This window comes from Lycorma delicatula, chromosome 1, assembly GCF_047948215.1.
Source record: "Lycorma delicatula isolate Av1 chromosome 1, ASM4794821v1, whole genome shotgun sequence".
Taxonomy (NCBI): domain Eukaryota; kingdom Metazoa; phylum Arthropoda; class Insecta; order Hemiptera; family Fulgoridae; genus Lycorma; species Lycorma delicatula.
The window spans coordinates 97,032,654-97,176,832 of NC_134455.1; positions in this window are offsets into that span (position 1 = coordinate 97,032,654).

Below are 144,179 nucleotides of genomic sequence, written 5' to 3' on the forward strand. Positions count from 1 at the left end.
CCCATCCCCAGATATCGCCCGATATGCAGCAGTCACACCTTTATTGCTGATCTTCGCTGCAGCGAGGCTAGCCTGCCCACATTCAGTTTGCGGTCCAATGCAGCCACCCAGGCTGAAACCGCATACATGAGTGATGATAGCGTAGCTGTCATAATAAGCCTTCTTTTGCTGGCGTTCGGGCCTACCTGCTCTGCCATCAACCAATGTGTCGACCCAATGTGGCGATAACTGTTTCGCATTTAGTCGTCACCTCCCGGAGCTGGGTAGTGAAAAGCCCTGACCTATCTAACCAGACACCTAGGTACCGTGCACTTCGTTGCTTCACCACCCTAACCCCATCAAACTTGATTGCAATGGATCGAAGTCGACGCCGTCCCTTAACAGTTACCACTGCCGTCTTCCTTGGAACAAGCTGCATCTCTTTTCTCCGTAGCCAGTCACTGATTCTTGCTACTGCAATATTGGCGGTGTTTTCCACCTCCCCCACCGTGCGGCCGGCAACTAGTAGTGCCAAGTCGTCGGCATACGCAACCACCTCTGCCCAGTCTGGAAGCTCCATCTTCAGGAGGTCGTCGTATACCAGGTTCCACAAGAGAGGACCCAGCACCGACCCTTGTGGCACCCCACAAGTCAAAACGCATCACTTCCTCTTCCGTATAGGCGATGATACTCCGATCGTGGAGGTAGTTGTTAATTATCGCCACCAGGTAGTCCTGATCGCCCCTGTTCCTGATCGCCTTCACGATCACCCTCCAGGGGACGCTGTTAAACACATTTTTGACATTGAAAAGTACCACAAGGGAGATGTGTCTCCTTCGCCAGGTACCCGCCTCACGATTCTTGGCCCAGTCCATGACATAACGAATGGCGTCAACGATCGACTTCGCTTTGACGAATCCAAATTGGGTCGGGGAGAATCCTCCCCCTCTCCAATTTCCTCCCATATTCGGTGGACAATCAGTCTCTTATACAGCTTCGCTAGTTCGTTTTGGAGGCAGGCTGACTGGCCTGTATTTCTCTTCCTGCTGACTTTCAACAGCCGGTTTCGGCAAAAAACTAGTCTAGCCTGCTTCCAATTCTGAGGGAACGTCCGATTTGTCAACATCTCGTTCATGGCCTCCAACACTACCTGGGGATGGTGGCTAACAAGATTCTTAACAATAATGTCAGGAACTTCGTCTAGTCCCGGGCGCTTCTGTCCCGTGATACTCAGGACTGCGGCCCGAAGCTACTCTTCAGTGAAAGGCCTGGGAATCGCGCTCTTGACCTCCACCCAGTCCAGATCCATGAACCGAGGAAGAGAGTCGATACCTCTTTTACAGTCTGATCCTTGGAAAGAAGAGGGAGTTCGCTTACTAAACCGTTTCATGACGATTTGATAAGCCCTCCCCCACGGTTGACATCCTCTATCAAACGATCCTATGCCTTCCGCGTGGGCTGGGCCAAACCAACCTCTTGCCTCCCCTCTTTGTCTCAGAAAGGTCCTCCGCGTCCGGCAGCTTCTCGTTTCTTATCCACTATGTTGTTGTTCCACCAATATGTGGATTTCTTTCTTCCGGCGGACATGCCCGCCCCTCGCTGGCACACGGAAGCCAGCAGGCCTTTCCAGCTCTTCAGGATCGGTGATTCCCTGCAGCACTATTTCTGTGGCGGTGTTGTCCACTCTCCAAACCACCTATTTGTCTTTCATTTGGCTTCCATCTCCTGGGCGGATGGATATCTAGCGCACTTTCGGATTCCATTTCGAAGGCAATGGGCCTGATGGTCGCTTCCGTACTCTTCCTCAAGGACCATCCAGTTCACCATTCTCGAAGTAGCGCCGTCCGTTATTGCTACGATATCTATAATGGACCCGCTCCCGCTCCCGCTCCCTCTCCCTATGTATGTTGACACCCGTGGTTATTTCATCGTCACCAAGCTTTTCGACGCTAACATGTTCGCCAGTACATATCCCCTTTGTGTTGATCTGAACCCCCCCGAATTCAACACATTAAGATTTCAGATCGCCAGCCAGGATAATTGGCTTGCGTATGGTGGAAATACGCCCATCAAGGTTTTCCAGGTGTTCCAGAAAACGAGCGTGTTCAGTGATTTCCACCAAGATGTACCCATCGCCTGGTTCAGTGTGTAACACGAGGTGTGGTCCAGAGACATCCCTAATCGCCGCGGTATCCTCTTCATCCGTATACCAGCCGCCTGCATCCAGTACCCGGTGGTTTGGCTCAGTTACGAGAACGTAGTCAACATCATTATCCTTGTCAGCCGCCCACAATAGACCATGGGCCGTACAAACCTAGGCCCCAGTCCGATGGCCAACCTTTTTACATTCTACACACCGCGGTTGAGCCGAGCAAGCCGCTCTTCGGTGTCCGACATCGCCGCAATTGTAGCAGCAATTGCGACTGTCCTGGCCACTGCATGCCGAGGCATTGTGGCCACTGCCCCAGCACCTGTAGCAGGTGGTGCCTGGTTGCCGGATCGATCGCAATCCGACAGGACTGCTACCCGACCAACAGCCTTCCCGTCGAGGTTAGTTTCAGTGCCTCCCTCAACGGTAAGACCACCGTCCCATTTTGCATGGCCCCATAGGCCAGACACACGGAGGTCACCCGAGCTTGGGTGTATTTCCCCACTATCCCAACGATAGCCCCCGTGAGACTTCATCCTTCGTGACCTTGCTGTCAAGGTCACGTATGTGGACGATCGTCATCTTGTTCGTTCCGTCTCTTTCTGTAACCACTACCGTCTGGGCCCCTGCTACTACTTTCTGCTTGATACCCTGAATAGCTGCCGATCCCTGACGTTCTTTTACATCCACGTTGTCACTTCGGCTTGTCTTACTGACAGGATGGTCGCTGCCAGTACGAGGCCGACCGAGGTTTTCACCGTTTTTAGTAGATTAGCGTAGGATACACCTTGCTGGCTCAGTACCACGGTCTTGCTCTTTTCCTGTAGTTGTCTCACCTGAGGATCTTTTCCATAGAAATGTATCGGGACGGTTTGGCTATTCTGCCGAGCCCAGAACTTCGCCGGCTTTTTCGTCAGCTCCCCAAGCCGTCCTTTGAGGTTAATCAGTATGAAAGGGTCATCCGCATGCTTGAGGACCCTATCAAGCCCTGACAGCAAATAATCCACCGTCTCAGTATCTTCACCCTCCACTAGCAGAACGTAATTATCTCCTATCTGGTGAACATCCTCCTTGTCACCAAGCAGCGTGACCGCCCCCATTTCTCGGGCAGCGTGACCGCCCCCATTTCTCGGGCAACGTGTCCAGGAGCCCCTAGTGTCCCCCGCAGTCGTGCAAAGGCTGCAGGTGCCGCCGTCTTACCCTTATCCTCGTACGTTTTGTTAGTCCCATTCCTGCTGTATACGAAGACCTTTCCTTTGTCCTGAGTTCCGTGAGGAAAGAAGTCTTTTCGTAAATCTGATTTGTCCATCGTCGGTTTATCATTGATTGATCCGCCGTCATGCCGGATTGCAACATGTCTTTAATCGCCGCTGGCTGTCCTGTAGATGCTGTTTGAGCGCCCCGTTCCATCGAAACGGCTCTCCGCAGATTTTCTCAGAACCAGCGCCAGTTTCTCAATCCAGTCTCTTACTCTAGACATTTTTGTCTTTAGATCTTCACGGTCTCCCTTGAAGGAACTCAGCAAGTCGTTAAGTTCCTCGAGATCTTTTAATATCGTGGCGATATCCATCTTCTCATTGTCCATTGAACTGCTACTGGAAGGGTGTCTCCTTTTTCTTGCTTTTTCCTTTGCTATTCATCAACTTCTTTGCTTTGTATTTGCTCTTCTTGTACTGGTACCGGAGGAGGGTCCGCATCCGCATCGGAAGTATCTTCCACCTTCTGTTTTCTGGTCTTCACCATATTGATTACGAAATACAGATCCTTTGAAGGCGCACTGAATGTACTATAAATAAGAGCAGGTAAGTACGCGGTTTGTCTTAACGTCGTATAGGGCTACACGAGAGTCGAATTTAAAAAAAGTAGGGCAGTTTCGGAAACAGGAGAGAAAAAGGAAGAAAATGGCAGGGAGGGGTAAAGGTTTTGAAAAAATTCGGGAGAGAGATGGAAAGACGCCGGGAACTAAACGTAGGGAGGGGCCGGCCTCGGTACCGAAAGGTTTTGGGGCCAGGAGCCCAGGTTCCGAGATGTAGGGAAAATTAAGTTTCCCTATGTAAACTCTACGAAATTTCAACAAGTTCCTACAGTTCACCAGTTCAATAGGAACGATTCACTGAATTTAATAGTCAACGAGAAAATGTATATTCTTTGTATTCATTCACTTCACCAAAGTTGGCAGATCTGCAACAATGGCGGGTTCCACTACAAGAGCACGTGGCGAAAGTTTGGTTAACAATGTGCTCGTAACATCATAATAAAACTATATACATCACCAATAAAAACTAACGAATACCAACAAATACGTCTAACTACGGTCTAAATATATAATATAGCAAAACACAACATTACATATTAGCAAAAAAGCTAGTACTCACGGATTATACCGCCAGCACGTGGTTGTATGCTAATATTATATATCAAAAACTAATCACACACAAATATATTCATCCTTCGAATTTACACGATTATTAAGCACATCTAAAAGAATAATTACTTACGCACACACACACACACGCGCACGCACATACACACACACACGCGCGCGCACGCACACACACACACGCGCGCGCGCACGCACACACACACAAAACACTTTTTAAGACAGTACCGACGAGCCACTATGTACACTAACCTCCGTATGGAATACTTTCCATATCGTTGTAGGCCTTACTATCCTGATAAAACCTAACATCTTCTTTACTGAGAGTCTTAGATGTCAATTAACATTTAACGTGGTGCCTCTCATTACAATTTCGGATCTCTACACTTCGGATTACTTTGCCTGCCAACAAAAGCGGCAAATATCCTTACTTAAAGGGTAACTAGTCAGTAGTGATGATTATAGGAGAAATAAGTTTATTTATTATAACATTATATATACATACATACTAGCATGTATATATACTAGCATCCCCGTCGCGGCTTCGCTCGATAAATATGTTTGCTTACCTTTCCCGTCACAGTCAATTGTTGTTTTTATTTTATGTTTTTTAGTTAAGTAACCCAGAGGTTGGTGCAGCCAGTCGTCTCCCATATACAGTCATAATGGCAGGGGATGTGTTAGTAAAGTCATTGTCGCACTTCTTAAAAGATTAAAACCCAGTATAAAACCCGAACACTGTTTTTAGATATTTTGTCGCATACCTTCATCACGCTGTTCTCGAGAATCTTGTCTACAAATTTCTGCTGATCTGATTCGTTGAGCTGCGTTTCTTGCTGCAATTTGTTCTTCCGATTCATGAGCTCTCTTAACACGTATGCGTCGTGCATCTTTGCTACACGCATTGCTAAGACTAGATTTTTTCCGCGGCATTATACTGAAATTGATAAAAAATTGATAATATTTATTATTTAAATCAATAAATTAGATCAAAATTAATGAATGAATTAATTAACAATTAACAGATTAAAATCAAAATAAAATACAAAAAAATACTAGTACTTACACGTTTTTGAGATGGTATGAAGATTAATAGGCAAAAATGTTATCTATAAAAGTTTTATGTTAAAAATTGTTATATCCAAACGATACACTTAACAATTATAAGACAGTGCACAGTATAATTATAAAAATCATTCACGAAAAATTATAATGTTGTTAACATAAATAAATATAACGTGTAATAGAATGTATTATTTAGAAATTGAAACGCCATCTACCGGATGTCTACGCAACCTAGTAGACATTCATCGAGTTGTATCGATGAATTAACTTACAGCGCCATCTATTAGGAATTCATAGAACTAACCAATAAGTACACACTATTGTCGTAAAATAAACTATTTAATTTGCAATACAAATATTGAGGTCAAAAATTGAGATAAAAACTATCCTATCTTTTAAGGTGGACAAAATTACAGATAGTTATGAAATTTGATCAAAATCTGTTCTGTAGCTTTGGAGTTTATTCCGAACATACATCGTGACTCGAGATTTTAGTATAAAAATACATTATTTAATAATAATAATAATATGTAATGCTATAAACAAATTAGTTTATCGATTCACAAACGATTCATACTAGCTTGCTGTCAAAGCTGGCGGACGCACTTAGGTTAACCTATACAATGTTTGTCAACTTGGTAAGTTCCCGCCTAAACTAATGGACTTTACAAGACTAGATTAACCTACAATTTTCTAACCACTGTATTTCACTATAAATGACTAATAATTAGTAAATAATAATGTCTAATATTAACTAATATTAAATTGGTTAATATAATGTTATTTGATCTAATAATTAATGATTACCATCATTAATAACGTCTTCCAGTAAAGGAGTTTATAATTTACTTCTGCCTGATTTTAATGTTAACACGTGGTCTTCATCACAAACTTTAGAGTTGTTAAAAAACAAGATATTATTAACAATTTCTTGTAAAACACAAATTTGTTACAGATACATACGGAAAAACCACTTATTACTTAACAGTCAGTTGGTGTGACTTCTAGCCATAATTTTATTTATTTATTTATTTTGTTTTTTGTGCAACAGAACAGCTTTACAAAGCCTTCATATGTTGCACAGTATTACATGAAAATATATACAATAGTTACAATATCTATAAACAGTTATAAGTAACAATTCATATATAAGTTGAAAATACAATAATTAAATACATAAATATCAGTATACATTAATAAAACAAATTATAAATTTACAACATTGGAAATAATAATTAATGTTTAAGTCACTATTTACAAAAAGTTTACAAAAGTACATTAATTTCGTTCAAGAAACCAACTTGCGGCAAGAAGTAATAATAATAATAATAGTTTATTTATTTATTTTGTTTTGTGCAACAGAACAGCTTTACAATGTCTTCATGTTGCGCAGTATTACACACAAATATATACAATAGTTACAATATCTTTAAAAAAGTTATAAATAACAATTCACATATAAATTGAAAATACAATATTTAAGTACATAAATATTGGAATACAATAATAATAATAAAATATAAATTTACAACAATGGAAATAATAATTAAAGTTTAAGTCACAATTTACAAAAGTTTACAAAATACATTAATTTCGTTCAAGAAACGAACTTGCGGCAAGAAAATCAGACCATCGCCTTTACAATCTTATAAAGCAATAGCAAATTTACATATATATGTTGATAAATGCAAGTTATGAGTCTGTGCATAATTATAAAAAAATATTAATAGAATGGCCCAAAACAATTTTAATAACAATAACCGATATCTATGACATTATCCAGTAATAATAACTACAATTACAAAGAATAACCATATAGTATTTATACAATTCAGAATTTATAATATACATAATCAGAACATAATTTAATAATAATATATTTGAATCAGTAAGAATTACAAAGTAATACAAAAGAATAAAACCAGAGCAGTAAATAATTTCTATAAGCAGAAACTAATTCTGAATAAGACTATTTTATCAGTATAAAGTTAAAATATTATTTCGGAAGGTGAATTAAAAGGAAAAGGTTAATAGTTAGACACTGAAATAAGAATGAAAATGGATACAAATACACACACATACATATACACACACACAAACATATATATATATATATGCATATACACCATCTAGCATAACCTAGTCAGTGTTACCAACTATTGCTCGATGTATGTCATCAATAGATGGACGAGAAAAAAGATCTAATAGATCAGCGAAACTATTTGCCAGACCAAAGCATCTTAATGCTGGAGAACACTCAGAAACTCTTCTAATGAAGTAGGGCCTAAAGCTCCTGATGTTCCGAAATGGCACCCGCAGTTGTAATTCACGACATTCCGGCATGGTACCATGGAGGAGATCTGCAGCAAACTTCAAATCGAAAGCAGTTCGCCGATCTTCCAGTTTCTCTAGCTTCAAATCTCCGCATTGAGTAACGTAGGAAGTGGTATCAAATTGACCAGGAAACCTGCATCTCAACGCCCAAAGCAGTTTCTTCTGGACGCTTTCAATCATATCGTTAGTGAAACCACGATCCCTGTTCCAAATAACCGTAAATACTCAGCAAGAGGACGAACAAGTGTTTTATACAGCAATAGCCATGTGCTTATTAATATAAAACGACGACAAAGCCATCTCACAACACCCAAATTTCTTCTTGTCAATGAGGTGATGGCCTCAATATGACGGATAAATGAAAGCTTCTTGTCAAAAAGAATCCCTAGGTCCTTTATCTCCTCAACTCGCTCGATTCGAGAGTTGTCTAAGAAATAGACATGACGAGACCAATTCGTCTTTCTTGTGAAAGTCATCACCTTCGTCTTTTCAAGATTCAAAGGAAGACTGTTCTCAACAGACCACAACCAAGCCTCGTTCAACGCTTGCAGTAGCAGATGATCTGCATCCGAAGAAATCCTCCTATAGATCTTTATGTCATCAGCAAACATTAGAACAGGACAACTAATACGCTCCATAATGTCATTGATGAAAATCAAAAAAAGGAGTGGACCAAGGTTCGAACCTTGAGGAACACCAGAACCAATTTGAAATTCACCAGACGTAGAGCCACCAAAACGCACTCTGAAGCAACGGTCCGTAAGGTAAGAAGCGGTCCACTTAACCAACGAAGCGGAAAAACCCATTTTTTCCATTTTATTCAATAGAAGATTATGTGGAACCGTATCGAAAGCTTTCTGGAAATCCAGGTATACTACTCTATCTGTCCCTGGCCTTCCACTGCTGGACCTACGGTATTCAGAAGGGTACAAAGGTTCGAGGTAGTTGACCTTACCCAATAAAAATCCATGCTGCTCCACAGCAACATTAGGTTCTATGTATGATCGGAAGACCTCACAGAGCAAAATCTCAAATACCTTCGGCAACACTCCTAACACAGAAATGGGACGAAAGTTCTTTATATTGGAGTCATTCTCCTTTTTTGGTATTGGGGTAACCCTAGCTTTTTTCCATGTTCTGGGAAAATACCCAATCCTCAAACTTAAATTGAATAAATCGGCCAGTATGGGAGACAAAATAACAGATAATCCTTTTATAATAAAAGGTGGTATGTTATCGATCCCAGCTACTGATTTTCCATTAAGACGATTAATGGCTCTGGAGACGTCATCAGCCGAAAAAACAGGAATGGGTGGCTCCATCATATCAACATCTGAGACGACATATTGCCCAGCAACAGCAGGTTGACAAACAGACTGGAAGTATTCACCAATCTTTCGACTGATAATTTGAGGATCAGTACATAAACGATCATCCACCATCACAGCCGCAACAGAATTTTCCGGTTTCCTATTGTTACGAACGTACTTCCAGAATCTTTTAGGTTGATACCTTAAATAACTTTCAATCAAAATGCCGTGTCTTTGCCTGTCTTGTTTTAACAACCGTTTCGATTTGGCTCTCAACCTTTTAAATTCGTCGTAATAGATGGAAAGACCATTTTTTTTTGAGATGCATGGGCCTTTCGTTTCTCACGAAGTGTTGAGATTAAATCTCTAGAGAACCAAGTTGGGTAACCCCTCAATTTTGGTCGCCTTTGTGGAATATTGTCTTGAATACACTCCATTAAAGTCTCATTCAGTCCATCAACAGCATCGTCAATATTATCGAAATTATCTATGTTAAAATTTTCCGAACGGAACTGGTGGTAGAGACCCAAGTAGTCCTCTGCAGGAAAATAGAAAAAGGACTTAACCTCTTGTCGACAATATGGTATATTATAAATAGACAACGAGAATGGAGGGTGAAATCTTCTTTATTTAGTATCTCTAGACAGTGTTCATCGAGGATATGACGCTGCTGGAGATTCGTGATGACTAAGTCTAAAGTGTTACAATCACATTGTCGAATTTGCTCCAAATACATCAAATCTAAAAATTCAAATAGAGCAGCAGCCTTTAGCTTCCATAGAATGTGGCGTTGGAGGTGCACCTATCCAGCCAACTAACACCCGCCAAGTTGAAATCGCCAATCATTAAAAAGTTGTTAGATAATGCTTCAACCATACTCTGAAGTTCCTCCAAGTAGGACCTAAACAAGATAGCAGGAAATTGGGGAGGAAAGTAGTAAAGTAGTGAGTTCCTATTAACAGAGAAGGGCTACCTTTTTGACGTATTTCGACCCAAACACATTCGTTGGTTAATTCAAGGTCATATCTACGTACCACCTGGAAGGTACGTTTTACTGCCAGTAACACTCCGCCGCCGCGCTCAACAACGCCAGGAAAATATTTCCTGTCTGCCCTGAAGACAAAGTATTCCTGTGGAAACAGGTCCCTGTCCAGATGTGTATCTCCAAGCCAAGTCTCAGAAAAAGCAACGACGTCATAGTAGTTATCTGCTACCGCCTCAAAACAATCCTCCATCTTGGTTCTAAGGCCACGAACATTCTGGTAGTATACCTTAAGCCCCATTTTTAATAGAAGATGCACCATCCCCGGATGCTTTGTTGGTATCCAATAAGAGGTCTTTCGGAGAACCATAGAACGGAGAAATAAGCACTCCATCGGGCCAAGAGTCTGCGGAGTTTACAGTGCCAAAGTCAATTTTATTGACCAGCAAATAGAAGGAGTTGTAAGAAGGATGCTTCGTCTTTAGCTGCCTAACTTCAACCGATCTAAGACCAAGTCCTTCAACAATACCACGCACTACATCCGGCGTCACCGAGGTATGGAAGCGGGAAACGAACAATGCCTTCTTCTTTGCCGCAACAAGATCAGGTTTAGCTCCATTTTTGCCAAAGATAACCTTTTTGGATGACTTCCTAGGCGCTGAAGTTTTCTGTTTTATTCCATCAGGCTTGTCTTTATGAACCCTTGATCTTTTCCTGACAACCTTGCTCCAAGTCTCCTCATCGTCAACTTTGGAAGAGGCAACCACCTGTGAGAGAGGAACACTCTCAGCCTCAACCAACTGTGTGACCTCAGGAACATTAACAATCTTCTGCGTAGGATTCTTTGTAATCACTGCCGGAAACCTGGGCACAACCGGCTCAGGTCCCTTTCCTCTACCGCCGTGTCGTCGGCTACCTTGACGGCAATCACCATGACCGACGTCACTAGTAGAAAGTGACAAAGACATAGCTTTAGTCAGGCGCTGTACCTCATTTTTAAGGGCAACATTCTCCTTACGAACAGCGATCATCTCCTGTCTCAGGGCAGAAACCTCACCAATCAGCGAATCTGCAAAACTGGACAACCTTAATTGAAGGAGTTCATCAATGCTACGCAAACTTAAATCGCCCCTATTAATCCTATCAGCAACCTTGTCTTCTCCATCAAATACTTCATCATCAGAATTATCTGAGTTAATTACCTGTGAACCTCTTAACCTCTTATTTTTGAGGAGCAATCCCGACATTTGTAGGCCTTACTATTATGATGAAATTTAACATCTTCATTAGTCAGGGTCTTAGACGTCAAAAACACTTAATATGGTGCCTGCCTCTCATTGCAATTTCTGCACTTCAAATTACTTTGTCTGCCAAAGAATGGTTGATGACAAAGTTGGCAAATATCCTTACTGGATGGCATACTGAAGGGGTAACTAGTCGTGGTTTTTGAATTAATTAATTATTATTAATAATAAAATGAGAATTATAATGATAAAACAACAATAATAATAAAAAAAATAGTAAATATATATATATATTAAATATGTCAATTAAAATAATATTAATTAATAATAACAGTACAGTTTATCCTCAGATGATATGAAGGAAGAAAATAATTAATATTATTAATAATAATAATATGTAACAGTGCTGCTGTTACAGTGCCGCTAACAGTGTTACTGTTAGTGCCGCTAACAGTTGCGAACATGCTGCTGTTCGCAACATGGAGAAGAAGCGAAAAAAAGGATGGCCGAAAGGAAAACCCAGACAATAATTTAATTAAAAATTAGTGAGTCGATAGTACAGTGGAACATCAATGGATGTTTTTCAAATATCCATGAGCTCCAACGCTTGGTACATGATGTAGACCCGATCTGTATATGTCTGCAAGAAACACATTTCCGCCGAAATGAAAATTTTAAATTAAAAGGATTCAATATATTTCGGCGAGATCAACCGCCAAATGTAAGAGTTAGAGGTGGAGTAGCTATATTAACATCGACTAGAGCTACCACCGAAGCGGTTGTTCTAAACACCAACCTACAAGCGGTCGCCGTTAGAATGAAGCGACCGCTTAAGATCACTGTATGCAGCATATACTTACCGAATTACGATTGGAATAAGGATGACATAGAAAGACTAATTTCCGAGCTTCCCCCACCTGTTTTACTGGTGGGTGACTTTAACGCTCATAATTCTCTCTGGGGATCGGATCGAGTAGATCCCCGTGGAAGAGAACTGGAAGGGTTCCTGATGAATTTGGAACTTATTATTTTAAACGACGGATCAGGAACCTTTTTCAATGACAGAGATGGATCGACGTCCTGTATAGATCTTGCACTTATAAGGGGATCGATAGCACCGAGGTACAGCTTCCATGTTATAGTCGATCTGCATGGAAGCGATCATTTCCCTGTGCAAATTGTAACTGATGTTACAAGAACAATATATCCCATTCCTAAAAGATGGTTATTTGAAAAGGCAGACTGGACGAGCTTCACAGCTAGAACGATACTCTCGGAAACAACTGGAGTTATCGGAGACGATGTCGACGCCATAACAAATGCAATAATTGAGTCGGCATCGAGATATATTCCCAAAACATCTGGGAAACTTACAAAGAAACCCGTTCCATGGCGGAACGATGAAATAAGTGAAGCTATAAAAAGAAAGAAAAGGGCGTATAACGCCTTTAAGAAGCGTCCTAGTATAGAAAATCTTGTTGCCTTCAAGAAATACAGGGCGTATGCAAAACGTCTTATGATAGATTCGAAAAAACAATCCTGGCACCAATACGTGTCATCCATCGACAAAACTACTACTGCATCAGATGTTTGGAGGAAAGTGAAGGCGATTTGTGGGCGTAATGATTTTGCTCCCATAACTAGCCTTCAAGAGGAAGATGAAATAAAAGATACTCCATATGAAATTGCAGAGCTGTTATCCAATCACTTCGAAAAGGCCAGCAAAACGGCCAACTACGAGGACGGTTTTCGAACCAAAAAAGAAGAACTCGAAGGTCTACTAAATTTTAGGACTGAGTATAATTACTCATACAATGTACCATTTAAAATGGAAGAATTCGCGAAAGCGTTGGAAAAAGCAGGTAACACAGCTGCTGGTCAGGATGAAATCCACTATATGATCAGGCAGCTGAATACCACTGCAAAGTGTAGATTATTAGAACTTTATAATAAAATATGGCGGGATGGAACGTACCCGCAGCAGTGGAAAAAAGCTCATGTTGTTCCAGTACCAAAGAAAAATAAAAATTTAACAGACCCCAATAGCTACCGTCCTATTTCTTTGACGTGTGCTATGGGGAAAATATTGGAAAAAATGATTAATAATCGACTCGTCTGGGTTTTGGAAAAAGAAAACCTGATATCACCGTATCAAGCAGGTTTTCGACAATACCACTCTACCACTGATCAAATGATCAGCTTAGAGGACATTATATATAAACGCTTTATTACAAGAAAACATTGTGTCGGAGTCTTCTTTGATCTTCAGAAGGCTTTTGATATGATCTGGCGTCATGGTATAATGCTCCAGATACATGAATGGGATTCGTGGCAATCCGCCTATACTGCTCAGCAACTAGATGAATGACCGTACCTTCCAAGTACGCGTTAACAATGATAATTCATGTGAAAGAATCTTGGAAAATGGCATACCGCAAGGTTCGCCGTTGAGCGGTACCTTGTTTACCATTGCCATTAATAAATTGATATTAGCCATTCCCGTAGAAATCAGCAAAAGCGTCTATGTTGATGATCTGGCAATCGTATATGCCAGCAACAAGACTGCTATGGTGAGGTACAAATTGCAACGAGCGATCAATGCTCTAAATGAAGTTGCAAAGAATAATGGATTCCAATTCTCACCAGAAAAAACGTGCTGTGTACACTTTTGTAGGAAGAGAATTCCTCACCAAAGTCCTGCGTTGACAATTGATGATAATCCAATACAATATAAAGACAGCGTAAGGTATTTAGGACTAGTATTGGATAAATCCCTTACATGGGGATTACATATACAGGACTTGAGTGATAGATGCAAAAGAGCCCTAAACATTATAAAATGTTTATCGAACTTAAATTGGGGCTCAGAAAAAGAGACATTATTGAGATTGTATAAAGCATTGGTTCAATCTAAACTAGACTACGGATGATCCGCTAGAAAGTGGCACTTAAGAAAGTTAGACGTAGTTCATAATAGCGGAATAAGATACGCAACAGGTGCTTTCCGCACAAGTCCGGCGGCTAGTCTGATGTCTGAAGCCGGAATAATGCCACTACATTATAGAAGAGAGATCCTCTTGTTAAGATATGCAGCAAATATATGGGCGTTCCCTGCTCATATATTTATATGAGCAGGGATCATATAATGAATAGCAACGAATCATCCAATGGCTGCATTATACGAACGTCGTGCTACCTATTCCAGACCAGCCGGAATTAGTTACCACGAATTAAGAAGAAAATATGAAGTTGCTATACCAGAGACTCTAGCAATTTCTACTAGAGAAATACCGCCATGGCTCTTGCCAGCGGTAAATATAAGTTTGGATCTCTCTCAAGGAGAAATAAAAAAGAAACCAGCAGTGATCATCCAGCAGGAATTTTTGGCAACCGTCAGTAATTACGAAGAACATATTAGAATTTATACTGACGGTTCTAAAACCGAACATGGTGTTGGATGCTCGATATATGTAAATGAAGAAGCCCACTTTTGGAGACTGCCAGATGTGGCCAGTGTCTACACGGCAGAACACACTGCAATTCAGCAAGCTCTTCGCTACACTGAACACTATTGCGAAGAGAGAGTGCTAATATGTTCCGATTCATTAAGTGCACTCGTCGCAATTCGGAACAAGAACATTAAGGATGTCCTAATTGCAAACATCCTGTCCATTTTATACGTACTAAAACAACGAGGACAGCGATGCGTATTTGTATGGACTCCGGGGCATGCTGGTATTACAGGTAATGAAATCGCAGACGAAGCTGCCAGAAAGGCAACAGTCTGCGATGATTTGGATGCATTTCCTGTAAGAGTGGCAGATGTTAAAAACCGTCTAACAAACATAGTAAAAAACAAGTGGAATGCTGAATGGAGGAGATTAAATACAAAATTAAACACAGTAAAATCTTCTCCTTATAAATGGAAAAGCGACTATAAGTTGACTCGCCGTGAACAAGTAGCGGTGACCAGACTTAGAATCGGTCATACGCGATTAACAAATTTATATTTGTTAACCGGCGAAGTGATACCAATGTGCGGTGTTTGTAATAAAACACTGACAATCAAGCATCTTATAGAAGAGTGTACCATATATGAGGACCTCAGAAAGAGGTTCCGTTTTAGAAATAATATTACTGCTGATCTGGATAATGGAAATGAAGAAAATATAGTTGCATTTTTACACGCCAGTGGACTTCTTAAAAGTGTATAAAAATGAAAGTTTAAGCTGTGAGAAACTCTAAGCGGTAGTTTATATATATATAAAGAAAAAATCGTATCGATAAGTTTAATTTTAATTTTAAATGTATGCATATATACATAATGGAGTCTTGAAACGTGGCACGTATAGTGACGGGAGGTAGCCCTCTTGCCTAGGCCATTTTGGCTCACCTGCATTCAAGAGCAGTGAGTCGGGGTGTGTCCGATGATGGCATGGGGGACCCTCAAGGGTGGATTAAGGGCGCGAGGCTGTGGGTGTGCGCTGTGCATGCCTATAGCCTGTTTATAAGAAAGATTCAACTGCTACGGCACCCTGGCGCGACTGATATACTGCTCAACGGCGGTTCTGGTCGCCCCGAGGGTGCTTAAACAAACTATAAATGAGACTCATAGAAGAAAGAAAGAAAGATATGGTAGGATAAGTTTTAATTCTAATTTTAATTTAATGGTCTTTTGGGAACCTATCTCAAATTTTAATATTGGGGCCCTTTACACCCCATAAGTGTTTGTGATTGTCCTTGTCTTTATGTTTTAAATAGTTTGTGTAGTTTGTGCTTTTAAATAAAATGTAAGGGCCCATTACACCCTTACATATGACGATCCAGATGATGGTGATAGTAGTTTCTTTTAAAGATTGTGACGAGGGCTAATGACCTTTATGAAACAGTATAAACAAGTCAGTTGATCGATTCACAAACGAGTCACACTATCTTGCTGTCAAATCTGGCGGACGCACTTAGGTTAACCTTTTTTTTTTTTATCCTTTTTTTAACACCCCTGAAGTGACCGGTCCTCGCCGTTAAGCTTTAACACAATCACTTCAGGGTGTCGTGGCGGTCGTCTACCCCCCTGCCTTGCCCTCCTAGGGCTTCCCATCGGGGTCCCACAAGCCTCATCAAGATGCAGTAGCCATCCCTTCTGGACGGCCACTACACCCTTCAGCTAGTGGGCTGCCCATCCCATTTCCTACTCTAGGTTGCTGAACCCGCGTTCCACGGGTCCAGCAAACCTGCGCGTCCCCCCAAACACACCTGAGGGTCCCGAATGCATCATCGGAGCACCCCGACTAACCCTCATTCTTGCATATGAAGGAGCCAGAGTGACCTCTGCATCCGGGCTGCCTTTCCGGCCCTACACGGCGACCACGATTCGCCCCTTTTTTTTTTTTTTTTTTCCAGTTTTGTCTGCAACACACTCCCCAATACTCCCGGCATCGGTAACTGACAGTGCCGCTACCGGGAGCACTACAGAAAAATTTTACAAGGTTAACTAACAAAATACACATCACAAGACATAAATACAACGGTTACAAAGAAGAACAAAACTATTTCGTAGCACCATCAGACCTGTCCAGCGCTAAGCATGGTCGGTCCCCTGCCTCTCAGCGCCTCCTCTATCCTGCGCTGCTCCTCCTCCTTATCCCTCAATATCCTGTTGACAAGCGTTTCCACGGCGCACCATTCTCGCCGTCCCCGGAGCATGTGTGCCACTACATTTTCGGCAGTCAACCACGTGATCCCACCTTACGCACTCAAAAATCGTGTTGAGCCGTATCCTCTTCTGTGCAGTAGATGCACTCCGGGGAGTCCCTTTTAAAAATCTGAAGAGGTACGCCATGAAATCACCATGACCCGACAGGAATTGAGTGAGATAATATCCCACTTCTCCAAATCCCCGCCGGACCCATGGCCCAATATTGGGGATAAGCCTCCTCGTCCATCTTCCTTTTTCGGAGGCCGCCCATCTCTCCTGCCAACTCACCAGCATTTCCTCCCAGGCGTCCTTCTTGCTCATGCCCCCCCGTCTTCTCTCCAGCTGCCTCGCACGCAGTTTTATCGGCGGGACCCCTGCAATAACCTCCGCCGCGTCCCCTGATAACGTTCGGTACGCAGAGGTTATCCCAAGTAGCGATCTTCTCTGCAGGGAGGTCAGTTTCGACTCATTGCCCTTACTTTCCAACGCTTCGTTCCACACCGGCACAGCATACAGCAGTGTCGATGTGGCCACTGAGAGAATGAGTCTCCGCCTTCCCGCTCGAGGCCCCCGCAGGTTGGACATGAGCCTGACGAGCCTAGACGTCACCTCCTCCGTTCTTTCGACAGCTTCTTTTACATGCCTCGTGAATTGGCCTGACCTGTCCAGCCACACGCCTAGATACTTCGCAGCCCTTGACGTGTGGACCTGGACGCCTCCGACCTCCACGGTGATGTCTCTCAGGCGCCTCCGGCCCGTCATGGCGACCATCACCGTCTTCTGAGGGGCCAGAGCCAGCCCTCTCCCCCTTAGCCAATCCCCGACCATGTTGACAGCGCTGGTAGCTCGTTCCTGCAGCTCTTCTTCCGACGCGCCAGACACAAGGAGCGCCAGATCATCGGCGTAAGCCACTGCCTGGGTGCCCGCCGGGAGCTCCATCCTCAGCAGCCCGTCGTACACCAAGTTCCACAACTGTGGACCGAGCACCGAACCCTGTGGCACCCCGCCACCCATTTGGAATTCCTCTTTGCCATCTTCTGTTTCCACCAGGATCCTCCTCTCGTGGAGGTAGTCGTTTAATAGAGCGATGATGTACTCGCTGAGGCCTCTGTCCCTCAGCGAGTCCATGACTACTCCCCACGGTATGCTGTTGAAGGCGTTTTTGACGTCTAGGAGAACCACTAGTGGAATCTTCCTCGTACGCCAGGTTCCCCGTGCCGTCTCACGTGCCCAGTCCACGACGTACTTCACAGCGTCGATCGTCGACTTTCCCCTTGTGAAGCCAAACTGCCGTGGAGAGAATCCACCTCTTGTATCAACCTCCTGTCGTATTCTCTCCATCAGCAGCCTCTCCATTAGTTTGCCGGCCACATTCAGCAGGCACAGGGGCCGATACTGCTCCTCCCCGTTCTCCTGTGTCTTCTTCTTCGGTAGCAGTACAAGCCTGGCCTCCTTCCACACGATTGGAAATGTGCAATCCCGCAGCGCCCCGTTGAAGGCCTCCAGAACAGTCCCCGGGTACCTTTCAGCAAGTCTCTTCACCAAGGCCCCAGGCACTTGGTCTGGTCCCGGACTCTTGATGATATTTATCCGGGAGGCCGCCCATTGTAGCTCTTCCATCGTAAAGCGCTGCTGGTGTGCACATTCTATCGGCCGCCACACCGGCTCCTGTAAGGGGAACACAGTCGACGAACAGCTCTCAGTGTCTGGCTCCTCGACAGCAGGGGGAGCGGCCTACCAAACCTCTTCATGACTATCTGGTAGGCCCTCCCCCATGGGTCGACGTCCAAGTTGGCGATCAGCTGCACCCAGGCCTCCCTCTTGGCCCGCTTAATCGCCGTACTGAGTCTCCTCCTTGCCTGATGGTACTCCTCCGCCAGCTCTTCCGCTCGTCGCGGGTTTCTCCTCCTCTCCCTCTGAAGGCGACGTCTCGCTGCCATGGCGGACGACCTCAACCCAGCTATCTCCTCGCTCCACCAGTAGACAGCCTTCCTCCTCGTACACCTGGGGGGGTTTTCCCTCTGACATACCTGTATCATGGCCGTTGATAGCTGCTCCGGCCCACACTCCTCATTGCCTTCATCGAAGACCATCTCGATCACAGCGTCCGCAGCTCTATCCAGTTGATGTTCTCTGGGACGCCAACGCCTGGGTTCCTCTGGACGAGCCTGTCGCTCACACAGGACGACAAACACTATCGCCCTGTGGTCACTACCAAGCTCGTCCTCCAGTACATTCCAGTCTGTTACTTTTGGCGCCGCCCATCCTGTGACCGCTGTGATGTCGACCACCGATCCTTCTCCTCGTCCAGTGTATGTCAGAGTCCCGGGTGTGTTAAGCCCCACCATGCCCACAGCCTCCAGTAGCGTGGCCAGCTCATAGCCGCGCGCTGTGGACCTGATGCCCCCCAGCTCCCTACATTCAGCGTTGAGGTCGCCCGCCAGGAAGGTCGGCTTCCTTGCGGTCCGTAGGACCCGCTCCAGATCCCCCAGGAACTGCGTGTATCGTTCCGCCGAACAGTTCGGTGAGATGTATCCGCACACGATCACATAGTCAGTCAATTCAACTGTAACGAGGCCATCTCCTCTACTGATCCTATGGACCGCGTGTCTACCCGATACACTCACGATGGCTGCGTCTCCCCGTCTGTCCACTATCCATGGCTCCGCAGCCACCACCCTCTCGTTCGGCTCTGAGATCAGGAGCAGGTCCACGTCACTGACCAATGCGGCCGCCCACACCAGATCGTGGGCAGTCGGACTCCTGTTGGCGTTCATCTGTAAGCACTTCATAAGCGGAAGCGCTTACAGGCCCGACTACCCATCCGATGGCCCACTGCTCCACACGACACACATCTTGACTCCTCTGCGCAGTCCCTCTGCTTGTGGCCGATCCTTCCACAGTTGTAGCAGTTACCACTCCGATCCGTCCCGGTGCACGCAGCCGCATAATGGCCATACTCCCAGCAGCGATAACATCTCACCTCAGGTCTACGGGCGTCCACCCGGCAAGACTGCCATCCGACCCGAAGTCTTCCCGTCGCTACGATCCCGCTCACTTCTCTCACCGGCAGCACCACCGTTGCGTTTTGTGTGCTGCCATATGCAGGTCGCAGCGACGTGACCCTGGCTGTCGTTTTTCCTCCCAGGGCCTTCTCTATGGCTTGGCACACGTCCTCCCGTGTAGCTTCCGCATCCAGGTCCCTTATATGGATGACAGTCTGGCGAGTTGCCGGTCCCTTGTCCACGATATTCAGGTCCGGGGTCGCCGCCTTCACCTTGTTCTTAAGGGACTCTCGTGCGCCCTCACGAAGCCGTACCTCCAGCTCCTCACCTCTGCCCTTTCTGACAGACAGGATATCTCCAGCCATCTCCTCTCCCACAGTCACCTTGACCTGACGGAGGAGAGCCGCATAGGAGACATCCTCCTTCTTGACAACAAAAAAACCATCTTCGGTCCCTGTCTTACCACTGAAGTGCTTGCTTCCCCAGACAGGTACAGCTTCACACTTAAGTCCCTTTTTCTCGCCCAGCGTTCCAGCGCCTTTTTCACACGGTCCCCCACCGGTCCCCTGTTCGACGCCACCACCAGCGAGTCGTCGGTGTCAGCAGCCACTCTGTCCATGCCGGTTAGGAGGTGGTCGATCACTTCACTACTCCGTCCATCCACAAAGAGCACATACGCTTCGCCAATGTCTTCCTGGTCTAGCTGATTACCAATTTCCCTGACCGTCTGGAACTCTCTGAGGACCGTGCCAGGCGTTGGGGGACTCGTATTTAGGCGCTTCCTTACTCCCGGCGCCACCTGGCATACATGTCCGATGTACGGGCTACGCCTTGCCCCGGAAACATCCACCACGTAGACCTTGGTGTCGCCGCCATCTTCTGGAAGTCCGACCTTTTCCTCCACCTTCTCAAACACATGAGGCGGCCAGCTCTGCTCTGCAGCCAGCTTGAACTTGGCCAGGTCTTCCCCCGCCAGGGCCTCGAGTATAGATGTCACCCCCGCTTTATGCGTCTGTGTACCTCTCTCCTCGCGTTCTACACTGCAGGTCATTCCTGCTACTACTGCTGCCACTTCTGCAGCGTGCCTCTTAATCCTCCTTGCAGCGTCCGCTAGCGCCCCTGCAGATGCATTGACTCTGCAGAGGGCCATCAGGGAGTCCACCTCTCCCAGTAGTGCCCTCAGCTCTTCGCAGTCTATCGCCACTTCTTCACTGCCCTGTCGTCTTCTTTTGTGCAGCCTGTCCGCTCTCTCGCCCGAGGTCACATCCTCCAGGCTGTCAGAGGGGGAGGGTCGAGGGAATCTCTTAATTTTTCCTGAAACGCGGAAAGCTCGCTCGTCCTCCATGTCAACCGGTGTTGTTGTGTGGAGCGCCTTCCGAGACCTACAAAAGCCTCCCTCCTCCTCCATCACCACTGCATCGGATCCAACCGAGTCCTGCATCCGCAGTTCTTCTCCCATGTCGTCCACGTGATCCGAAGACATCACGTAGGGCGGTGTAGCGACGTTCCGTAAGGTCCACCTAACCCCTAAGGCGCGATTAATAACTTGAACTAAGTGCTACCCAGCTAACTCCACCTCACGCCGCTGGTAGCGCTTCTGTCACTGTCTCCCGTACTCTGAAGTGAGTCGAACTAATCGACTGTCCCGGAGAAGAAGAAACTATAAACAAAATAAAAAAGTAAATAAATAAAACGTAAACAAACAAACTACCGTCACCTAGGCAACCTAGGCAACTCAAAACTTACAGTAATAATGAAAAAAAAAAAAAAAACACACGGGCCAATACCCTCCAAAAGTAGTTTTTAGACTTCAAACAACAGAAAAACAAACAAAAAATACCATAAGGCCGCCAACCACTGTTTTTAAAAAAGAAACAAAAAACTCAACTGTTCGCCGCCACACGGCCACCGTATTTAGCACAAAAATACTTACAACTTGGTCGATTTTCAACGGATTTAAAAAATTTTTCCACCACTATGCTTCTTTTACTCTACATTTCCATAATGCACGCCTCTCAACTCACAAAGATTAATATAACTCACAAAAACACAACACGTAGCCGCAGCCCACAAATGGCGTCCGTTTAGCCACAAGTCAACAACCTAACCTGCACTTAGGTTAACCTATAAAAATGTTTGTCAACGTGGTAAGTTCCCGCCTAAACTAGCGGAAGTTGTAAGCCTAGATTAACCTACAATTCCGTAACCACTGCATTTCACAATAAATGACTAGAAATTAACAAAACAATGTCCATAACATAAAACAGGTCAACTATGTAATCTGATATATAATTCATGACCACCATCATTAACAACGTCCTCCAGTAAAACAGTTTATAATTTACCTGGACCGGATTTTAATGTTGCCACGTGGTCTTCATCACAAACTTTAGTTTGTTAAAAAACTGTGTTTTAAAAAGAATTTGCTAAAATAAATACTCACAGATATAAGTAAACATTTCTTGTAACACATTTACACAAATTTATCACCAACGTATGTAGAAAAACCACTTATACACAACTTAACAGTTGGAGTTCAAAAATGGCGTGACCTCTTGCCGCCATAATAATAATAATAATAATAATAATAATAATAATAATAATTATAATAATAATATTGATAATAATAATAACAACGATAACGATAATGAAAGTAGGTAAAAAACTATTAAATTTTTAATGCAAATCAATCTTTTTTAATATCTATCTTTAGATAATTTTTTTATTGTTGTCTATTTTTTTAATATAAATTTTTAATAAAAATCTACTGAAAAAATATCTTATACCATCCTTTTAAATTCTTCTAACTCTTGCATTGTTTTCATAAAAGAATCTGTATCACGCATTAGACTATGGTCAACTGCAAGGCGATAGTAGTTGTTTCTAATGTCTTCAAATGTTTTATACCTTGGTTCATCTGTTATTCGCATAAAAAACAACACATTATTTTAATTAAAAAAAGTAAATAAGTCTTATCGATTTTAGTTTATCAAACCAGAACTTGATTATAATATCTGTGGACAATCACTCGTACATTTTAATAACTAATTAGAATTATATGAAAGATTCCATTAAAATTATAAGGTATCAGTAAAGTAAAAGTATATTTTTTATACCGAATGAAAATGGGCATTTTTGATAATTTTTTTTAATACAGTTTCTCTCAATTCGTTAAATTAAATTAAATAACATTTTATTTACGATCGGGTTTCCGCAGTTGGAACCATAAGCAAATCATATAGCAAACAGTGGCAGGAAAGAGGATCATCTAAGACATTCTTCAAGGTTAAAAAAGTAAAAATGACATACATAACTGATAAATTAAGTTTGAGATACCAATATTAAAAGAATCATTTTAAATAAAAACAAACAGGAAAAAAACTAAAACTCAAAAGTAGAAATAATTCACAATTTTACTTTTCTAACCAGTTATAATGACAATATAATTGTGTTTGACTTCAGTAACAAAAAAAGAGTTGTAATCAAAGGGAGAGATTGTTGTTAAACAACAATCTTCTATTAAAATATAAAATATTAATATTTTAAAGATATAACCCCGCGGTACAAATTATTGTATGGCGTAGAATATTGGTCATTTTTAAATCTCATAAAAATGTTACATCTTTAACGAATACGTTGAAAAATATCGAAAAAACTCCGTTGAATGAACCTTAAAAAACAGGAAATAGAATGATTTTAAATAAAATATAAAATTAAATTACAAAATCAATTATGTAAGAGTGTTGCTGGGATAACTGATTTTATAATCTCATTTTATATTTTATTCAAAATCATTCTATTCCTCTTTTTTTAAGGTTCATTCAACGGTTTTTTTGCAATATTTTTCGCTTTATTTTAAGATAATCCTAAATTCTACTAACGTATTCTTTAAAAATTTAACATTTTTATGAGATTTAAAAATCAATATTTTATCTGTATAATAATTTGTACCGCGGTTATATTTTGAAAATATGATTTTTTTTATATCTTACTTTTTTCTGTTAAGCCTTCGGAACTTACGTCAGAAGATGAATGAGGATGATATATGTATGAATGTAAAGGAAGTGAGTCTTGTACAGTCTCGGGACGACTATGAGATTAATCGAGATATGTGATTAATTGAAACCCAACCATCAAATAACACCGGTATTTGCACGACCTAGTATTCAAATCCGTATAAAAGTAACTGTCTTTACTAAGATTTGAACCTTGTAACTCTCGACTTCGAAATCAGCTGATTTGCGATGACAAGTTCACCACTAGATCAACCCGTTGGGTTTACCGGATATTTTGAGTTTTAAATAATTTTCTTTCAGAACAGTAATATTATTGTATATTAGGCCAATATTTATCCCTTTATACCTTCCTCTTCCATTAAGAATGGCAAGAAAATTTCTGAATGAATTAATATTTCAAATATTTAATTGAATGTTTTGGAAACTAAACTATTATTTAGTTACTCTCAGCTGCTATAAAATTGTGTACGAAGGTGTATTTTTTTTTCAAGGTCCGATCGGTCACGAAATTAAAACCACAGTGAAAGTAAAAAACTTTATTTGTAAGAAGTACTTACATTAGTTACGCTATTTCTCTAAATAGTCGCCACTACAATTTTGACATTTGTCGTAGCGTGGTACCAACTTTCCAATACCCTCGTCATAGAACGGAGCCGCCTGTGTTTTCAGCCATGTTTCTACGCTGGTCTGCAGCTCGATGTCTGTGCCAAAATGTTGTCCTCCTTTGTGAAAAAGGCCAGAAAAAATTCAGAATAAGCGGAGAGGAATGTTGTCATCAGGTATTGTCGATTTTCACTTCTTTGCTCACATGAAAAAAAGTGAGAAAAACTCTTGTGTTTTTCAAAACAATCTTTTGTCTTTTGCCTCAAAAGTTTACCTCAAAAAGTACTAAAATACAGTTCTGTGAAGTAATATTTTTTAATCTTTCTGTGAGATGTCATATAAAACTACTAAATCTACTCCTTAATTTGGGTCCGAAGAGTTAGCCTGACTTAATCAGGGCGAAATCTTTAGCCAGCCGACACTCGCTAACGAAAAAGCTTTTCTGAACCGACGTTCAAATGAATTTTATCTCTAACAACAGTAGCAGTGCCGGATTTACCTTGGACGAGGCCCCAAGCAAATCGATATTTTTGAGGCCCCCCTCCCCCTGGATAAACTTTTTGTCTTCTCTCTCCTTTTTTTAATAAAAGGAAGATCAAATAAATATTTATTTTATTTACAGTTTTATGTACAGTACATTTACAGTTTCTTCCTACTTTTTTCTGCTGCAAAATCTTGAATGACATCATCAAAGTTCATTTTGTGAAGCTTTTCTTTCTCGATAAAAAGTGAACTCAGGTCACTAATTTTTTCTTGACCCATAGATGATCGAAAGTAGTTTTTCACTCGTTTTAAAGCACTAAATGACCTTTCTCCGGAACAATTAGTTATTGGCAAAGTTAAAAAAAGTTTCACGAGACACTCTACATTAGGAAAAGCGGAAAACAACTCATCTTTGAAAATTATTATATCATACAGATCTAAAAATGTTTTAGTGGGTTCGTTTCCGTATACCTGTTTTACGTAGGTGTGAAAATTTTCAATTTCACTTACAAATGTTCAATATTAACATCATTTGGATGGTCGGCGATCAATTTTTCAACGCTTTTTGTAATATCATCGTTCGACGCGTTAAGATTGACAAGAAATGAAAATTTATCCGCGATGTTTGTATACGCCAACACGCGTTGTTTCAAGTTAGTTGACAGAGTCGATCATGCCGATAAATGATTTTGTTTGAAATGAATCAGTCGGAGATAAATTTTCAAAGAGCATCAGAGGCGGACCCATCGTTACATTGCGTTCTGCGACGTGTTCCTCTTTGCGTGGCCGACTTATATTCGGCACCTGGAACAATTTTTTTTGCTTCAGCTTCAATTTCGGAAAAATTTGTCTCAGAAGTTCTGTACATATGAAATTAGTACATTGTACAAATTGGCTCACGTTTCAAGTGAAATGTATGGGTTTTGTAAAGTAACCGATACTTTCTCAAATTCCTGAAGGACAGATTGCCAAAAAAGCATCATGAAAACAAATTCTTGTTTCCATACTTTTCAATAAATTCGACGCTTCGTTGCGCGTTTGGCCATCGAAAGAACAATCGTTAACAATCGCTTGAAAAGTATTAGCTATTTTATCATAGTTTTGAGCTATCGTAGATACCGATTTTGAGTGTGCATTCCACAGAGTGTGCGATAATTTTTTTAAGCTCAAAGCATTTGGGCCTAAAATGTTTTCGAGAAAAGACATTTTTTTGTCGAAGCTACATAAAACACATAAATTGCTTGCGCGATTCCGAAAAAGTTTATCGCGTCTAAACACGAGGCAACGGACGCTTGTCCAACTAAATTTGAGGAGTGTCCAGAACAAGGTACGAAAATTGCCAAAGGGTTTTCTTCTAAAAGCGCTGCTTGCATTCCATTATAAATTCCACTCATGTTTGACGCGTTATCGTAAGACTGCCCTCTACACAAATCAAAATTGAGTCCACCGTTTACTAAATAATTTAATGTAGTTTCCGCTAAGTACCTACCCGTGTGGCTTTCTATTTCAAGAAAAGTCAAAAACTCTCTACAGGTTGACCAATTTCAGAACACACGTAACGCACGATAATAGTCAACTGATCAATGTGGGATATTGGCTGGCGTGGAATCAACTAAAATACTAAAGTACCCCGCTTTAACTATATCATTGAAAATCGATTTCCGAACTTTATTCACCATTAAATGAATTAATTCATCGCAAGTTGTCTTGGATAAATGAGATGTATTACCACTGCCACAATTGCCGTACTTATCGATGTGATTTTTTAAAAACTGATCAAATTGTGCTACAAGTTCGAGTAAGCTAATGAAATTGCCACACCGTGATTCTCCGAACCTTTCATTCGTTCCTCTGAAAGCTATACCTTGCTGCGCTATAGTTCGAATTACTGAAAGAACCCGCTTCAAAACTTCTACCCAGTATTCTCGTTCCTTATCTAATTGTTGGGTTAGATTACATGAAACGTTTTGCTGTCTTTGCCTAATTAAAAACGTCAGTTGTGCATCTCTATGTTTTTGATTTCCTTCGTGTCTTTGCACGTCATGACAATGTCGCCAGTCAGAAAACCCACCAGTGCTGAAACGAGTAATGCCTGGACTAAACACTAAACAATAAACAGACAAAACAATAAACATTGCCTGTTTGCGGAGAGTAAACTAACCATTCTCTCCGGTAACGTTCTCCGTTCATTTTAGACCCCCAAAAAACAGTGTCGCGTCGTCTCATTAAACACTCGTGTAGATTTGTCAAATGGCCCATCAGAATGATGACATTCGCTGGGACCTTTACGAATCCAATAATCGATATCAATTTCTGACAATTTTTGCCACAGGCCAATGTCGTTACCGCGGTTAGGAATTTGCAGATCGTTTGCGAGTGTCTCGGTGTCTGCTGAAGAATCCGGAACGTCATCTGGCCTCGTATCGTTAGGGCTTGTACTCGTACTCGAAAGATTCTCTTCAATCGGCTGATTTTCTTCTAGAGGCGAGTCGTTGTGTTCATTTTTAAAAAACTGTGTTATTTTGGGAATCTTTTTGAAGGATTCTTCTACAGCTGCTTTTTTTTTCGTTTCTGGAAACCACTCTCGAATCTTTTCATGATTTTGGGGCAATAATCTATAAAAACAAATATTAGTTAACATTAAAAAAAAATTAATATAATAATTGTTTTAAACTAATAAAAACAAGTTTTGCAAAAATTAAATTTAAATTGTGTTGCATCAGTTTTAGAAACCTTATTCAGATTTAAACGTGCTATGAAAAACTCACCAGAAAACCCGTAATCAATTAGATAAACGATATTTAATAAATGTAGTCGAAGATGTTTCCATGGGCCCCGGAAGTTCCAATTGCCTATTATCCTACAAAATTTCATTTGAAAAACATTTAGGTTATGATAACAGAAATAATCAGATACAACCTGATACTTTTTTAATGAATTTTATTGACCTTAATTTTTCGTTTGAATTTTTAAATAGTATGATTCGAATACATACCTTGTATCTTGACTCAAGCAAGGAAACAAGATGCTTCAAGAATCTCTGCCGGTTTAGACAAAGACAAACAAAACGTTTGACCAAGGCGCCATCTTTTTGTTACACATGGAAATGACGCGCGGGATCTAATGCTATTAATGCTAATAATCTATGCTATAAATATAAATGAAGCTTTTACATAATTGAAAATAGCAATTACAATTATACATAAGTTATAAAAAGTAATACATGAAGTATTATAAATATATTCTTTATTTTTTGTTAATTTTACTTTTATTTTTCAAAATATTTTACTTCGAGGCCCCTGTCAAAGTGAAGCCTCAAGCAGCTGCTTGTTTTGCTTTATGGTAAATCCGTCACTGAACAGTAGAACATGAAGAATTTATTTTTTAATGAATTAAGTTATCTAATTTTACAAAAAGAAACTTGTACGTATTTATTATTTTTTATAATGACCATTGAAACTTAGAATTATTTTAATTAAAATTTGTAGATTTGCCTATTCTTTAATTCTAATTCTATAGTGGGGTCCATCATAATGAGCTAACGAAATAAAAATTGATTTTGTTTATAAAAATTTTTCAGTATTAAAAGGTTATAACCATAATTCTGCTATATAAGCACAAGCTATATAACCGTAAAAACGAAGCTTTTCTGGTATTTATATGTATTTTTTTCTTTTCATTTTTAGAACATTCCTGAAATTCTACCACGTACATTAAGTATACGAGAGATTATGCATACGTACATTATGTATACTTGTCCGTGTGTGTATGAATACACACACGGACAAGTTGAAGAAAGAGTAACTGAGAAACTAAATAAAATAAAATAGCTTACCTTCAATTATCAAGGTACGAGAATTTTCAAACGTTGAGACGTTGCCTATTTCATCTATATCTGGATAAATTTCATCCATTTCAGTCGAAGAAGTGCCGTGCAACCATTGTTGCACTCTGATCGAACTTAAATTCAACTAGAAAAATACGTAATGTATATACTGTACTTATTTTTATAAAAATATAAAAATAAACTTAAAAATAAGCTTATTTACCAAAAAAAAGAAAAAGATATACTTATCAGTTGTCAAAATAATCATCACTTAACTTTCTGTGGCAAGTGAGTTGTTGCAAGTGATTAACAAGTTTCAACATGTTTAAGATGCTAGTTATGAAAGAGTAACAAAATTTGAAATAGCGTTATGTACTTTTTCCCTGTCTGAGTCCGATATTAAGTTTAATTCAGTCCTGGGAGGTGTCAGTGCCTGTAATTACTCGGGGACCATGCTAGGCCCGGCTATGCCGTTACCAGCCACACTACCCGAACAACAGGGACTAGGACACTTTTATGCCTTGCCTCTAACTGAGAGACACCAAGAGGGTCCACCCGCCGAGACTATGGTCTTTTGATTTCCCAGGAGTCTCCGTTCACACATCGAAAGTGGAACGCCGAAGTATTCCACTTCTTCTGAACGGGGCTTTCCTCCCGGCCCTAAATCTAAACCCTCTGCATTCAGTCATCTTCAAATTCCTCTCTTGACTTTAACTTCATGATCCTCTCGACCATCCTCTTGATAATATCCAAATTTCTGACTCCATGTAGCAAAACCACTATTACACTATCAGATGTGATTGTTCCGATCCTCGCAAGTAACTCCTCTCTGCACACGTCCCATCTTCGACATCTAAAAATTGTATGCTCCACGGTGTCCAAGGCTGAGCAATAATACAAGCATGAGTCCGCCTCCATCTCTAACTTTTACACAAGTAATCATTAAAAATCCCATACCAGGATAAAAACTGTGACAGTTCAAACGATAGTTCTCCATGTCTTCTTTACCCTTGGTCTAATATCTTGTCTTGGTCTTATAAACGTCTTGTCCACTGACCTAGCTCGGCTGTGGACCAACGCAACTGCCACCTCTCCAATATCTCACGCCTCACTTCTTTAGACCGCCCCTTGGCCCTTTCATCTCTTTCCTCAGCAGAAGGTGGCAATGAAGATATCACCAGTATAGACTCCGTAGATAGAGTTCTATATGCTGAAACAATACCTATGGCCGATCTTCTTGGTAACGCCTCTTCTAGTAATTTGATTTCCTCAGCTGCCAGTTTTAAATTTCTGATCCACAACCGCTCGTCAAAAAGCTGAAATGCCGGATTTCCTTTCGTTCCTTCACTTCGCCCCTTCAGCGAAACCTACCACCACTCTATCCTGAGAGTAATCTTCTACTATTCTTATTAAATGTGGACTTATATCCCTTCTCGCGAATTCTTCGTTAAGACATCCGAACGGTAGTGTGTTGAAAGCATTTCTGACGTCCAACAACACCACCAAGGGAGGGAGGGGGATCTCCCTTGTCTTATACGTTCCCGTCGCAGTATCGTCCACTATCTCCATTACTCTGCTGATACCATTTACTGTTTTATGTACTTCCCTTAAGTCAAACTGGAAATCACTAAGACACCTTTGAGTTCTAGCTCCTCCGTAAGTCTTTCGACCAAAAGCCTCTCAAACAATCTACTAAGACGGCAAAGAAAACATAGCAGGCAAAAACCAGTGGAATCACATACATCTTTTTCTGCTTTTCTCCATTTAATTTAACTTCTCCACCTCACTTTTTACATAATATTCAACGATAAAAATCTTAGTTTAAATTTCATACCTATTTTAAAAAGCTATGTTTCTCTGAAAACAGTTTCCAACTATGCGGATGGTATGATTGATAGCAAAATGATCTCTTGATATCAGATTAGATCTTTGATTGATCGGTCCATTTGCTGTGGAACAGCGGTTTTGAATTTATCAACAACTATTCAAAGTAATGAAAAAACTATAGGAATTTAAAGTCTAACCACTAAAACCTGTAATTGACAAAAAATGTTAGAGTTAATAAACAAAGGGTTTGCTACTAAATCCTGAAAGAACAGTTTATACGTAGTAGCAAGAAAGAGAAGTTAAAAGGGATTTTAGTGCAGAAGGGAATTTCAGAGCAAGAAAAGGAGAGTTGGACTTCGGATAGGCTGTCTTCAATGGTTTAAAACTAATTGGCAATTGGGCGCCACAATCTTGAGCGTTTATAAACATGTTTCCAAAAAACTTATTTTCTAAGGGAATTATTATATTGACTAAATATAGATTACCAAAGTTGTAGTTTATGGGTTCAGCTAAAAAATCCATAAAAATAAAAGTAAATTCACTCCAAAATTGGTATAACATAACATATGTAAGGTATATACCGTATTTGTAATGTAACATATACCACCATATTATATATACAAGAAATGGTACCATATATGTAAGAAATATGTAAAATAGATAGAACATCGACAATTGACAAAATATTCATTTTAAACGTCATTACTAAGTATGAAAAAGGGGCATCCATAGAAAAATCCATTAGACAATATGAAAAATCACAAATTCATATAAAAATTCTTACATTAAATTATTAAAAATTCTTATAAAAGTTATAAGAAATTCATATATTTTTCTATATCTGGAGAAAATCGTCTTTTTAATAATATATCTGTGCATCACAAAAAAATGAAGATAAAAACTGAAAATGAACGTAGTAAATTAGCAAAATATTTTATACCAACAGATAAATCCCATAATTGTTTTTACCCTAAAAGTAAACATTTTTAGGAAATTCTCAAAATGGATTTTGTGCGAAATGCATTCAATAATTATAAAATAAAGACTGATAAAAAAAAAAAAAAAAATTTGATTTTTAATTTTTTTTTCTTGCAGTAGATCTGTACTTGTGAAATAGTTATCACAATATATCTTATGATCTCTATCTTTGATATCTCGCACTAAACTCTTTACAACTCTTTCTCCAAGCTGTTTTCTACAGCATTGCCTTGGCTTTCCTGTATAGATTTAAAATTTCCAAAAGTAAAATTTCCTAAAGTTTTGTTAGCTAAAATCCAAACCTTATAAACTTTATAAACCTTATAACCTCTTTATAGGTTTCAACTGGCATGTATTGCTTTAATGAGCTACTACCTTTGAACTATATCATCAACTCTCATCAACAGCTATTGTTTCGCTGAGTAGCAGTGCGTTTTTGAAGTTCTCAGATATCTGAGTCAGAAAAGGTCTAACTTTATGTAATCTGTCACCTCTGTTATGTAATTTCATCACCTCGCTTTGACGCCATAATGTTGTCATTCATGTGAATATTTGATGGTAGCCATCCAAACCGCTTGACTGTCATAAAATTAATGATACAGCTATCTTTCATCTCAGGGGCAGTAGTCTTAGTAATCCCTATAACTTGGTAGCAGTTTTTGATTCAGCTTAAGTGGCCAATTAGATTCACAATTTGATTGTTGAAACTATTTATTGAATTAACACACACTGTATACTAAAATTACAAGTAAATTAAACTATAATAACTTTGAAAACAGAGGCCGTAAAAAGGCGTATTGTCTTGTTGAGTTCATAGTGAACTGTCAGCGCCAGCTGGAGACTAGCGTTCAATGTCAATCACTTTCCCCATTACACAACAAATGTAACAACAACTCTCAACATACTCTCCCCCTGTTGATCTGCTGATCAAAATAAAAATAAAAAAAATAATAACTCTTATGACAATATAAACTTAAGTATCTACGGGTAATACAACTTTTGAAATTGCTCTTTTAATTATGTTTTGTCCAATCTTAATTGAAACAACTCTAGTCTGCCCTTCACTACCAGGAAATGTCTCCTCAATTTTTCCTAAATGCCAATGAAGGGGTGGTAGATCTTTGACCAATACAATCATGCCAGGATGCAGGTTTGGCTGGGATGTCTTCCATTTCATTCATTGTTGAAGGCTGTTGAGATAGTCATTCGACCACTTGGACCACACCTGCTGATGCATCTGCTACAAATGTTGCCATCTAGTGAGACGGTTGACAGAAAGCTCTGATATATTGGGACATATAGGACTACCGATGGTTCATCTGGCTTATGTAATAAACTGCACATAGGTCTAGAATTTAAAATAACTTCTATCCGAGTTAACAATGTATTAAATTCTTCGAATGTAAGGCTGGCTTTTCCAACTACTCTTTTCAAATGATATTTCATTGATTTAACACCGGCTTCCCAAAGCCCTCCAAAGTGAGGTGAATAAAATACCAAGAAAAAGTTGAAGTGGCAGCAAAATCACTAATATCTACAACAAAATTCTGTGATAAAAATTTTCTTAATTCTTTAAGATCTCTTTGAGCACCAACAAAGTTCGTGTCATTATCGCTGTACAAATTTACATTTCCTCTTCTTGAAGTAAACCGTCGAAGAGCAGCAATAAATGCTTGCGAAGTTAAGTCACTCACGACTTCTAAATGTATTGCTCGTGTCGCTAGACAAATAAACAATGCTACATAACATTTTGTAGACGATTTACTTCTTACTGACCCACTTTTGATAGTAAATGGACCCGCATAGTCAACTCCGGTATTTAAAAAAGGTCGCGAAATACTAATAATATTGTAAAATGATGATTTGGAGGTAGAATAATTTGGTGTATTTTATCAAAGTCAATATCTGCATTTCGTAATCGTCTTCAACTCATTTTATATAATATTGAACTTTTCTAAGAGATTGCAAAGTTTTCTTGAAGTGTTTTGATTTCTGAATCAAAGGCTGTATGTTGAACCATAAAAATACAATGGTTGAGTGCTTTCTCGATTTCTAACGCACTCAGAACTCCGCTTTTCTTATCGGCGTGTTGGCTGTTATGAATGAATCTGTTGCAATATGCAAAAACTCTAATATTTTCGACAAGGTTGAAAATTTTGTAAATGTTTCATCACAAGTTATTGTATTAACAACTAAACTAGCAACAGGACTTTCTTCTGGTATGTTTTTTAACTCCTCATGGTTATGTGGCCATGAACTTGAATCCTTCCTCAGCCAATCAGGTCCATGCCACTACATGCTTTGAATAAGATTGCTGACTACCATTCCATGAGATATAAAATCTGCAGGATTCTCCTTGGTAGGAACGTGACACCATCTTACATTTTTAGTCATTTCCTGTATTTGTGCTACTTGATTTGCAACAAAGGTCTTCCAGCTTGTAGGAGAAGACGATATCCATGCCAGGCAAATTGTGGAATCAGTCCATAAGACAATTTCGTCAAGCTTGATGCCAAGAATCTTTTGTAATTTTGTAAAACCGTCTTTTGTAATAATTTTGCAAGTAACAGCATGCGCCACATAACTCAAGTCTAAGTAAACTCACTCTTTTAACTGGTGCAGCTCTAGATTTTGATGTAACTGAAATTTTAAGTAACTGAATTAAAATATTGCCGGATTTATCAACTGAACGAATATAAATATGCACCGTAAGCTTGTTGCGAGGCGTCACAAAACCCGTGTATCTGAATGTTTTTGTGATCATTTATGATTGCTTGTCTTGGTATTACTATTTCTTTCACAGCTGGAAGTTGTACTAAATTATTTCATTTAATTAAAAGCGGTGGTGGAAGGGTATCATCCCAATTTATTCCAGAAAGCCATAATTGTTGTAAAAATGTTTTGTAAGATATAATCACAGAACTAATAAGTCCTAACGGATCAAAAAGTGACGCTACTATGGAGGCTACTTCTCTCTTTTTAACTGGTTTCAATGGGTTGACTTCATTATGCGCAATTTTGAATGTGTCTGATGTGGATGACCAAACAAACCCTAGTGTTTTAAGTCATCAACAGAGAAATCACGATTAAGAACTTCCACTGCTAAAGGATACTTCGATTTTTCATCTTCAGCTAATTTCTTCAAGCATCTTGTAGCTAAGAATGGAGCGGATGCTGTGCCTTAGGTTACAGTGGTAAGCTTGTAGTTCTGAATTGAGTCTGTAGGTTTCTCCCTCCATAATATTTGTTGATATTTGCAATCTTCTGGATGGATCCGTACTTGGCGATACATCTTGGCTAAGTTTGCAGTAAAAACAATCCGATGTGTTCTAAATCTAAGCATAATGGAATATAAATCTTGTTGAACTGTAGCTCCAACCATTAACGTATCATTAAGTGACATTCCAGAGGTTCTTTTAGCCGATCCATCAAAAACCATTCTAAATTTGGTTGTACTACTACTTTCTTTCATTACAGCGTGGTGTGGAAGAAACTACTGATGTTTACCATTAGGATTTAAGTCTGCTGGCTTCATGTGACCAACTGCCTTGTACTCTTCAATAAACTCTTAATACTGTTGATGGTACTTGGGATTTCTTTGAAATCTTTTCTCCAGTTGTTTAAATCTGGTTGTAGCTGATCAAATGAATCTCCTAATTGTGGAAGTTGCGATTTAAAAGGAAGCCTGACAATGAAGCGGCCAGTTTCATCTCTGACTGTTGTTTTCAAAAAATATTTTCCACAGGTATCTTCTTCTCTTGTAGTCTGAACTGCGGGAATTTCTTCTAGCTCCCAGAATTTGGTTAATTTTTGCTGAAGGTCATCTTCAGTTCGAGTAAAATAAGTTTCTGTAGGGGTCACAAGTTCTTCTGTTGGAGTTCTTCTAGATAATATCCAGCCTAAGTCGGTTTCAAAGAGAACAGGATGATTTCCAGGTCTACTCATTTTATTACCTCTTAAAATGCTAAGATATATTTCAGCTCCTACTAAAATATCTATATATGCCGGTTTAAAGAAGTGTGGATCTGCCAATTGAAGATCTTGAGGTAGATTCCACTGGTCTGGCTGCAGTAGTGTAGCTGGCATGTTGTTAGTAATCTTTGGTAAAATTGAACAAAAAATGTTTGCCTTAAAACTACTGTAATTCGAAAGCAATTCAATCTTAACACTATATTTTGTATCAGTAGAAGAATTATTGATTCCAACAACAGGGATGTGATTACTAATTTTTCTTAACGTAAATCTTTGAACACAGCTATCAGTTGCAAAATTTGATTGACTAGCTGAATCAAGGAGAACACGACAGTTCTGAAAATTGCCAAATCCATCTTTAACCTTTACTAAAGCTGTTGACAAAAGTACATGTGGTCGTATCTTAGATTTCATGGCACAATAAGCAATAGAGCTTTTTTTCGTTTCACTATCACTCTTTACAATATCAGATTTTTTATCTTTACTATAACTAGTAACAGAATTATTAGAAATTTAATTCTGTTTGCTGGCATTAGTAGCCATAGGAAATTCAGTAGAATTTGTTTTATGTATTAAGGTATGATGTTTCAGTTTACATATTCTACAACCACTAGAAGAACAGTTCTTCAATATGTAACCTGTTCTCAAACAATTAAAGCACAGAGAATTGTCTTTAATGAATTTAGTTTTCTTTTCAATACTTAAATTGCTAAATATAGGACATTTGTAAATAAGAGTGCTGCTCACTGCATAATTCACAATTTTTGGATCTTGTTACTACAAATGAACTGGACTGATGTGCTGCTCGTTTTGATTTTGAGCCATCATTTGATTTAATCTTAGTACTAATATTACTAGAGTTGCTAATTAATTATTCTAATGCTTGGCATTTTTTCTCTATTATGGAAATGACTGTAGTATTTTTCATTTCCCATTCATGCCTCGTCTTATGTCAGTAAAAAGTTGTCCTAAAATTATTTCATAGTACGGTTTATCTAATTCTAAAGCCTTCAGGGCATTTAAGTTACTAGTTGCTGTTTTAATGAACTGACGCAATTCGGTTGCGTCTTCTTTTGATACTGCTTTAATATTTAAGACACCTTTAACATACGCTGAGGAAATAAGTTTTTTCATATCTATCAACTAATAATTGCCATGCAACGAAATAGTTTACTTTTGTTATTGCTAAATTCTTTATTGATTGTGCTGCTTTTAATTTTAAGGTAGGCACTAAGTAATAAAATTTCTGAATAACACTAATATGATCATTATTATGCACCATTACCTTGAATGTATCTGAAAAATGTATCTAAGGGCAACCAATTCTCATATTTCCCATCAAAAGTAGGTAATTTGATAGCTGGTAACTTTAATACAGGTTTATTTGATGTTCCAGACCTTACAGAACGCTCTGAAAGTATTTCGTCTGGATTGTCACAAGATGATAAGTATTCATGCATTTTGGCCTTAATACTAAAATATTTATCTTCAAAGTCAAGCCTATCGTCAATTTCTTTTTCTATATCATCTTGAATTTCAATTTGATTTTGAATTTCATCATACTTCTTTAAAAGATCTGTTAATGCTTGAAACCTAACTGTCAGCGTCAGCTAGAGACTAGCGATCAATATCCATCACTTCCGCCACTAAACAACAAATGTAACAGTTTTATCTTCTTAAAATATTTATACCTATAAATGTACTAATTTCTTTTCTTTTTTTTTTTTTTATAATTTTTGTTCTGCATGTAGATTAGTTTGATACACTGTCATTTCTGTAATTTTCATACAAATGAAAAGCTTGAACAAGTTAAATGAAATAAATCAAGCTAAATCTTGAAGTTATTTCTTCAAGATCCTTTACAAATGCCGCAGGTTCTTTATGAAAAGGCAGGAACATTATGAGGTTTATTCACTTTTCCCTATGCAGACGCCCGGATACTTAGTAGTAGTAGTAGTAGTAGTAGTAGCAGCATTGGTGATAGATTTAGAGGTAGAAGTATCACTGTTATGTGAAACTGATTGGGTATGATGGCCATTTACACTTCTAGACGGCCCTGCTATTTGTGTCAGTAACACTTTTGTTTACGTCTGTATTTAGATCTCTAGAACCTAACCCTGATGAACTATTTGCATTTTTGACATTTGATTCTGCACTTATATTTTTATTTACTGTTCTTCGCTTCAATAGAATGTTGTCTTCTGAATGAGTAACTGCTGTTGGATATCACAATCTCATTTTCAACGAAATCTGGATCAGCGTCGCAATAATCGAAGATATATTCGTCTTCAGATTCTAAATAGCACGATTCAATTCCAATCTTACATTACATAAACTACATTAAAGTCACTATGCCCTCAAAGTAAATATGATAATGAAGTGTACATTAAAGGTTCTTAAAATTTAAATTCTTTGTTTAAATTTGTGTGTTTTGAACGAATTTTTAAAACGTGAAATTGTCGATTGACATATATGATATGTCAATCGACAATTTCATGAACATACCGCATTTCATATTCAGATTCACTTATTGCATGATGGTACAATTTTTGGACTTAGAAATTGTACACAATCAACAGTAATATTATTACTATGTTAACAGTATAAGTTACGCTTAACGTTGTAATTGTAAATATTAACCATATAAAACGAATCCTACGTGGTAAAATCCAAAGAAATGTTTAGCACTCTCACAACAGCAGCATTAAACAGAATGGCTGTTGTATACATGAAAGAAATCATCTACTACAAGCTCCTGCCATCTGTTGGTAGTAAGTAAAACTACGTGAAAGACTCCACAAAGTGGTTCAGAGATTAACCACCATGCTGCAATGATATTTCCATATAAACCGGTGGTACAAATACGTACCATCAACCTTGAAAGACTTAATATGCAACGTAGATAAAATAAAAATATTCAATGGGGAAATATTAAATATATGTAACTAGTTAGGAAGCAATATAACAAAAACAAATAAATTAAGAGAGTGAAAATATGTCTTTTTACTACAAATAAAAGTCGAATGAAAAGTAAAATATAATTAAGAACATATTTGGAACTTTTTGTTTAAAAATTGGAAATATGGATTATAGGAACACAGCAGTTAAGAAGATATGCTTATTTGAATAATGCTGCTGTAAAAGAATGCTGAGGATTTGTTAGACAAGATAATGAATGAGAAAAGTATCAAAATACACAAGGGTTGACGTGTAAAAAATTGTAAAATTAACAGGTTATATTCTAAGAAATATGATTTTATTTAAATTGTTTATGAAGGGAAAAGCATCAAGGAAATATATTTTGTTTTTTAGCAAAAAACAAAGAGTCGAGTGAAGATATCTTGTAGGTCGATCCGTATATTGAATCCTATTATATACGCCCAAAAAGAGTTTATATGTCGAAAATGGCATATAAACTGAAAAATACAATCAACAGCATGTGTCTAATAGTATGTTAATACATTTTTATAATCCATTTTACGTTGTAAAAAACCTTTTCAAATTAGAGTGAGGTTAGTAAAACAATTTCTGTAGAAGCCGAGAGAACAGATTTTATTCTATCTGCGAATACAATCACGCGTCATTAGTAGTAAAAAATGTTAATGATAAAAGTAAAGTGATAATGATAATACACTTATAAATGAAATATTGAATGCTAAACGTTATGTTAACGTTGTATGTGTAATTCAATTGCTTTGACATGCACCGTGCTATGGATTTTCAGTACGCTGAAGAACAGTCCGCCGATTAACAAGTAGAATGTTTTTATCATTTCTAAAAAGAAGTGGAATGAACTTTACTTTTTTTCGACTTTTAATCTGTCTAGGATATTGATGTCATCGGGATGTAAACTTTTCAAATCGACAAAAATACATAATGCCAGTAGTACGATTACAAAAAAGAAAATTTCAAATTGTTCTTTTCTATCACCAAACTTTACTTTTTTATCCTATATGTATACAATGAAATGAATAGAAGTTGGATCATTTTATTTATTGGCATAGCGTTAAAATTTAAGAATAAACACTAATAATAATAACAAACTTTTATACAAAAATAAGAAATAATATTTATAAAATTAGTATTACCTGCAACTCTTTGAAATAATTCATCTGGAATAAATAAAAAATACAACAAAACCCAGCCACTGATATTTGCACAAACATTTTGTTTTTTATTTTTATTTAGCAAAGATAGTACAAAAACTGAAGTACAAAATTAAAGCAAAGCCACGGCCACTATATTTTAATATATATTTTTTTTTATTTCTAAAAAAGAAATAAATTTTAATTGTTGGCTATTTTTATTAAAGAATGAGAGTGTGTTTAAGCGCGCGCTTTTGCAGCTGTTTAAAATTTCATGCTTATATTAAACTGCGCATATCAGTTCACCTACCACAAAGCCTGATTGCTTAATTGTGCCTTGAATGCAGCTTAATCTAAACTTAGTATTCAAGGTCATCCATATGAGATCGCCCAGTAATCTTTATTTCTATTTTAATAATCTTTATCAAAACAATCATGTTATCCTAATTCATGTTATCCTAATTTTTAATTTATATGTAAAATCATTTTAATAATTTTGGTAATCATATTATTAATTAAAATTTTAAGTAGGAATCTTCTTATAACTACATTAAAATGACTATTAATACATTTTTGGATTACTTCAATATTGTTATTTATTATATTGCCGATTTGCACGTGGAATGGTAGCAGTTCTATCTTTAATTAAGGGGTTTGGGGTTCGAGTCCTGCTCAGGCAGAATATGTTTTGCACGCTAAAAAATTCTTTATCAGCACTATTACTGGGATAGAGGTGACCAACTTTTAGCATCTTAATTTGGCCGTCTAAAAGTACAATCGAATCATTCGGCTTTTACCGCAGTTTTTTCGAATCCTAATTTACAAAAATATGAAGAGCGTCCACGTTTCACTGCACCTACAGGTCTACGTATCTGGCGGTTACTTCAACTTTTAAACATAGACATCCTATATTAAACATATACATCCTATATTTCCAACAGTGATATGAACGGTGATAAATTTTAATTTATCACTGTTCATATCCTCCTTGGAGAATCAACCTTATAAATTTTATTTTTGATCTTACTACATACAAGAAACAATCAACACCATTTATCGTCTTTCAACAAATGTTACATCATATTCTCTCCAAAATAGACCTAGACGCAATAGTATACACAGATGGTTCGAAACAGAATGATACCGTTGGAAGCGCATTTATTCTTAATAGCAGAATCTAAATGTTTGGTCTGCCTAATATTACGGGTATATTTACTGCTGAACTGTACGGTAGTAATAAGGCATTGAATATCGTTTATACAAAACACCGTCATATCCTTATTTGTAGCGACTCGTGCAGTGCACTCCAAGCTTTACAAGATTTTTACTCGAGACATCCGTTGGTCACTGAAATCTATAATGCAATCGCTGAATTGAATCATCGCCACGTGGGAATTCCCGGTAATGAAAGTGCAGATTCCGCTGCTAAAGAAGCTTGTAATCAACCACCCTGGAACACTCGTGTTGCTACTTCGGACTTTAAATTATTTAAAACTCGCTTCGAGCAAAATGGCAAGGTGATTGGACGGCCACCGTTGATAATACACTCCGGGACATTAAAGATTCTGTGTTGCCTTGGGACTCCTCATGCAGAAAAATTCGTCGTGAGGAAGTAGTCCTCTGTCGATTGCAATAAGGACATACCACAGTCGCATACGAGTACCTGATGTCAGCAGGACACGCACCACTATGCGCACGATGCAATTGCCTCATGACTGTTCCACCACATTCTTGTGTATTACATACGTTATGCGGCTTTCCGTCGTAAATTTAAATTGCCCAGAAATATCCGTCAATTTTTGGGCAATGGTAACGAAGTTTTAGACCGGATGTTTCTGATTTTGCATCATGCTGGTCTTATATCTAAAATTTGATATTGTGGTGTATAGTTTTTGGTTTTGGTAAAGTTTTTAGTATGTCAGTTTTATTTTTAAAATTTTATGTTTCTGTGTTTGTTATTTATTCTATAATCCGAGAAGGGGCCCTTCACACTCCTTTCGGGTATTATAAAATTCTATTTTATGTAAGTTTTATACTGGTTTTTGTTTTTATTTTTCATTTACATAGTTTTTTTTTGTATTCTAAAATTCCGACTGTGATATGAGTTATAAGTCCTTGGTTATATTAGATATAAGTTTTTAGTGATATTAATTTTAAGTTTTATTTCATTTTTAATATATTTATGTTTATATTAGGTATATTTTTTTATGTTGTTTATAGTTTTTTATTCTCTTTTGAGTTTTTATTTTAGTTCTTAGTCTTTCTGTTACACGAGAAGGGGCTTTTTACACCCTCTTTCGAGGTTGTAAAGTTTTATTTTTGTGTTCATTTTTATATATTTTCAGTTTGTTTTATTATATTAGCCTATTTTTAATTCTTTATGAAAGTTTTATTCCGGGCGATGATAACCCGAAAGTGTTTTTTGCCCTCAAACAAAAAAAAAACTATTACTGGGCATCAGCCTGTAGGTTGCCGAGTAAATAAATATCTTTTTCTTCTTCTAAAAATTAGGAGATATTCTAAAATGTTATTAGAATAAATTGAAAAACAAGAAAACGCAGAAAAACTTGTATATTTATAAAATTTTAAAATAAATTATGATATTGAGTATTAGTATGCATTGTTGTAAAAATATGTACCTCGTAGCCACATGCAGTTAACTTAATACTTCATGGTGTAACTAAACCAAACGCGGAATGTCTAACTTAATTGGATACGTGTTGTAATACATTCTTCCAATTATAAATTAAAATTTCTTTCCAGAAATGTTCGAGACTTTGCCATATTTCTCTGTTCTATATTTATAAGCTAAATGGTTCACGCAAAGATAATTTTTGTTCCATCTGTTCTGATTTTTCCTCTTTCTCCTCCAGGATTCTTTCATTCTTTCTCTGTGCTGTGTTTTCCGTTCTTCTGTCAGGTTCATGCGCTCACTTTGCATTCATAAGAACTTTAAGTCTGTGAATTTTTCCTCTAAATCTTTTCTTATCTTCACCTGTTTTATTTTCTTTTTTTATTTAGATATACCTTTACTTGTTTTAGGTATGGATGCGGAATTTTATACTTCCAAAATTTATCAAAAGGTTTTTTGTTCAATCTATCAAATTTTTGTCCTTTTATATCTAATCTAAATTTTATCAAAATTTGTACCCTCAGATTTCCTTACAAAAATTTTTCTTCACGAAATCGTGCATACTTTACACCTAACTCTTCACATTTTATTTTAACTTACTTAAGAATTGTTTGTTCTCTGGACACAGATGCTTTTTTATGTAAATGCGAATGCTCGGAACACAGGATTCACATTTTTGCAGTTAGGAGAGCCACGTATCCCTCAACAGCAGAGTCTGGAATTGGACGACGAACAATCCTAACTCGTCGTCCAAACTTGACCTATCTAATCATGATGTTTAACAATCGAATTGAACATTTAGTTTAAAATTTTTGTAAACAGTTTCTGAGGGGTTTCTTATTCTACAATTCTTTTTTTCATTTAATAATAATACTTTAATATACTTTAGAAGAGACAATTCTAATCGGCTACAACCGAGTTAAAGTCTGAATCTTTATGAAAAGAGAATCATCTTAATTTGAACCATCTGAATTTCTGAATTGTTTTGTAATTAAGTTTTGTTCTTCTTACCTCCATATATTTATCTTAACATTAATTCTGTGTTACATCTTTATGCAGTTAATGTGGATTGTGGATCTTCATCAGATATATTTTTTATTTTATAATTAATTGTGGACATTTATGTTGCTCTGATCATGGTTTTATTTTATATCGTAGTTTCCCTTTATTCATCCAGGCAAATCCTTTGGCAATTTCGTTTTTACCTGTCGAGTAGTTCATTTACTAATTTCTGACATGATCTATATAATATTTTATTATTATGTTACGATCAGAATAAGAGATTTATTTTACAAATTTATGAAAATAGTATTGCTTTTTTCTTTCAAATAACTTCAGGACTATGCCCAATTACAGGTAACCTAACTCCTTTTTTTAATCAAAAGAAATGCATTTTATGTCATCTTCAAAAACGTCAAGTCTTACTGGGTTGGAATCCACAAATGAGAGACAATGTTCCTATCACTCTACCACAGACGTTGATGGAGTAAGTTATGTATTCACAAACGTTTTCTGGACTAACCAGGACTGAACCCATAAATGATACATAGAGTAACTCCACTACAGAGATTGACTCGTCATAAATTAAAAAAAAAAAAATATCAGAGCACTTAAATATGATTTGGATAAATCTGCCTCATCTAGCAAATCAAAATAAGATTTTCTTTGAAAATATTGTAGCTTAATAATCTTATATTAATGTTAATAATACTAATATATTTAATTTTCAAACCGTTAAAAATTGAAAACTCCGTCTTTAAATTAATGAAAGTTATTTTTTAAAAACCCGTTTAGAACAAATTCTTAGTTTCTTTCTCCTTGGAGTTTTTAGCAGCACAGTACTTAATGATACCCATTTAAAAAAATATCTGTAACTACTTAATTATGTGGTAAAATAATATGGTCAATCAATGTTGTGTTTATTGGTTTAAAATTTTTTTTCTTGTACATAATTATGTGTTTAGAATAATTTTCAATAGCGCCTTTGCAGTTTTGAATTATTTTGTGGTAATTTTTTTATATTTCATTTGTTTACCTTAACATTATTTCATGTGTTTATACTTAAGTAATTAATACGTATTTTAATTACATCTATTTTTTGTAAATTATTTTATATTTATAATTTATCTTACAATATTATCCAATAATAAATACATTTATTATTAAGTACCGATCAGAGTAAAAAATTTATTTATTTATTTACATCGGCTACTTGCCTATAGGTTTAACTCCATTTTATCTATGTGATAAAGTACTATTAATGATAAATTTTAGATATGAAAACATCAAGAGAAAATTTTTATCTATCTATACCTATAAAACTACTTAACCCGACCGACTGATACATCAACGCCCATCAAAATTTATTGAAGCTAAATTGGTGAACAATTTTATGATGGTTTTTCTTACGGTGTAAGTTCATACTAAAAAAGGATTTTTGAAATTTCGAGTTTAACCGGTAAAAATGAAGTAATAATGAGTTTTTATAGTTTTACTTCCTTGTACGAAGTAAAGCTTCCTTTACTTCGTGATTGCGAAAAATTTCGGCGTGACGCCGATACGTACATATGTATCTCGCATAACTTAAAAACGATTAGCCGTACGTAGTATGTTGAAATTTTTGATTTAGGATTGTTGTAACTTCTAGTTGTGCACCTCCCCTTTTTATTGCAATCGATTGAACCAAAAGTGTCCAAAAAAGCCCAAAATTCAAAACTGGTTTTGGGACTTTTTCTGCACTAGTAAGTCCTCATTGAGAGCTTTTTCATAGTGTATCATAAGTGGTACTTATTTTCATTGGTTCCACAGTTATAGGCAAATAAAATTTTAATTAATGAAATATTTGGATCTTATTAGGGAAGGCACATCGATTCGAATCAGACTTCATCTCTTTTTTAACTTTTTTTTAAATTTATTTTTTTAACTTATTGATATATTAATAATTATTAACCCGTGATTGTAAAAAACGTTTTACAATAAATAATAATTATTCAATAATAATATTAATAATAATAATAATAATAATATTAAAAAAATTTGAAAAACATCAGAAGTTATTAGTGAAATAAAATTTTATGTACTTTTGAAAATGTGTATATGTAATTTAATAGTCATTATTACACATGTGTATATGTAATAGATTTGATGAAACATCAGATTATTTAATATTAATTGAAAATTATAATTTAGAAACGTATTATTTTTGGATTTTCCAGTTTAATTACTGTTTCATAGACCCTCACAAGAACCCACATATACACTGAGGCATACATGCCCGATCTTTAAATTTCAAAAAAATTCTTATCTTTTAGTTCATTACTCCTCTGATATTGTCGGACAATATTCTCCCTAAGTCAAAGTTGATCATTTTATTTGTATTTTGTTGCCAATCATTTAATCGCTTTTTGGTTTGATATGATTCTTTTGATCTTAATTTGTGAACACGTTCTCTAGTTTTCAAAGTTTCTCTCTCTATATTCATCTCTTTTTATTCTTTCCTTCGTCTTAACGTTTTCTTCCTCTTTATATTTTCATCTTCTCTTAATGTTTTTATTCTTTTTTTGTTTGCAACATTTTCTTTCTGTTAATCTAGTTTCAGCAACTGGGTCTCTTTTCACGAGCAGAGAATGCGTTGTATAAAGTCTTTTACAGTGCTATTTTTGAGCTGGTGGTCGAGTGTGTCCACTTTATTATTGAATTGGAGGATCGTACTTCACTTTCAAATGGAATAAGTTTAAATGAATTGCAGTAAAAAATGTGTACATGTAATTTAATAGGCGTACAAGGAAGTCATGTGGTGTCCACATCAGTTTTTTTTATTTTTCGGTAGCAAATAAAGATATCAACTGATTTTTAATTTGTATAATTTTCATGTGAATATTTAAAAACCAACTTCTAGTACAGGGATCTCTTGATTTACGCGGTTAATTCATCGCTGAAAATTGTCGCGTAACTTTAAACCGCGGAAATCAAAACTGTTTTCTTAAAAAAGGTATACAGTACAGTATAGAATCTGTACGTGTATATATTTAGTAAGCTAAATTCGTAGTTCTTTTCGCATCTAACGACACAGAATTTTTACACAATTCTAAACATGCTTTAATTAATAGAATATAAATCGAATAGTCAGTAAGTATGTTTACGCACAGTACAGTATTGAAGAAACAAAGTAAAAAATATAAAAATAATAAAGTACAAAAGAAAAATCATAATACATTACAGTATTATTAAAAAAAATAGTTATTTAAAAATAAACGTATATAAATACCTAAATACAATAGGGGATATTAAAAGAAAACATGTGATTTAGTTCACTTTTAATTTCTTAAAATAACTGTCCAGTTTAATCTGCTTTACTGGTAACTGCAACTGATCTACCACCATCTACTATTATTTCGTATCACTTAACAGTCCATTTACAACTTTTGTACTTCGTTCTCATTTCAGTTACGTAATCACAAAATTTTTCGATTTATTCTAATGCCTCCTGTAATCCTTTAACTGTTAATTGTGGCTGAGAAAGGAGAATGAGGTTGAAGGTTTACCGCTGTCGATTTTTGATGACCCTGATTTAAATGTATCTCTGTCATTCGAATTGTCATCTAGCTGCTCGTTTGGCGATTCGGCTAATGCTAACAAGTTTTCGTTTTCTAAAAAGTTGTTTATCTCCTTCCACAAGTTCATTTATATCTTCAGCATGGACTTCGAGCTCTACATTGCTGGCGACTTGCATAACTTAATTATTAATAGTACCTGTAATTCCTTGTCCGATTGATTTGCTTGGCATTTCTCCTTCCACCACCCCATTCGGTCGCTCTAAAGCATAAGACCGAATGTCTGTGCCACAAACGGCTACTGAGCCTCGAAAAAGTTTAGCGACCAGTGTCCTAAGTAGCTCCTAGAGCTTACCTAACAGCGTGAGCGGACTAAGAGCGGTGCTATACACCACCGGCTTACGTGTCCCAAACGCTCACTTCATATATTTACTGAAATGGGTAGGCGCACCCCGTCAACTACTAAAAATATATATGACATCCGCCTTGATTATGAGAGACTAAAAAACATTGTAACTTTTTATGCACAAAAAATTACACTTCCCGAACTTGTATGATACAAAAGCAACATTCCATCAACCATTTTTACGAAAATTTAACACAATTACTTGAAAAAACCGACTTAAAACGCGTTCCACCGAGGAGCGAAAAAATCACAAGTAGTTCTGACTTATGATTTAGCGCCAACCGAGGTGCTGACCTACCTACCTACAAAGGTACGATTCTGATCGTTCATGCCTAATAGGTTATCATTTTAAAATCACATTTGTGAATCTAATATTTTTTTAAAAATACTTGTCGAAATGATCAAGCTCATTGTTACTCTTCTAACTTGAGACAAACCTTGGTGATTCTCTAAAATTAATTTTAATAAAATATAAATATTGCGAAAAAAAGATTTTTTAATTTATAAAGTAAGCTAAATTGATACCTTTCTCTCAAAAGGACGTGCACTGTTAACGTGTACCGTTAATGATTATTTAAAATTAGTTCACGTGTCTGAACTCAACTTACATGATTGGTTAATTAAAGAACCAAACTTATTTTATTTACCACATCATCTGGTATTTAAGAAATCAAACTTAATATCTAAGTTACGGGTTGTTTTTGGATCTGCTAAATCTTCAAACAACTTGTCTCTCAATGATACGTCACACGTTGGCCCGTTATTTCTTCCCAATGGATTACTTATCATCCCAAAGCAGAGATTTATACATCCAGTTAAAATCAACAGTAATATTACAATTAATAGATCAATTAAGAAAAATAATTTTATAAAAACTTCGCAAATTAATGGATTTGCAGATGCATCACTGAAAAGTTATGCAAGTTTTATATGTCAGAATCATTTATTCCAATGGAAAGATTTCATCCAGCCTACTCTGTTCCAAGTCTAGAGTATCAACACTCAAACAGATTTAACTTCCAAGACTTGAATTATATGTTTATTTTCTGCTTACTATTGTGGTTAATCAAGTACTTTAATTAAATATTTGTTTAACGCCCTGGGTTAACAGCGTTGTGGAAGATTTTAGAGCGATGGTGGACTGCAGGTGTTCATAAGTGATGAATGAAGACAACACCTTGTTGATTATTTAATTGTACGCCGTCTTGGGGGTTTAAAATTATTTTGTAACATAACACTTGTAACTTATAACTTAACGTTAAAAATAGCAAACATAAACTAAATAAAACTTAGGCTCAGAGCGATATTGATGCACTACTGACGTCGCCATTTTGAGCTCCTACAAAATATAACTTAAATGGTGGTTTCGTGGTGGTTTTTAGTGTTTTTTTGTGACAGTGTGATTCTTCACGACGGTGTGAACGTTTAGAGGTATCGGGTATTGTTTTTGGCGCGTTTAGTCAAAAGATATTAATAATCAAACTTTTGAAGTGACGAACACGTAGGCCAGACAAAGGCGTTGACCTAGATTTCAATTATCTTAGTTATTAGTGTATTTTGAGGACCTGGATTGAATTCTATAGTGTTGTAGTATCCAGGACCATTGTATGTATTGATTGTTAGTATTTTTTGGGGAAAATATACTATATTTAGTTAATTATAAGTGTTTTTTGTTTGCTAGCATAGTGTGTATAGACAGTGTTACCACGGACGCCATTAATGCTAAAATCTGGTGTATTCCGTATTGCACTAGATTTTACACTAGTCCGTGGCTTTTGGAATATTTCTGTATAGATAGACTTTCTTAGGTAGTATTTTGTCGAGTGCTGAACTCGTATCTGGACGGCGGCCATTGTGGAGCTCTGACAGTTTTTGTATCTTGAGTGGTTTTATTTGTGTATTTTTGTGTTTTGTGTGTATGGTATTCAACTATACGGTTCGACCGGTGCCTGTGTGTATAATTTTTGAATTTGGTGAAGAAGTGGTGCAGATATCCATCAATTAGTGTTGTGTACGGTGGCCGCGTGACGGCAGCCGGTGAGGTTGTCTAGGATTAATTTTAATATATAATTAATTTTATATATTGTTATTTGAAGTCTGAAGGTTGGTTTTGGTTGGGCTCGGCCCGTACGTTTTAATATATTTGTTGTTTTTATTTTGTGTGTTTTGCGTTTGCCTAGGTTGCCTAGGTGACGTTTGGTTATTTGTTTACATTTTTGTTTATTTTTTTTACGTTTGTTTTCTTCTTCTCGGACCTATCGATTTGATCGACTCGATTGAACTCCGTTCAGAGTCCGGGAGAAAGTGGCGGTAGCGCTTCCAGCGGAGTGAGTTGGACTTAGTTGGTTCGTTTAGTTCAGCTCTTCCCAGAGTTCGGGGGATAGCGGCGGTGGCGCGTTCGCGGCGTGAGGTCGCATTAGCTTGGTTGCCATCGTTGATTTGGTCGTTGCGAGGCTTCTTTGCGAGGTTACAACCGCTTGACGGCTTAATTAGGTTTCGTTGTGAGGTTACAGCCGCTTGCAGTTAGAAAAAGCCGGGTATGGCCGGCAACATCTCGGCGCACGGTGCGCCGGAGGCCATGGATGACAACTCCAGTGGGCTGATAATTGCAGCGCTCTACCAGCAGCTTGAGAGCGGGGTAGTTCCGCCCGGTGAGGGCATGGTTGTGGCCGGGGACGTTGAGGGCTCAGTCCCTACGGATTGCCAGCAGGACGTGGGTGATGGCAGGGAACAAGGAGTCAAACGCCGGTATTCGACGTCCAGTAGTGACTCGGATGACGGGTACAATGCCGCCCTCGAAGATCTGTTGGCGGCTATAGGTGCGATGGCGGACGTTTGTGCGCGACAGCGTCCGAAAAAGCAACTTAAGGAGGTGACTGATAAGGTAGAACGGATCGCCAAGGAGGTACGGAGGTTATCTGGTCAATCGTGTCAGGCCCCGGAGACTGTGGATTGTGGAACGCAGACGGAGTCGCCCCGTCGTATTGATATCATGGAAGTCCTGCAAAGCGGTACGGTCGAGGCTTTGAAGGAGATAACGGACCGGAAATGGCCCAGGGCTGCGTGGGCGACCACGACTGTTAAGGCCGGACTACCAGGCTTGGCTGATTCACGGGGGAAGGTCTTCATGGTCGACACGAGGGGAGACAAGAATGGTGCCATGGTGGATCACCTGAGGAGGGTTGCGCCTGGGGCGTCCAGATGGATTGAAGGAGGGCTGTTAACACCTGGGTCGGCGATCAGGGACGTCTCAGGGGTGGCGGTACTGGGAGGTGACGAGGTCAACGTACCGGGTGATACCTTTGCAATTGTGGCTACCAGTGAGGATCAACACACGGTGGACTACATACTGGATGGGTTGGCGAAGGTGGTTGCGGCCTATGATGGAGACTTTGTTGTGGTGACCCCGTACCAGGGGCTAGGAGAGACGACCAGGAAGGTGGTCGAGTATTGGGCCAGGAGAAATGGGAAAACGGTGGAGCTCTTCGTGCCTGATCTTAAGTTGTTGGGGGGCACCAACATGCCGACTAATGCCACTACGGTCGTTGTAAAGCAGCCGGGGGTGGCATATGCGGACCTGCTGAGGTCGGTGAAGCGGACGGTAGGAGAGGACTTGGCGGAACACATCATGTCCGTGCGAAAAGGGAGGAATGAGTCCCTGGAGGTCAAGCTAACAGAAGGAGAGAAAGTGGCCCCTAACCTTAGGGACAGGCTCAAGACGGCAGTACCGGACATCGTTGTCCACGACAGGGGCTCACGGACGAGGTCTTCGCTGGTTCACGTGAAGGACCTGGATCAGACGGTGACTAAGGAAGAGGTCATGACGGCGGTGACAAAGCTGCTGGAGGCTGGGGAAACGGCCGCTGTGATATCATTAAGGGCGGCGTATGGCAGCACGCAGAATGCGGCCGTTGCACTCTCGGCGAGGGCTGCGCACAGACTGGCGGTGTCAGGTCGTATACTGGTTGGATGGCAGTCCTGCAGGGTGGAGTTGCGGGGCCCCGAACAGACGTGCTACAGGTGTTGGGGTGCGGGGCATACTTCGACAGTCTGCAAAGGCCCGGACAGGTCCAAAAGGTGTTATAATTGCGGTGAGGAGGGGCACAAGAAGATGGAGTGCTCCTCCCCCGCCATGTGCTTAGACTGCGGTAAGGGAGGGCATCGGACGGGTGCCAGGACCTGCACCCACAAATGGTAAGGTTCCTGCAACTCAACGTGAACCGGAGTGCAGCGGCCCAGGACCTTGCCTGGGCTGCAGCGGTCGCAAGAAGTGTCGACTTCGTGCTGGTCGCGGAGCCGAGCCGACGGACAGCCTCCAGCCTGACTTGGGTGAAGGATGAAGATGGAGACTCGGCGGTCGGTCTGGTGACGTCCACTTATGCTACATCTGGGATCAAGAGCGGGAGGGGTTTTGTGGTGGTGGAACTATCGTCCTTCGCCTTCATCTGTGGATACGTGTCTCCGAACTGCGGCATGGAGAGATTTCACGCGTTCCTCCAAGACATCGAGGACTGCATCAGGGGGATCCGAAAACCCATTGTATTAGCCGGGGACCTGAATGCAGAGTGCCAGGAGCTGGGGGGCATAAGATCTACGGCCCGGGGGTATGAGCTGGCCGCCATGCTGGCGTCTTTGGACATGGTGGTGATTAATACCCCGATGGCTGCCACATTCATCGGCAGAGGCGAGGGCTCGGTGCTGGACGTTACCGCTGTCTCAGAAGAGTTGCTGGGTCGGGTGGTTCACTGGCAGGTGCTGGCTGCGGAATTCGGCAGTGACCACTTGGCCATCGAGTTTGAGCTGGCGGCGATACATGGACCCAGAGAGAGGAACCCCCTCCGCTGGACGCCTACCGACCGTCAAAAGGATGCCATCTCGGATATGGTCTTCGAGAGCATGGGTGACTCGCAGCCTCCCACGCCGGAAGCGCTCATGGCGGCCCTAGTGGATGGATGCCGTCGGGAATTCAGGGGTAATTCCCCCGGCAGAAGGCGTGTGTATTGGTGGACGGAACGGGTAGCCTCCCTGAGGAAGGCGGCCCAACGGAAGAGGAGGGCGATGATGAGGGCAAGGAGGACGGACAGAGAGGACGCCGCTGCACTGGCGGAAATGTACAGACTGGCGAAGAAAAGCCTCAGGGAGGAGATTCGCGGTGCGAAGTTGCAAGCTTGGAAGAGGCTGGTGGAGGACCTGGAGTTCAACCCCTGGGGGAAGGCGTATCAGATCGTGATGGAGAAGTTCGGGAGACGCCTCCCCAGGTTGTCGCGGCGGCAGACTGAAGTGGCTGTCCGCTCCCTCTTCATCTTGGAGGAAGAGGCCAGGGCTGAGATCCCAGGGGGACCGGCAGTCAGGTTTTCCGTGGGCGAGCTGAAGTGGGCGGCTACGAGGATAAATGAGAAGAAAAGTCCGGGTCCGGACAACGTGCCCGGGTCGGTGATCAAGCGCCTGGTGGCCCGGCATCCTTGGCTCGTGTTGGACGTGCTCAACGCCGCTGTGTCAAACTGCAGCTTCCCCGGCTGCTGGAAGGCTGGCAGGCTGGTCCTGCTCCCGAAAGGCGCGCCGGTGCCAGGGTCGGAAATGGCATACCGCCCAATCTGTCTATTGAACGTCCTTGGGAAGGTGTATGAGACGATGATCGCTGAGCGCATCAAGGGAGAATTAGCGGAGACTGGTGGGCTTGCGGATACCCAATTTGGTTTCAGGAAGGGCAGGTCCGCCGTCGACGCGGTGAATTATGTGGTGCGTTGGGCCCGGGATGCGGCGGCCGGGACGTGGAGGACACGGTTGATCCCGATGGTGATCCTTCTGGACGTCCGTAACGCGTTCAGCAGCGTTCCCTGGAGGGTGGTTCTGGAGGCGCTGGGATCGAGAGGGGTGAGCGCCTACCTCTTGGCCCTCATCAGTAGCTACCTGTGTGACAGGGCCGTGGTTGCTGACACGGAGGATGGCCCTGTAAGCTTCGACATGCACGGGGGGGTACCACAGGGCTCCGTGCTAGGTCCACTTTTGTGGAATTTGGCGTACGACGACCTGCTCCGGGAGGAGTTACCTGGAGGAGCGAGGCTGGTCGCGTACGCAGACGACCTAGCCCTGCTGGTATCGGGACGGACAGAGGATCACGTGGAGAGGACTGCCAACGAGGCTACTTCCCATGTAAGTGAGTGGCTTGGACGCAGAGGACTGCAGTTAGCCCCGGAGAAAACATCTGTGGTGGCCATGGTGGGGAGAAGGAGGCTTCGACGAATGACAGTGTCGGTCGACGGCCACGAGGTGGCAGAATCGAGATCGGTCAAATACCTCGGGGTGTGGTTGGACAGATCGGGTAAGTTCACCACTCACTTGCTACGGACTTCAGAGAAGGCGGAAAAGATCATCACCGACCTGGGAAGGATGCTGTCCGGCAAAGATGGGCCGACGGCTGGCAAGAGGCGGCTTCTGCTCTCGGTGGCCACATCTGCGCTGATGTACGCGGTTCCAGTGTGGCGCGGGGCTCTTGAGGTGAGGAGGAACGTCGCACGGTTGACGTCGCTGCAACGGCGGGCCAACATCAAGATCTCGTTGGCCTATCGGACGGTCTCGGCGGCTGCGGCGGCGGTAATTGCAGGAGTCCCGCCTATACATCTGCGGGCGCTGGAACTGACCAGGATGAGCGACGGGGTCCCGAAATCTGAGGCCCGGAGGTTGCTCCTGCAGGAGTGGCAGGAAGAGTGGGTGGCGTCGGATCAGGGAGCCTGGACGAGGCGACTGATACCGCACATCGTCCCGTGGGTCCGGCGGGGTTTTGGAGAAGTCAATCACCTCTTGACGCAGTTTCTCTCAGGACATGGGGAGTTTGGAGCATATCTCGCCAGGTTCCGGAGGAGGGATGACCCGACGTGCCTTTACTGCTTGGAGGAGGACACCCCGGAGCATGTTTTCTTCCACTGCCAGAGGTGGGAGGCCATGAGGAGGCTAGCTGGTCTAGCGTGGCTGACCCCGGATAACACGATTGGGTACATGCTGCGGGGTAGACGGCAGTGGGATCAGGTTTCGGGGCTGGTGGCGCAAATTGTGCAGACGAAGGCTAGAGAGGCCGCGGACTGGTTCGGTTGAAGGGTAGTCGGACCAGCCACTTGGGAGTGTATGTGTGTATGTGTTGTAAAGTGTACTGTTGTATACGTGTGATGTTTGTAGTAACAAGAAAACGAAGACGAGAGCGATAAAAAACCGGGGATAAAAAAAAAAAAAAAAAAAAAAAAAAAAAAAAAAAAAAAAAAGGGGTTGGCGGAGGCCATCGAATCGTGGTGACGATTAGAGCCAGGCAGGCAGCCTTTTTGCCTAGGACAGTCGGGCTTGCCAGTGCGCAAGAGCTGGTGGGTCGGGCTGCTTCTCATGATGGCACGAAGGACCCTGACGGTATGAGAGGGCGCGCTGCAAGGGGAAGGGCATGTGAAACGCGTGCCCGGACCCTGGTAGGTTAGGGACGGGGTGGGTAGCCTCCCTGCGGAGAGCCACTGGGACCGTCCACAAGCGGATGGTTTGGGTGACTCGAGGATGCACGGAGGACCCCGATGGGGGCCTGAACAGGCCGAGCTAGGGGTGGAGTCTGCTTCCACGTCACTACGGGTGTAACGTGAGGTAATGCCGCAAGGTGATGCCAGTTACCCCCGGGGTGGTTAAGAATGATAAAGAAAAAAAAAAAAAGGTAGTATTTTGTACTCTTTGTACTCTGTGAGTGCTGGCGGGTTTTTTTGAAATAGTTTTTAAGGTGATAGAAAAAATTTTCAACTCTTACTGACTGAAAATTTTTCTAAGTATTTTGATAGTCTTATATAGGGGGCCTTCCGTTCCCTATATTTTCTGTGAGGGGCCATCTAGTCCCGAACCCTCTTAGCCCTAGGCCAACCACCCCCCCTACCCCCCTAACCACTTCCCCCCACCAAGTTTCGCGAGGAGCACCTTCCACCCCCTCCCAGAAACTTTTTTGGTTTACCCCTCTCCATACAAAAGTTTCTGCGCCCCCTGAAACACTTTCCTGCCATTCTTTCCCCCCCCCTTTTTTTGCCGAAGATAAATGCGGAAAACCAAGGCAGACATGGCTGAGCATGTGACGGCCTCAACTGGGGCACAAGTGAGCGGAGGAGACCCTGTGGACACGAAAGGAAGGCGAGCTGGAAGGAAGGGATCCGCGAGAGAGGCGAGAAAACGTGATGCCCAGGAAGGTACGGCGGAAGAGTCGGAGGTTCTCAGAATGCTAAATGACATGCGGCAGGGCTCCTGGGAGGTGCAAGTGGACAAGCTCAAGGCTAAGGATTCCGAAGAGAACGGGGCTCTCGTGGTAGAACGGGGAGAACAAGCGATGGAGTGCAGGGAGTCCTCGAACAAGCGACCCACTGTGTCGTCTCCGGAGCCGGAGCTGGACCGGTCGCGAGGTGATGAGGTCCCTGAAGGTGAGGGAGAACCCCAACCCGGGAAACGGCCCCCGGTGAAGAAACGTAGAGGGCCGGTGGAACAGGCTGGGGAGGGCCCCGAATCATCTGCAGGCTACGGTGGCTTCCTGCGTGAGGCGGTCGAGGACCTTGTTTCGCTCTGCGACGCTGGTGGTCTGTCGGCTAATGTGGTCAAGGGGCTGGCCGTCGTTATACGCGACAGGGCGATGCAGTTGGTGTCGTCAGGAAGTACGAAGTCGGAGGGTACGACGAGCGTGGACCAGAGCACGCAGACCCTTGGAGCTGCTTCTGAGGCGGTGGAGCGGGTGCTCTCTACAGGAAACTCAGGGGAACTGCAAGGGGTGATTGGGTCGAGATGGGACAAGGGGCTGTACCGGAGGGTTGTTTTTCGGACCGGAGTCCCGCAGGCTGCTGTGGACGGCGCCATGGTATTTATTGGCTCCAGGAGGCATTGGATGCACGGTCCGCTATATGAGGCGGTATGTCGGGCGGCTCCCAGGGTCGGCGGTAGGCTGAAGGCGGATGCTACTATCCCCAGTGGGACGGTCTTGAAGGACTCCAGTAACACGGAGGTATTCTACCCGGATGAGGCGGATGCGGAGCGATCGACAACTTTTGCGGTGGTTGTTGAGAATGATGGCGAGATGTGCCGCAACCTGTTACGGGCATTGAGGAGGATTGTGGGATCGGCGGGATCCGCTGTCTCGCTGGTAACCTCTCAGGATGATGTTGGTGATGCGGTGGGAAAAGTCCTGGAATTCTGGGCCAGGAATGAGGATCGGGATGGCGGCTCATGGCCTCTGCACCTGGTGGCAATGGGCCACGGCAAGTTGGAGACCCCTAGAGGACCGACTGCCAAGACGGTGACTGTGAGGAAGGAGGGCCTCAGTTATGCGGAGCTCCTCAGGACTGTCAAGGGAGGACTCGGGGCGGATCTGGCAGAGGACATCGTTTCCGTTTGGAAAGGGAATGCGGATGCCATGGAGATCCGCATCAAGGACTCATCCCCTAGGAAGGAGGATATGATGAAGCGCATCACTGCGACTGTAACGGACGCAGTGGTGAGTGAGAGAGGCTGGGAGAGCCGTACGGTTATGCTTGACGTCAAGGGTCTTGACCTGGACGTGACGCCGCAGGAGGTTAGCGAGGCAGTCAGGAAGGTAGTGGGGCAGGATGTACCAGTTACGGTTGTGTCTGTCAGGCCGGCCTACGGCCATACCATGAATGCCACGGTTCGCTTACCAAAACGTGATTCGAGTAGGATAATAGCGAAGGAGCGCATAGCGGTTGGCTGGCACCTGTGTCGGGTTGAGCCCAGGCAGGAGTACACACGGTGCTATCGGTGCTGCAGTTACAGCCATAGGGCGGCGACCTGCAAGGGCGTTAACAGGGTTGCCCTGTGCTACAACTGTGGTGGCAAGGGTCATAAGGCGGCTGCGTGTGCAGAACCGACGAAATGCCTGGACTGTGGGCAAGGTGGACACCGGACCGGAGGACGGTACTGTAGAAAATCCACGTAATGCGTTGCATCCAGCTAAACGCGAACCGAAGCGTGGCGGCCCACGACTTGTTGTGGGCTGCGGCGACTGATGAGTGCGCTGACTTCGTGCTGGTAACAGAGCCGAACAACAGGCTAGTGTCTGCCGCAGGGTGGATGGTGGATAGCAATGGGGTTGCTGCGTAAAGGCGGTGACCAATCGGTATGCCATTCTGGACGTGGTTCATGAGGACGGCTTGGTGGCGGTTGGCCTAACGCAGTGCGTCCTGGTCAGCTGTTACTCCTCGCCAAATTGCGACCTTCGGGAGTTTGAAGGGCTGCTGCGACGCATAGAAGATCTCGTTCGGCGGGAGGATCGTCCGGTTATTATCACTGGAGATCTGAATGCTGAGAGCGTGGAGTTGGCCGGGATGAGGTCGACAGTGCGGGGCTATGCTCTTGCTGATCTTCTCGGATCCCTGGGCTGCTTCTCTGTTGTGAACACGCGGACATCGCCGACCTTTATTGGTCGGGGCGTGGGCTCTGTGGTGGATGTCACGCTGGTTCCGGATAGGATGGTGCGGCAGGTGGGCCTATGGGAGGTGATGGAGGCTGAGATGGCCTCGGACCATAGAGCCATCAAGTTCGATATTGAGCTTGGCTGGCGACCTCAGATTACGGCGGGGAGAGGATGGCGCCCGAGGGAATGGCACGCCGTTAAGTTCTCGGCTGCGGCGGCCGCCAGGATGGAGGCCAGACGGGACTGGAGCCCGCTGGATTTCTCCAAGGTCCTTGAAGAGGAGTGTGACCGGTTGAGGCCGCGGGATCCGCTGACGATACGGAAGGTCTACTGGTGGTTGGACGACATCGCCGCCCTCAGAGCCGACACGCAACGGGCGAGACGCGTTCTCCAACGGCACCGCAGACGACATCCTGCTGGAGTGCAAGCGGAGGAACTGGCGTACAGAACAGCCAGGAACCATCTTGTGGCGGCCATCAAGGCGGCGAAGAGGGCTGCTTGGCGGAGGCTGGTGGCGGACCTGGATGACGACCCTTGGGGAGGGCCTACCGGATTATTATGAAGAGGTTCGGTAGGTCCCTGCCCACTCCGTCTGCGGCGCAGGCGCAGCAGGCGATTGTGGCCCTGTTCCCGTGTTTAGCGGAGGAACGCACTGAGCTGCTCTGCGAGGAGAGGAGGCGGTTCACTCATAATGAGCTGCTCTGGGCGGCTGGCCGCATTAGCGTCGACAAGAGCCCGGGTCTGGATGGAGTGACGGGGCTTCTGCTTAGGACGCTGGTCCGGGAGCACCCGTGGCTGGTCCTTGAGGCACTAAACAAGGCCTTAGGCACCGCGGCCTTCCCCCGTGAATGGAAGAAGGGGAGACTGGTGCTCATCCCGAAGCCTGCGGTGGATGTCTATCGGTGGGCGATAGGCTAGGGCCTATCGTCCGATCTGTCTACTCCCTTCGCTTGGCAAGCTGTATGAAGGTTTGCTGGCAAACAGGATAATAAGTGATTTGGATGCCTCGGGTGGGCTCTCGCCCAATCAGTTTGGGCTCGTCCGTGGTAAGTCCACACTTGATGCCTTGCGGAAGGTGACGACGTGGATTCGGGCCTGCTCGGCGGGCACTTGGCGAACCAGGGGAATCCCTCTTCTGGTCCTTCTAGATGTCCGCAACGCGTTTAACAGTGTTCCGTGGCGAGTCGTCACTGCGGAGATAGACCGGAGGAATATCAGCTCCTATTTTCAAGCGACGATCGCGAACTATCTGCGTGATCGGCAGCTGCTGGTATCTACGGAGGATGGTGACGTGCAATTCCAAGTGCACGGTGGTGTACCGCAGGGATGCTGGGGCCCTTACTATGGAATCTAGCCTTTGACGGGGTTCTGCGGCTGGGGTTCCGGGGTGGTACGTCGGTGGTAGCCTACGCCAATGACTTGGCGTTGCTGGTGAATGGGCGCTCAGAGGCGGAGGTGGAGGCGCTTGCCTCTGCAGCAGTGGCCCAGATAGACGAATGGCTGAGGACTCGAGGGCTGGAACTGGCGGCCGACAAGACCCAACTTGTGGTGGTGGTTGGCCGGCGTCGGTTGAGAAGGATTGAGTTGGCCGTCGGGGGCAACACTCTGGTCCCTGGTGCGTCGCAGAGTGTTCTGTGGTTAACTTATTATCAGTGTCTTTTGGCTGTTGGTCGAGTGTGCACCTTCCAACAGTATCGAGGTTTTCTGATCTTAAGGCTGTATCACTGTAAGGCGCAATTTAATTTAGACTCAGCATCTGTAGCTCTGCTACGGTGTGACTGGCGTATGTTCATACGACGCGTACTCGCCTCAACGCGGCGAAGGGGTGGCAACGACTGCTGGTCGTCAGTCCCTGTAACAGGAAAGAGGCTTTGCCTCTTAGTCCTTCTGCGCTCTTGTCAGAGCGGGGGCCGTAATCTGCGGTTCATTGTCGTACGTTTAGTACCGCAATCAATCGTTCCAGTAGCGGCGAAGAGGTACGTAGCGTGACAGGAGAACGTAAGGGTCTCCAGCTGCCCGTACTCGCTGCGGGCAGTCGTCACATCGTGGGCTTGCCCAACTTAGTTAATAGGAGACAGCGAGATATCTCGGTTAGTTCAGCTAGGTAAACTTCGGCCATGTCCGATTTCCAAGTAAAGAAGTCCAGGCGGAAGAGGAAACCTGCACCGGTGCCATCGACAAGCTCCTCCGAGGACGAGGTCAGCGAGGCGATGGACACAGAAGCACCCACCCAGGTGCGGTCCTCCCCTGCAGTCGAGGAGTTTGTTAATTCTAAGGGCAGACCTGGCAGTTTTGCCCCGTTGTTGAAGGTAGTCAAGGAGGACCTTGACTACTTGGTAGATTTTCTCTCGCTTCCGGGCGGGTTCAGTTCGGGAGTGAGGAAGCAGATTCTCCCTCGGCTTGGTAAGCTGAGGAAAGCTTTTGTGGCGGTTAGCGAGAGTTTCGAGGCCTTGGACTCCAAGCCCAAAGAGGTCAAGGCTCCCAAGGTGGTCGTTCAGGCCCCGGTGCAGCCCAGGCGCTACGCCTAGGTCCTGAAGACCAAACGTGAGGCCAGCAAGGCAGTCAAAAAGCCCGAGGTGATTTTTGTTAACAAGGCGGAGGGATCAAAAACCACAAGTCAGGAACTGAAGCGCGATTTCCGCGAAGCCCTTCGTGGTGACCGGAATCGACTTAGGATTCGGGATATCAGGGAGACCAGCAAAGGCTTAGTCGTCGTTGCTGACAATAAGGAGACAGTCCAGGTCATCAAGAACTCTCCTGCGGTGCAGAAGCTTGAGGTTAAGGTGGACCCCAAGCGAATGAGGAAGCCCCGTGTCATAATCTATGACATTGAGCGGAGTCTCTCCGATGAGGAGGTTCTGTCTCTCATCCGAGAGCAGAACACTGATTTGGATGCGGCTGCGTTCAAAGAGCAGTGTAGGTTGGTCTTCAAGACCGGAAAGCGTGATGCCTCTCGGTATCACGGTGTGTTCGAATTAGGTGCTGGTCTCCACCAGAAGTTTTTGTCCGAGGGTAGGGTCTTTGTTGATTTCGCCTCTTGCCGCGTCAAGGAATACCTTGATGTGCAGAGGTGCTTCAAGTGCTGTAGGTTTGGCCACAGGGCCAAGTTCTGTAAATATGCGTCGGTCTGCGCGCATTGTGGTGGAGAGGGCCACAAGCGTGAGGACTGTCCGCAAAAGAAGGAGGCTCCGGTCTGCGTTAACTGCAAGCGGTTACGCAGAAATCATAGGCACTCCATCAACAGTAAGGAGTGTGGTAGTTATTTCAGAGCGGTTGAGGTCTACTTCAACTCGCTCGATGGTTAGGTTCGGTCAACTCAATGCCCAGGGTGCCTATGCGGTCCAAGTCGAGTTAGGTAACGTCGTTAAAAACCGGAGCCTCGATGTCTTGCTTCTTCAGCACCCGTATGTTGTCAAGGGTGATCTGCCAGGTTTTTCAAGCTGGAATAAGTTCCACGTTGGTGAAAGTAAATCCGCTGTTCTGTGCAGGAAGTCTATTGATAGTGTTTTTAAACGGCAGGCCTCTGACACGCATCATGTCGTTGTTAAGCTTGCTGTGGATGGTTTTGACCTTGTTGTGGTTAGTTCGTACTTTCAGTACAGAGATCCCACTGAATTACATTTGGAAAGATGGGATAGAATTATCAGGCTGGTAGCGGGTCGTCCTATTCTTATAGGTGTTGATGCGAATGCCAAATCGCTTCTTTGGCACAGTGGGATCACAGACGACGGCGGAGAATTGCTGGAAGGCTTCATCGCGCAGCATCGATTAGAAGTGTTTAACATCGCCGGCGCTGTGGGATTGCGGAAGACCTTCCTTGGTACCAAAATTGATGTTACCATAGGCAAGGATATCCCAGGTAGGATTCAGAACTGGTCTGTAGTCGATGATTGCGAAAGCGATCATCGGCTCATTGTCTTTGAGTGGATAGGTGGGCTGCGCGATGTCTATAGGGCGGACGTCCCTGTTCAGCAGGGGCGCTTCCTGCACAGGCGGGCGGATTGGCCCCAGTTTTCGAACAGTCTTGCGGCCAGGATGCGGGTGTTCACTCGTACCCTGGACGAGGTCCCATTAGATAACCTGGCAGAGGATTTCTCTTCTGCGGTGGTCGAAGCTGCAGAACTCTCAATCCCCGGAGTACGGGTCGAGAGAGAATAGCTGGTTGGTGGTCTCGGGACTTGACTGCGGTAAAACAGACCGTGGGCCGACTCAGGAGAGCCGCACAGCGTGCGCGTGATCCTGACCGGCGCGAGGCCTTGTTTGCGGAGTACCGTCAGAAAAGGAACGAGTATTTTCATAGAATTAGGACTTCTAAACGAGATTCCTGGCGCTCTTTTGTCCAAGAGCAAGGGAATAGAGACCCTTGGGGTGTTGTCTATCGTGTTCTTGGTCATAAACGTAGAAAGGACAATCTTCTGTCAGCTCTCTCGACCCAGGACGGCGTTGTTGTTGAGAAAGATCGGGTTCTATCTCTTCTGATGGACGATCTGCTCCCCGATGATACCGAGGTTGGTGAGACCTCGTATCACCGGAGAGTTCGAGCGGCGGTTGTTGATTTCACTACGGACTCTGTGTCTTTGGAGATTACCGAGGCGGAAGTCCGCCAGGTAATCTGTAGCCTTGCTAGGAACAAAGCCCCCGGATATGATGGTATCACGGTGGAGCTCCTTGTTCGCACCCTGCCCGTAATTCTTGGCCCGTTGACTAGGGTATTCAATAGGTGTTTGTTCGCCGGGTATTTCCCTGTTTGTTGGAAGCGAGGAATTCTAAAGCTATTGTTCAAGGGTGGCGACAAGGATCCCACCGTTAGTTCTTCTTACCGTCCTCTGACGCTCTTACCAGTTGTTGGAAAAATTTTCGAGAAGGTTCTTTACCTCCGCATTAATAGTAGGCTCACTTTGAATCACATGCTGATGGACGACCAGTATGGCTTTAGACTCGGTAAGAGCACAGAGGATGCGATTATTAGGGTCCTGAATCTGGCTTCGGGCAGCGAGTACAAGTATGTACTCGGTGTCTTTTTGGACATATCCGGGGCATTTAATAACTTGTGGTGGCCCTCTGCCTTGTTCCAATTGCAGAAGCGTGGTTGCACGCAGGAAGAAATTAGAACTCTCTCGAGTTATTTCAGCGACAGAACTGTCGTCCTTCGTGACGGCAGTTCGGAAGTAGGAAAGACCCTGTCTAAAGGATGTCCGCAGGGCAGTGTATTAGGTCCACTCGTCTGGACCATCGAGTTTGATTCTCTCATGCGGTTGCGCTTGCCTGGCGGCTGTCGTGTCGTGGCTTATGCCGACGATGGGCTGCTGCTGGTTGAGGGTAATTCGCGTGCTGAGATCGAGCTTAGAGCGGCACAGGCATGTAGGGTTTTGCGGTTGTGGAGTCTTCAGCATAAGATGGTTTTCAGTGCGGAGAAAACCACTATGATGTTTTTGATGGGCCGTTTAGCTGCAACTCGCCATCCGCGGGTTGTGATGGACGGTCGTTCAATTAGGTATGTCACCCTTCAGAAGTATCTGGGTGTTATCCTTGATGAGAGGCTTCTCTTCAAGGAGCACCTCCAGTATGTGGCGAAGAAGGCAATTTATGCTTTCTTCGGAGTCCGAAGAGTGGTCCATCCCGATTGGGGGTTGAATTTCCGTACCATGCGGATTCTTTATAAAGGCGTCTGTGAGGCCATTATGTTGTACGCTGCGCCCGTCTGGGCTCATCGTTAGCGGTACCAATGCTATAGGGACATTCTATTACGAGCCCAGCGTCTTCTTTTGTTAGCGGTTGTCGGTGGTTGCAGGACTGCCTCGCGAGAGGCAGTAACTGTGATTGCAGGCATCAAACCTGCGGATATTCCGGCTACGGAACGTAGCTAGCGGTATGTTGCTAAGAAGGCTGGCCTTCTTACTACTGGGCGTATGCGTGAGATCGAAGACCAAGGTTTTGACTCTTGGCAAGATAGGTGGAACACTTCTTTAACAGGTCGTTATACGCATGGTATATTCCCCGATGTTAGGGAGTTGCGAGCGATTAGCTGGGTATCCCCCAATCGGCATACCACTCAGTTCCTTTCAGGACATGGTGCATTTAGGGACAAATTGGCTAAGTTTAGGTTGGTTGATTCCGGCTTCTGACCGGACTGTAGGGTCGATGAAACTGTGGACCATGTCCTCTACATATGTCCCCGGTACGAAGCTGAACGTACCAGAGTTAGTAGGGAACTCGAGAGAGTAAACTCTGTTTTGGATCTACGAGTCAACTGGAGGACTCTTAGTGAGTGGAAAATAGTTGCTGGCTTCCTTCGCTTCCTCGCCCTGAGCAGGACCGCCGAAGGAATTTAATAGGTGTTAGGAACCTGGGTGACTAGGGACCGCCTGGGCAGTTGACTGGCCGAAGGTAGGCGCTTAGGCAGCGTACCTCAGTTAGATGTATTTGTGGTATGCATTGAATCAGGCTGTCGGCGGAGTTGCGGCCGTTGTTGGTGGGCCGGACTATTCTTGCCCGGCGGGTGCGGTTGCGCTCCGACGAGAGCATTTTGAGTAAAATCACTGTCGGCGGGGCTTCTCTGGGTGCTGCTCAGGTGGTACGTAGGGGAGTCTCGGCGGCAATTGCGAAAGATGGTGAATGTCACGCGGGACTCCGCGATGGCGCTGTACGGGAGTAGGCGTTTATTCTCCTCTCCCGGGCGGACCGGAACGGAGTCAGATTTAAACTCATTAGAGTATTAAGCGGGGTTCTTAAGGGAACTAGGTCTAAATTTCGATGTATAAACTTTAGTGGAAGTTTATTAAGAGGTTGTTAGTGCGGATCTGAGACATTCAGAAAGTGGCTCTTTATAGTAGGATCTAGGCGCGGGGTCTTCTTTCCGCGGTTAGGTTTCCTAGCTTAGTTCTTGAGGGCGACGTGGTAGCTGCAGGTGTCCGTTGTCTTCATTCTGAAGGCATAAACACGTAAATCTATCTCGGGGTGAACTTTACCGATGTAGATGTCCCTCGGGGCATCTGCATCGGTGGCATCTCTGCGGGGCCTGGACTGAAAGCTGTGTGGCACAATCAGTTTGAGGGCGAGAAGATGTCCTCCGTTAAAGCCACTACTGGCTAGGAACGGAGGGGGTGGTGTAGCGACCGGACACGCTACGAGGTGGGATCTTCTCCCCTCGGGGGGGAATCGAGATGGCCGTCCGGGGCACCCGTGTGGCTGAGTCCCCGGCGGTGAAGTATCTGGGTGTGTGGCTGGAAAGGTCCGGCAAATTCAATCGGCACCTGGCTGAAAGTATGGCTAAGGCGGAAAGGGTGGTCACCTCCCTGGGTATGCTGATGGGTGCCAGGGACGGGTCACGGATGGCGAAACGCAGGGTCCTGATGACGGCTGCGACATCTGTGCTGCTGTATACTGCGCCGATCTGGTGTGAGGCGCTGGAGGTCAAGCGGAATGAACGCAAGCTGGCCTCGCTGCAGCGGCGGGCTGCCATCAGGATACTGGCTGCATACAGGACCGTGTCGGTTGGGGCGACGCACGTCTTGGCAGGCGTCCCGCCAATTCGCTTACGGGCACTGCACCCGCGGAGGGTCTACGAGGGGATGGTCAAGAAAGACTCGTAGGCCCTCATGGTTCAGGACTGGCAGTACAGCTGGGAGAGAGCGCACACAGGGGCGTGGACTAGGCGACTGATCCCACGGCTGCAGGAGTGGCTGGGGAGAGGGCATGGGGATGTTGACCATTACCTATGTCAACTTCTCTCCGGCCATGGGGAATTCGGTGGATACCTCCACAGGTTCCACCGGCGCGAATTCCCGAACTGTTTTTACTGCGGGGAGGTTGATACGGCGGAACACATCTTCTTTGCGTGCCCCAGATGGGAGGATGCGAGGAGGTGTGCTGGTATGTGCGCGGTTACGCCGGACATGCTGCTTGCTTTCATGCTCCGCAGCTTGGGTGACTGGAGGGCAGTCGCGGGTTTGGCGGCCGAGGTCCTTAGAAGGAAGGGACAAGATTACGTTGAGTGGGGCGCGGACTGACGTGATGCTGCCGCCTGGTGCATGTGGATGCTGTTGTGTTGATTTTGTGTTGTGCGACAATTTTGTTCTATTGTATTTTGTTTCTTTTGCATTGTGTCTTTTTTTGTCGGATTTTGTGTGCCTCATTTTCAGGCTATATGCTGCTGAATGCTGGATCCTACAGTGGTTGCTGTTAGGGTCACATGGATTTGTGGGTGGAAGATGGTTGGAATAAAAAAAAAAAAAAAAAAAAAAAATAACCAACCCCTCAAAAGAGCTGAACCGGTAGGCTGACCTGCCATGCCGGTATATAGCCGGTAGGTGGGGAGGCCTATTAGAGTCTAAAGCCACTCCCAAGAGGGAGCAGAGGGGAATGCATATTAAAAGAATGATGAAACGTGGCGCCGTTAGGGCACGGAAGGTAGCCTTCATGTCTAGGTAGCCCTGGCCTACACGCAAGTTGTGTGGATCGGGGTACTCTGATGATGGCATGAGGGACCCTTGTGGTATGAGAGATCGCGATGTGATAGTCAAGTGAACTGCCTGGCTATTGCATTTAGGATAGGGCTGGGGAGGGTAGCCTCTCGGCGGAAGGCGCATGGGCCGCTGAAATGGTGGTCCATGCGCTCTGATGATGCTGGGGGGACCCCATTGGGAAACTCCCTTTGCGGAGTAGACAGGATGGGCAGAGACTACTGCCACGGCGCCCTCTGGTGACTGCGTATGCTTGATTGCTGAACCGGTCGCCAGAGGGGGTTTAAAGAAAAGAAAAAAAAAAAAAACTAAATAAAACTTACAGTAATGTTCATCCGAACAAGAACTGGGAGAGTCCATCCGGACGCGACCGTCTTGGGTCAGGTATGAGTGCAGACTGGTTAGAAGATGCTACGTACAGTGCTCGAGGGAGCAGCTCATGACGTAGAGTGGCGTGATGGTCTGGCATCCATAGTTTGCCGTGGGCACCCTAGCCACCGCTAGGTTTCAGCACCCGTCGGCAAGAGGGGGTGAAAACGTAACAAATTGTTTAAAAATTTAATCAAAGGAATTCAAATACAACGTTCAGTCCTTTTCCACTTCCTCTGACGAATTATACATTGTACTCACACAATAGAAGCTATTTTAAACTCACGCACATATCTTCTGATTCCAAAGATCCACAATCACTGACTCCCAGACACTTCCTTATTGGATCTCCTCCGATTACAATTCCTGAACGTTGTTACACTGAAATCTATTAATCGTTTAGCCGTTGGTAACTATTACAAACTTTTAACCGATTTATATGGAATTAATGATCGAAATAATACTTAAATCATTCACAACAAGGTAACAAATGATAAACCAAACGGTAAATTAAAAGGGATATTTGTGAAGGAGACTTAGTATTAATATCAGACGAAAATACTTCTTTTGTACAGTTGAATCATGAAAACGACAATTGCGTTGCGGTTGTCAAAACGCCAGTTTGAATACTACGCACACCATTACACGGATTATGATTGTTTCCAATTATACGAATTTGAATAAAAACTTATTAATAAGTTTTCTCTTCCTCACTCTATATACAGAGTATCTAACATGATAAATTCTTATCTGGCTTCGCCTGATTCATTGCAGATATATACAAAAATAGCGATTTACTTATTTATATTCAAACAAGCGATTACCTACATAAGAAATTCATTCATACAATATATTCGTATATAAATTAGTTTTGCCTTTTGCAAAGGCGATTCTTTACTTAAGTATCCAGCCACAATCAGATTTATCTATTAAGGAGTCCACGTATTCAAGGTATTTAATCGTAATCAAGGTATTAAAATATATATTTAAGGTATCTGTCTTACATGTAAATCCTCGTCTGGTTTCGTCCGATCCATTGCAGATATCCATTATAAAAATCGATTACTTATTTAGGAAATCCATCTATGCGATATGTATAATCAAGTTTTCCCATATATGTACAAGCGATTTACTTATTTAGGAAATCCATTTCTGCAAGGTATATGTTCAATGTTATAATATACGCAAAGTATATTTTTCAAGGCTTACTTATGATACGCACTTATTCTTGCCAAGAAAGTATTGGTCAAGATTTACTTACGCCACCTGTTTATGCCTATTTACTTAGCTCAAATTTATGCCTATTAAACATGAGTGTTTAGCAGAATGAGTTTGGCATAAGTGCATAGCAGAATGAGTTCTGCTATGCACTTATTCAATCAACTACTACGTTTATTCGAGGACTGTCTATTCCGCGGACTTTATCAATCAACAATTACGCTACTCAGTGCTTATTTATTTTTCTTACACACTTATCTATTTACTTACTTTTCTGTTCCTCACTTACTTATTCCTCTATCTATTCAACACTTGACAGTTACACACTCAGTTGATTCATTATTGATCTCATGCAAGATTTATTTGTTTTATGCATTTATCAAATTTAGGAATCGCTTATTTAAAAGCTTTACTATTACAAAAATTATTACTCAAGGATTATTGTGTACTTATGCTTAACCTACAATCTGTGCATGTGTTAAGTTATTATCTTTTATGTTTATACACGGTTAAAAATCATATGATTTTTTTGAAGGATGTTCGATCATAGAAGCATATTTATTTCTTCTTATTTAATTGGTTTGTTACAAATTCTTTTTCGTTTATATAAATTACGTATTGTGTATTTAATTCAAAATTCTATCCTTTAAAATCAACATTCAAATTTAATGAATGTTCAAACTAAATAATCGTATAACGCGTTTAAAATTAAATGTCAATAGTAAAACAATGATCTAAATATTTAAATAAAATATTATTTAATTGTGTGAATATTTGTGTATTTATTGATGATCCGACACCTCTATGGTGCGATAAATTATCCTCACAACAGATCGAGAAGTAAACCTTGTACAGGAATATTGTTTCATGACGAATCTTGCCTCTGGATTTTAATTCTTGGTTATTGTTTTTGAACAAAACGGAATTATTTTATCATAAAAATACAAATAAAGCTTAAAATGATTAAATTAAAAAATGAATTGCAGAACTTAACTGGCGTAACCAAGAATATAATTCAATAACGGCTTTTTTCTAACGTAATACATTAAGTGAATGTTAATTAATTTCTTTTTTCAGCTGCTATTAAATAAACTTATAATCATTTTTTAATATTTAAATTACCTATTTAATGTTTGTTTGATTTCGTAGAAAAAAAGTACTGTTTAATAATACTGATATATTATTGTTTAATAATTTCTAAACATTAAGTTTTTGTATGTTTAAATTGTTGTAATAAGAATTATGAAAGTATATGTTTGAAATTATAATTTTATTCGTAAGATTCATATTCTTAGACGTAACTTTCTTTTTGATTATAAAAATAATAATAGATTATTTAATTTGATGTAGGATAATAATATTTTATTATTGTTAAGAGACAGTGCATATTGAATAAATATTCTTTTTTGATAATAAAGATTGTCACTGGGAGAAAAGGTAAATATAAGATTTTAAGGATGAATACTATGAGTCGAATAAACTACTTCAAATAACATGGAATTATTTTTAAAAATGACTTTGAATTTTTCTTTCCTTTTCATGTTATTAATTTCTTTACAAAATTATGTGTACGTTATAAAAAATAAATATTCTTAAGGAAAACATAGTTTTGTTTTTTAAATTAAACGTTTTTTTCCTTCCGTGATTAAAAAAAAATAACGTTAAATCATTCTTTTTAAATAAACTTATTGTTAAAATTGAAAAATAAAATAATTTTAATAACATCAACAGAGAAAGTGACCAAAAAGTCTATAAACTACGTATACTTGTAGTATAATCATTTAAAATAGAACTACTATAATAAATTTATAGCCCATATTTATCCATAAAAAATAAAACAGATTTATATGAGAAATAGTAATTTTAAGTAAGTTATTTTATTTATTAAAACAATGAGGATGTTTTTGTTTACTGAAAACTATTAGACTGGTTGATTATATAATCGACCAGTTTATTTTGAATATCAGTTACATACCTGATGTTCAAAAACTAATGTCTGTTAATTATATTTTATTGTGCCGATAGTAAGTTTTATTTCTGGTCTCCATACCTTAATGTAAGCTTGTTAATGTAATTACTTGTGTTACTTATGCAGTACATTTATATGATTTTCGATTCTCAGTTAAAGTTAAACCGTACGGTAAGAGTCTCGCAGATATCATTTCTTTCCCTCTAACAAAAATTTCCGTAATATAAATAAAACTATTTTTAACAATTATACTGATATCAAAAAAAATAAGACACTACATTTGCAAAAAGAAAATAAAAATTTGTTACAAAACTCTTACCGGCCCGATTTCATTTATTAAAGAACGAATAATCGTAAGAATTGTATTATTTCTTTAAATCCGATATGTATTAATTGTTGTTTAATAAATGAAATCGGGCATCGGGCCGGTAAGAGTTTTGTAACAAATTTTTTCTTATTATATGGAACGCTTAAACATTATTTATTATATATTATTGTATATCTATTGTCTATTACATATATTTAACATGTATTTTTTTTTAAACAGAATTCTAAATTAATAACAGATTTTGATAATAGAAATGTAGTGGCTTATTTTTTTTTTTTGATATCAGTATCGTTTTGTTGAAAACAGTTTTATTTATATTACAGAAATTTTTGTTTTTTGAGCCGAAGAAATGATATCTGCGAGACTCTTACTGTATGTTTTACAATTTCATGGATATCACTGGATTTTGTTAGATTATTCTTTTATTTTTTTTATGAAGTACTGATTGTTGTCTTACGGATTTATTATTAAAATTTATTGCCGTAGAACAAACAAATTGAATTTTACGGCCATTTTTTTTATTGATAGTCATATCATTCATTTCATACCATATTTTTCCTTTTTTAATAAAACTAGTATAATGACCTTTATTAATGGAAAATCCGTGATGTAATATTGCAATTACAATGTAAGCGTAACCCTCGATTTTTATGGTTAAATTCGATTTTATCATTCGAATTTATTTCTGTTTTATTTATTAATTTTTTAATAAAACTAGTATATTCTTTTGTAAACTAATACTTTTATTTTTTTTTAAACAAGCGATGGAAATTAAACAAATTGTTTCATCTTCAGTACTTTCATTTACATAACAGCATTTACAATTTAAACAAGCAGTAGTATATTTTCTTTTAAATTTTATTATTTCTGTTATATTATTAAGTTTTTGTACGCTACCTAGTACTATCAGGTACTGCTATCTAATGTTGCGATTCGTAAAGGTATATTAAAAAATGAATAAAATTACATATTCGAGTCCCGCGGTTCATCAAATGGAAAAAACGTTATCTAACAAAATTCAAGGTATTTTTTGAAAGTCTTCTTTATTACAAATCTAACTGAACGAAACATAATGTTTTCGGCTTATTTTTCCTCATTTTCATTTCAGTGCTAGGTTAGGTCATGTTTAGAATTGTAAACGTAGTTCGTTGACTTGTTGCCTCTTATCCAGGAAGTTCTAACGAACTCTGTGATTGGCTAAAAAATATTAAAAATGTCATATTTTGTTACAGTTGATGGTTAGATATTTATACTTTTTTTTAAATATAAAAAATGTAATAATATTGCTTACAGACCTTACTATATATTACGTAATTTTGTAATGAAATTAAATTTAAAGAATATTAATTTTGTAGTGTAACTTCCATTATTGATTAGTGAGGTTAAAATCAGAGACAGTCAAGCAATCATTTCAACTTAACTTGCAATCCTGTCTAGTTTTTTTAATTTTTTAGATCACGTCTTTCCTTTCATACTTTTCCGTTATTTATTTTTAGATAATTTTTCATTCATTTTCTAAATAAAATTATAATAGAATATGTTAGATTAGTAGACACACATAAGAATACGACAAGAAAGCTCTTTTATACATTTTTGACGTCCAACGTTTTTAAGTCTATAATGTATCCCTGAGTATAGCTTTACTTATAAACTTGATTGAAAATTTACATAATTAATTCAATATGACCTTTTATCGTGTACATTCGGTCATTTATTTAGCTTCCATAATTTGCGATAGCGAATAAGTATAATTTGCGATAGCTGATTTGCGATGGGTTTAATGAGTAATACTCCCCGTCAGGGGAAAACTCAACTGACGTCTTGGTTTATTACTGAGCAACGCTCAACGAATTCACAGAGCAACAAACCTAACGCCGAAAGAATAGAATGCACCATATAATTCTAAAGCAAACTACACAGTGACTTTCCGACGCATGTACTAGCAAACATGTTTCTAGTTTAACTGATATATTTACTATATCCCACACCTCGTAAACCGACTCAAAATAACTGCCCATTGTGAGCATAGCATTAAGAGATCTCCTTGATATTAACCTCCATCAAATCACAACAGAAAACTAGCTTCGCTCTTGGCGGTATTTAAGGTTTTATGATGCATTTCCCTCAGGTAGTGTGCCTGCCTGAGGGAAGTCCGGCATAACTGACTTACATTGGTCGTCCGAAAACGCTTCCTCCAAAATCGTTCCGTCGCTCAGCTTATACATATTTTTAAGAGCTACATCTGGGTCAGTCAATACTTTATTGGGAAAGATAGATCTTTGATATCCATTCAATCACCTTGGTATTTCGTATAAAAACAGTAAATTTAATAATTTTTATGATGGAACGGGTACTTTATTCTCTACAAATATACAAATTTCCCTCATCAGACAATGCTGAGTGGAACCTTTTCACGTGTACTTTTAGTATTTTTCTTTCAAGTGGACCATCAAATACGTAGTGTTTTTAGTAACATTCGACATACAGTTTCGACGAGTATTTACCACTCCATCAGAGGGCACGCGTACTACAACTAGAGCTAAGTATAACTGAATTTACCCTGGTTCATTGATTTGAGACATCTAACCATGAGCACGATCTTCCAAAAAATTACAAAAAGGCCAAAAAAAGAATTACGATGCAAGCGAAAAAATATAGGGATAGTTTTCACTTTGGATTACGATTGCAGCGGCTGCTTGAGTGATTGTATAAGAAATAAACAGTGTCCTATTGTGGTGTGTCAGTAATTATGTTGTTGATGGTTCGTTATTTAATGATACACCCAGCTAGCAATAGGTCGCCAATCCCCAAAAGACAATAAATCTATAACAATAAATATAACAAAGCCTCCTACTCAGGGCATTACTTTTATAGCGGTGGGAAAGGTCAATAGGTCTAAAATGGAAGAAAAATCAACGTTAAACAGAGTGCGAAAATGAATCACGTGTTTTTGGATCACTATTTTTTTCTAAGATAGAGTTGAATAGAGATGAAACCGCTACTGCCATTTTGTAGCTTATTGTAAAGCGTTTTGTTGCATTTGAGCACTGGGGTGGAGAACAACGTGCCTTAGCTGCAAAAGTGTTTTACAAAAACACTTGTTGACAGCTACGTAATCGCACACTGTGAATTTCTAAAATCTTATGTAATTGATCGGAATCGTGTTGTTTCATCAGCTCATGCCATTAAGAGTTAGATACTAAACTTTGAGACCACTAGCCTTAAAGAGACACATTTTAGCGAAGTCCACACCTGTCAGCGCGTCGCCATTCTATGTATAGTATGACATTTTGTGTCGTGTAACGTGTTGCCATTCTTGTCACTCGGATTGTCTGAGCGCATTTTACATCGAATTTTACATAATGACTCAAACTTCACCTGTATGAAATGCAAATAACTCATGCAACACACAAACATGACTATGAAAATAAGGTAAATATCTGTCAAACTTGAAAAGCAAGACCTTGTTAACAATTTACTCGTGAGCTATGAAGCTCATTTTAATTTATCAGGATTTGTTAACGAGCAGAATTTCTGCGTTCATGTTTTTTTAAACCAAATAAAACTCATAATTTATATTTAATAACATTTTTAAAAATCATCCGATTCACTTCTGCACTTGTATGTATTGTGAATGCATTACCCTTAAAAGCACAAACAGACGTGACCAACTTTCACCATATTACTTTGCCCGTGTTAAAGGGTAACCGAATCGCTCGGCTTTTACTGCAGTTCTTACGAATCCTTATTTACAAAGAAATAAGGACCATCCACGATCCACTGCACCTGTGGGTGTACGTAACCGGCGGTTACTACAGCTTTTAAACGTAGATGTTTCTGATATTTTTCCGACGTATCCCTGTTCGTTTCCATCGTGGAGAATTAGAAATAACCTTATAAATTTTATTTTTGATCTCACCATATACAAGAAACAATCAACACCACTTATCGTCTTTCAACAAAATTTTCAGCATATCCTTTCTAGAATAAACCCAGACGCAATAGTATACACGGATGGATCGAAACAGAATGATACCGTTGAATACGCATTTATTGTTAATAGCAGAATCTATATCTTTGGTGTACCTAATGTTACAAATATATTTACTGGAGAACTGTACGCCATCAATAAAGCTTTAAATATTATTAACCCAAAATACCATCATATCCTTATTTGTAGCGACTCGTTTAGTGCAATCCAAGTTTTGGAAAATTTTTACTCGAGACATCCGTTGGTCACTGAAATCTATAATGCAATCGCTGAATTGAATCATCGCAACACACAAGTGACATTCTGTTGGATTCCTAGCCACGTGGGAATTTCCGGTAATGAAAGTGCAGATTCCGCTGCTAAAGAAGCTTGTAATCAACCACCCTGGACCACTCGTGTTGCTACTTCGGACTTTAAATTATTTAAAACCCTCGCTTCGAGCAAAATATCCGTTGGTCATCGAAATCTATAACTCAATGGCCTAATTAAACCATCGGAACACATAAGTAAGTTTCTGCTGGAACCCTAGCCTTGTAGGAGTTGTGGGCAATGAACGCGCAGATTCTGCTGCTAGGGACGCATGTAGTCAACCTTCTTTCACCAATCGTGTTATTACATGCGATTTTAGCAATTGTGTAAAACACGCTCTTCGAACGAAGTGGCAAGGTGACTGGACTGTCACAGTGGATAATAAACTCCGATATATTAAAAACACTTTGTTACCACTGGACTCGTCGTTTAGAAAACTCCGTCGAGAGGAAGTAGTCCTTTGTCGATTGCGGTTAGGCCATACTAGAGTCCCACAAGGATATCTAATGTCAAAAGTACGAAATGCACCAACATGCGTACGATACAACTGCCGCTTGACTGTGCGCCACATTCTTGTGGATTGCATTTGTTATGCTGCATTGCGTCGTAAATTTAAATTGCCCAGGAAGATTCGGCAAATCCTGGGCAATAATAAGGAAATTTTAGACCAGGTCTTTTTATATCTTAGATGTATTAATATTTTACATACCTTTTAATATCGCTTCTCGGCCTCTGGCCCCGTACTGTGAATTGCAAGCTCATTACCGGTGTGATTATTCTGCAAGGACAGTGTTCTACGTACCCGTCGTCGGGGCTGTACAACGATCGGTGGCTGTTAGTCAACCTACATTGCTGCAGCGTTGTGACAAGGTAGCAGCGTAGTGTGTTACAGTAGTGCCACCGTCGGCTAAATAAGGACGTTTCCTTTGTATTTGTCGGTGTCCCCAACACGTATTTGGTGAGGCCAGATAACTTTTCAGATCCTCTGGCAGGTTCGGGAAGCGATTTCGCTCCGACGTCGCCGGTGGTCATTAGGAGCTTTTAACTTTTGACTCCTCAGATGGGCTGCTTCGAGGACGATTTAGTTGGACGCTCACCGTGTCCTGAATCAGGTGATAAGTTCATACAAGCTGTGATTGTAGTACCTGGCGACACAGTTGGTGTATCGATAGCTCGTCGAGCGATGGAGCAACCCGGGTGAGGTTGTTTGGAGGACTAAGTCGTATTGGCCAAGGACCTGGTCTCCGGTGACCCCTTCATGCCAAGCAGGTCACTCGGTAGGTCGTCGCAAGGGCCCCGGTCTTCCGCAAAGGAGGTCTCGGGAGCCCCTCGAGTAGTGGAGCGCCCGAGCGAAGTGGCATTGCAGCAAAACCTGCGTGATATATCTGCGTCGAACTGTGCGGAAAAGGCGAAAGTTGGATCTGCTCAGCGTGAGCAAGGTACTGGGGGGGGGGGGGACAAGTCCGAAGGACGTCTCGCCACGAAGTCAGGGAAGGCGGAAAGCGGTGGCGCTAAGTCTGTTCCTGAGCCCAAGTTTCCTGAGGGGAAGCCTGTTGAAAAGCAGGTGACCTCTGGGGCTGGAAGTTTGGGACGGATTGAGGAGATGCGGGCCGAATGCTCCAAGATCTCCTCTAAAAAGGAATCTAGGGTCGCTCTAGAGTTACGCCAATTGGTGGACTCGTACCTGAGCGAGTGTGCGTTGTTGGTCTCGGGACTGGCACTTAAGTGTGAAGGCCTCCAGGGTGCGAACCTTGCTCTGGACTCAGTCGTTAGTCTACTGTCCGGCAAGGTCGACCAGATTGTAAAGGGAGTTCGGGGCTTCAAGCCAGTAACGGGTGAGGCCTTGGGCGAGCTCCACAGGTCAATTAAGAGGCTGGAGGAGAAGGTAAAACAGCCTTTCTCCTTCGCCTCTGTAACCGCCGCGCCTGCGCCTAAGCGGGTAGGTCCGCCGCTGCCAGCCCAGGCGCCGGCAACTAAAATTAAGCGGGCCACCATAAAGGTGGTTCCGATAAAGCCTGGTCAGGGGGCTTCGTCAGCTATGACGGAGCTAACCCTAAAGAAGATCCTGCTGCTGACCGAGCGGAGGCCGCAGGTATTGTTATATGAATGCCAAGGGCAACAGGGGTAGAGGAGCCCGAAATCCTCAAAGCGATTTACAGCCAAAATCTAGCGTTGGATATGGCGGTCGAGGACTTCCTTAGGGAAGCCAATGTGGTTCGACAGCTGGGGAGGAAGGAATCCCCGAAGAGTCACTGGGTTCTCAAGACCTCGCCTAAGATCCGGCAGGTCTTAGTGGCCGTTGGAAGGCTGTTTTCGGGTGGACTGCCTGTAGGGTAGTCGACCATATTGAAGTAGCCTGCTGCTATAAGTGTCAGGGCTTTGGGCACACCGCTCTCCGATGCCGAGCGCAGGCGGAGATGTGTGGTCACTGTGCCACTTCGTGGCACAGGGCGACCAATTGCCCTGCCAGATCATCGCCTGTCAAGTGCGCCGTCTGTGCCTTGGTGAAAGGCAGCAATGCAGGACATCTGGTAGGGGGTAGGCAGTGCAAGGCGTACGAAATTGCTCGGGCTAAAGCTGTAAAAAACAGTTTATGGTGATGGCTGAACGGCAGGAAGCCTTCGAGGACGGCCTTCGCCAATTCAAACGCTTGGGCCTGGGGTAGTTAAACCTGCACCATTCCCGGGCGGCCACGAGTGAAGCCATGAGGCTACTTCAGGGGTACGACCTTGAGGTCCTCTTGGTCCAGGAGCCGTACACGGTCGTAGATAGGGTGTTCGGCTTCCACGGGGTTCATTCTCGCCGCTCTCTGCGATCGTGGTGAGCTCTGACACTTCCCAAGGTGTTCTGGATGTGTTCTGGGTGTGTTCTGGATGCCGCAATGGTCTGACGAGCAATTCACCATCGTGCGGATCACGAGGGGTACGCTCGATGTCGTACTAGTGTCGGGATACTTCCAGCTTGGATGGAGTATCGACGACTTGCTGGCGAAGTTGGGTAGGATTCTGGGCGGCCTCCCGGGCACCAGAGTGTTGGTTGCTCTGGACGCTAACGCCAAGTCTACCGCTTGAGGTTCACCACTCACAGACCCCAGAGGCGCTGGTCTCGAACAGTTCGTCGAAGCCAGGAAACTCTACTTGATTAATGATGCGGAGCAGCCGCCAACTTTCTCTTGCGAACTGGGAGAAAGTTATACGTCACTTTGTTGACGGGCGACTTGCTTCGAAAGTCAAGTAGTTGGACTGTCTGGCCCGAGGCCAGTGTGAGCGATCATAGGCTTATAACTTATGATATTGCTTACGGAGGCGGTCTAAGAGCACCAGATTCAGGTCGCTATAACCTGGGGCCTGAATCGATAAAGGCTGAGGCGTGTATGCGATGCTGCCTTACAGAGATTGGAGTGGCGCATGGAGTGTAGGGAGGAGGTGGACTTGATGGCGGAGCTAATCGGCCGGGCCATCAAGACTGGCTGTTTATTGTTTATTGTTCTTTTGTAGTTAGCAATAGGTCATGGCCTTAAATAATATTAGCCCAACTTTTCGACACGTACTTGTCTGTTCATATTCCACGAGTGCCTTGCAGACGATTACTGACTTTAAACATCTTGTTTTCTGTGATAATACAGTCTATTATTTCTTTTCTTCCTTTTCCTGTTTAGCCTCCGGTAAGTACCGTTTAGATAATACTTCATGAAGTGGATGAATGGATGATATGAAAGGATGAATGAGGATGATATGTATGAGTGTGAATGAAGTGTAGTCTTGTACATTCTCAGTTCGACCATGCCTGAGATGTGTGGTTAATTGAAACCCAACCACCAAAGAACACCGGTATCCACGATCTAGTATTCAAGTCCGTGTAAAAATAGCTGGCTTTACTAGGACTTGAACGCTGGAACTCTCGACTTCCAAATCAGCTGATTTGAGAAGACGCGTTCACCACTAGACCAACCCGGTGGGTTCAGTCTATTATATCTGAAATGACTCAGCGTAAGGCAGCTGTGAACTTCTGCTCTTTTCACTAATCGCGTTGTTTCAAAGGATCTCCTCTGTTTTCTGAATAGAGTGGTTCGTGATGAATGGGAAAGTGAATGAAATGCTACCATCAGCAATAAACATCGACTAGTTAAGGACACTGTGCCACCGTGGAGCTCTTTATGCAGGAATAACCGTCGAGAAAAAGTTATCATTTGCCTTTTGTGAATAGGGCACACTAGGCTCATTCATGAATATCTCATAATTCTGACTGATGCTCCGGTCGTGCTCGCTGCGACTGCCAACTAACGGTGTACCGCATCCATCTTTATGGATTTTATTTGTTACGCTGAATTGCGTCGGAAGTTTAAACTAGAAGATAACATCCAAAATATCTTATGGAACAACGTAACGATGTTATCGAATGTGTACGATTTCTAAATGCTGTGCATCTGAAATCAAAACTTCGATTATTCATATAATCCTATTCCTTTTTTCCTATTTCTTTTAACTTAAATTTTTAATTTTATATTTCATTGTGGTTTTATTTCGCTTTTAACATAAGACGTAGGCGTTTTCCATCTATGCTATGGTTTTTATTACAGTTTAATTTTTAATACACAATTCAATTTTTTAACAGACCACGCACGATTGACTAACGAAAAACCTTAATAACGGCATCGTACGAGACATTCCAATACATCAACTGGTTAAATTATCTGAGAACAAATTGGAACGGGTGCAGTGTTGTCTTAATGTTGGACGAAGTCATTTTCAACATCTTTCAATAACTGTTCTAGTTATTGAAATATCCGTTTCTACAAATCAATGAAATAAAAATAGAATGTAATAATTAAGAATGTTCCGTCATTACGCTTCCATGATTCCAGTGCACATCAACTTTTTTTTTTACAGAACGCACTGTATGTATCTTCCTTTCAACAGATATTTGAAATAAATTTTTATGCTAGTTTGGTTAAGGAGTTAAGTATATTATTTCACAAGATATGTAATTTTAAAATTTGCATACGAGCGCATACATAAAAAAGCATGCATATGTTTTGCGAACATATATATTCATGAACTCTGTATATAAGTGTTCTAGAAACTCGTTTTGTGGGTTATCGCATTTGACGTCCTCAGAAGACAAATGAAATAGTTTATTATATTAATTTGTAATAAACGTTTGCCTTATTTATTAGTCATTAAATAAGCTATCTTGTATAACCAAGTAGTTTGTAAATAAACCCTTAGGAAAGAATTGCATTTAATGTTACCGAGTTAATTTACTGGAGATTAACCAGTCTTGAAATGGGTGTATGTAGTTAAATAACGATGTCATAAAAATGCGAATTCATTTTTATTAAATTTTTTTAATTCGTTTTAAGTGTTCAGTAACTCATTGTGCGTATTTGTACGATCTATGAAATACTGAGACGCAACTTAAATTAAAGGTATTAAATAATTTTTAGAGAAAAAATAAATTCATTTCTGTTCATATAAAATCATAAAAATTAATTATAATTTTTTTATTTCCTTAAGTTCCTGTATTTTAGCATATAAATAACCTTAACTGTTTTTTTATACAGAACAATTTTAATACAGTATAAATAACATTTGTTTGTAAACTGAGTGAAATTATTTTATGTGATCAAAAATGATGAGAAAGAAAATGAAGGAATCAGCACAGGAAGAAAAATAAATTGTATAAGATTCAGATATTTAAGAGAGCATTAAAAGATTTAAATGGCAGAAAGGCTCCTGGAATAGACGGAATACCTGTAGAATTACTGCGCAGTGCAGGTGAGGAAGCGATTGATAGATTATACAAACTGGTGTGTAATATTTATGAAAATGGGGAATTTCCATCAGACTTCAAAAAAAGTGTTATAGTTATGATACCAAAGAAATCAGGGGCAGATAAATGTGAAGAATACAGAACAATTAGTTTAACTAGTCATGCATCAAAAATCTTAACTAGAATTTTATACAGAAGAATTGAGAGGAGAGTGGAAGAAGTGTTAGGAGAAGACCAATTTGGTTTCAGGAAAAATATAGGGACAAGGGAAGCAATTTTAGGCCTCAGATTAATAGTAGAAGGAAGATTAAAGAAAAACAAACCAACATACTTGGCGTTTATAGACCTAGAAAAGGCTTTCGATAACGTAGACTGGAATAAAATGTTCAGCATTTTAAAAAAACTAGGGTTCAAATACAGAGATAGAAGAACAATTGCTAACATGTACAGGAACCAAACAGCAACAATAACAATTGAAGAACATAAGAAAGAAGCCCTAATAAGAAAGGGAGTCCGACAAGGATGTTCCCTATCTCCGTTACTTTTTAATCTTTACATGGAACTAGCAGTTAATGATGTTAAAGAACAATTTAGATTCGGAGTAACAGTACAAGGTGAAAAGATAAAGATGCTACGATTTGCTGATGATATAGTAATTCTAGCCGAGAGTAAAAAGGATTTAGAAGAAACAATGAACGGCATAGATGAAGTCCTACGCAAGAACTATCTCATGAAAATAAACAAGAAGAAAACAAAAGTAATGAAATGTAGTAGAAATAACAAAGATGGACCGCTGAATGTGAAAATAGGAGGAGAAAAGATTATGGAGGTAGAAGAATTTTGTTATTTGGGAAGTAAAATTACTAAAGATGGACGAAGCAGGAGCGATATAAAATGCCGAATAGCACAAGCTAAACTAGCCTTCAGTAAGAAATATAATTTGTTTACATCAAAAATTAATTTAAATGTCAGGAAAAGATTTTTGAAAGTGTATGTTTGGAGTGTCACTTTATATGGAAGTGAAACTTGGACAATCGGAGTATCTGAGAAGAAAAGATTAGAAGCTTTTGAAATGTGGTGCTATAGGAGAATGTTAAAAATCAGATGGGTGGATAAAGTGACAAATGAAGAGGTATTGCGGCAAATAGATGAAGAAAGAAGCATTTGGAAAAATATAGTTAAAAGAAGAGACAGACTTATAGGCCACATACTAAGGCATCCTGGAATAGTCGCTTTAATATTAGAAGGACAGGTAGAAGGAAAAAATTGTGTAGGCAGGCCACGTTTGGAGTATGTAAAAAAAAATTGTTGGGGATGTAGGATGTAGAGGGTATACTGAAATGAAACGACTAGCACTAGATAGGGAATCTTGGAGAGCTGCATCAAACCAGTCAAATGACTGAAGACAAAAAAAAAAAAAAAAAAAAGATTCAGATATTACATGGAATTTATAAGAGATAACATACACAGCATTCAGCAAATGATTTTTAAAACTATAAAACACTATCAGAGAAAATGGCATAAAAATAAATGTTACGAAAACAAAACTAATGAGAAGAGACTAATGAATACCTCTATTCAAAACTTAATCAATAATTTATTCCAGTTTAAGATCACCTATCTCCTGTGATTACTTCTGATACCTCATAAAACATCTGTAGAGAAAATGTGCCAAAGTAAGTTTGTTACTATTGGAAATAGATTATGAAATATTAGATAGTGTGTAGCAATCAATGACTCACACTGACGTTAATGTGAGTCATTGGCTGTGATGTAATCAACGTCAGTCAATGTTCAACAATGTCAGTAGCGGCAATTGGGTCAAATTAATGCATCAATTTTTATGACTTGAATTGAGGTGCACAATATTTTGTCTAGGCAAATGCCATTGACAGTTTCTTATATTATGTTTGATTATGTACTTAAGCATTAGAGTAAAGGTTTAAACTAGCATCCAACATTCACACGGTGTTTAAGAGAAGAGGTGACTGAGATAGATGAGTTAAGATTTCTTAAAATGTTTTTTGATATTTGTCAGAGTTTAAGGTGATTTGTACAATCTTTTACTGAAGCTCTGTTATTATACCACCTACCTTGAATTACGCTTGGTTCTACTTTTGATAAAATTTTGTTTTATGTTCTTTCTTTTAATTGTATCATTGTCTTTTGCTGATTCATTAACAAAAAGCAGTTGTTTAATTGTTTGGATGTTGAATAATGGATAATTCAGCTGTAAATTTGCGTTTTTTCTTTGTTTCTTTGTCTTTTCTTTATGGACTATTTACAACTTACTTAATGTGTGGTTTTATTTCTTATATGCCCTGCCAATGCTTTAGAAATTGTATTTTGTCAATATTAATATCTATTTTTGTTTCCTTAAGTAAGTGCTGGAAAATCAATACTCTTTAAGTAATGTAATAGAAAATGGACGTGTTTGTTTTGATATTTCAAGAAAGGAAATTTCATTTATAAACAGCACATCCTTTTTAGTGAAATTTCAATGATAAATTTTGCTTAGAAAATATGAGTTGAATTTGAACTCAAATAACAACTTCATACTAGACCGGTCAACCTGCAAACAATATTGTAGAGAAGATATTGAGGCTCTGCCTTTATTTGACACAATCAGTCGGATAAGCTTACCTCCACCATTGGCAAAGAGGACGACCTCTGTTAAATTATTTATTAATGAACTAGATCGAAAGGACTTGTAACAACTAGGAGAAGAAGGTTGTTACCGATGGAATTCAACATCTTAGTGAAATTTGTCTGGCAGAAGCTAAAACTGTAGAATCATAATCAGACAAAATCTCACAATGTCTTGCAGAATTTAAACTTATGTTTTTATCTACACAAAATTTCAGTATTACTCAACATATATAACATAATTCAAATTTCAATGTATGGAATTTGTATTTTTTATATATGTTTAATCCATGTCATATGTTTGTCAAATTGAAACCAAAAAATGTTCTATGTGGTTATAATGCATTGTTTTGATATTTCAAAAACAGTTGTGCTGTTTGTTTATAAGTGAGGAAAGCAATATTTTAGTAACTGAATATTTTAAACCAATAGTTTTCTCCCAGTATTCTATGGAGTTTGCTGAATTTTTATATATACACAGCTAAATACTTGTACACTGAGAAAAATAATTTGCAAAATAATTAAATATTGTGATCAAATAATGGTTTTTGCATATTATTCATGAGCTTGTTTGTCCCCTATTGGTGTTCTAATCTAATATAAAATTATCACTTGATGAGAAATCCTGTAATGAAACACAGAGAATATTATCAACTTCACCCAATTTCTTCAAGATTATCAATGTACGTCTCTCCTAATCAGTGCCATATGTCTTCTCCTGGTTGAAAAAATATAACAGCCACAAGGCATTTGTCAAAACAAAAATATTCCTCAACGTTGCTTTGAGAGTGATGAAGTGATTGCCTAAGAACTACTTCATCAAAACCCATATTATTTGGTTCGATAAGAGAGTTTTTATCCACCACCATCAGTCTACCAATTTTTCCATTAGCTTGCAGAAAATAGTCGTTAGAGATATTGGGCAGTAACTTGAAGCGTATTATTTGTATTTATCACACATCTATATAGAAAAGTTATTTGCTTCATCCCAAGAAAGAGGAAATACATGCATGTTGATGAAAAATTTTGTAATAAAACTATTCAGATGAGATGGTCAAGAACTCTGTTATTAAGACATAATAGACAGACAAATATACTAGCAGCAGTGTCAGGAGAGTGTTTAGCCAGTGTACACAGCAAAACACTCTCCTGAGTGTTTTGCTGTGTACACAGACTGTCTTATCACAAATTGGATGCTCAATACACGAACATTCTCATAGAAAAATAATATAAATTATTATTTATGCTTTTAATTATTGTTTATGTTTTTCAATTTATTTCTTTTAAATTTTATATTCCATAAGGTAGCCTGAGGAGGCAAAAACATTTTTTGGGGTAAAATACCTGCAATATAATCTGGATAAATGTAAGGTATCATGGTAAATCACTCATACTGTTAAATGTAGAAGGTTCAAGATAGTTAAAATAGAATTTGACAGGACCAACTCGCATACAGACATTAATTTTCCGACATAATACACAAAAGGGTTTTTGAGGTAGACTAAGATAAAGTTTCTATGAATTATGTTTAAATTCTTGGGAAAATCTGCAAAAAATGTTTTATCAGATTCAAAGACATTTGGCAGTTGGTCTAGACTAAAAAGTTCATAGAGAACTTTTCTTTTTTTATTGTTATAATTCCACCAAAGATCACAGGTGGATGTTTTTTCCTATGAAAATGGTTTACCCTACCGGAATCTTACATCGAGTATACAGTGTTTAAAGTGATGAGTCTAACTTCCTTTTTCACCATTCTCTATTATCAAATTATTGCTCTAAAATTTGTATTAAGAAATTTCTAAAAAGTTTCTTTATAGACTAACTTTTTCTATAGTCCATAGATAAGATATATCTAGTTTTTTTTCAATGTCTGCACTAATACTGAATGTTGACTTTGAAAGGGGCTTATTCTATAACACTTTAGGATTTGGTGATCCCACAGACCAAGCTAGGGATAGCCCTGATTCCTACTATGCAGTCATGCTTCCTACCTACATACAACACATTCCTTCAATACTACATCATGAACACACTCACCAAAAATATAAACACTGATACATTACAACCCTTAAGAATGCCAAACAAGTAGTTTTGCTCGAGCTTGAGTAAGATTTTTTACTGAACGATGAATGATGCACTTTATGAATTAATCTTTCTTCTTCTAAATGTAGTTTAACATTCACCTATGCTTATGCTCCCCTGTTCTACTTCCTCACCTTGTTTGGACAGTTTGCACGATTCTAGGCCAATCATTATCTCTATGTGTGATGTTGCTGGTGTGGTTGCTGGGCGATAAAGATGGATTGTTGAAAAGGGGGATTGGGTGGCATATCTGTGTAGATTTGGCCAAGAATATGTAGTACACAATGTTGTGATTAAAGAACCATGACTTCAATCACTAATAGTCAAAAATACCTAAGAATTAGTCATAAAGCCAGTATATTAGTACTGTATCTCAAAATATCCAACCTCAACCATGTGGAGAAAACTTCTAGCACTTCGGCACACTTGCCACTTGGACTGATGCGTAATTGCATTCTGTTCACAGATCCTTGCAGATTGGTCATTACATTAGCTGACTGCTTTAGCTCAGTTTCTCCACTTGTCATACTGCTTGGAATTTAAGAGGCACAAGTTACAAATAGAAATGACCCTCTTTTTGATTAGAAATTCAAACAATGAATTGAACATTCCTTTATATTTGATGAACTAATGATGTTTTCTTTTAAACATTCCTGTGGGAATTTCCCAGATACTGTTATTTAGATTTAATATGATTTTAAATTTAGCTGAGGGATAATTAATACTACAACATCTCATAATAATTTAATCATAATTTTCTCTTTCGACTTTCTCAAGATAGAAAACCAAATGCATCTCATTTTTTCATTTTAAAGAACAGTATATGTCTTGATAACAGTTGAATGGCAAATCAAATTATGTTTGCTCCATCATAAATTTCTTAGTGCTGATTAGTGATGAACTACTAACGTGGATTAAACTCCTGAAAGAGCTGAAAGTTAAATGCATGTACACTTTAGCTATGCTTAGAGTCTTGTTCAATACCCATTGGGACACAGATTGGATGTATAGGTTACATCTTTATTAAGCTTTAGTGCCATAATGCCTTTCCATCAACCACTGTGACAAGTTTATTGGTTGATTGTGGAGAGCCATCAGTTTAGTATGAGAGACAGCAGTCATTAACTTCCTACATAGCGTGAATCAAAGCTCAATCAGAACATCCAAATTATGTTATTAGTATCAATGTTACAATCTGAAGTTAGATGGATTAGTTAGGGAAAAGTCCTACAAGAATTTGTAGAGCTTCTTTCAGAAATAAAGTTGTAGAATCCAGGAACAAAATGTATGAAGAACTTAATGCCTGGTTGTCAGATTTATCCATTTTTACAGCTATAACATTCAAAATAAATAAACTCAATCTTGAACTACAGGGGAAGAAAAGAACTCTATTTAATAAGAAGTGTAAATGCATTTCAGTAAAAATGAAATTTGTATATATTCCAAATTAAAGAGTGTAAATTTAACCATTTTTTTTCCAACATAAGTATAAAAAATTGAATCAGGTAAATGTTTTGACAATCTTGCTGAACTTGATAATAATTTTGAAGTTAGATTTTTGGATGTTCATAAAATTCATCGTTTCATTTGTTTGAAATCCATTCATTCATTGATAATAATATTTCTAAAATATTCCAAAAAAATTTACAAGATTAGTTGAATAAAATTTTTAGTATTTTAAAAGTTGAAATATTTGACTTTCAATCGTCTAATCTATGATTAAAAACAAGAGTATCACAAACTGATTTTTGGATACTTGTGGATAAGATTAAATATCCATTTGTAAAGGATTATTGTAATGATTAATAAATAATATATATATTTTTTTAAAAGAGATTACGTGTGTAAATAACCAAGAATTGAAAACATTAGAACCTGTGATGTGAACAGTGTCGATATTTGTGGCCATTGCTTTCAAAACTCATGAACAATTGAATTTCAGTCAGTTATTGAAGTCTAGTTTGGAACAATTAACTTTTTTTAAGTTTATTTATTTATTTTCAGTGTACAGGAAAAATCCCATTGATGCAATTAAATTATAACAATAAAATTAGTAATGTTAGGTAACAATACAAAAATAATCATTCATATTGCAAAACATTTTTTGAAAAAATCAATAGAATATAGATTACAATTATACATATCAAACCAATCATAATTTTAATGACAAAAGTATGAAAAGACGACTAGTAGTAGTTGGACGCCAAATTACATACCCCCAGACAAGTAAAAATAGTACTATTATCTCTTAATAAATGACCAGGTATGTAAAAATTGAACAATTGTAGCAATTCACGACAATTATAATGATTTATAAGAAATTGTATGTGTAATTCCACAGTAGTTTCAAAACAAGGTATCTTTAATAAATTAGAGATGTTTGTAAAATTGCGATCAGAATAATGTAACAGAGAACCAGTTCCAAATGCAGTGTAACAAAAAAGAATTACTAAAAACTATTTTTCAAGTAGTTCTTTTTGGACTGCAGTGTGTGATTGCTACATAATAGAACAATAAATAAGAATAGGATAAACAGAAGAAAAATAATGTGTCTTAAATGTATCAATATTTAAAAACCTTTTCTTGATAAAGTTAATTTTTGTAGTAGCATTTAATACAGCAAATTCAATGTGAATTTGAAAAGATAATTTGCAATCAAAAGTAACATCTAAATCCCTGATATTCAAAACACATAAAACGATATTGTTATTTAAATTACAATTACAAATATGAAATATCTCTTCCAAAAGATTCTGAAAGCATTTGTTAAAGTTCAGTAAAAGACCATTTTCTGTACACCATTCAATTAAAGAACTTAAACCAATTTGTAACAATTGTATATTAATGAGATTATCAATCTGCTTATAAATATTCATGTTATCAGCAAATAATAAACATTTAAAATGTTTTAATTTTCCACAAAAATCATTTATATAAATAATGAAAAAGGGTACATCAAGGTCTGAGAAAGGTGCTGGTCCAGGCACCTTGACCTGAAGTAATATTTATTGGATCAAAAATGAAATTATTTATTTTAACATAGTGTATTCTATTAACAAGAAAAGAAGCAAACCAATTGGGTAAATTACTATGTAAAAGCAAATTAACTTTCTTACAAGTAAATTAATATAAACTGTAACAAAGGCACATTTAAAGTCAGTATAACGTGAATTCAAATACAACCACTGGTAACTGAGCTAACGATACCTTCCGTACATATGCTAAGATTTGTTTGAGTAAATTTCTCTGAAAGAAATCGTTGTTGTTATGGTGCAATAAAATTTTCTATATATGACATAATTTTAATGGAAACAAGGTGGTCAATTAATTTAGCAAAAACATTACATTTTTTTAATGGTGTAAATATCAGTGACATCACCTTTTTATATATTGTAGTTACAAATGAAATTTTCCAATATTCAGTGAATATTTCAGTTGAGAGAGATAATTAAATAGTTCAGTACTACAAACCATTGAAGAAAACTCTTCATTTGTTATAGTTATATCACTGAGACAGTTATTGGAGTTAAAATCTACTTTTGTTGAAGTCAAATCAGTAGAAGTGTAGACAAATTTCTTAGAAAAATAATTAACAATCTCTAGTCTATTATCAGCAGATTCATTACTATAGTACAAGGTTGGCAAAACAGATTTATAATTATTAATGTTATTTACTTAAATAAAGAAATTTTTAGATTCTTTGGTAACAGATTCTTCAGTCTTACGTTAATGTCATTTCTCATACATATTTGGTAACTTACATAAATAAACATTTTTTGTGAACAAATTATAATAAAAATCTGAGTTATAAATCATATAATCTATGAGATTTCTTTTTGTTGATAATGACATTTATAAGTTCTTCGGAAAATCAGTTTCTGTAGAAAACAAGTTTGGAAATTTATTTTCTTTAATGACCACTTTTGGTACATGTTTGGTAAATAAGTTTACAGTAGTAGTTTGGATAAGACTAGTATACTCAATTAAGATCATTAATTGTTAAAAAAGTCAGTATTAAATAATTGATTCAATTCTTTTGTTAACATTATCATAGTTGGTATTATTAGTCAAAAAATAGTCAGTAGATGGCAACTTGTCACTACAAAGATACGGTAAATTAATTTCCAAAGCTGTTAGAAAAGAATCACACTCAAAAATGAAGTCAGAAAATTGTGTAACAAGAATATTTTTTGTATTAGAAAAGATAAGATCTTAATATCAATTTTACAATTTTTGACAATATTATCTTGTATTAACCAGTAATTATAACAAACACTTGATAAAGCAAAGGCAACATTTCATAATTGTGCATCCAAATGAAATTAGTTGAAGTTGCATTATCACTTAACCAACTATAATCAAGTAGATTAAACTCTCCAAGAAGAATATCTCTAACTGAACCAGAACTATTTAAATGTTGCAAAACAGATTGATTAACACAATCATTAAAACTATTATAGTAATCACAAGTCTTACCTGGTGGGATATAGATCATATTTCTGATTTATTCACACAGAATTATCAACACACAACCAAGAGAATTATTGACAAATGCAATAAGCTTGTAACTAAAATGATTTTTTAAAGCAATTAAAACACCACCTCCACTTTTCTTTTCACTAGTAAATAAGGAGCAATCACATCTAATATGATTAAAAATTTTATAACGAAGTTAAGAATCACTAATCCTGTCATTTAACCACACCTTTGATAATGCAGTCATATCAATCATAAATTTCCATCCTTGATTGTAATTCTGAAATGCATTCTCAAACATTTCTGATAGTTTGATAGAAAGTAGTTACGGAACCATTTATTTCTGACTGCTATTTAGGATTCTTAGTGACCAAGTATGAATTGCAATTGGAGTAGGCAATAAAAGGATCTTTTTCACCTTTATTAAGTTAATACTTAAGTACAGCTTTTAGTGAATTGTAGTGAGATTGCTTCTTTGTAGTTAAATCACCTTTCAGATTACGGTCTTCTAAATTTCTCTTGTGAAGAACCCAGTTTGTATGTTTTGGAGATATAAATAAAACTTTTAAATGTCTTTTAACAAAATTCTTGCCAAGATGAAACCTTTGATATCATTACACCAAATGGAATATCTTCAGAGCATTTATTAAATAATTTTTGTGCATTGACAACATCTATATTGAAAATGTTACGAATTAGGAGAGTACTTCAAGATAATAATGTGAATGTTCTTTTCATGTTCAATAAGATCTTTCATTTCATTATAAACATTCTCATTTTTAATTTCATAATTTCTTCTAATATCCCAATCTCTCTTCGTGTTCAGCCATCCAGACAGATTTGATGAATTAATGCTTAGGTTATTAACAACTTAGGTTATCAACTGAATTGAAATGCTTATTTAACAAAATCTCTATTTGTTACAAATAAAGAACAAGATTTTTAACAGCATCCTTCTGAAAGACCAAAGAATCATCAGTTGAAGTACAATTTTTGTGTTATTAACTTTTTCATTCTTTGGCGCTACAACTTTTCAGTTCCTTAGCAGGCAGTGGAATATCGACTTGTATTTAATGAAACTCTCTCAGAGCATGGTTTAGTTAAGTAAGTACAATCTTCACATTGTACAGCATATTTCGACACTACTGTACCATTCTTCATTTTACATCAAAAATACTTACAACTAGACATACTGAAGTGCAATTGAGATTTATAATAAGTAAGTTGTTGGTTGAGGTTATAAATAAAAAAATGCTCAAATTTTTTAACATTAAAAATGAAAATTCAATTAATATTTTTAATAATAATGTTGATTTAGTTTTAGCCTAATAAACACTGTAACTGATTAAACACTAATAATTACTTTATTTATAATTGCAATTATAAATCAGAGTGATAAAACACTGTACTAACAGCAATGAAGCACCACCTAACCTCCATTTGTATAAATTTTTTTATAAATTTATGAGCATTTATTTAAGTAAATAAATATTTTTATAAATTTATATTTAAAAAAAATATATAATAATTTAATGAAAATATTAAAAAAATATATATATAATAAAAAATATAAATATTTTTATACATTTTTTCAACAATGGTAAAAAATTGTGTCTCTTGGTCGAAGGTCTAATGACCGAGTTCTTAAATCTTTAATATAAAAAAAATAAAAAGACATAATCTTGTTTTAAATTTTTTATTATATAAATCTTATGGAAAAATAATATGAACTTTTTATTATTAATGAATTTATAAGAAGTGTTTAGTAAAAATTTAATAATATAAAAAATAAAAATAATAACTTTATTTAAAATTACAATGATTACTTTTGTACACACTGTTAGTCTGTAAGAAATCTTTATTTTTAAGTTTATATGTAAAATAGAAATCATTGTACTCATAAAATAATATAGTTATTGGAATCTTAAAAAATTCCTGAATGTAGTGTGCTAATTATTTTCTATTAATTCTTACTATATGATATAAAATATTCCCTAAAGATGCATTCTGTTATTAAATAAATTTGTTGAAATTAATTAATATTCTATTTTAATTAATTACAATTAAAATAGAATTGGAATTAATTTAAGTGTACATAATATATTTATGTTATATACTGTTTGTGATGTACAGAATGTATTTTTATTATTTCATGATATATTCATATGAATATACCAGTAATTGTTTGGGCAGTTAATAAGATTTCAACAGTATTTCAAAAATATTGTTAATTCTTTTGAATACAAAATACATGTCCAACTCATATGTCAAGTGGATGCTCCTAATTATTTAAACTGTGAACATTTACAGAACCCCTACAGAAGGAAAGGCAACTCTTGTATTTAAAAAAATAGGTATAGCTGGATCAATATTTCAGTTTAGTGTAGTTTATCCAATAACTGTTTTTCTGTTACTGTGTTTGGTGCCAAAGAAACAAAATTATTAAAAAAATATATTAAAAATATATATTAAAATATATTTAAAAAAATTTATTAAAGGAACGTTCTGCAAATATTACAAAATATTTTAGTTCTTTAAAAGAATATTACAGACTATAAATAGAAAAAGGACACAATCCAAAAATTTGTCACACATATTTAATATTAATAAATGTATGTAGAAATGACTGGTACCATAAAATTCCATTCATTAATTGAACATCCACGTTGTTAATTTTTATTCTGAAAATTTGGAACACTGAATTTAACTGCATAAAATGAGTTCAGATGCCAATAAATATTGCAGAAAATTGGCTGGATTAGTGGCAAAACTAATTTAAAATTTTTTTTTGATATTTCAAGTTCTTCATTGCATTTATTCTTTAAAGAAAATTCAAGAAGATCTTTTTTCTTTCCCTTATGGTGAAAACGTTAATTTTGTTTTCGTCTTCTTGTAACAATTTTTACCATACCATCACCACATTTGAAAGAGTCAACATCTTCCTTGCAAACCAGTTTGTTCTTAATAAGGTCAGAAAAATAAACTAAATCATCTTAAGTCATTTCTTCAGTGGAAAATTCATGTTTCTTTCCTTTCCATGCACTTCTAGAACCAGTCATGATTCTTTCTGTGATGGTGATAGATTTTCTATATCAAAAATTTTCCTTCTAATCCAGGAAAAAACCCTTCCTCCTTTCAATCAACACATGTTCTAAATCCTACTCCAAGTACATACAGTCTATTAGAATAAATGCTTAAATTCTCCATTCATTCAATGTTTATTTATGAACAACATTGTTCATAAATGAGTATTCTTATTTTGACCATCACATACACCAGAGTAAAATGTTACTTTAGTAATACTTTAAGGAAGTTTATTCAGGTGGTAATTCAATATGATGCAACTTCATTGCACCCTTTCAAGCAATCCTTTCATGCCATATGTAATTTATGAGCTAACCAGTAGTATTATCATACTAGGTGATAATATCCACAACTTTCTTTTATGGAATGCAACAGAAGAACACAAAAGTGGTCTGAGCAGGCACTGTTGCAAAAGTAAAAAGAATACTTCATTTTTTCTAAATCATTAAAAGTTTGAAAACATTAGCTCTAAATTTTTATCAATTTTCTTTAATTGATAGCAAAATATGTCCTTTTTTGATGAATTTGTAATTACCTTCCAGCTTTTTTTCTTCTTCATTTCTTGTTTCAGTAGACACTTTAATTTGTATTTATAGTTGTTGAACTTGTGACTAGTGTTGTCTTATGATTTATTGAAATATATATTCATTAGTAGAAATTCTCTTTCATATAATCTTGAACTTTATCACTATAAAACATGTAACTTTTTCTAAGTTTAAGTGCAAAAGCAAGTATTTTTTTTTTTTTTTTTTCATTTACTCAGTTAGTGTAGTGGCTCTTTTATTGAGAAATTAGATTAATGATTCACATTACTTCTGCAAGAGTTTCCATGATCTTTTTATTTGCTGTTTCTCCTTTCCCTTTGTGATCAGTCATTGTAACCCTTAATGAGCTTCATGATTTATTCTTTCTAGCACACTAGATGAACATTTTTTTATTGAGTATTTTATGAAAATAATCTTTACAAACTGCTTATCTGGTGCTATTTGTTTCAAAATATATTCATTTATTTTATTTGTTTTGTTTTAAATTTTTATTTTATTTTTCTGGTTATGTGAATTTCTTGTAAGTTGATATATGTTACAAAATAGAGTAATCAATAAAGTACTAATAGAGTACCCTTTGGAAACTGATTTCTAAAAATTATTTTGTTTGTATCTTCTTTTTTCCTCTAAACACTTTTTTTAGCATTCTTTCAAACGCAGAGGTTTCTTTCATTGACTTTTTTGCTTTTTTAATAAATGTTTTTTCCCCTTATGCTTATTTTTTGTGTTCTTTATTTATAATCTTTTCCAACCAATAGCTTTATTTATTTATTTAAGCAGCAACAACAGACTTACATAAACTTGTAGTTACATAAACTTGAAGGATGATAATGAATTTGGTAGCTTGTGAAAGGGACTGGGATTTGAACCTGAGACCTTTGAATGAAAGACCGAGATGCTACCATTTCAGCGTGGAGATCTTGTTCATAGTTCCTAGACTAGTATTTGAGGGAGTTCCAGATTACTTTCTTTGACATTCCCTTTGGTTTCATGATTGGGATGCTTAATTTTTTCATCAGTTATTTAACGTATTCCTTCTACTCTTCACTTGTATTAAGTTAAATAAAATTGTTGATTTTACAGTCTGATCATTCAGTATCATTGTTGGGCAGTTGAGTTGTGACCATACTTTGCACCAACAAAGGGCTATCCTTTCTATTTATTTGCATTACTTCATTGTTATTTTTTTCTTTGTTATTTACCAAGCCATCTTTCTCCTTATTTATCTTAACTTCATATTCTTCTTTTTATTAGGCATTTTAACTCCGTACAAGTATTATTAAAAATTAAAAGAGTACTCATCTCATGTATTAATCAATGATATTAAATTCAAAGTTACCACATTTCAGAACTCTTCAGTAATTTCAAATAATTCACTATCTAAGTCTGAAACTGAGGATGAACATGATGTACCCAACTTCATATCTACCTGAAAAAAAAACAGAAAATTTAATGTTAAATATGTTATTAATAATTGTGTCATATTATCTTACAAAAGTAGGCATTTGAAAACTTAGGTTTACAATAATGCAATTTTAATAAATACATCTATTCAATTATGCATTTACTATTACCAGATAAATTTAATGTTTGTCTCTACTTAACAATTTAGACAACAAACAAGTGCATACAATTCATTACATAAAATATAATAATTTAGTCTTTGGATAATTTGTTAGAATCCCAATTCCATTTAGAAAATAAATGGTTATGGTAACAAAGGCGTGAAGAATTATTTTGCAAAAACCAAGTGTTTATTGTCATGTTTTAGAAAACAACGAAGCTATAAAAACTCAAAATGTTTTGGTGACACATATTGCTATGCGAAAACAGTGAATTGTAAACATAATGGTGACTTCACATGCAACAGCACTCAAAAATTGCATGGTTCTAGGCTAGGATCTCATATATTAGTATTAATTTGTGACAAACATGCAGTTGTAAAAACAGATTATACTGTATTTAAATTATACTTAATAATAAGTCAGTATTCAAATATTTAATTAAAAATCACAATCTAAAATCAGGAATATTATTTAAATAAGTAAGTTGACTGAAACCTCTTCAAAGCATCACAAATGAAAAAAATAATATCATAACGGTCATTCTTACTATTACTTTATAGAAAAAAATTAATAAAATTTAATGATGATGTATAAAAGCAGGTTTTATTCACTCAGTACAAATGATTTTAACCCACCGGGTTGGTCTAGTGGTGAACGCGTCTTTCCAAATCAGCTGATTTGGAAGTTGAGAGTTTCAGCATTCAGGTCCGAGTAAAGTCAGTTATTTTTACACGGATTTGAATTCTAGGTTGTGGATACTGGTGTTCTTTGGTGGTTGGGTTTCAATTAACCACACATCTCAGGAATGGTCAAACTGAGACTGTACAAGACTATACTTCATTTACATTCATACATATCATCCTCTGAAGTAATATCAGAACAGTAATTCCCGGAGGCTAAACAGGAAAAGGAAAGAAAAGTAATTGTTGATATATTTTACTGAGATTAGTGAAGAATAAAATGCAAGTTAATAATTGGAAAAAAAATGACTTTGAAGAAAACAGTCACATCCTTCTTTCACTACTAATAAGGTGCTATCAAATGTTCTTAAGTTTACACCATCTAAGTCTTTGGTTATCTTAATAATCATTTGCTAATCTTTTTTCAGATAAAATATAGTGACATGTGATCTGAGTGATTTGCAGTGATTTGGAGTGAAAAATAAACTACAATTATAAGTTCTAGAAGAATAGCTCTAAAGAAGTTATATCTCCATAATAGTTAATAAGGTTAGATTTTGTAACTAAAGACAGCTTACTAGTATTTTCTTTACAAGATATAAATTAAACTAAAAATGAAAAGTTGTAAACTTATTTTCACAATCTTAAATTTTTTTAAGGCTATTACTAAAAGAAATTAGTTTCCCACATTCTTTTATTTCAAATTAATAACATCTTCCAGTAACTCGAATCACTTACCAATAAAATACTTCAAATGTCAAACAATAAACTGATTGAAAAATAAATCATTTTGTCTTTTCCAACAAACTTGCCTCAATCTTTTCTCTTTGGAGAGTTTGATTTGAATAAATTCAACTTTCCATATTCGTCCTTTGATGCTCTGCAATGGTAATAAATTTTCTCATATATTCCAAAAGTATTTTCAAAATATCATAACTTTTTATTAATACTCATGGTTTTTTAAACATAATTATTTGTAATAAACTATTATAAAACTTTATGTAATGGAATATTGTATACATTATTGTTTTAAAATTTCTATTTTATCATTCACCTTCAATTTTTTTTTCAAGATTTTTAGTTTGTCACTATAATAAATGCACTGTGAAAAAAAATTTTAATACAAAATTCATTATAACATATTTGTTACACTAATCTTTAGATACTTATCCTTTTACATAAAAACCTACTATGATTTTACCAAAATATGATATTGAGTCAATTTTAAATTTCAACTTCAGTTATTTCTTAACATTTACTTTCATTCTTATCTATTTTTTTTAATGATTTATATAGCACCAATTGAGACCTTGCCGTTGGTGAGGGGGCTTGAGTGCTCAGGGATACAGAGTAGCTGGACCGAAGGTGCAACCATATCGGAGAGGTATCTGTTGAGAGCCAGACTAAGGAATGATTCCTGAAAGAGGGCAGCAGCTCTTTCAGTAGTTGTTAGGGGCGTGAGTCACAATGACTTAAACGGCCATATCAACATCACTCAGTCCTCTGAGTACTGCGCAGCTGAAAGCAATGGAAAACTACAGCTGTTTTTTTTTTCCAAGAAAATGTGGCTCTCTGCATTTTCAAAAGCAATAATGGAGGCGCCTTCCTTGGTAAAATATTCCGGAGGTAAAATTGTCCCCCGTTCGGATCTCCGGGTGGGGACTACTAAGGAAGGGGTCACCAGAAAAGTAAAAAATAACATTCTACGAGTCGGAGCGTGGAATGTTAGAAGCTTAAAAAAGGTTGGTAGGCTAGAGAATTTAAAAAGGGAAATGGATAGAGTAAACGTGGATATAGTAGGAATTAGTGAGGTTCGGTGGGAAGAGGAAGGCGACTTTTGGTCGGGTGACTTTAGAGTAATTAACTCAGCGTCAAATAATGGGCAGGCAGGAGTAGGTTTCGTGATGAACAAGAAAATAGGGAGGAGAGTGGAGTATTTCAAGACGCATAGCGATAGAATCATTGTAATAAGGATAAATTCAAAACCTAAACCGACAACGATTGTTAACGTCTATATGCCTACAAGCGCCCATGATGATGATGAGATAGAATGTGTATACGAAGAGATTGATGAAGCAATTAAACACGTAAAAGGAGATGAAAATTTAATAATAGTTGGAGATTGGAATGCAAGCATTGGAAAAGGCAAGGAAGGAAATATAGTGGGTGAATACGGGCTGGGCAAAAGGAATGAAAGAGGGGACCGACTTATAGAGTTTTGCACAAAGTATAATTTAGTAATTGCCAACACCCAATTTAAAAATCATAATAGAAGAATATACACTTGGAAAAAGCCAGGCGATACTGCAAGGTATCAGATAGATTATGTCATGGTTAAGCAAAGATTTAGAAATCAACTCGTGGACTGCAAAACTTACCCTGGAGCAGACATTGATAGCGACCATAATTTGGTGATAATGAAATGTAGATTGGGGTTTAAAAACCTGAAGAAAAGGTGTCAGATGAATCGGTGGAATTTAGAGAAGAGGAGGTAAAGAAGATTTTTGAGGAGGACATCGCAAGAGGTCTGAGTAAAAAAGATAAGGTAGAAAATGTAGAAGAAGAATGGGAGAATGTTAAAAAGGAAATTCTTAAATCAGCAGAAGCAAACTTAGGCGGAATAAAGAGAACTGGTAGAAAACCTTGGGTTTCAGACGATATATTGCAGCTGATGGATGAACGTAGAAAATATAAGAATGCTAGTGATGAAGAAAGTAAAAGGAACTATCGGCAATTAAGAAATGCTATAAACAGGAAGTGCAAACTGGCGAAAGAAGAGTGGATTAAAGAAAAGTGTTCAGAAGTGGAAAGAGAAATGAACATTGGTAAAATAGACGGAGCATACAGGAAAGTTAAGGAAAATTTTGGGGTACATAAATTAAAATCTAATAATGTGTTAAACAAAGATGGTACACCTATATATAATACGAAAGGTAAAGTCGATAGATGGGTGGAATATATTGAAGAGTTATACGGAGGAAATGAATTAGAAAATGGTTTTATAGAGGAAGAAGAGGAAGTTGAGGAGGATGAAATGGGAGAAACAATACTGAGATCTGAATTTAAGAGAGCATTAAAAGATTTAAATGGCAGAAAGGCTCCTGGAATAGACGGAATACCTGTAGAATTACTGCACAGTGCAGGGGAGGAGGCGATTGATAGATTATAGAAACTGGTGTGTAATATTTATGAAAAAGGGGAATTTCCGTCAGACTTCCAAAAAAGTGTTATAGTAATGATACCAAAGAAATCAGGGGCAGATAAATGTGAAGAATACAGAACAATTAGTTTAACTAGTCATGCATCAAAAATCTTAACTAGAATTCTATACAGAAGAATTGAGAGGAGAGTGGAGGAAGTGTTAGGAGAAGACCAATTTGGTTTCAGGAAAAGTATAGGGACAAGGGAAGCAATTTTAGGCCTCAGATTAATAGTAGAAGGAAGATTAAAGAAAAACAAACCAACATACTTGGCGTTTATAGACCTAGAAAAGGCATTCGATAACGTAGACTGGAATAAAATGTTCAGCATTTTAAAAAAATTAGGGTTCAAATACAGAGATAGAAGAACAATTGCTAACATGTACAGGAACCAAACAGCAACAGTAGCAATTGAAGAACATAAGAAAGAAGCCATAATAAGAAAGGGAGTCCGACAAGGATGTTCCCTATCTCCGTTACTTTTTAATCTTTACATGGAACTAGCAGTTAATGATGTTAAAGAACAATTTAGATTCGGAGTAACAGTACAAGGTGAAAAGATAAAGATGCTACGATTTGCTGATGATATAGTAATTCTAGCCGAGAATAAAAAGGATTTAGAAGAAACAATGAACGGCATAGATGAAGTCCTACGCAAGAACTATCGCATGAAAATAAACAAGAACAAAACAAAAGTAATGAAATGTAGTAGAAATAACAAAGATGGACCACTGAATGTGAAAATAGGAGGAGAAAAGATTATGGAGGTAGAAGAATTTTGTTATTTGGGAAGTAGAATTACTAAAGATGGACGAAGCAGGAGCGATATAAAATGCCGAATAGCACAAGCTAAACGAGCCTTCAGTAAGAAATATAAGTTGTTTACATCAAAAATTAATTTAAATGTCAGGAAAAGATTTTTGAAAGTGTATGTTTGGAGTGTCGCTTTATATGGAAGTGAAACTTGGACAATCGGAGTATCTGAGAAGAAAAGGTTAGAAGCTTTTGAAATGTGGTGCTATAGGAGAATGTTAAAAATCAGATGGGTGGATAAAGTGACAAATGAGGAGGTATTGCGGCAAATAGATGAAGAAAGAAGCATTTGGAAAAATATACTTAAAAGAAGAGACAGACTTATAGGCCACATACTAAGGCGTCCTGGAATAGTCGCTTTAATTTTGGAAGGACAGGTAGAAGGGAAAAATTGTGTAGGCAGGCCACGTTTGGAATATGTAAAACAAATTGTTAGGGATGTAGGATGTAGAGGGTATACTGAAATGAAACGACTAGCACTAGATAGGGAATCTTGGAGAGCTGCATCAAACCAGTCAAATGACTGAAGACAAAAAAATAGCACCAATAAAAATAAATAAAGAAACTAACCTAAGTAAATATTTTTTATTAACTCATCTAACAAAGATAAATTATATTCTAATAAATGTGTTCAGGCTAGCATTTAATATATAGGCCTGGCCTTTCTTGCATTTTTTTCAGTTTCACATTCTCTACTACTCTTGGCACTTGTGGAAGTTTATGAAAATATTTATTTGCTCCAATATCACTTTTACTTGAAAATCAGGGATAAGCACTAAACTGATATAAGAAGAAATGCTTTGATTTTTACACTGTTACCCACTCCTTTGATATATTTTCAGCTATAGATATGATGAAACACAAGAAAGTCAAGAAGTATAACTGTATCTCATTTATATAGGTTTTACTGCAACAGGTTTTATAACAGTTAAAAATATTCTTCTGAAAATACTAAAGGTGATCTTTTACCAGAACTTTAATGTTCAATATTCTATCCAGATTGTGGAATAGAATCTTGTCCACAACATTCACACATTTCAAAAAATCATTGTTATTTTGGATTTAGTGGTTTTCGTCAAATAATTTCTTCTTTTTGCTTCTAGTTTCACTCTCTGTCTTAGAATACATGAATAAAAGGAGAACTTACTTTTTTTGGATGCTTTTCTGTATATTTTATATTAGCAGTTTGGTAAGTCATTTTCTAATTTTTAAGATTCATATCCGTTAAGACAAAGATACTGGTTTTTTTTTAAAAAGCTAAGCTTCTTTTTCTTCTTTAAGTAACGTTTCATACTGCTTGTTACTAATACAAATACTGCTATCCATGGTTGTCTCTAGCAAGTCACTCAACTTACCTTAAAAAACTGTTTTTTTAGTTGGCGTGATGTACACAAAAGAAAATATGATTATGTGTAGTCTAGTGAATATAAATCGCAATTCGTTAGAAAAATGGACAGGGAGGAGTAACTTATTTAAAAATAACTTTTAAAAAACTGTAGTATAACTGATCTTTAAGTAACTGTCCTTCAGAATTCTGTAAATCACTTTGCATGTGATAGGAATTATTTGCCCCAATGTTAGTTCAACTGAAAATTTTAAATGTTTGTAATAGTCCAGTTGCCAAAAATGTGAGCATTGCTGTTAGTTCTTTGGATGAAATATATTCCCTTATTATATTCTGTTTTAGTAGATTTACATACAACAAATTTTACTAATAAATCAAACATTTACCCATCAATTATTTTCTGAAATCGTTGGTCTTGTTTTCTTAAAGCTCTTTAGTAACGGTGCATGATTATATTGTTCTTAATGTGCTACCCATTTATGTGTTTATTTTAACAAATAAAAAACAAATACATATGAGTATAGACAGGTGCATCACTAATTACTTGGCTTTTAACAGGTCTGAACTTAATAAGTAATTTAATAATTTCACACTACACACCTTACTTCTAAAAAATACTTCAAATAACATTGGTCGATTATGCTTTACAAGGCAAAAATCTCTGCAAAAGTTTTTTGCAGAGATGAATTTTCAGCTTCCATAAAAGTCTGTAGAGAAAGTGTAGATTGCTTCCATTAACAAAAAATTTCCATTTCATAACAGTGAGACAATTTTAACCACTGATTTAATTACTCAGTTTAATGGAAAACTCAATATCTCATAATTATATTAGTGAACATAATCTTTATTATCTAATAAATTCACATTAATATCAGTCAGTTTCACTACAAGAGTTTTGATTAGATATTTCCTCAATAAAAATGAATTCTGATTAATCATGGAACCAGTATAAAGCTAACATAATAAAACCAAATTTTCCAAAACAAAAATGAATCATCAGACCATTTGCAGATATCATATCTGTTGCCTCTTTCTTCAAGAAAAACCATGTAATCACATGACATTGAGTATTCATTACGGTTAGGAATAACATAATTTTCTCATTTTTGTAAATCCATATTTAAGATAAAATATTATTTTTGAAAGTTATCTATATACAAAAAAGTAAATCTTTCAAGATAATTCCACATAGAAATATTAATAATTAATTTAATTTAATTTTTTTTAAAATTGAATTGCTAAAAAAAAACATTGTTTTTGTATTGAGTAGCTGGTGAATCATGACAAAATAAATAATGTCAACTTATAATAACCAAACATGTATTTCAGAACTCCTGTTATAACCCAGAAAACTTGAATGTCATAAATCAGTGATTATGAAAGTGGTTAGAAACAAATACTGTTAGTTATTATTACCAGTATTAACATAGACAAAAACCGTTTGTAGTTATTTGTTGACAAGAGCCTCCAAAGTAGAAAGCTTGTAATTTTTAGTGCAATTCCTACAGAAGTTGATGAATAATTACGCCATCAAGTTTTAGAATTTCTCTTAATCATATGATTGATCAGTACTGATAAAGCTTGAGTCTTATGAGTGTTAAATATTAGATAGCATCTGCTGAAACTGATTTGTTTCAAACTTGTTTGAACTTTGTTCAAAGTCAAGAGTTCTAAGGTTCAAATCCAAGTAAAGACTTTTATACAGATTTGAATTTTATATGTTTTGTATGGAAAAGACTTTTATACATATTTGAATACTAGATTATGGATACCATTGTTCTTTGGTGGTTGGGTTTCAATTAACCACACATCTCAGGAATGGGTGTCCTGAGACTGTGCAAGACTATACTTCATTCATACACTTCATATACTTCATACACTTCATATACTTCACGACATATACTTCATTCATACATATCATCTTCATTCATCCTCTGAAGTAATACCTTACAATGGTTCCAGAGGCTAAACTGAAAAAAGAGAGAGCATCTACTGAAAAAGGTAATGAGTTCTAGAGGACTGGGCAATTGTTGAGACAAATCATGCATTGGCACATTTCACAATCAGAAATTTTTAACTTAGAATTGCTTATTTTTTCAAAATGTATTACATCCAATTTCATATCAGAAAGAGAACTCAAGTAATCACCATGAAAATCTTTTTCATAGAATTATTATAGTAACATTTTTTGAGACTTAATTTTTTTCTTGAAACAATGTCTTTTTTCAGTCGTGAATCAACTATTCAAATTTTCTACAAATATGAATCATTTTAAAGAGTTTCTTTTATTCTTTTTTTTTGTTACAGCAAACAGACTTCTAACACTATTTATCTGGTATTTATTTCAGCTAATTTTCCTGGAATATTCCTTTAAAAGACAATATTTATCTACCATTTATACTGCAGCAGTCCTTTTAAATTAGTATTTCTCTTTTTCCAACTCTAAAGTTTTATAATTTTTTCTATTTGCTTTTAATAATTTTATAAAATGTAATTCTTTGTTATCTCAGTTTTCTTTTTAATCTCTTTACATAATTTTACCTTTATGATTGATGCAGTCTTTTTATTTCCTTTTTTATTAAGCCAGTATCTCTTTTTGTATTTTTCAACTTTAGTTTGCAGTTTTTTATAAGCTCATTCTTTTCTTTCCGATCATTATCTTCTTGACCTATTCTTTGCTCCTTGTCTTTTTTTTTTACTCTTTGCTTGATGGAATTAACTTTTCTTTGTCATCTTCTTCACTTTGGTTTAATAATACCTTTTTCTCCTTCGATTCATACTGCATCTTTTCATTCTGTATTTATTTTTTCCCCTTCTGAGTTTTGTTTGTCTTTTGTACTATTTTTTCAGTCTCTGCCATTTTTCTCATCCTTTCTTCTTTGATTGCACTGTTGCTAATTTATCTAGAAAAACAAAAATCTTGATAACGTGACTTATTATAAAACAATGACTATTATGCCAATTAAATCTACTCATTTTTTTATAAATTTACACTTTTGCCCAGTTGCTCAACTACTTTTTAAAAATTTTATGATTCACTCCAAAATTCCAATTTTTTTTTCTAATGAGTTACTGTTATAATTAAAGTGAGTTTCTTATCTGGTTTGAAAGAATTTCATTGATCCAAGTTTATTTGTTTTGAAAGCAACCAGTTTATTCACAACAGAATTAAGAATATTTAACTGAATCTAATACATGATAATAAGATATGTTTTCATATCCTTAAAATTATGGTGTTATTTTTGAGGTCAAAGTACTTTGATATTGATCAAAATTTGTACAAATATATAGTTGTTTGATGTCTTTTCTGCCGTAACACCTTGTACAAGTAGGAGTCAAGATAGTCCCCAGCTCAAAATTTTGATATATCTGCCAGTTTCCATTGTTCAAATGTTAACAGATAAATGCTGTAAATTCATTCTAGGAATTTCACCCATTCAACATATTTCTACATTATTTTAACCATATAAAATTTCCAAAAATCTGAGATTACACTTGCAAAATGGTTCAGTGTACTCTGGAACTTATAATGTTAATAAGAACCTCTAAGAAATAAGTTTGCATGACAAACATAATGAATAATTTGTTCTCGCAATAAATTCATCTAACACCAATAACTGAATGAATCAGCAAGACAGGAAGCTTTACCACGTGAACAACATTTTGAGAAAATTGTTTTTTTTACAGTTGATAAAAAACACAGAAATAATTTGCTTACTTATATTATTTTCTGCTCTACTTCACTACTAAACATCATTTTACTAGATAGTTTAAATATGTGTAACCAGTAACATGAATTCTGAATTTCATCATATTTTCTTGTATGAAGTAAAAGATAATAAAAAGTGAAGATTATCATATGCTTATTTTTTCCACTAAATGAATCCGAAAAAACACATTTTTCTTTTATCGTTGAGTAATGCGGGATTTGATAATACTTTGAGATAGCAAGATCTTATTATTTCAAAATACCTCTTATAGACAGGATTTTCGGGCCAACTATTGAGTTATTACTACAAACATAAGACCTTAGTTACATACTATCAGAGTTGCTTCAGATAAAACATTGTTTTTGTCAGCCTTTTATTCACTGGTAATGCCTGTTGCAAATCTACAGTCATAATACAGAGTTAATATTATAAAAGGAATCTCCTTGGCACTCTAATCATGTCATAATTTTCATGTGTCAGAAGGTGAGCATTTAATTCAAAAATTAAAATTGTAATTAAAAATATACAAGGATTTTTCACATATGACACCTAATATGTGAATCTACTTATATTGTTTAGCATGTTCAGTTTTATAAAGTTTATATATTTTTGCTATAGATGATATATTTTTTATATAACGCTTATTGGATATCAGCTTTCTGGAATAATGACTTTTGCACCAAGAAAACATCTGAATATCTCTGTATAAAAAATTAAATTTGCTATTTCTAATTTTATGCATATACCATGTTTCTTTTGTTAATCCTTATGAGAGAGTGTCCAAGAGCTGGTGTACATTTTGCATCGCCTTGTATAGTTTACTTTGTAGAAGAAGTGTTTTATTCCTTCCCCTCAATCATAGCTATGTGCATCTGTATAACACAGTTTCTTCTCTCACTCAACAAAGAGTGCAAAGTTACATAATATTTTATTTTTAGTACTTGTTTAAACCCGAGTTACAGCTATTTATGTTAGCTGGAGATTGTGTAGTTTTAGTATGGGACAACCAGAAGCTGTTGAGAATGTTAGAGATAGATCGCAGTAAAATGTAAAAATGCAAAGGAATCAAAATGTGAAATTATGTATTCTTTCAATTGTTGAGGATAGAACTGATTATTATTCTTTGTTTTTTTTTAGAACTGAGGTTTATTCTTTCTCTTGAAAAATATCTGACTGATTTCCACTGTTTTATTGACAATTTCTTACTGAATAATTTGTATAAACATTTTTGGCAAAATATTTTCCCATCAGTAATTGAATTCACATTCACATTCAGAACATCCAGACAAAATTTTGTTGTTGCATACTCAAACAGAAAAGAATAAAAAATCAAAAAAAAAATCTAACGCTAGTCTATTGTTTTCCAGCCATGTGTATTTTCCCACTGCTACATTTAGCCTGTATTCTTTAACAGTTCATCTATCTATCAAGTCGTCAGAAATACTAAAACCCATTTCATAGTCGTTACTAAGATAACATACATTGTTATACATTTATATGTAATATATACATTTACAGAAATAATACAATTCTTATATTTATTCGTTGTTTAATAAATGAAATCGGACCGGTAAGAGTTTTGTAACAAATTTTTATTTTTTTTGCTTATTATATGGAACGCTTAAACATTGTTTATTATCTATTATTGTATATATGTTGTCTATTACATACATTTAACATGTATTTTTTTTAAAGAAAGTTGTAGATTAATAACAGATTTTGATAATAGAAATGTAGTGTCTTACCTTTTTTGATATCAGTATTGTTTTGTTAAAAACAGTTTTATGTATAGTACAGAAATTTTTGTTTTTTGAGCGGAAGAAATGATATCTGTGAGACTTACCTACCGTACGGTTTACAATTTCATTGTAATTTTCACTGCGTTTTGTTAGATTATTCTTTTATTTTTTTATGAATTACTGATTGTTATCTTATGGATTTATTATTAAAATTTATTGTCTTAGAAGAAACAAATTAAATTTCACAGCCAATTTTGTTGTTGTTGAGTCATATCATTCACTTCATTCCATATTTTTATTTTTTAATGAACTAGTATCTTTACGAACCGAAAATAGAAAATAAATTCGATTTTACCAATCAAATTAATTTTTGTCTTATTTATTCGTTTTTTTCTAATATATTTATGTTTTTTTTTAAAGAAGTGATGAGAATTAAACAGTACTTTCATTTACATAACAGCATTTACTATTAAAACAAGAAGTAGTATATTTTCTTTTAAATTTTATTATTTCAAGTATATTAACAAGTTTTTGAACTCTACCTAGTACTATCAAGTACTGCTATCTAGCGGAGCGATTTGTAAAGGTACATTAAAAAAATTAAATAAAATTACAACATATTCCAGTCGCGCAGTTCATCAAATGGAAAAAACGTTATCTAACAAAATTCGAGGTATTTTTTGAAAGTATACTTTTATACTAATCTAATTGAACTGAAATATAATATTTTCACGCTTATTATTTATTTTTTCCCCATTTCCGTTTTACTGTTAGATTAGGTCATGTTTAGAATTGTAAACGTAGTTCGTTGACTTCATCGACTCTTACCGACGAAGTTCTAATGAACTCCGTGATATTGAGATCGCGAAAAATTTCGGTTTTCAAATTTCAAAAAAAATATCCATTTTGACCATCCCTGAATCTATTTTGACCACTTTCGGAGTGACATCTATACGTACGTATGTGTCTCGTATAACTCAAAAACGATTAGCCGTAGTATGTTGAAATTTTGGATTTAGGACTGTTGTAATATCTGATTGTGCACCTCTACTTTTTGATTGCAAACGACTGAACCAAAATGGTCCAAAAAAGCCCAAACTCCAGAAACATTTGGATTTTGGACTTTTTCTTAACTGCAGTAATAAGCCCTCATTAAGAGCTTTTCAGCAATGTATCATAAGTGGTACTTATTTTCATTGGTTCCAGAGTTATAGCCAAATAAAAATGTTAATGAAATATTTGGATCTTACAAGGGGAAGGCACATCGGTTTGAATCAGACTTCATCTACTTTTTTTTAAACTTTTTTTTTAATTTAAATATATTGATTTATTAATAATTATTAACCACTGATTGTAAAATATTTTCTACGATAAATAATGATTCAATAATAACAATTAAAAAAATATATATATAAAAAAATATCAAAAGTTATTAATGAAATAAAGTTTTATATACTTTTAATTGGAAAAAAAAAATGTGTATATGTAATTTAATAGGCGTACAAAGAAGTAATGTAGTGTTCACATCAGATATTTTTTCATAAAAATTGAGATGTGACTGTCTCATAACTAGGCTTTTATTATAACCCGCCGGGTTGGTCTAGTGGTTAAACTTGTCATTGTAAATCAGCTGATGTCGAAATCGAGAGTTCTAAGGGTTAAATCCTATTAAAGGCAGCTACTTTTACAGGGATTTGAATAATAGATCGTGGATACCGTTGTTCTTTGGTGGTTGGGTTTCAATTAACCACACATCTCAGGAGCGGTCGAACTGAGACTGTACAAAACTGTACTTCATTTACATTCATAGATCCCATCCTCTGAAGTAAATACATTACAGCGGTTTCGGAGGCTAAAGAGAAAAAGAGAGAAGCTTTTATTATGTTTTTTTGTTACAAAATATTTGAAGAGCCTGGCTGAAATAAACTAAAATTATGAAATAAATGAAAAAAATCTACATAGACTGATCAAAATTAAATACGAGTAGCTTGTAATTTCATTAAGTTATATAAACAAAAAAATAATAATACAAAATTTGAACTAATAAATATTCAGAAGAAGTTTTATTATTTATGTAATAGTAAATTTTTATTAAAAATAAAATGAATCTTATGAAGGAACATAAAAATTATCTTTACTTCTTCATTAAAAGTTTCATGTCTTGTATGTTATAGGTAGATGAGCTAGAATAATAAATATTTGAGTGGTAAATCTATTCATAAGATTTTATTATACAAGTGGTTGAAAATTAATGGGCAATGTAATATTAACTATGTCTACCTTCTGTTTGGCGACTACCGACAACATATTCGACGGTACACTTTGAACGAGTGTCTTCTGTCATAAATAATGACCATAGTGTCTGTTCCCTGACAAAAATCACCTCGTAAAATGGCCTCGTCTTATGTTACTTCACTTTAAACAACTTTAATTTATTATTAACCTTGCGTATCTTTACTACTGGATATTATATTACTTGGATGCAAATTTATTATGTAACTACGGAATAATTGCATCTCATTTGTTTTTTCTTCTTACATATTTTTTTTTAATTTTATTTTCTTATTTAATTGTCGTACTTAAAAGGTCACTAGTTCGTTTCGTATTTCAACCATCTTTTAATAAATACTGTAGTTTAACTTATCATATAAAACAAAGTTTGATTAGTTGATATCCATGAACTTTCAAGTTGATATCGATCAACTTAGTAAACAACTCCATATCTTAATATTGTTATAACTTTATTCCTGTTGTAACAGCCACTATTTTTAGATAAGAAAAAGAAAAAAATCAATTCTTATTTCAAAATTATTACTATATGTCTGACATTATTAAAGCTGTTTCGTCTTATAATTAAAAAAAAAAATATATATATATATATATATATAAATATATACAAAATCAGTTGTAGTTAGTACGTAATTTGTTCCGTAGACGTGTAACTAATATTTGGAACTGTCAAGTGGTAATTATTTTGAGTATGTTCTGTAAATTTTAAGCTTAATTATTTCTTTAATTTTGAATTGACGAAACTAATATATCTAGGTAAATTATTTATAAAGTATTGGTTATTGTAGATCGTTATTTGTATTAAATATATCTAGTTGTCTTTAATCAAATATCTAATTTATTTTTATCAATTTTGCGATAAAGTTCCTCATATTAAATGATAATGAAAGACAACATGATAAGTATAATTCCTTTTTACGGTAAAAAAGAATTACAAACATTTCTTTGAAAACTAAAATGAAAAGTAAGCCGTTCAGATACAGTGATTATTTTCCTTCATTTAAGATTGTTTCAATGATAACAAATTGTCTTTCTCTGTCACTCTATCTCTCTCTTTCAATCTCTCTCTCTCTCTCTCTCTCTCTCTCTCTCTCTCTCTATATATATATATATATATATATATATATATATATTATATATATTTATAAAACAGAGCTTCAATTCCGTTTATTCATTTAATAGTATTAATATTATACATAAATATTTTGTAGAGATTTATAGATTAATGAATGGATTGATATTCCGTAAATGAAAATGAATTAAAGTGATAATTATTTATTCATTACATGTATAAATTATATTAATAATTTATAAATATTATAGTTTGTTTGTGTAATTAGGGATATTATGTTTAAACTTGTCTTCCTAGTTAAAAAGTATAATTTTATTAATTTGTAATCGTGAATAACGATTCATTAATATCCTACATCAATAAATAATAAATACAGGAATTATTTATTAATATGAATAAATCAATAATCTTTAGCTTTATGTATAATTAATTTTATAGATTTATTAATCCGAATGAATAAAACCATCTTCCGTATATTATTCGTAATAGGGTTTTATTAAAATGAAAAATGGTTTTACGAAAGTGTTGATGTTTGGGGGAGAAGAGCGAAGCTGAAGATGAACCAAAGAGTGCGGTTGCGGGTAGGAGGAGTGATTGAGACGTACTATAATGTATTAAGTGTGTGGTCTCTATTAATACATACGGCGCTTGCATACGTCATGCCCTTTCGCTTTGGTTGTAGCCTCTCACTGTCGCCGTCGGTGTGGTCCTCCATCAGTGTCCCTGTCATCGTACGAGTTTACAGGTCACGTAATTATCACGAACCAATAATTTCATTGACTAGGTTTAAGATAATTTTATTCAACAACACAATACTATAATTTACAGTTCCCTAATTTATCTCCATGCGACAGTAGTCTTACTATTATTTATACTATTTATTCGTTTAAAGTTTTGATAAATTCTACCGGTTTTTGTTTCACTTAATTCACGATACGTATTCATAAGCTGTTTTCTTGAATTACAGTGTACAGAAATTATAATTCTGCTTGAATTCTGGTTAACAGTACGTAGGGTGTATGTCCATAAGATTATAATACGCATTTAAAAATTATTTCGGTTATAATAACGATGGATAAAATTCGAAGCAGGTGGTAATCAGTATGAAACATATGACTCAGCTAAATGATTTTCCTTTAATTATCTGAAGCAAGATCTGAAACTCCGGTGGTTTGTAACGAATTTGATGGGTTTTTTACGGCTGTTCGAACACTTCAAAGCAGAAAAATTATGTGTACTCTTTTAAAAATAATACTGTAAATTTAACTGTTCGTAGTATTGGGGCTGTAAATTTATAATAGAAGTATAACTTGATCCGAAATCTATACTGAATTCCACGCGCGTACACATATAATGAAAATTTATTTGATATTTAAATAATATACTGAATTTGGCTGTTGTTTTTCATCTCCCAGGAAAAAATCCATAAAAAAAAATTTTATTTTATTTTACGTTTATAAATTTATAGTAAATTTTCACTGCTATTTAAAGATTAAAGTCCGTTAAAGCCACTGCTGGCTAGGAACGGAGGGGGTGGTGTAGCGACCGGACACGCTACGAGGTGGGATCTTCTCCCCTCGGGGAGGGAATCGAGATGCTATTTAAAGAAGAAACTCTGGTCCCTTGTGCGCGGAGTTTCTAGTGTGATTGTACTTTGTTATCAGTGTTTCTTGGCTGTCGGTTGAGTGTGTACCCTCCGACAATATCGACGCTAACTGGTTGAGCTGTATTCGCACTGCACAGTTGCTAAGACTCTCATTCTCTTATTTCTGTGGAATTATAAGCGTAGATTTATCCGACGCGTACCCGCCTCATCGGGGCGAAAGGGTGGCATCGACTGCTGGTCGTTAGTCCCTGTGACAGAAAAAAGGCCGTGCCTTGGCCCTTCTACGCTCTTGTCAGAGCGAGGGCAGTAATCTGTGGTTTTTTGTTGTACGTCTAGTGCATCACTCAATCGTTCCAGCAGCGGCGAAGAGGTACGAAGTGTGACAGGAGAACGTACGGGTCTCCGGCTGCCCGTCTCGCTGCAAGCCCACAAAGTGGGCTTGCCCAATTTAGCTTGGTAGTAGGAAGACGGCGAGATCTCATTAGTCATTGAAGTAGGATCAGGGAATCTTCGGCTATGTCGGAGTTTCAAGAAATTAAAGTCAAGAAGTCCAGGCGGAAGAGGAAGCCTCAGCCAGTGCCATCGACTAGCTCCTCAGAGGACAAGGTAAGCGACGCGATGGGCACGGGGGCACCCACCCAGGTGCGGTCCTCCCCTGTAGTAGAGGCCTTCAAAAAAGCTAAGGACAGACCTGGGAGTTCTGCCCCACTAACCAAAGTAGTCCAGTTCCTGGACTACTTGCTAGAATTCTTGGCGCTTCCCGGTGCAGTCAGCAATGGGGTGAGGAAGACAATTCTCCCTCGGCTTGGCAAGTTGAGGGAAGCTTATGTGGCGGTGAGTGAGGGTTTCGAGGCCTTGGCCTCTAAGCCCCAAGAGGTTAAGGCTCCCAAAGTGGTTGTTTAAGCCCCAGCGCAGCCCAGGCGCTACACTGAGGTCTTGAAAACTAAGCGTGAAGCCAGCAAGGCGGCTAAGAAGCCGGAGGTTATTTTTGTGAACAAGGCGGAGGGCTCGCAGACCACGAGTCAAGACTTGAGGCGCGATTTTCGGGCTGTCCTTCGTGATGAATCGGCTTAGGATTCGGGATATCAGGGAGACTAGCAAAGGGCTAGTTGTTGTGGCGGATAATAATGAGACAGTCCAGGTCATCACGGACTCTCCAGCGGTGCAGAAGCTTGAGGTCAAGGTTGACCCCAAGCGGTTGAGGAAGCCTCGAGTCATTATATATGACATTGAGCGAAGTCTCTCCGATAACGAGGTTCTGTCGCTCCTTCGAGAGCAGAATACTGATTTGGACGAGGCCTTATTTAAAAGGCAGTGTAAGCTAGTCTTCAAGACTGGAAAGCGTGATGCCCCCCGGTATCACCCGTACGTTGTCAAGGGTGATCTGCCACGTTTTTCAGGCTGGAATAAACTCCACGTTGGCGAAAGCAAATCCGCCGTGCTGTGCAGGAAGTCTATAGATAGCGTCTTTATACGGCAAGCCTCTGACACGCATCACGTTGTTGTTAAGCTTGCCGTGGATGGTTCTGACCGAGTTGTGGTTAGTTCGTATTTTCAGTACAGTCATACCACTGACTTACACTTTGAAAGATGGGATAGAATTGTCAGGCTGGTAGCGGGTCGTAATATTCTCATAGGAGTTGATGCGAACACCAAATCGCTTCTTTGGCACAGTGGGATCACAGACGACGGCGGTGAACTTCTAGAAGGCTTCATCGCGCACCATCGATTTGAAGTATTCAATGGCGAAAGTAAACAACTCGCCGGCGGAGTCGGATTGCGGAGGGCCTTCCATGGTACCAACATTGATGTTACAATTGGTAAGAATATCTCTGGTAGGATTCAAAACTGGTCGGTAGTCGATGATTGCGAAAGCGATCACCGGCTCATAGTTTTTGATTATAAAATAAACAAATGATAATTTTGTAAGACAAACTGAGGTAGTTTTAAATTCTGGCATTTAGCCAATACCAAAAAACAAAAGCATCAACCTTTAATTTCAAAGAATTATTGCGTGCTAGTACACTTTGTACCCCATTACTTGTAACAAAATCCTATTGCAATGTAACTGAAAAGAAAACCTTCTGTTATTTACTGAACTATACAGTACTATAATTATACGAACAGTGGTTTACGTACGAATAATTGAATTGCTTAGTGCTGAAGTGTAATAATAATTTTAAGTGGTAATTAAATCGACACTCTAAAAAATATGATCTTCATTGTTATTATTAGTATTTTGTTATTAATTTAAGAGTTAATATTTATGATTTTACTACTTTAGAAATTATTTCCTATGTGCTCTTCCTGCTTTTTAACGATTATTTTAAAAATAATACAAACGTTTTGCACTTAACATATTGAATAAAATAATAATTTTATTTATTGAAACATTAACTTCCTAACCGATGTAATTGTTTGGAAAATGAGTTCAAGTGCTTTAAGAATACAGCACAACATAACATGTTTTTATTTTGAAAATCTGTGTAATAACTACTTTAGTAAGTGACCATCCGTTTAATATGCCATCGGTTTAATATGCCATCGGATTGGCCCAAGTTTTCTAACATTCTTGCGGCCAGGATGCGGGTGTTCACTCGTACCCTGGACGAGGTCCCTTTAGATAACCTGGCAGAGAATTTCTCTTCTGCGGTGGTTGAAGCCGCAGAACTCTCTATCCCCCGGAGCACGGGTCGAGAGAGAGTAGCTGGTTGGTGGACTCGGGACTTGACTGCGATAAAGCAGGCCGTGGGCCGACTCAGGAGAGCCGCACAGCGTGCGCGTGATCCTGACCGGCGCGCGGTCCTGTTTGCGGAGTATCGTCAGAGAAGGAACGAGTATTTTCATAGTATAAGGACTTCGAAGCGTGATTCCTGGCGCTCTTTTGTTCAAGAGCAGGGAATAAAGACCCATGGGGTGTTGTTTATCGAGTACTTGGTCACAAGCGGAAAAAGGACAGTCTTCTGTCGGCTCTCTCGACCCAAGACGACGTTGTAATTGAGAAAGATCGTGTTCTATCTCTTCTGATGGACGATCTGCTCCCTGATAGTGAGACCCCATATCATCGGAGAGTTCATCTGTGTCTTCGGAGATTACTGAGGCGGAAGTCCGCCTATTAATCTTTAGCCTGGCTAGGAATAAAGCCCCCGATATGATGGTATTACGGTGGAGCTCCTTGTTCGCACCCTGCCTGTGGTTCTCGGCTCATTAACCCATTTTGTTCAATAGGTGTTTGTTCACTGGGTACTTCCCAGCATGTTGGAAACGTGGTGTTTTGAAGCTGTTATTCAAAGGTGGCGACAAGGACCCCACCGTCAGTTCTTCTTACCATCCTCTGACGCTCTTGCCAATTGTTGGAAAGGTTTTCGAGAAGGTACTCTACCTCCGCATTAATAGTAGGTTGACTTCTAATCACATGCTGATGGACGACCAGTATGGCTTTAGACCCGGCAAGAGTATGGAGGACGCGATTCTTAGGGCCCTGGATCTGGCTTCAGGCAGCGAGTGCAAATATGTACTCGGTGTCTTCTTGGACATATCCGGGGCATTTAATAACTTGTGGTGGTCTTCTGCCTTGTTCCAATTGCAGAAGCGTGGTTGCACGCGGGATGAGATTAGCACTCTCTCGAGCTACGTCAGCGATAGAACTGTTGTCCTTCGTGACGGCAGTTCGCAAGTAGGAGAGGCCCTGTCTTTTGCCCAGCAAAGGCAAAAGCTGACTTAAAAATCACCGATGTAAATGTCTACCGAAGCATTTACATCGGTGGCATCCCATCCGAGGCCTGGCTTACTACTGTGAGGTGTAATCAGTTGATATTCTATAAGACGACTCCCGTTAAAGCCCATCATGGCTATGACCGGGGGGGGGGGTGTGTGTGTGTGACGACCGGAAGCGTCCCAAGGTGGGCGTCTTCCCCTACGAAGGTTGGGATGCTATTTAAAGACACAAAGCATTTTTCGTTGCCTGTAACTACAAAAACTACGGAAACAATCATTGTGAATTAACTGTAGACTTAAGATCACTGTAACTTATGACCCCTGAAATATTTACCACAATTCAAACTCATCTCATCTGATCTCAACTCATCTCAGTACTGTATAATTAAATAAACAAAAAAATTAATATCGTCAATATCGATTGTCATTGTCTCTATCGATCATTGTCTACATCAATATCGACTTCTTCTGACAAGTTATTGTGTGATTTACTAAATTTAATGTCATTGTATGTAAAAGTTTGTATTATTATCGTTATATAAGTAAAAACGAATTAGTATGAAATTAAAATTAAAAGGAAGTGTAACTACTTACTTAATTAACAAAGTTTGGTATGTTTTAGAAATACTGAATTTTGATATCGATAGACTTTATCAGAACGCTATGTATATTACTAAATTTAATGTCATTTTCTAATCTGGCCGCGGGTAATGGCCAGCTTGTTACAAATGGAAATTACTTTTTTATAGGTACCAAAGCTATTATTCATTTATTTATGTTAATTGGAACGTAATCCCGTTTTTCATATTTTACGGAATTGTATTGGAAATTTTTTATTTTTAAATAAACCGTACTCACAATTTTTACCATAACCTTAAAATATACCCATACAGCTATACACACACTCACTCGCGCGTGCGCGCACGAACACACACATACACACAGTGTGTTATTTTCTTTGCGTACGAGATATAGACCTTACAAATGTAGTTCTTTCACTATACAAATTTTCGTAAAATAAAAAAAAAAAATGTTTACGGAGATATACCAAATCTTTGAAAACCCTGTTTTATTAATAAAAAAAAAAAAAAAAAAAACATTGGGAAAAAATCCTACATAATACTTTTTTTTTATATTTGGGAAAAATTTTTAAAAGAAAATGAATGAATATGCTGCTTCAAATTAATAAATTAAAAATGTATATTTTTCCCCTCCTTTGCGTAGTTCTGAATATCTCAGTAGAATAAAATTTTGTTCAGTGAAGCATTAAAAAATTTTGTAAAAAAATAAATTTAATTACTTTTTTGTCTTTGCCTTGTTAGGTTTTATCCGCAGTTGCAAAACGCGATTTAGAAAAATCAATGTTGTTTTTCAGCGACATTTAAAATATTAAAAATAATATTATTATTTTACCAAAAATAACTTTTGATTTAATAGTGGTACACATTTTTTTAAAAATACTTCTGGATATCTTTATAAATTTATTTTCTAGTTTTCTTTCTTTTTATTTTTAGTAAATTAATACTGAGTTCATAGATACGTTAAAATGAAGGTGTATACTTAATACATATGCATACTTATCTGATATTTTCAGTTACCTACGATGCAAATTACAAGTCGGTGTAAATGTGAAATGAGTTTCAGTCAAGATGTTACTATAGACAGATCTGAATTAAATTATCTATTTATTATCACAGTAGTAGTGTCTTGCACGCATATCTAGACTGGACATAAAATCAGATAACTGAATAAAATTGATCTTATAGGTATGGAATGAAAAATATGAAAGTGAAGTGAGATGCCGCCGCATTAATGGAAGCAGACAGGTATTGGAAAAGAATAGTTCTGACAGTTTGACGTGCTCTCCAGCATTTTGCTGTAGAAGTTGCTGCGCCTGTTCTTTTTCTTGTAATTAACAGTACTCGCATATCTTTTTATAAAAAAAAAAATCTGCTAATCTCTTATTTTTTTCTAGTCGTTAATATGTCTTCATTATGTAGATTTAATCAACAAGTACTGAAATCACTCATTTTTTCTTAGTACTATATTTTTTCTCGATTTGACTTTTTTTTTGCATTTTTCACCTTTTGGTTTTTAAGTGCAATAATAGTTTTCTAGTGGAACCAGTGGTCCACTAAATATGTTCAATCATGAACTTATTCGTATGTTGAGAAAGATGGATTAATTTTTGGTTTGTTTCATTGATATGGTTTTTATTCCTACCAGCTACCTTAATATTAGGAAGTACAAACATAGAATACTGAAAACTTGTGTGTGTTTACATATAATAAAATGCAGAGTAGAATATATTCTACCTCACATAAAAAAAATTGTTATACACTAAAACACGTAAGTTTAGTTCTAATGTTTGAAACTGAAGACCCTCTACTGCAAAAGTTTGGAACGGGTTAAAATTAAATGTCATTTTATTATAACAATTGTTACTTTCAAAATGTGTGAATGTGATGGTAATTCTTCGTCGCGTCGTCTGTTAAGTGAAGAATGTTCGAATATCTGTCCCTAATATCTTTCTGATTTAGCCATGAAATAACAATTTTAGCATAGAGTAGTGAATATTCTCACTGGAAGCGAAGATCAACTAAAAATGGTTAAAGGATCGAATATTGACTTAACCTAAAATTCTTGTGAAGCAGAACAGATCAGAAGCAAGGACGAGAGCAACTAATATAGATCATATAAACTCACAACTACTACATCCTGTTTATGATCTTGTTCGTGAATAACCGCTTCAAAACCGCTTTATTGAACGTCCCCATTATACAGCTGTTATAGGTTTAAGCTCAACATATAGTTTTTGCCCTTGGACTTGTATTACTTTATACGTATCATGTTTATCAGTGGCGTTTCTCCATGAAACTTACGACATTGCACCTTTATCTTCAATTAATTTTTTAAAAAAAGATAACCAGTTACCTATTATATCAACAGTAGCTTTCAAACTTTCTTTACCATGTCTACTCGGACGTTTTTACTGATGAATCTAAACAGAGCGATTCAGTTGGTTTATTTTCTTTTTGATCATGAAATATACATGTTCGTTCTGCTCGAAAATATAGCAATAAACATATTAGTTTCCACTGGATTCAAACTGACTTAGGATATGCAGACAATTAACGATCGACGAGGCCGTAAAGGAGCTTGCTCCCATCCGATTGCAGAAGGAATTATCAATTCAGATTACGCGTGTCTGGTGAAACATGAGTTGAGAACAGTGTGACAGTATAATTAGGTTGATTTCTTTGATAATTAGCTTTGCCAATTACATTAAATCACTACATTAAACTTTACTACTTTTAATAACATTAAAAGTTTTAATAACATTATAACATTTAATAACATTGTCGTGGAAATCTTCTGTGAAAGTAGTTGTTATGAAGACGTCTCCTGTGCCGTTAAAATTTGCGACATAAGTTGATACGTACATGGATTCCTTTTGTGATCAGATATTGCTTCACTGTGTGTTTTTAATAACGATCACCTAATTTTCGTCACTTCTCGACTGTGCTCGTTAATTGGCTTTTTGGCAATTATTCAAGCCAGTACAATCTACTGAATCAATCTTAGCGGATGAAGTGGCTGAATAGATATACTATTTAAATTTTTTAATGAGTAAGGTGTTTTTGTAAATTAAAAAAAATATTTTGGTTGTTTTTTTTATTCGGAAACCTTTACACTGCTACCTTATATATTTTTAGTATATGTATGTGTTCATACCTCTTATTTATTTTAATACTTACTTTTCTTACAATATTTGGATTATGTTGGTTAATTTTAATTGTGTTTTCAGTTTTCGGGACTTATTTTTAAGCCTTATTCTTGTTTCTATTTTTATTTTGTCACATGGATGGATTACTTGTTGCAGAAAAAGGCTTCACTACCTTATTAAAAAGAATCTTCACTATAAAGCTACAGTGCTTATTATAGTTCAACATATAATTCTACTTTGGAAAATTTTTTCTTTCGTTTCATAACTTAAACTCGTTCCAGACTCGTTTTTAGCTTGTAAAAATCAAGCTTTCATTTACATTTCTAATTCGGGTGGTCTGATCATACGAGTATATATAGATGTGTTTAATACTGACGCTTCTGTGCACATTTTATTGCTGTTTATTTCGTCACATTTCTGAGTCTTCTTTTTAATTTTTGGTTTTCTATGAGATAACGTGACCGAAGTCGACCAATTTGAATAAATTTGAGGTATGTTAGATTTTAACTGAGATATTCCTTTCTTCATTATTATTTAATAGCTTTTTATTCTAGTTTTCTTTTGTTGTTTTGTTCGTTTTCGGTAGATCTCTTTACAAACCCTTATTGTTGTCTCTTCTTCTATAGCCAAGCTCAAATTTGTGATCATCCTTTGTATTACATTTCATTTATGCTTTCTATTATAAATATTTCTATCCTTTTTACTTGAAGATATCTCCCGTTGAGTCTAATTGTTTGGAGTTAAGGATCTGTAATATTTTTCCCCATGTTCTGTTTCCATGTTTAATTATAGGTGGTTTTAACAACCATCGAATGCTTATTCCCTGAGGTCGTATTATCAAGAGAGTTAAAAGTGTGAGAGTATAGGTTTGTACCTATACTTTCACAACAGGGCTGATTAGTACTGAGCCCACGACAAATGTTTTCTGTTGTTTTGTTTTGTTTTTCACAAATTTTGTTTTCTGTTGTTTATCTTCATATTCAGTTCTATAATCTCAAATATATATTGTATTAAAAGTTGTTGGGTCGTATTTTTATATTTGTCTTGTGAATTTTTTTCTGTTAAAGTTTTATGAAAACATTTGATGCGTTTTTATATCTATCAAGGTTTTTTCTTCTTTCTGTGATTTTCTTTTGGGTGTATTCAGTCAGTTGTCATATTTATTTTTTTACTTCTATATCTATTGCTCTTCATATTTGCAGCAGTTACATAAATGTTTTCAATTAACTTCTTGAAGTGAAATATTTTATTGTTTGTAATATTCAAGCTATAATAATCTTTACGGTTGCTCACCCATAACAATAAAGAAAAAAATAGTGCTTACAGATCGTCGGAAGGCTCTGTAAAACTACAATCATAGACCAACAACTGAATTTCTTAAACCTTAATTTAATGCAAAAGTTTGTCGTCGAATATTCCAAGGATCACAAAGTTTGTTTTGGAGGAACGTTTTTACATTCTCTAATCTTTTCTAAGCAAGGTGGTAACTTTTTAGCAGAAAGCCTTAAATTTTCTGTTTCTTCCTATCTGTATTCAAACCTAGCGTACATTTTCTATGGTTTTAATCGATGTACCCGATATGTGTGCCATTTATCCTCCGCTAAAACAACTTCACCTCAAATTAGCATGCCTTATGAGGTTAAATATTATACTTTTTGTGATATACTTAACAAATTTCCAGCCTTCTTGGCTAATCCAAATGGAATGTTTTACTCTAACGGGTTTAAACAGATTTAGCTGTGAAAACGCGTAGTAAGTCAGATTAACAAGTTCGATGCGACTCATCAAATCACACTACTTTCCTTTGACTTAATATAATGCTGATAATTTTGCTTCGTAGTTGTGGCCATTATAAATCGGTACCACCATATTATCATTTGCTGGGATTCAGGTGGTACATTTCAGATATAACTTGTTTATTTAATACAGATCATTTGACCATTAAGTTCTTGAAATTTTTTCTCAGTGTCCATAATACAAGAGCCAGTGATGGGTTTCAAGCCGCGCAGGAATTTAGGAAGTGATTAAGTCGATGTAGTGTTAAGAGTTTATAGTAAGTTGACTTTCATGAAAGATTTGATCCATTTCCGATTATAGTATTGTATTAACGTCGATAAAATAAGTAGGGAAGATCAACAGATTTGTTGTAGTCATCAATAAGGTCCAACAATCTATAAGGTACTATATCACTGTTCCTCCAAAACAGTCGCAGTTAAGAGTTGTCCTTTGTGAATGCCGTTTACATCACTGTAGGCCAACTTAAATGGAGTTAAGGTGTCGTTCAGTAATTATGTATTATGCGTTACAAAAGATTTACTTGTAACGGTTTGTCAAATTTTCCTTGATTGCTTATGTCCATAAGATAGAAATTCAAATATCTCGCAGAATTAGCAGTAATGTGGGTGACTACGAGAACATAAATGATAAACTTTAGTGTTCCGGTAGACCACTGATCGATTTATAATAAGTTTTCATTTTCTATTTCTTTTCCTCTTTGAGAGTAGTAGGAGGAGGAATAGTACACTTTCTAGCAGTGTAGGATACTAGTATAAGGTAGGAAGTCTACCTTACTTTCCTACGTACATGAGTAGCAAACCGTCTTGCAGTAAGAAGCAATTACATGATAAAAATATGACGGTCTTCCACAAACCATGGAAGACAAAATAGGAGATTTGACATTCACGAAATTAGGGAGATTTGGCAGAGATTATTTTTTTTTTAACTGGTTCGTATTTAGTTCCTGGGAATAATACCCAATTGTATCTTCTGGTAGTGTTTCAAAATCCTATAAATTTCGATCTTTTGTTTATAACCAATGTATATTCCCTACATTGCATCCCCAAAAAAGATCTGTCTTAAGTTAATGAAATTTTCAAAGAATTCTTCTTTGTGTACCACTTCTCCTACTCCATACCAGTCTCAAAAATTTGATAGTTTAAAGTAATTTCATGTTATAGTTCAAATATCTAAAATGTGACGTCATCGCAGTACGTTTTCAATATTCCTCTTTACCTCTTGCAGCATTAGAACTAATGGCATAATTAATATCTTCGTTTTCTTTTATTAAGTTGTCGCATATATTTTATTGAGTTAGGGGTTATCGCGTACAAAATTGATGTCCACCTTACGTTTGACTGTGAGAACGGTTACCACCTAGAAAGAGACAGTCAATATCGTTTTGGACCCATTGCAAAAGGCTTGAATAATATGTGCTTCTTTAAGAAAGTCTTGTTTTAGAACCTATTCTCAATTGAGAGTAAATCATCCCTCAAACGTCACCTCTCACGAAAATGAGTTCTGTAGTGTTGGCAATCTAATAACAGAAAGAGCATCGATGATCTTATGCCCGGCATCAGATCTCAGCGAATCTCAAATAAGAAATAAATTTTATCGTCTGCAATAATCTTCTTTTCCTCTTTGTTATAGCTTATGTGAAATGATGCAAAGGTTAAAAATAACGTGAAATACGTATTACAGATGATAATAAATTAGTAATTAATACAATAACTCCGTGGCGGAGTGGTAGCGTCTCGGCCTTTCTTCCTGAAGTCTCGGGTTTTCGAATCCCGGTCAAGTATGACATTTTTCATACACTAGAAAATTTCCATTTTATGTTTCCCTGAACAAGTTTCTAGCTTACATGGTGAATTAATCATAAAAATTGTTGAAATACTAGGTAACTGATGTTGTGAAACTAACGTCTGAATTTTATTTCAGTCAACAGCATTGTATTTCAAACTGGGTGAAAACCTGTACAGCCCGTCAGTTTGACTTTACTTTATACACACTGTTGTTAGGGTTCTATTCATAATTATTTTTTGAACATTTATTATTTTTTTTAATTTTCCTGTGATTGTAATTTATAACTAACTATTTTTATTTTTCCTTTTTTGGCGGGGAAACCTCCTTAGCATTGCTTCTTTTTAGCAACCTATAATGTTTTGAACTTTTACGACTTTTCACTTTTCACTGGAGATTTTAGAAAATAGAATATCCAGTTGTTGTTGCAGTTATTTTAGTATTTCTGAGCAATATATATATTATTTTCCCTTAATTGCATTTTCCTAGTGATGGGTGTTTTTCCAAAATCTGGATTTATTTTTTTAATACTTGGTGTAATTCAAATTTAAATTTCCATTTCACTGGCAGAATAATAGATTATTAAATCCACTTCATTTTTATTTTCGGAGAAACCCTTGTAGAGCCTTTTTTGGTTATTTCAAGCCTACATTGAGAATTTTTTTTTTAATGTAATTATATGTTCTGTTCTGATTATTAATGCTGAATTATTTTTATTTTTTTATTTTATCTGCAGTGCATCATTCTGGTTTGCATTTGTAAAATTTAAATAAAATCATACTAACGTGTTTATTTGAAGAAAGTAAAAGAAAGTTAACCCTTTAGCATCCGTTACCGATGTTCTAGATTTATTTATGCGGTAAATAAAAATTTTAAAAATCCAGCATCCTAGCAGACTTTGTTTAACAATGTAAAAGTTCTATCTGATTTATATTACCAGTTAAGAAAATGACATGCCCTTAGAAATTATACGATTAGTAAGAGAGTATTAGAGTGCCGAGAATGTAAGGGGTAAGATTTAGAGACGAAAAGAAATGAAAAAAAAAAAAATTAATTTACGCGGAAATCTATTTATGGTAAAAGGAAATCAAAAGGTTATATACTGTATATATAAATGAGTACATATAATGCATGTCGGTTTGATCATGTACTTTATTTGCATGAAGAAATGTAGTGTGAAGAACTAGTATGGAAGCAGCAAGACTAGGGTGTATCTGTCAGAGAGAGAGTTACGTTCAGTTGTAAAATGAACAATTCCAGTAGAGATATGAGCGAAGGAAGGTGCTGTGATTCTTGTTTCATATGATGAAGTAACAAACTTCTGTACGGTTTCTAACTTTACAAGACAAAGGATTTTACGAGGGTGTTTGTGATGAGCCCGCTACTACTATCTACTGCTGCAATTTAGATGTTATGTTTTCTCTTCTCGACTTCCGTATGCACATTAGAATGTCAACACTACTGTTTCCAGTTACGCATCAATGGCGTTACTGGTGTACTAGAAACGGCTATTCTTATTTGTGTATAATGTTTCTTCAACAACAAGAGATGTTTTGTTTATTTCAGTTAATTCCGTTCGCTTTTGTTCGTTTCTTTTTATCCTGAACTCTACTCGCCTTCCATCCAGTACATTAACACAAAGACAAGATTAACAGAAACCGCATAACTTGACATTTGCATCGTTAAAATAATGAGGTTATAAAAGGTAACTGACCATTATAATTTATATAAATGAAAGTATACAAATATATGTCAATATAAAGAAATCAATACATTTGTGGTATTTGTTTAATAAAAAAATAATAACTTCAAGCTTTTCAGACTAGTTAATTTTGAAAGGCTAATCAGTTTTCTATGTAAATTTACTACTATGATTTTTACGGAAGACAGAAATCATAAATTTTGCGTAAAATGTGAGTATGTAACGTAATTATTTTTGTTTTGTTTGAAAATATTTATTTATTTATTTTTTAATATCCTTAACTATAATGATTTAAAAAAAATCATTAGCAACTAAGAAGTTGATTTCTAATCACTTTATTAATCGCGTTATACATTGCCGATGAATTAGGAATAATCATAATAACAATAACTCTTATTATAATGTAAAACATCGAGGGTAGTTTTTTATTTTCCAGTAAACTTTTCTTTGAAACACTAAATGAAAACCAAAGAAAAAACACTATTCTTTGATTGCTTTTTTTTATTTATTTTTACTTAGAGCTCGTGTAAGACACAGGAAATATAATTTAAAACATGCTCTTTTTTACTAACTAACAAGCAATCTTTTTTCATTATCCTCACCAACCAAGCTATAAGAATCTTTGGCTGTATAGTTTTTCAGTCATCGGTGATTTTTGAAACAATAGATAAGTAATGGTAGTTATAAACACTTTTAAATAAGTAATGGTTATTTTAAAAATGACAAAAAACTACTTTTTCCTTTGACAAGCTGAGTATAAAAATTCGTTTAATAAATTATGACACGTATGAAGTGGTGATGCGTGTAAAAAAAAAACTGTTTTATTTCCCCTTGCCAAAGCGTGCGATAAACTCGTACATTATCCGTAGCAACAAAATCACTGTCAAACAAAATCAGCGTCTCAGTCTTTTATTCGTAGATACTGGGCTCCAGTCCCCCAGTCAAGCATGGCATTTCTCATACACTACAAATCTTCATTCTCATAGGGAAAAATTATCAAAGCGTCGATGCCTGTCATCTAAAAAAAAAAACTCTCTCCCAGGCATTTTGTTATAATAATCAGTAGTCCTTTGCAACAGATTTGAGGGCTACGTTATTTCTCATTCGGTATAGAAATAATTTCTACGTACAGTTAATTTTTCAGTTATTTAAAAAATAAATTAACCTAATAGTTTAAGGTAGCTAGTTCAGTTATATTAATGGAATTTTTTAACAACACTTAATTTTAGCCGTAGTAAAAGTTTCTTTTTTTACTTTAATTTATTAAAATAACATGTGAGATGGACCTATTAGTACAAACTTACCAATTTTTTAATAATTTTTAAAATCAACCATTTCTAACTGAAATGCTGTTATTTGAAAAATGGTTAGTTACTGGAAACCCATCCTAATCGTTGTAAAACATCAAAATCAGGAAATGAGAAAAGATTGGTGTTTACACGATAAATCTTTTTGCTTGTTTCTCATGAGTGTAAAATCTAATAACGTTAAAAATTAGTATAAAAGGTTACTTTTTATTCAATTTTCCTTTTATTTTAGAATACAAGTCTTTGTAATGAAATGAAGTCATCTATGTTAAGTGAAACGTGATTGGGCAATAAAATTAGACCTTTGTACTCTTCGAAAAAATATAACGCGATTAGAATAACAGCCAATATTTTCAGAAATACAAAAAATATGTATCTTTATTTTTTAAATGCACATGTGTAATATGAGAATTACTATCCTGTTTCGTATATCCATTGTTAAGTTTAAGGAAAAATAAATAATTAATAAAATATTTACCTCCATTAATTGCAAAGAGTATTCCTGTTAAGAATTCCATTTTCTATAAGTAAATGTATCCCGATCAACTTAACTTTCATGTTTATTGCTTTTTAGTTTACAATAAAAAGCTAAAATTAGATTATTTATAAATAAAATGTTGTGCTCGATAAGATTGGCCGTACTATGTTGTCGTGCTGTACGTTAATTATGTGTTTGATTGCTGTATATTTTATTTGTGAATGCAATGTTTATTCAATGCTGACGGTATTATTCTCAGTTTAGTCTTCTGTTCTTGTAGCATAAGTATAATTTACCGCATTATTGTCTTTTAGTTTAGTATAGTTGATACATAAACTTTTCTTGCTATTCTGGTACAATTATAAATTTAACAAACTTTAAATAGTGTTGATATGCTTTATTATTGTTTTTCTCTTCTCTTACGTAATCACTACCTAATCCAGGCCATCAGATCCTCTCAGAACACATAGTAATATTTATCTATTCAGTACCAGTAACAATGCTTCTGTAAAGATCGATGGAAAACCGTCTAACACTAAACCAGTTTCTTGCAACGAAGCGCTGTAGTCGCCGCTCTTTTTTCTTCACTAGTTTAATATGTTAGTTGTCTACCGCGCGAGAACAGCACTAATCAAATGAAAAACAAGGTATTCGGTTTGATCCCACCCCCCTGTTCAGCTCCTTCCACTGTTTTTATTTTTATTCATAGTGTTATTACTTATATAACAAATAAATTACCGCCTTTTACTGTCAAGTAGGGTCTTTTAGTGTTGGTACTTATCTACATTATCTATGAAATAAGTTACATTTTAATTCAAGGTACACCTAGGTATATTCTTAGAAAACTAATTTATTAAATTCTTCTACACAAAACTATGAAAATGTAAAAAAAGATACGCTAAAAAGCTTAATAATTCACACCTTTAGTGAAATATATTGAAAAACAATTTAACAAAATATTTTATGTGACTGCAACAATTATGCGCTCAATCAAACAGAAAGTTATTATAAAAATCAGAAAAAAAAATTTTATTGACAATTTTTGTTGTTTTTAGATTCGGTACTTTGTAAAAACATTATTTTTTTCATTTATGAATATCCTGAAATATTAAGAAACTTAATTTGTTAAATTCAACAAAGTAATAATTAAAATTTAAATACTTTGAAAAAAGAATTAAAAACAAGAATTAGTGCTAATGACATACTTTCAAAAAAGGAAGCAGTAAAATATCATACAAAGCATTTACAAAAATTAAGCGTTTAAAATGAATAGAAAGTTATTATAACAATAAAAATGATGGTTTTGTCAACAAAATATAACAATCTATAATCTACATTTACGTAATTGTGAAAATAAAACATTAAAATTAATTTAAAATAAAAATATATAAATAAAATTAACAATTTAAAACAAACATTTTGAAAAACCTTTAGACATATATTTAGTTATCAATAAAAACAGTAACATCAGCTACGTGTAAGTTTGTGAGGTTTTTGCGTATATAAGACCTTAGTCTTATATACGACCTTAGTCTTAGAATGAGTAATTTTGAAGAATGTACATAATTGAGCTCGGACTTATTTTTTTGATTTTCAGTTTAAATTTAATTTGTAGAAATGTACATTCTTCAAAATTACTCATTCTTCATTTTTATGAATTTTCTACTGTGCAACATAGATTTCGAACTTCTTCTGACCTTTACTACTGAAGTATCATTGAAATAGCCTATATTTTAAATAATATTTTTACATTTACTATCTGCTATATCCCATTTCGGTATGTTATCGTTTGCTAACAGCAAGACTTTTTCTTTACATTTGATATTTAACAACTGTTACAAAATTAAACAATTGACCCTTCACTACGCTTTTATGTGGAGTAATCAACTTCATAATGTATGTGTTAGTACTCATAAAAGTATCCTTTTGGCTCAAACTATCGAATTGTTATATCTTTTGTAGATTTGGATGTGCTACGGATCTTTAAATCTACTAATATTTATATCTACTTGTATTACGGTTAGAAGCGTGGTAAATAAGCAGTAGTATTTATTTTTACCAGAAAGTTTGTCTGACCAATAAAATATATTATCAATTGCATCTCTTTCTAATAATATGAAATAAGATGAACTTATTTCTTCAACTATTATTCATGGCTTTATGCCAAAAATGAATATTTTTTGTCTTTCTTTCGGATTCCGAATTCAGTTTCATCACAGCAAAAGTAAGCTGAAATGTCATAAGTCGTATGAAGGACGAATTATCTATACATCGATTAATTGCGGTAGCAGATCCTCATTCATTTATATCATGTTCTTTTACAAATCTCTCCCTTTTTTCTGTTTTTATCCACCGGAACAACCGTAAGGTATTACTTCAGAGGATAATATATATAAATGTAAATGAAGTGTAGTCTTGTACAGTCTCAGGTCAACCATTGCTGAGATGTGTGGTTAATTAAAATCTAACCACCATAGAACACCGGTATACACTCTGTAGTATTCAGATCTATCTAATAACTATCGTTATTAGGATTGGAACCTTAGAACTCTCGACTTCGAAATAAGCTACGATGACAAGTTCACCACTACACCAACCCTGTGAGTTTCTCTTTGGCTAATCTAAGTTTGTCTAAATGCACCCGTCACTTTTCATAGTTTATACAAACATTGTAATTATTATCTATAAGCTTAAAAATGTTTAGTTGTTTAGAATAGAGAATCTCTTTACTTTTAAGCCACTGTTATCATTCTCTGCAAAACGTACGCTTTAAAAGACATCTTTATAAATTAATATGATACTTTATGATTTATAGATGTTACATTTTTCATTTCCCGACTTTATGAAAGACAACTATCCTCCAGTATACTAGATAATATACGTTTAGCTTTATATCAGTGTAATTAGAATGTATACTTATTAATAGTGCTGGCAATGGGAAGATATAATCGCTTCTGTACATATATTTCCTATACTGGCTGCTGGAGGATTGAAATAATATTTATTACCTTTTTTTCTAACTTATTACGAGAGTCTGTCGTTTCCGTCAATTCGGTTGGTAACTTACTATTTTCTTTTTTCGCATTTTGACAGAAAGACATAGTTACGTCTTTATGTCTAGCTTATTCTCTTCGTAAAAGAGGCCATTGTATTACTGTTGTCACCGTAAAGTATCTTACTGCTGCATTTGAGTGTGCGAAACCATATATGTCAAAACGTTACTGTCCTTTACCAAAACGGAGCAAAACTAGTTATAAAGCAGAAGAGAGTGACGTCACTTATCATCAAATAGGGACAAATAAAGAAATATATGTATATATATATATATATATATATATATATATTTGCGCGCTCGCATGTGTATGTAAGCAATTTGAATTAAATAATGAGATGATTTTTTTTATAAATATAAATGAACGGACAAAAAAATGGTAATAAGTGCTGAGTTATTTTTGAATCTTAAGTACTTCATAAAGAAACACGACTGTTTATATTCCTTTAAAAACTAGAAGGGTAAAAATGGTTTTTTAAGAATTATTTTTTGCATGGCTAATAAGGAACCGTGGCCGGCCTTCATGGCGCGAGTGGTAGCGTCTCGGCCTTTCATCCGGAGGTCCCGGGTTCGAATCCCGGTCAGGCATGGCATTTTCACACACGCTACAAATCATTCATCTCATCTTCTGAAGCAATGCATAACGGTGGATCCGGAGACACACACACCCACACACACACACACACACAAAAAAGAAAACTATATTATAATTGTTTATTTTTTTAAAATACTTTTTTATTTTTTGAAATGCTTTTCCAAACGTCCAAAAAAAATTTACATAAAAAGATTTACTCATACATTTTTGATTTGGTTATTTACTGATGGATTTTATTTTAAATTAATATTTAATTTATAACCTTTTCATTATGTTGTTTTTTTTTTTTGTAAATTTTTAATAAATTGGCCTATATTTTTTATATCCCATAAGATCCTTATTGTTTCCTCATCCTGTATTTGTTTTAATCAGCATATATTTTAAAGTTTGTGAATTCAGGTGTATAAAAAAAAATCGAATATTTATAATCTTTCCTTTCCATTAAAACCAGAGTTTCATTATGTATTTGCCATTACGCTGTAAACCAGGATTATTTATTGGCTCTAAAAAAAAAGAAAATTCCTTTTAGCTTATAAAGATATTAGATTCAGTTCGATTTATACGTCGTGGTTCAGAAGTTATCATTGTTGCTCCTCTGGCAGCTGTTTACTTATTATTGTATCGCGAGGGAGGAATATTCAAAAACATTTACTACAATGGCTGCTAGCTAGCAAAAGAGGAATGAATAAATAGTACGTACTTATTTTCGATACGGATAAAGTGAACGGCGGTTTAAAGGTTTTTGTTTGCGGATACAATAGTCTTAGGCGCGATAGCGGAACAGCGTACTACTCCAAATCTAAACGACAATCAACTTCTAATTTCCATAAACAAACAGTTAAAAATTACAGTCGATTACTTGCCGGTTGAAATCTTGAATGAATTATTCTAATGAGAATCAAATCGTGCATGAGTCTTATGGTAATGAGATCAGCCACGTGAATTCACTGCATGCAACATTTAGTTGTGGTCTTCTGCTCGGCTTGTGAAATCTCATGCAACGCTTGGAGCCGGTCCAAATATTAACACTTAAACAGTTGAGTTGTTTAAAAAATTTTAAAAGGATCAAATAGAATCGGACATGCGATCTTAGTCTATTGCCTTGAGTAATTATTATCAAAACCAGTTCAAGTTTAAGAGATTCTTTTTGTTTGTTTAAATTAAAAACTTTAAATTAATATAAATTTGTTTTATGTAGCTAATTCATTACATGTTACTGAAACACTAATAAGATCTCCGAATCAGTCCTTATAATTTGTTTTCTATTGTTTAATCCTTAACATTATAATCTATATAGTTATATGTAACGTTATTAAAAAAATATATGTAAAAGAATATGAGCAATACATCATGCTGATGTGTGTTTAAATTCGTTTTATTAGCGTCGATTAAATTCATAAACCATAGCATTTTATTGCAGATATTTACATAAAGTAAAACAAAAAGAAAAAATGAGAGATTATTAAAATTAACAATGATAATTATTTTCAACTTTTTAATATTCGAAGGGATGACGGAATTTTAGTTTCAAGGTTCGTTTTGCTATTGTCTATTTCCTGCGTATGTCCCATTACTTTACACATCCTCCATTTCCTTCCGCACAAAATATAAGCTACTTATATTATTTATCGTATGTTAACTTCTAAAACAGAATGAGGACAGTTCACCAATTAACAGTGAAGATTCACACTGATGAACAAGTATGTTAGATTATGTGCATAAATAATTTTTCTACGGCTGTATTATAACGTTTTAATTATGTGGCTGGCTTATAATAAAGCCATTTTTTATTTATTTTTTTTGTTTTCAGTCATTTGACTGGTTTGATGCAGCTCTCCAACATTTTCTATCTACTGCTAATCGTTTCATTTTAGTATACCCGCTACATCATCCTACATTTCTAACAATTTGTTTTACATATTCCAAACGTTGCCTGCCTGCACAATTTATTCCTTCTATCTGTCCCTCCAAAATTAAAGCGACTATTCTAGGATGCCTTAATATGTGGCCATAAGTCTGTCTCTTCTTTTAACTATATTTTTCCAAATACTTCTTTCTTCATCAATTTGCCGCAACACTTCTTCATTTGTCACTTTATCCATCCATCTTATTTTTAACATTCTCCTGTAACACCACATTTCAAAAGCTTCTAATCTTTTCTTCTCAGGTACTCCGATCGTCCAAGTTTCACTTCCATATAAAGCTACACTCCAACCATATACTTTCAAAAATCTTTTCATGGTTTAAATTAATTTTTTATGTAAACAAATTATATAAATATAACAAATAAATAATTAAATATAACAAATTGTATAAAATTACTAATTGTATAAATTTATTACTAAAGTAATAAATTTAAATTCGACTTAGCGCTTATATAAAAATTAGAATATTTAAAAAAAATTGTGTTCTGATGAAAAACAGCATCAAATACATTGAAGTGACTGATAACCCAAAAAATGCTCTATTCATTGTGTAATTGTTTTATTAATATTGTTCTTTCTCATTTGGATGTTTTTAGGTAAATGTTTTCACGGTTAAGATCAATATTTCAGGCAATACTATCGTGGTATCTTTTTGAATTTTGTTTCTTAAAACGAACAAAAAAATATATATATACATTTAAATGGACCACCGGTATATACCGTATATACCTGTGGTCCATTTAAATTGAGACACATCTATATCTCAAAAAATATACATTTATGAAAAAGTGTTCCTATAAAGTTTTTCCATTTCAAGGGTAAATACGTTCACATCCTATGTTGTCCTTGATAAGGTCAAAAAAGATCATTCAAAGGTCAGCTTAATTTTTTAAAATAGGAACCTACATTTTTTTACTGTAAAATCGAATTTTTTGCAAAAAAATAAAAATTTCATTTCAGACTCTTTTTTTTAAAATTGATAGTTTATTATTTATTCATCTTCCAATACGCTATAGGCCTATGAACTGGTGCTTTTAGTTTCATTAGGTCTGGCCTTGATGTCGACTTACATCCAGCTGATGTTAAATTTTTAATTAAAGAAAATTAAATTTTAAATAAAAAAACAAATGATGCTAACAATAATGAAGAAGAAGAAGAAAAAAATAAGTTAAGTATGTAAACGCTAGTGAACTTTTTATAATAGCCTAAAAGTGAAGTTCAAATTGCAAACTACATTTGTCTAAGTGAACGTATTATCAGTGTCTTCAATTAATATTTTTGTTACTTTGTTACTTACCAAATATTAATAAATATTAAATTATTTAGTTTTTATTTATTGGAAATTATGGAATGATTTACAGTTAGAGAAAAAACTGAGGTGATTTTGCTTTACGGGGAATGTTACTGAAATGTTGATCAGATACACATTTCAGTGACATTGTGTGACTGTGTGCGCTCTACGATTGTCTGGTAGAAATACTCCAAATCGTTTGTCTGTGTACAAAATTGTAAAACAGTTTACTTATGGTAAAAGTGCGGGGTCCAAAAATAGGAATCGTCATAGTACTGTGTCAGCAGAGTATAATAAAGTAGCAGTGGCTGCGGCGGTCATTGATGGATCCTCATATTAGTTCAAGATGAATTTCCCGTGACTTCGGAACATCAAAAACCATGTTTTGAGAATATTAAAACGCCTGAAATCCATCCGTACCATATTTCAATTAATTAAAAGTAGTATTTTTTCGGTGGGCCCTGGAAAAAGTACAGGTAGATCAACAGTTTTTCTTAATGTTTTATTTTCCTATTAATCCGGTTTTACTTATCATGGAGCAGTAAACAAGTAATATGCATTATTGAGCAGTGCAAAATCTACGGTGGCTAGGGGAAGTAGAACATCAGCGTTCATAGACTGTCAATGTTTGGTGCGGAATCAAAAGCTGTACATTAATCGGACCGCATTTTTTCTATGGAAATTTGAACGGAGAGAAACGCAAATTTTCTAGAAAATCAGTTTCCTTTACTGCATGTCGATCTACCCTTGGAGAAGAGAAAATTGATGTGGTTTCATCATTATGGCTCACCTGCACATTATTCAATTATCACCAGAGTAATTTTGGACCGCGAATACAATGATCGTTGGATTGGTTGAGTTCATTGGCTGCTCGTTCCCCCGACATTACTCTAGTAGAATTTTTTTTATGGGTTACCTTAAAGAAATGTTTAACCTAGAAGAACTAACTACCCCTAAAAATATGAAAGAGCGTATAACAAATGTGTGTAGAGATCTCAGGTGAAAAACTGTATTAGTTCATGGGGTAATTCTTAAAACGAATCGAAAAATGCATAGAAGTAGAAGGACACCACTTTGAACGTTTGTTTCTGTAATTTATGTAGAGAAAGATTTTGTAATTATTTTTAATATAGAGCACAAAAAAAAAATTAAAGGGTCAGTAATTCATTAAACCAAATATTTTCATACAGTCGACGTAACTTAACTGACTAAAGGGTGCAACATATATGTAGGCTGTGTTTCATATCTGTATGTACTATTTGATTTTAAAAATGCATTAAAACGTAAATGGATTTTATTTAGGTTAATCTTATAATTGATTGTTTTTTTATTTAGAATTTAATTTTCTTTAATTAAAAATTTAACGTCAACTAGATGTAACGCGACAGCTGGGCCAGACCTAATGAAAGTAAAAGCACCAGTTTATAGGTCTACAGCGTTTCTGAAGATTAATATTAGTAAAAAACTAAGTTTTAGAAAAAGTTTGGAATGAAATTTTAATTTTTTTTTGCAAATACAGGTTTTTTGCAGTAAAAAATACAGGTTTCTATTAAAAAAAATTAAGTTGACCTTGAAATGAACTTATCAAGAGCATCATAGATTGAGAACGTAATTAACCCTTGAAATGGAAAAACTTAATGGGAAACATTTTTTTTAGATGTACGTAGACGTGTCTCAATCTAAATGAACACCCGGTATATATATATATTTTTTGCTGAAGAGAAAATCTTCAGTTAACTTAATTTCAGTGTCTAGTTACGTTTTCAATGTTTTATGTTTTCTATTTATTGCACAAAAATACATTTACATGTTTGAAAAAAGAAATACAAATAAAAATGGAACAGTAAAAGTAAATTGTAATAATTATATTATATAAAAAACTTAACAACGGCATAAAAATAAATTACAGTTCTTCTTCCTGGTCGTTAGCAACCATCATTCTGTCACGAGGTAACTCATATTTCCGTTGATTTTCAGTTGCAGGAGATTATAAATTAATATTTTCCTGCGTGAGGGTCCACAAAAGGGTCTGTTTTTAAGTAACTAATTGTACTCGTAATTACTGTAAAATATAAGCAAGATTTTTTCGTTGATGCTGACCGTAAACAGGAATTCTCGTGGTAGTATACTCGTGAATTTATGTAAAGTGTTCGAGAAAGTCTTAAGTAGTAATAATAAAAAAAAGATATTACGCTATTAATGTGAAGTACTATTAATGAAGAAAAAATTCTCAGACATACGGTAGCTTTCACAACTAGCAGATCCTATAATACCTGTCAAAAATCATACAGCTTTTTTTTAATATGAAAGTTCTCCAAGACTGAAACAAAGCTTCAGTAGTTGAAGCTTTGGTATTTATTTCAGCATTCCGTAACTGACTATAAATGCCATAATTTGCAGTTAAAAGGATCTTATCTGAAAGAATATGTTTACCCACCTTAACGAAGTTCAAGAACTAAATAATTTAATGATAATTTTGTTTTTAAGATTCGCTTTTGTTCCGAGTCAACCTTAATACCCCAAAAAATCGAGCAGTCTGATAAAAATAACTATAAATAAAGCATATATGTCACTAGCTGTAATTATTTTACATGATCTTGACAATACATTCTCAATTTATTTTCAACCGTAATAAGTAAACTAACCGGGTGTTTCAGTCTTTAATTAGATCGCTGAAATCATTCATCCATCAATTTCTTTTAAATCAGAAGCGCTGTATCGTCAGATTAGTTGACAACACATCTCGTTACAGGGGTTCTTCAACGGCAGGAAACAAACCGTTAATTTAAGTTAGAATCGTTAAGGTACCAAAACGTTGAAGTTATGTTAGCCAGAAGAATAATAATATAAATTTCCGTCGTGACATTGATGTAATAAAAGAACTGATTAGATTTTCTTCTAGTGTCACTTCGTTTGAGTATTTTTTTTTTTTTGCTACTGAGAAATGAGTGCACTTGTTTCTTAGAAGAATATTTCTGATTATGGGACCGTTGTGGCTTTTGATATCTAACTAAATTAGATTTACAATTCATTCTTATTACTAACAGTGCAGTGTTAAAAAGTATATTTAAATTAATTAAAAACTATAAAACATACGTTAATTTTCCCCCGAGATGATGAACTATAGAGAATTAAAAGAAAAACTATTAAAATTTTAGCAAAATCAAAGAAGTAAAAATACCTTACAAACTGACCATTACGAATCCAAATTCACGTCATTTTCTGAATATTCATCAACAGAATAAAAATCTTCAATATGCAGCATGTAAGCGACAACTTTTTTAATGAGGCAAAATTTTAATAACTTCCAGTAATCTAGTTAAAACTTATTTATCGTGAATAAAACATTTACGAAAGAAAATCTGGATGGTGGAGGGTGGGGGGGGGTTAATGTAAAAACTATAATCAGAGCCAACATCCATAATAATCCTATAGATATTTTAATGTGTATAGGATTTTTATGAATGTGGGTGAGTTTATAAAGGCGTATGCCAACATGTAAGATGATAACCGTATTTTACAAATCGTTATTTTGCCCACAACTGTAATCGTTAGCGTGGTTGAGTGACACAACCAACAGGTTGTAACGGAACGACTACGACAGTCACTCGCTTGATGAGATCTTCTACGTTGAAGGCTTCTGTCTGTCACGTGTTGAAGAATGGTCTTTTCCAAGTTTCCTCATAAGTACAAATACTACATTCATGACTTCTGTGCAAACATACATGCATAAACAGTTCATTATGTATCGGCACGACTTCGACCAGCAAACTTAGACTGTCCTACCGTTTGTTGATTTTTATCATATATCCCTTCTTAGCTGCAATTAATTTAATTACATCATTATCGTAATTACCTTTATTTATCGAAGTTATTTTTAAGATAATATGCTAAATAATTATTTTAGGATGGGAAAATTAACTTATCGGATTTGGTAACCGAATCTTTTATTATTTTGACTTAATTAAAAAAAACAAACTATTTTTTACTTATTGTCTCACTATTTTTACCTGTTATATATTATCTGGTACATCACTATGGTATAATTCACGGGTGAAAAATCTTACATTTATATCTTCTTTTTTAATTTTAGCAATAATGGTTGGAAACTCGCATCGGTGTGCAATTTGTACAGTATGAGTATTTTTAGCTGTAGGCTCCTCTAACGTAAAGTTTTTGCTGTGTTGACTAAACTGAGATTACAGGTCTCATTGTCATCGTAGGTTGCGTCACTTCAAAACCAGGCGCAATATTTCAATATAAGTTTTTCATCGTACTTTCGTTAATGCATTTTAAAATATGTTTATTATCAATGATAAATGTTATAATTAAATTTTTGTATTTTAATTATTGTATGTTTACCTGTATTTATTCATTGTTTTATAATGCGCTAAGTAACCTATGCTAACGTAATTTATATTTCTCTTTACAAAGTCAACATTCGTTTTTTAAGTTTAAGATCTTATTCTTCATTTATATTTATATGAATAAAGTTAAAATTTTAAAACCTTTGTATAATTCTAAATTTACAAATATCTTGTTTTAAACCAGCCGGTTCACGTTGTGAATTATAATTATTATCCATTATTGTAAATTGCGGTAATAAAAAAAAACCCGAGGTAAATAAAACAAGCTGTTGGACAAAAATAAACACTAATTAATTTTTATTGAAATTTTTTAAAGAAATCGGAGACAGCAAAAAATTAAAAATTTACGTTTTTAAAATGTAATATGCAGTCAGTCTCTTCATTAGCGTTGTAGATGGCATTATTAACAATATCGCTGTTACAGAAGTTCTTAGCAAATCCGTTCGCTGAACGACGAAATAGAAATATGAGTTCATTTAATATACTTTTAAAATATTTTTTTAAATTTTGTCTGAATTATTTTATTGTACAATAAAACAATTTAATAAAATTCTTTATTTTTTATCTAAAAATATCAAATTTGTTGTGTGTGATGAACATGACGTTATGAAAGACGCGTTTCTGCTTCATTATGGAAGACGTATTTTACGGAAAACGAAGAAAAATTTGTAGAAAAATGGGTACAATGATGTTTTATAGAATAAAACACATATGCTAAATTATTTATGCATTGAAATAGTGCTACTAGTAATTAAATTAGAAATTATAAAGAGAAATTTACTGCAGTTGCATCACAGAAATTCAATTAAAATTATATTTTCCTAAAAATAAATTCATTAGTAAAATTAGTCAGTAACTTAAATTCATTAGATAAAATTTTTAATTAAATAAATATTAATTTAAAAAAGAACTTTTAATTAAAAAAGAAAAAAAAATCAATAAATTATTTTTAGTATACATTTTTTTTTTACTTTTAATAAAAATAAAACATTTTTTAATATATTGGAGAAAATCAATTCATCAAAATTGACTTACGTAACAATATCGGTAATGACCAGTTTAACACATCAAATATCACAGTTATGATAATACTCATTTTCTAATTGTATAAAAGCTGTGGTTTTTATAACAGAAATAAAAGCGTTTACATCGAACATATTTTACTTTATTTTGTTTTGAACAAATCATATTCCTACTTCTATAGCCCGCATAAAACATATACACACTTCTATATATGACTCGAGTGTCACTGACGCAAGGCATGAACACAGAATGGCGACTGCTATTTAAAGCTTTCATGATACATGAGCCCTACTTCGTTTTAAAGCTGCCGGAAAGTAGCAGCCAGCTGCGATAATGGCGTCTTCATTATAAATATTTATATAAAACTTTTTACCGAATTTAAACGATGCGTGATATTTGTAAGACTTAATCACTACGTAATAAGCATAAAAGAATCCTAACACAGTAGAGTAATTAAGCTATAAAAATGCAAATTCAATCAAATTTTAACAAAAATGTATTAAGAAATTTACAACTACTTGATATTCATAGTAATAAAGTGCAAAAATTTAAATAGTATTTTTAACACAAGAATAAATTTTGTTGTGTACCAAAAGATTTATTCTTTGTATTTTTTTTTTTGTTGAGTATTTCATTGGTTTATCCTCCCCCAGGAGCTGGATTGGCAATTAAGCATTTATTCAGCTCCAGGGGTGCTATCGCCTCAAACTATCTCGTCGGGAACTAAAGTTACCCCCAGGTAGTTGGCCGGTCTTACTTTATCCTCTCTCATGTTGAAGACATAAGGGAGTTCCCGTCCAATCAACGAGAATGGGTCACGTAAACGGCCCACCCCTACTGGACGGGGCTGTCCCAACCTTAGGCCCTCCATAAGCAAAGGCGACGGGACTCATATTTTGCTGCTGGCCCTGCAGCCCCGACCCCCAAGAGAATGCCCGCGAGTGTTCCATAGCGCGAACATTTAGTCTCCGTTTGGTAGTCCTTCCAGAGTTGCCCCTCAGCTCCGCGATTAAAACAATGCCACCCCTTTTTTATTTACCTCCGGGACCACCGTTAGGTATTGCTTCAGAGGATGAGATGAATGATTTTTATCGTGTGTGAAAATGACATGCCTGACCGGGATTCGAACCAGGGACCTCCGGATTAAAGACCAAGACGCTACCACTCGCGCTACTGAGGCCGGCTTATTCCTTATATTGTCCCATTACATTATCACCATTAATTTTATAACTAGTTTATAAAGGATTTAAATTATTTAAATGTTTTCATGCAAATTATAAATAAAAAATCCTTTTCCTACTTTTTGTATCTTCTCTTTGTTGTAGTGGCTGTTAAGTTCAGAACTATTTAGAGTCAATTTTGTGTACGTTAATTTTACAACAACTGTATAATGTATTTTATTATTCTACGTCGATCATTATTATCGGTCACGTTAACTCTAATTGTTGAACTCACTAATAAATACGTTCTATCTTTTTTTTTTTGAGAAATCATATTCAGGAACGAGTACGAGAATGCTTTCTTTATTTTTGTTTACCTTGCATTACATTTCATGCGGTCCAAAGGGACTCGTCCGCGTTTTGTTGTATGAGAGAGGAGCATTCGACAATTTATTTGCCGAAAACCTATAAGCAACTACATACATATATATATATATATATCTTTTACACTATACTCTTTCCTGAGTGTTATTTAACAAATATTATGTTTTTTACTTTCAGAGTCTTACCACCTTCGGCAAAATAACTTTTGCGGTCAAGTCAAAATTGATAAACTTATTGAATACTATTACAAACATACCTTCTTGCGTATAACAAAAACTTGTTTGATTTTAAGGAAATTCCTCAACTTGAACATAATAATGTTTCCCTAAGGATTACCAAAATAAATATTTCTGAAATATGTTAGTGTTTATTTTCAGTTGGAGGGAGGTAAGTTGGTTTAAAAAAAAAAAATTTACTATCTTCTACAAACTCCTGGGGTTGTGAATATAAACTGCTTCTACTGGCACCCTTTTTAACCCCGTTTTAATTTAATTTTTTAGTAATTTATGTTCCATAGTTATTCCTAAAGTTTTCATTTCACGTATAAAACTTGGGATTCCTAGAGCTTAGATCCGTATAACAATAATAAAAGAGATATTCCACTTATAGAATGTTTCTTAAATATTAGTTTTTGTAAATATGGTATCTTTTGTAAATCAAATGCTAAAAAGCAGAATTCTGAGTTTGTATTGTTATTCAGCAAAGGCTAAGCTTGCAGCTTATGCAGTTTTAACTAAGTTAGTAAATATATCTTGATCAATATTTTCGTAATGCTTTTTAAAACCGCGTCATATTTTGAACGCATATAAAAAGAAAATTTATCAGAAACCGGAGAGGTAAGTAAAACATTCTATGGCAGGCTTTTTGGAAAAAAAATCGTGGAATATTTCCTTTTGATTTTCAATATAATCATTGCAATACTTGTACCACTTAATATTCATTACTCTGATCATAAAATCTTTTAAAATGAGACTGAAAAACTAGGAAAATTATTTTCAGACTTTCAAAAATTTATTTTTTAATTTAAAAATATTTTAATTCTTTATTACATCTATCTTTGTTACTAAAAATTTCTTCAAAATTAATTATTTTCCAGCTCGTTCGAAATCTCGTTCCATGCATATTCGTTGAACTCAAAATTCTTGAATAAAAAAAATATATAGGAAAACAAATATTAACAACAAAAAAAGAAAGATATGGATGAATCACGTAATAACATAACATAACATCTCTTAATATTTTTTACACTCGTAAAATGAAAGAAGTAATAAGACGAAATCATATGGTCCAGTTGTTAAAAAGTCTTAAATTATGAAGCCAACTTCAAATTAAAGTGTTTGCTTTTGGAAAAAACTCCTGTAGCTTAATTTAAGTATCATTGAAAATAGTTCATTTTTATAAAATTAAAAAAGTAGCAGTTTTCAATGATGGAGATATTTTGTATTGCAAAACAAGCACTGTTTTTAGATGCAATATCTTTGGAATTTGTTATGAAAGAGTTACCATTTCTATTTTTTATTTATTTGTTTACCTCTGGATTGAAATACAAACTCTTTCATTTTGGAAAATAATAGTTTAATGGTCTTTAATTATGAACTGGTTGTCATCGATGACTTCAATATTTTTACCGTGTTTTTTCCGGAATACTGGATAGTGACTATAAAACAGTACATTTTTACGGACTTCAAGTTTTGCAAATTAATTCCGGTAACATGTTTTAATGTGATTTCAATTTGTTGTAGTTAGAGGTCGATAGAGTTGTTTTAAGTTTATACAGTAATAGCAGATCTCTGCACAATTATATTTCTAACTTCGGTAGTTTTTATTTTGATCATAAGATTTAATTTACAGATAGGATTTTTTATACTTTTTCATCTCAAGTTATTTGGGCTTAATTAGTACTGAAATTTTCTTCTTTAATTTTTGTTCTTCTCATTACACTAATTTTGTTTTTTCTGTAACTATTTATTGGTTTTACAACTTGACTATTTATATGTTAAAAACTTTGGCAACAAATAAACACGACTGCAACAATCTAATTATTTATAGATACTAAAAGATTTACATCTACTTTTAGGTATTGTGTGTGTATTAAACTGACAAACGGTAATATCACCTAGAGGAATTATCAACATATTATTATGGACTAATAATGTAAGTTTCTTTTGTACCCGCATAAAAATCCAGCTTTTTTTTGGGGCTTGTTTGAAAAATTGACAAGGTATTCGAAACTGTACCAAATGCAATATATACAGCCGGTCGAAGACCTGTAATCAATAATGCATTTCTCATTAATGTTTTTATTCATTATTTTATCCAGGAAGTTAAATGTGTGCTTTTATCTACCCTAAAAAAGTTAAAATTTCAAGATAACGAAGTTAATCATAATTTAAAATTATCATCCTCACTATTATCATCTACATCGAAGAAGTTATTATCAACATATGTTTGATTTCTGAACTACTTCTTAAAATACATTCACGTTTATTTTTCTAATAAACTTAAGTACTTTTTAATTTTTCGTGAATTTCTAAGTACTTAACTCTGTCATTACAAAATTAAATTTATTAGTTTAGTGTTTATCTTACTTTGTCTATTTAAACCCAAGCTCTAAAAAACTGCTTGGTTTATTAAATCTTTAACTTAGATGGTTATATGCCGGCCTTCTTATCGTACATCGCCTTATCCGTTTTTCAGGCTCTTCGGCATGATATATTCGCCGTAAATGTTTGAATAAAATCGGAGATACATTCCATGACATACTCCTCTCGATGGGTAAAAGGGATCCGTTGTGTCAGTTTCCATTTTAATCACCGCGCTGCTCATTACATATAGATTCCGAATGAGGGTAACATTCGGAATATATATGAAATTAATCTATATGTATATGTATGTAATGAATCTATATGTATTGAAGGAGATGGGCGTTCATTCCATCTCCTTCAACACTGCAACAAATCTTTCCATTTGACCGATTCGAAGTCCTTGGCGTAATCAAGAAAGCATAACACAAATGGAGTATTAAACTCTCTGATTTTCTCTCTTTGCAGTCTAATATATAGAATTTTCTCACGCGTACTCTTTTCTTTGACGCATTTAGCTTGCTCTGTAGGAATTCCTCTGTCCAGATAGTATCGCAGAAGTTCATGGTGAATATACCACACACCTTTACTCGCATGAGAAATCGATCGATAATTTTCGCAGCGCTGTGTGCGGTCTTTTTTATTTATACGATTGCCCAAAAAGGAGTGTATGTATGTTTGTTCCACCGTAGCAGCTCAACGACTAAACCGATTTATATGTGTGACCCAGCGTTGGAATCCTTACGTTACCGGAAGTTTCATAGGCTACATAAATATATATACATGTAACTTTTTATGTTTCGAAAATTTTCGATAAATATTATGTCGAAATAACGATAAAATTATCATTGTGCTTGAAAATTAAATATTCTATTCTGCAGTAGTTAAATATATTATACGTGTACACTACTCTTATATTAATGATATTTTACTGTAAAAAATAAATTTCAGTAGAATTCCTTTGATTTTATGTAAAACTACATCATGAGATCTTAAAAAAAGAATAATTATTGGATACAATGCTATATGCAACATATGAAGCAGTAATTGAAGGTAAATAAAAAAACATATTTTCATAGAATTTTAAGATAAATTAAATTTATATTATATTTAACAAAAAAAAAAAAAAATAAATAAATATTGTAATATTTAAATTAAAATAAAACAAAAAACAGCAATAAATGGTAATGGAATTAGTTTCTTAAGTGAAATGAATTTTCCTCATTCGGGTTAGTAAACGTTTTTTCTGAAACGAGAAAAAAGGTATTAAGACTTAAAAATTTTTAACATCTGGTTAAACCTGTACTTTACGTATCTTGACAAAAACGTTGTTGATCTTCGACCAAGAAACTTGGCGAATAATTGTAGCGGTAGAATTTGATTATTTTTCTTCATCGTATTTCTATCATAATAATTTTACTGGTTCTCTTTTTATGTAGATAGTCAGTTATTTTTATATTAGGTGTAAAATAATTAATGAAGTTTTAAATTATATCATGTTTTTATGGTGCATGCAGGTCATATTAAAAGTATTTTCTTTTTAAGTGCGTTATGATAAAGATGTAAACTGGAGTTATAAATTTTACACTTATTTTCGAAATAAAGTTATAAAAATATATTTAATGTAAGAGTCCGATAATATATACCCAAGATATATATATATATATATATATATATATATATATATACACACAAGAAAAATTATGTTTTTATAACTAAAAATTTATGAATAATTTTTATATACTGGTTTTTTTTTGCATATGGTATGTACTTAATAAATCTTTAGCAATTTGAGGTTTATAGAAACGTCAATGATATAATAAAAAATCTCATTAGAGATTTAACTTTGCAATTTGTTCTCCACAAAACTTGTCTAAAATAATAAAAAAATATGAATTGATTTGAGTAACGGACAACACATCTCAAATGGCTACGTAAATTTTAATGCTGATCTCGATCAACATCATAAAATAATTTTACTTTACTGGTAACAACAATGACAGAAATGGTCAGGAAACTCACTTGTAGTCAAGACATTTCATGTCTTATGACCTGGTTTAAAACTGAAAT